Raw genomic sequence first — 144,179 nt, 5'->3', positions numbered from 1 at the left:
CCAAAGGTGAACTATGCGTCGTTGAAGAGTTCCGTTCATTTGCTTTATAATAAGGTTGCATTTTGCAGATCTTTTACTCTCTCATACTTATAGTATTCAGAAAAAAAATGAAATATCTCACAAAAGTAAGTAAGTAGAATTAAACTTTGTATCAATGACATAAGTCATAAATTTCAACGTCAAAGTTTTAAGTAAGGATCTTTCTTACTAAAATTACTTCTTAATATGAATGACCAGTGTAAGCATCAGTTAGCTAGCCCTAAGCAACCAAAGATCAGGCTGCAGTTTAAAAACTAATAAAGTTAGAGTTAACCTGATAATTTTCCCGCCGTCTCCATACTCGTTTTAGTTGGATATTGACTGGTCAGCTGCCTGTAAGCTATAGTTTTCCCGAAAATCGCCAGGACAGAGGTGAAAATTTTTGTATGAAAACTTGCAACTTTAAATGCATTTTTTATCGAAACTATTGCATTCTAAAATGAAGTCAAAATCAGTCCATCGACTCAATTTTTTGCAAGCTTTCTAATGGTACCTCACACGATTCTTACAATTGAAAATAAAATTCAGCCTACCCCTCTTAACCCCTAAATTTCCCCCTAAAATCAGAAATAAGCAGTTTCGACTTATTCACAGTGTTAGTGATGGTACCTGCTATAACTATTCCAAATTTCAGGTACCTACATCAAACGGTCTTTGAGAAAATTTTTTATTACGCATTTAACCGATTTGCAAGACCGAAGTGATCCCATAAGAGCACCGTGAACAAAGTTTTGTACGGTGCTCTAAAAATGACACATAATAATAACCAAAAACTAGGTATAAGTATTTCATATTTAAAATGTATTCTTGGAAAGTTGTTAAATCATGGGTCTGATTTCATTGACTCTAAGTAGGTACATTAGATCATTCTGTTCAACATAAAATATATCTTAGCAAACGATGTGCTTTGTTGGCGAGCAGTTTTCATAATGATTGTGACTCAAAATGTTCGTATGTCATGCCGAATATTCGGCGCCTCGGCCGAGAGAGGGGCCGAATATTTGGTATTCGGCCAAAACTACTATTCGGGGCATCTCTACAATGAACCACCCAGAGGGTTGTTGGCAGTCATAGACTAGGAATCCTCTAGACCGAGTTTAGAGCAATTATTTCATGTCACCGATGATGCCAAAAATGCGGGGGTGCGCGGGACGAGGTGAGCGAAATCTCGTGCCGTGATTGGTCCGTTCAAAGACACGGACGTCACACAAAGACACTTTCGACTCGAACATGAAGTAAAATTACCGTATGCGTGGCAGATGGGGTAGCGCGACTATGCTCAGTCTGCAGGATGGTTTGTCTGTGTTGGCAGTGAATGTGTTATATCTTCGTTACGGTCCTCATCATCTTTCTCGCGTTGTCTCTGGCTTTTTTATCACGGCTCATGGGAGCGTGGGGTCCGCGTTGGTGTAGGCACTAAAAGGGACTGCCATCTAATCCAACAGAGGGGAAACTACTTAGGCTTTATTGGAAATAGTCCGTTTTCCTCAAAAACCCCTCACGTAATAAACGCCCTCTTACCCGAAACAATTTTGTTTCTCTGTTTTTTTTTTTTTTAATACCTATAAAACTTTGTAGTAGCCAATTGTATACCTTGTTGTCGCGCAATAAAGTTTATTTTTACTTGTAGTACCATCAATTGATCTTGACGATGTCGAGCTCCGGTGTAAGGATTGTGCAGCACGCATTGGCGGGTGAGTGTCGTTATAGATTACATATGTAGTGAACAAAGAGAATTTGAAATAGAGAGCTACTGTCATAGTAAATTATGTAGCTACAGTACATTTACTGCTATCTTTCGACAGAAGATTTTTGCCACGGCTCATGGGAGCCTGGGGCCCGCTTGACAACTAAACCCAAGAATTGACGTAGGCACCAGTTTTTACGAAAGCGATTGCCTTCTGACCTTCCAACCCAGAGGGAAAACTAGGCCTTATTGGGCTTAGTCCGATTACCTCACGATGTTTTCCTTCAACAATATCAAATGATATTTCGTACATAAGTTCCGAAAAGCTCATTGGTACGAGCCGAGGTTTGAACCTGCGACCTCCGGATTGAATTCATTTGCTTTGTTTATTTTCCTTTAAAGTACACCAATGGCTGCTGTATCTTTTTAATATTTATTTACCGTACACACTACGCTTACAGGTACTCGTTCTGGTGCGTGCAGTGCGCGTGCGGCGCGCTGTGTGACGCATGCGCGGGGCGCGCGCCGCACGATACGCACTATGTTTTACGCGCGCCCGAGGGCGCCACGCAGGTATTACGCCACCTATAGTCTGCATCTTTAGGTATTTAAAAAAGAGTAAACAAAATCTACCCTCAAATTCCTTCTTAAGCCACTTGAGGGTAGATGAAACCATTACACGATCAAATAATGTAGGTTAAAGTCAGGTCGCTCAGTGACAGATCCAGGCGGTTTTGTATTTGGTTGGTTAACCAATAAATGTTAAAACTACCCGAAAATGTACAAATTGTTTGATTACATACAAAGATACAGAGTATAGTGTAAGATCTAGGATTTTAGTTTGGTAGGGGCTTGAACCCAATGAAAGTTTAAAATCAGGTGGTAAATATATTCCCTCTGCCTTACAAAGGGTGTAACCGGTTAACCCCGGTATAGTGGCGTGCAAATGGCGCTTAGCCTTTCTCCCCTCACAGAAAAAAAAATCTATCTCAGATAATTACGCTTACACGCGACATACCTATATGGCCTTGAGAAGTGAAAAGTCTCTTTATGCAGCCACAATACATAAAGACGAACTTTACGTACATGAGGTGATTTTTTGTTACAGAACCAAACGCAGACAGTGCTGGCAGTTATACGACAACAGTTGCTGAAGGGAAACTTACTAACACTGTACGAGATTGATGAAGATGGGTAAGTCTTTAGGGTTCCATAAGTACCCGAAGGTTAAAAACAGGGCCATATTATTAAGACTCCTTTGTCCGTCAGTCTGTCTGTCACCAGGCTGTATCTCATGAACCGTGATAGCTAGACAGTTGGAATTTTCACATATGATGTATTTCTGTTGCCGCTATAACAACAAATATTAATAACAGAATAAAATAAATATTTAAATGGGGCTCCCGTACAGCAAACGTGTTTTTTTTGCCGTTTTTTGCATAATGGTACGGAACCCTTCGTGCGCGAGTCCGACTCGCACTTGGCCGGTTTTTCTACATTTCATTTTGTCTCACTCCGTATAATATGTAAATTGAGTAAGGTAAATACTGGTAAGTGAGACATACGAGTATTTATTGCGACTTCCTGTAAGGAGTTAGTTCATAAGTATTAATTGAAATTGAAATTGAAATTATTTATTTCAGGCATAGAACCCATAGTGTTAGTACAAAATATATAATTTAACTACCTATATCTATGTTAGTGTACAATATGTAAAATAATAAATATCTAAAACTACTTAATACTATTTATTTTGATGATGCGTTGGGTTCGTGCAATTGATTCCAACGCCTCATCAGTGGGCAGTCTACTCTATCGACAAATGCGCTTAGGAGACTGTTGGTGCTGCCCTGCACTCTACGCAATAGGGATGCCGCTCTTTTACGCATAATAGCGTAAAAGTCATCCGTACGGGCATCGGCGAACATCCCCGACGCACTGCAGTACCGAGGCAGACCCATCAGCATCCTAAACGCATTATTATATTGCACGCGCAAGGCATTGTACGATCGCTGCGTGAAGCCGGTCCACAGGCTGCAAGCATAAAAGGACTGACAATAAGCTTTAAAAAGTGTAATCTTTACGTCACTGCTACACTTTGCAAACCTGCGCACCAGCATATTGCATCTAACCGTCAATGCCCTGCGCTCTCGTTCCAAATCAGGATCGTCATTAAGGTTCTCGGTGAGCCATTGGCCCAGGTATTTAAAGCGCTCCACTCTCCTCAGAGCGGCACCATTTAATTCAACCCTAGGAACTTCCTCCAGTTTCTTGTTGCCGGCCCTGAAGACGAGTAGTTCACTTTTTACAGTGTTATCCCAAGTAACACACAAGCAGGATAATAGAGTAAAATTATCATCTTATTCAAATTAAGATTGCATAAATTTTGTGTATATGCGGTGGAAATTACTAAATTCGGAATAAGAAAATATGTGGGCCTAGTGGGGCCTTTATACCAATAAATGCTGAATAAATTTTGCATAGTATCGGTTTTGCATATTAAAGCTGAATAATACTTATTTCTTACACAGTTACTTAGACATTATTCAGCTTAAAGCATTTGTGGTTACTAAAAGCTGCATAATAGCAGCATTAGCAGCAATTAGCTGTATATATTCTGTGTTGTATGATTTTAAGCAGACAATATTAAGAAAAATGTGATAGTGGCTACTAAATGCTGAAAAGAAGCGTCGGTGAAGACTTTCAACTGTATAAAAGCGGTTGCAGTTTCTGTTTTAACGCTAGTTTTTGAATAAAGGTGGACGCTATTACTAGAAGCTGTAATAAAATCCACATATTATTTGTTATTCAGTAGCTGCATATATGGGTTAGTTATGGCTTTTATTGACATAACGTCTGAATAATAAATACTAAAACAACACTTATACTTAAGTTATAGCGATTTTAGTACACATATACTATATTTTCTTGCTAAAAGCTGCAAAATGAACGCAATGAGAAGCGCTATTCAAACTACTGCTTAGTATCAACAAGTGCGCAGTGGAGAGGGTTCCGTAGCTTTATACACGGTCAACAGTGCTACTTGAGTCTGATTGCTTTGAACTTGAGCGTGTTTTTATTTTATTTTGAACGCATCAAGAATAAATACGCATATTCTTTAATCCAACCATTATTTAAAAAATCGAGGTTTAGTTTTCTTAACAATTCTCTTCGATTGGTTATTTTACACAAGATGCATAGTCCTTTTAATTAGAGATGCACCGGATATCCGGTTACTATCCGGCCTATCCGGCCACTATTTTACTATCCGGCCGGATACCGGATAGTGACCTTCTATTCGGCCGGATACCGGATAGTAACATTGCATGATTTCGGAGTAAATTGGATTTAAGAAACAGACACGGTCATAATCGTACTTGTTTATTATTTTAAAACAATTTAATCATTCCACTGACTTGCACGCGCACTCATTTCGAACCTAGAAATGAGTCCGCGCGAACGTTTACTAGGAAACAGGTCAAACCTGCAGAATGCGCACCTGAAAAACCGAAATGTAGGTATAGTTCCGCCGGCCGAATATCCGGCGGCCGGATACCGGATATTCGGCCAGTGTCCAGGCCGGATATCCGGAATCCGGCCAAACAACTATCCGTTGCATCTCTACTTTTAATGACGTAAAACAATTGCTAGTTACCATCGTAAACACTGTTAACTGACCATTTTCATACCTTACTGCAACGAGATAAAGTTTACCAATGGCCATTTAAGGTTGTTGTTAGTTGGCAAACAAGGTGTCAAATGCTAGTTATTCATATTGTTGCATTAAAAAGTTGTAGACTGGACTGGGTATGAGAAAAATAAAATAATTACCCTCATAGCGAAATCGATTCTCCTGTCGATTTTGAACAGACTGTTTTTAGTTTTTAAGTGGGTCTACTCATATCCATCCCACACTGTACTCGTACTCATACCTTTAAACAATACTGCCCATATCAAACTATACTTATTGTACTCATACCCGTGATACCCGCTACTAATATGAATGAATGAATTATATACCCTCACCTTCGCACCTATACCATATTCATATTCATACCATACTCGTAACCATACCACTCATACTATATACATCTTCGTACTCACGTCGTACATCTTTGCGTTACCTTTACCTACTACATATTTGTCGGAACTGATAACGGAAAAAATAACTGTGTAAACTGCCGTGCCCCCAGATTTATCATATAACTTATATATTATATCGCGTTTATAATATTAGTGGGAAGTAGGATTGAATATTGCCCGTGTTACGTACCTATAATGTTTTATCATCAAAGTAGTGAGGATCTATGTGGTTTTTACTATTTGTGTATAGAACCCTAATAGGCTTTAAGATTGAGAAAACAATTACTATTATACTGATGTTATTCAAAACTTGTTGTGTTAAGACCATTATTATCTAACATGTTGCTTAGTAACGCGAATAATGTGAATGCTTATTCAGAAATTAGCACAATAATAGCTGTGGCAGCAGCTTATATTCAGCACAGTCGGACGCCATTACGGTTGCTCACTTTCTAACCTCTACAATTATATAGGAATTGAAAATGAACTGAAAAACCCATTTTATTCATTTATAAAACTAGTTTTATCGTAGCATAACTTGTTAAAGTACATTTTCTATCACTAAAACATCTAAACACTGCAGAAAAATTACAAATTTAAATGTGGAGTAGTAAATTTTCTATATTTACTTTTGAAACGGTGCATTATTTACGCGGCGCTTTAAAATTTTAAATAAAATGCATATATATATTAACAGTAAAGTCGCATGCGCAATGAAATTGAAGTTATGTAAACATCAAATAAATATATGGGTGATGTCCTCCTTATTTTGTAAGTTTTCACTGCAGAAACTACACTTTGACACGAGTTCACAAATTAAAATGGAAGACAAATCATTGATTTAACACAAATATCTGAATATATTTTCTGTAAAAATGCACTTTGGAACCAAAAGCTTCATAACGTGTGAATAACTGATTCATTGTGTACAAAGCTGGATAACTTTGGTTTAAAAGCGGTATATAAGGTTTTGACAGCCTCTATACAAGTGTTATTCAGCGATTCAATGTGTGGGCATACACTTATATAGCTATTACATTACTGTTATTCAGAAATAAGCGGCGTGGGCACTGCCCACTTTGCGCCCAAACCTTCTGTATAACGTCTGTATAACGCTTATTCAGCTGTTATACAGCTACCTTATTCAGCATTAAGTACGGCATGCTCTATTATTCAAACAATATTCAGCTACGTTGTGTTACTTGGGATACCTGAGCCCATGTCTCTCCGCATATTGCTCACATATTTTTAAGAGCTTCCTGAGCGCTCTGATTGAGGGAGCCAGCAGCACCATATCATCGGCGTAACTTATGTTGTTGAGGCAAGTACCGCCAATGTAACAGCCAACCTTGGTGCCACTGAGTTCCTCAATCAGCCCATCCATGTATATATTAAATAGGGTCGGAGACGTTACCCCCCCCTGCCTCACTCCACAATCCAGCACGTATTCGTCTGAGTGTATGCCTGCCCACCGCACAGAGTTGATTTGATTGCTGTACCAGTATTCAAAGACCGCTAATAACTCTGCCGGGAGACTGGTCTCGGACGACACCTTGCTCCACAAGATGTTGTACGAGACCAGATCGAACGCTTTAGAAAGGTCCAGAAAACAGGCATACACTGGACTATCTTGCTTTCCATAGTACTGGATTGTACTTTTTAAACAAAAGATGGCAGACTCCGTCGATACTCCTGGCTGGAAACCGAACTGAGCATCCTTCGGCTTATAGTGTTTTCGAAGTTGCGCATCAAGAAGCCTGTCCAGCACCTTAGCAGTGATTGTCGCCAGCGAAATCGGCCTATAGTTGCCCAAGTCAGACACATCCCCCGTTTTGTTTTTTATTATAGGCACAACAGTAGTTTTCATTAGTGCACTCGGCAAGTACGAATGACTAACACACAAATTAAATAATAGTGCAAGCACTCGCGGAAGATGTGTCCCAGCATGCTGCAAGTGCTCGATACTTAGTCCATCGTGTCCCGGTGATTTCCCCGTCGTCATGGTTTTAATGACAGAAGAAACATCAGTTGCCAAGAAACGCACCGACACACCTGATGGACCCGCACCGAGCACCGGCACAGACCGACTTAGCGACGACTTCACCTGGAAATGATCTTTAAATAAGTTGGCTATATCGGTGGGCTCACACTTACCTGCAATGCTCACGGGTAGGCTTGGTTTCGGATTAAGTTTACCCGTTTTTTTCCAAAACTTGCTAAAGTTTTTTGCTGAGTGATGGGTCGAGATAATATCCATTCTAATCTTTTGTTGATTATCCTGACACCATTTCAGCTTAACTTTGAATTCTTTACGTGACTGAGTCATTTGTTCATAAATGTGCCCACTAGTAGGCTTGTTAAATGCTATCCACTGTTGAAAGTATAACCTAGCCCGACCGTGAGCATCCTTAACATATTAAATTTGTTCCATCCCGTGACGTGATTATAACGCCGTTTGGTATTTAACTGTTTAGTCAGAGTAGCTGCCTCACTTAGCGTAGAAATTATATTATTATACAAATTATCAATATATTGCCTATGATCTAAATTCAAACATATATTATCACAACAATTAGTAAGCATGTCAGGAAAATCCACATTTTTTAATTTATTATTACATAACTCGGAGTATTTAATTATTTGTTCGGGTGTTCGATCTCCCCAAATAACCTTATTATCATAAACATTTATATTACAATTTCTTTTTGGTACAATGGAATTTAAATTATATATTATTTCTAACGGATAGTGATCAGACCAGAAAACATCATGATGCACCTTTACATCCATAACACCCTGCCATGCAGACTCCGTTACTAGGCAATGGTCAAGCCACCGCCGGCAATTACTATGTGCATCGCTTGTAAAGGTGTATGTGTCAGAGTTAGCACCAAAAAATTCTAAATCTACGCATCGGAGACTTTGCTCGGCGCAAAAGTTCAGGAGCTCAGTGGCGAATAGTCCTCCTGGATGAGCATTGTAATCACCTAAGACTATAGCTGACTCGATGTCGTGATTATTTATTATGGCACTTATCTCACTCAAACATTCTGTGAACTCCGTTAAGTTTTCTACTGAGTTCGTTGGCATATAAACTGAAAAAATCAATAAACCGCGCTCGCCTAAGACAATTTTTATCGCTGTTAGCCGTACACTTACACACGCTATCACTGTAACTATGGGGAAAACTTGTTTACGCCAAAGCAATGCTACCCCTCCATAAGGCCTTCCCCGCAGCACCTCCATCGAAGTATCCACCGCAGACTTGCCAGTGTAGCCAAAGTCATCGCTTAATGCAACCTTGCTGTTTTTGTAGCTATAAATTACGTATTTATCGAATAAAACTTTAGTCTTTAACCCTTTACCAGGCTGACATTTCAAAAATGACAATGGAATGTCAGTCTTACTCGTCTAAAATAGAACACATGTTTGAAAGTGTCGTATGTGGGAAATATATATCCCTAGTATGGTAAAGGGTTAATCAGCATTCACTTGTTTAATTGCTCCTCCAACTTGCCGCACCACATGGATCCTGGCAGAGTTGCCATGTGATGGTGGTTTATAGTTACAAAAACAGCAAGGTTGCATTATTACTTACTTATGAACTAACTCCTTACATTCCTACGTTTGGTACATGTGGCAAATGTACTCGCAATAAACACTAATCAATGTGTAAACAGTCCCCAACGCCAACGTTTATTATTCGTACTGATCTTATATTTGAATAAAATAATGAAACTCAAATTTTAACCAGTTCCCGCTATCTAAATCATTTGAAATTTGGCTTACTTTCTTGATTCTAATGACGAAGCAATAAAGTTCTTACATCAGACTGTTCTGATGATGGATTCAAAGGTAGCCAAAGGAACTCCGATGGACAGTTATGTGTTCTTTACATTTTTGTATTAACCTGCTTTGCTCCTTGAGATCATTTACTGACGCATGTTTGATATGCCTTATGGCTCCTCTACACGATGGGCCAGCGCCGGCCACTCCAAGGGACGCAGTCATGCGGCAGAATGAGATAACAATATCACTTGCTCCCTTTAACGCATAAATGCGTCCCTTGGAGTGGCCAGCGCTGGCCCATCGTGTAGAGGAGCCTATACTTAGAGCTCTTTCCCACTGACGTCCAGTTTTTGCGGGTACGGTTTTCTGCAGGATCCCGTTTTAGTAGTATCTCTTCTTCTAAGTCGGTCCCTCACTGCTGAGGATCGTGACTCCGCTTACTAATTTTTCCTATGGCAGCTCTCCACTTCTCCCTGTCGGTTGCTTTGTGGAAAGCGTTGCTTAGTGTGATGTCCATCTGGGCGGATATTTGGTCACACCATCTCGTTGGACTTGGTCCTCTAGGCCGTCTGCCGTCCACCTTTCCCATCACCACAAGTCTCTCCAAGTTGTCAGGGTCTCTGCGAGCTATGTGACCGAAGTATCTCAGTACTCGTTTTAGTAGTATACGAGCTAATATAGTAAGGTTCACACGAGCATTCTGTTTGAGGGATACTGCACGCATACTTCAGAAAACTGGATTTTGCAGAATACCGTAGCCGCAAAAACCTGTACGTCAGTGGGAAAGAGGTCTTACGGTGTTACTACATTACGTCTATCTTGATATATAACAATTATTCATTTGTTTCTGTCGGTAAATGATATAGAAAAAACTCCGTCGGATGTGAGAGGTTATTTCTTATTGACTGAAAATATTATAAATGTGTTAATGCAGCGTAAAAAAGGAAGTAAAAGAAGAGACAGAGGAGCCCGCCGCGACGACCGACCCGCTCGCTGTGGGGCCCCACTTCGAACCGCTCACAGTGGAGCCCTACCCCGACCCGCTGACAGTGGAGCCCTACTCCGAACCGCTCACAGTGGAGCCCTACCCCGACCCGCTGACAGTGGAGCACTACTCCGAACCGCAAATAGAGGAGCCCCATCCTGATATTCCTGATCCGCTCACAATGGAGACCGACCCGGTCACGGTGGAGCCTCATCCCGACCCGCTAACCGGGGAGCCCTACCCCGAGCCGCTCACAATGGAGCCTTACCGTGACCCGCTCACCGTGAACCCTGCCAAGGCCACAGTAACTGAGGTACATGGCGCAAAATTCAACATTTGTAAGGAAGATCGACTCTTCTCCCTTTATTTTTAAATTTCCCGCCTCTTTTAATGATAAATTCGGCTTGCTGGCATATGTTTAACCCCTCTATTCCCATCAATTCAAAATTAATTTTTTTACATAATAAAATCAAGTGCTTAATACAGTATGTACTTGAATTATTCCTTAGTAGAGAGAGATAACGGGGTTGAATTTCTGATAATGACAGCCAGTGTGTGTTGCGAAATAAAAAGCCAAACAAAGTAGGCTGCCTTTTAAAAATGAATGTCACTTGATATATTTGTTTAATTTACAGTGTGTTGACGATGATACCAACGGTGGCCACCACCCTAACAAGCGTCCTCGACTCATGGACGACACCAGAATGGGCGACATACCAAACTCCTCAGTCAGTGAAAAAGATGGCGATGTCTCACAACAAATCCTCTCACATGTCCCACATATACGAAGAGGATCGCAAATAGTCCAGACACTCGCTCCTAGCGATCTTAGATCACAAGATGTCATACAGACCACTGCTTGCAACATCAAAGGGTCACAAGATGCTATAGCAAATATTAGCAATCTCAGAACACAACAATCCGTTTTAATTGTCCCATCTAATGTTTTAAGAAGATCGCAAACGGTTCAACCACTTGCTACTGGCGATCTCGGGTCACAAGATGTCATACAAGCCACTACTTGCAACGTCAAAGGGTCACTAAATGCTTTAGCAACTAATAGCAATCTCAGAACACAACAATCCCTTTTAAATGTTCCATCTAATGTTTTAACCCTTTGACCGCCGTTGTCCGGTATAGAAGACAACGATAAAACGATACGCTGGCGCCGTCGTCTTGTATACAAGACATAAATTCAACCACTGAGTTAATGTGAAAATAATAACAATTGCAATTTCATTTACACTCGTGTTCATATTTAAGGTCTTTGTTTTTTCATTTATTTGCTTTTTAAGCCGCTATATAAATCCATTCTTTTATAATAAGGCATTTAAAAAAATTGTTCCATTTTTCAACATTTTTCATGTTCCTCGTCGCCGTTGTCTTGTATAAAAGACAGCTAGGGATGGGAATGTTAACTCGATATGGGAATTTTTAAAGTAAATATAAAGTCAGAAATATGTTTTTATCTAAGTATTTGAACACTTGTTAATCGCCAATTTTTTTCAACGAATAGTAGGTAACTACTTACTAGAATACGTAGAACGAGAGTCAGATAGGCATAACTATATTTAAAGTTCAGGCAGCTTCTTTAGCTCTATAGAGTAGAGTCAGACAAGTAAATTTGCCCTTGTAGATTGTGGACTATTTAATTGCAGAAGAGATAAATAAAAATAATAATTGATGTTATTTTAGTGGGAAGGGATACACCGCAGCGACCGCTTCGCACAAGAGTGGTACAGGGACATACCTGTTTATCAGACTTTAGTTTTTTGTTATAACATTGAAGTTAATGTGTAATTTTTTTATAACAAGTCGTTGAACGTTTTTTTGATAAGAGTTTACCTATAGATTAACGTAAACCAAACTGAAATTATAATGATAGATTCTAATTCCGTAATAATATCTTCACTCATTAAAAATTCAACCCACGTGTAATTTTCACTAAAACAGTTCCGGTATATTGACTTTATCGACACATGATGCGCAGCTTTAACGTTACGCCAATAAAGTTTACGTACCGACAAGCGCTTACGCCGTTGACCTAGAGACTATTATTACTTGATCCGCGCGGAAACAGTCCTTGTCGGTCTGCACTGCCGGCAGTCCATGCGCGCCGTTGTCTTGTATAAAAGACTTCTCGTACAGCCTAGTGCGGCGATATCACGTCTTGAATCGACATTATTTAGTGGTTGTTTTTTATGTTAAATCCCTATATTTTAAACATTTTCGGGTGTAAAACATATGTTTAATTTTGGCTATTTGGAATGAAATTAAACCTGGATAAGAACAAAGCTAAATTAAAAAGATTTTTTACCATAAATTGTAAATATCGATATCACTATTTGCAATCCCTAAACTTTTTATTAGTTGTTTACTTAAAATTTGCTCTGGCGTGTGAGTGAGCGTCTTTGCGGACTAGGTCCGGCGGCCAAAAGGTTAAGAAGATCGCAAACGGTTCAACCACTTGCTACTGGAAATCTCAGGTCACAAGATATCATACAGGCCACTACTTGCAACATCAAAGGGTCACTAGATGCTTTAGCAACTAATAGCAATCTCGGAACACAACAATCCTTTTTAAAGGTCCCATTTAATGTTTTAAGGGGACCGCAAAAGGTTCAGGCACTCGCTACTGGCGATCTCAGGTCACAACATATCATACAGGCCACTACTTGCAACATCAAAGGGTCACAAGATGCTCTAGCAACTAATAGCAATCTCAGAACACAACAATCCCATGTCCCATCTAATGTTTTAAGAGGATTGCAAACGGTTCAACCACTTGCTACTGGCAATCCCAGGTCACAAGAAATTATACAGGCCACTACTTGCAACATCAAAGGGTCACAAGATGCTCTAGCAACTAATAGCAATCTCAGAACACTACAATCCATTTTAATTGTCCCATCTAATGTTTTAAGAAGATCGCAACCGGTTCAACCACTTGCTACTGGCGATCTCAGATCACAAGATGTCATACAAGCCACTACTTGCAACATCAAAGGGTCACAAGATGCTCTAGCAACTAATAGCAATCTCAGAACACAACAATCCCATGTCCCGTCTAATGTTTTAAGAGGATCGCAAACGGTTCAACCACTTGCTACTGGCAATCCCAGGTCACAAGATATCATACAGGCCACTACTTGCAACATCAAAGGGTCACTAGATGCTTTAGCAACTAATAGCCATCTCAAAACACAACAATACCTTTTAAAGGTACCTAATGCTTTAAGGGGACCGCAAAAGGTTCAGGCACTCGCTACTGGCGATCTCATATCACAAGACATACAGTCTAGCAAACTCAGAGAATCACAAATTCTCCTAAGGCTCAGAAAGGTCCAAAACATTCCTGATGCTGTAAAACACAATTATCCCAAAGGACCAAAACTACAACCAGTACCTCAAAATACTCTCAAAGTAACCTCAGAACCGAATCGCACCGAAACAGCAATCTTTAATTTAGACGATGTGGTAGAAGAGGGACTCGTAGAGTTTTTGGAAGAAGAAATATTGGACGATAGCGAAGCAGATCAATTAGACAATGAGAATCGGGATGGACATAGACTAGAGGACGATTCTGTTAGAGATGTAGAAAGAGAAGTAAATACAGTTTTAGGTGAAGAAAGAAGAAATGTAGGAGATCGAACAGATAAAGCTAATTGGGACAAAGATGGCGAAAACTCTGTTAAAAACAGAGAAAGGAAATCAAAAGGGAACATACAGATCACTTCTAGCATACTCAGAGAATCACAAGATGTTCTAACGGCCACTACTAGCAATCTCAGAGGATTACAAGATGATATATTGTCTAATAACGATCTCAAAAAAACACAAACCTTCATAAAGAACAAACCTGGTGATTTAAAAAGAGTAAACACTAAATTAATGATTAATCCTAGTTATATAAAACAATTACGAACTGTTTGTGTACAGAATGTTCCTAGCCATTTAAGAATACAAACTGTTCACAAGGTCATTAGTGATCTGAGAGAATCACAAGATGTCACTCAGGGCACTCCTAGCGATCTTAAGGGATCGCAAGATATATTACTTCCTAGCCATCTCAAAATATCTCAAACTCATTGTCACTTGCAGCGATCCAAAAGTATTGCAAATTCTTCTAACCCTAGCGATCGCACAGGATCACAAGTTTGTCCTAAGGTGATACCTAGTCATCTTACAAAATCACAACATCCCCGTAACCTGTTACGAACTCAACATAAGTCCCTACCCAGTGATCCCGGAGGGTTAAAAACTCATCAAAAATCCAGACCTAGCATACTCAGAAAGGTCATTAGTGATATGAGAGAATCACAAGATGTCACCCAGGACACTCCTAGCGATCTTAAAGGATCACAAAAAGGATCGCAAGATAGATTACAGATTTCTAGCCATTTTAAAAGATCTCAAAGTCACTTACAGCGATCCAAAAGAATTGCAAATTATTTTACTTCTAGCGATCACACAGGATCACAAGTTTGTCCTAGGGGCATATCTAGTAATCTTACAAAATCAAAAAAATGCCGTAGCCTGTTACAACAACAGTTACAACAGGTAATACAACAAAAGTTCCAACCCAGTGATCTCAGAGGCCCAAAAACTCCCCAAAAATTCAAACCTAGCATAATCAGAAAATCAAAAGTTCTTCTAACGATCGAAAATGATCAAAATATTCACAAAGCTGTACAACACAATTATACCAAAGGACCAAAACTACAACCAGTACCTCAAAATGATCTCAAAGTAACCTCAGAACCGAATCGCACCGAAACAGTAACAATTAATTTAGACGATGTGGTAGAAGAGGAACTTCTAGAGGTCTTGGAGGAAGAAATATTAGAGAATAGCGAAGAACATCACTTAGAAAACGAGAATCGGGATCACGATTACGTTAGAGGTGTAGAAAGAGAAGTAAATATAGCTTTAGGTGAAAAAATAATAGACGAAGATGATGAAATTTCTTTTAATAATAAGAGTGAAGCGGTGGACAAAGAATTTAATAGTCCGGTAGAGAATGAAAATCGGATAGACGAAAATTTGATCAGAGATATAGAAAGTGAAGTAGACGATAGTGATATAGATAAAGATTATAGAGTAGAGGAGATTCAATAGACAAGACAGATGAAGGAGATATTGCTGAGGGTGTTGACAGGAGAACAAGAAAAGTAACAAGTAGACCAATGGGAGATCCAAGCGAAGTGATGCTTCGAAAGGTGACTCTGAAGGTAAGAAGATAACGTGGTATCTGTTTCTCAGAGAATTACATATGTTAGGTAAGTATATGAATTATAGTTGGAAGCCTATGAATAACATGACAGACAGACAAAATACAAATAATTGTGTATCAGAAAGGTCATTTTTAACAGAAACTTGATTGATAAGACAAACGGCTATCGGTTCTTAAATTTTTTTATCTCCATTTTTGTCTACCGGATTATGAAAGAAATTAAGACCCTTTTTGTTTTTTTGTTTTTAATTCAGCGCGCTTTGCGCGCGCTTACATACCTACAGGGAGCCTGCAGCGCCCTTCACACTAACAAGTCATTATGTAAAGTTTCAGCTCAATCTAATTACGTGAAGTGGGTTTATTTAGCTTGCAAGATTTGACCAGAACATACGAATTTAATTTTAAGAACATGCATGCCCTTTGAACGCCAAACGGCGAAGGAATATGCCGTACCACGGACGCCAGGCGATCGCGATTATTTAAGCGAAATTGAACTATACGGCGTAAGTCCCTATTGCATTGGCGAAGCTGGTGGCTGCCGTCGGCGTCCTGGGCAAGACTCCGATGATGTCCACGGCCGTCTAGGGCGATCAAAGGGTTAACTTAAAGCTTGTAATGGAAATGAATGAAATGATTGTTTGTTCCAGGCGCGCCCTTACCTCATCATATAATTATAAGAAAGCGGATCCACAGGAAGAGACGGAGAAAAGACTGAAATATAAATTAGGAATTATAACTGGTGTTTTCTTTTTAACCGATTTCTAAGAAGGAGGAGGTTATCGAGTCAAGCGAGCATTTGCATAATGGGCCTCTACTAAGCATGTTAGTAGAACATGAACGTAATTTTTTCGAACAAATTGTATTGTCCTATGGGCAACGGGACAAAATAGCAACACAAAAAAGTTGATCCACCCTAATCGTGTCATTAGGGATCTTCGGAGCAGAGTTGGGCAAAATGTAATCGATTGACGATTAACGATTAAAATTAACCGACTTAATCGCGAGCAACGATTAAAAGTGACGATTAATTAATTTTAGTCGAAAAGCTCCGACTAATATTGTCACGATTAAATTAATCGTCGACTAATTACCGGCGATTAATTTTTTTAATCGATTAATTAGTTCGATTAATTTTCTCTCGATTAATTTTAGCAATACATATGGTCTTTTTAACCGACTTAAAAAAAAGGACGAGGTGCCTAATTCGTCTCAAACATTTATAAATAATATAAGTAACAGACGAATTTTTATGTATGTTCACTTGGAGACTATTAATTTCGACCGTCTTCGATAGGATAGTATCCGTTCGATGTAAGTAGTAAGTAATTACTGCATTGACAAGTTGAAACCTTATAGAAAACAATTGATAAGAGGTAAGTAATGTGTTTGCTCTTTCATACACATACGTCGTTCTCTTTCTAATTTTTATACCTGCGCTACAAGCCCTAAACCCTTACCTAGAGATGCCGCGCTAAGTTATCCGCATTATTATAGTAACCAATGTAACCATCTTATACTATTGTAGGCCAAGAAATAAGAAGTTATAGAGGGAAATGCTAGGAACACAATTTTTGACTCCGTAACTTTGTTTGGACTAGTTAGGAGGTGAACATATCAAAAGTCCCCGGCCGTAGCCCCGGTGCTGGGGGGGAGAGGGGGGAAAGAAGGTCTCATTTTTCGGTTTTTCACTAATATCTTGGAAACTTTGCGTCTTAGCGACATGGCTACTGAGACAAACCAAAAGCTGGTAAAATTTGTTACAAGTTTTATTCAGTCAAGTTTTTCGATATCTTGAATAGTTTTTGAGATATCCGCTCTTGAAAGTTTATTTAGGGCTTTTAATTTTATCTTGATATCTACATTAGTGAAGCTGCTAGGCCGTGTTTGGTATCATTTTCGTATAAATCGGGGGTGTTGAATTCATTTTTGGTATCACATTGACACCATTCCTTAGAAAAAACATATAAAGTTTAAACAAATACCTTTTTTTTTAAATTCCGCTTCACGCTTAAACCGCTCAACCGATTTAATTGTAATTTGGTATACAGATATTTCGAGTCCCAAGACAGGACATAAGATACTTTTTATCTCAATAATCATCCTTTAAAGTTGTGAAATGGAGTAGGGGGGGAATTCAACTTCGTCGACGAAACTGAATTCCTGAGGTAAATACTGCTTAAGGTAAAGTTTGAAGTCATGTTAGGTATCATTTTCATCTAAATCACAGATGTATACCATCCTAAATTTCACCTAAACCGGTTCAGCGGTTATTGACTCCTCATACAAACTTCCACCTCACTTTTCACATCCTCAAAAGATGCTTTTGGTTATAAAAACCATCCTATGTCCTGTGTCGAGACTGAAACTATTTCTATACCAAATTTCAACGAAATTGGTTCAGCGGTTTAAGCGTGAAGAGGGATTTTTAAAAACATATTTTTTTTAATTTTGGTTTTACTTCGGAATAGTGCCAATGTGATACCATAAATGAATTCAGCACCCCCGATTTATACGAAAATGATACCAAACATGGCCTAACAGCATCACTGATGTAGATATCAAGATAAAATTAAAATCCCTAAATAAACTTTCAAGAGCGGGTATCTCAAAAACTATTCAAGATATCGAAAAACTTGACTGGATAAAACTTGTAACTAATTTTATGAGCTTTCGGTTTGTCTTAGTAGTCATGTCGCTAAGATGCAAAGTTTCCAAGATATCAATGAAAAACCGAAAAATTCGACCTTCTTACCCCCCTCTACCCCGCAGCACCGGGGCTACAGCCGGGGACTTTTGATATGTTTACCTCCTAACTAGTCTAAACAAAGTTACGGAGTCAAAAATTATGTTCCTAGCATTTCCCTCTACAACGTTTTTTGAGCATTCATTTCCTGACCTATTGATGCACATTTATAACACTGGAATGGTTTTTAATGTGTACGCAAGAAGTTTTGATTTTTAGTTAGGTACATACAAAAATGACCACCAGTATCCTGTCTACTTTCAATCGAGAGTTAATCGAGAAATTTAATCGATTAATATTAAGATTAATTCAATTTCAATCGTATGTTAGGTCGACTAAATTAATCGCGATTAAATTAATCGCCGATTAATTTTGACGATTAACTTTTTTAATCGATTGATTAGTCGATTAAAAAGTTAATCGATTAATGCCCATCTCTGCTTCGGAGTAGCCATTAAAAGGCGTTCCCCTCTGTGGAAACTATGACCAATGGTCATACACATTGTATAGACTTTTATATGACGTGGCTATTTTTACGTTACGTATACCTACGTTTGACGTGCCCCTTCCCCGCAAAAATCGGCAGACTTGTAAAAAATTACAGACAAGGTGTCTCCATTTGGTTATAATTATAATCTCCAAAGTAGGGATATATTAAAGAGAAAAAAAAACAGATACCTAATATTTTATCATTTTATTTCAGTCTTCTGTTGGCCTATTCGGGCCGTCCATTTTCTTATATCTAACGAAAAAACGCGCTGCAGCTGCATCACGGCTGGAACAAACAAGTTTTATTAAGTATGGTTTACCTTTATTACCTAACAAAGGGGTTTATGTATAAAACAACACTTTACCTCTAAGTCAGCATTCGAACCATTTAGACCTCTCACAAGCTCCTTTGTTGCGTGTCTCGTTCTACTAACGCCAGCATTATCTTCTACATCTGTCTTAACCATTATTCTATTATTCAGAGCTAGTATAGGCTTCTACATTATTCCGCCTCTCCTCGGTCCTATGCTCTCATCCATTGCTTGTCATTCAGCAAATATCATCTAGTCCAGCGGTGCTCTACCTGCGGCCCGTCTGGGGTTTTTTAGATGGCCCGCCAGGTTACCCTGGTATCTTTGCCATTCGAACGTCACATTTAGGCAAATCCGTCCTTGTGGCCCTCATTAAAAAAAAGTTGAGCACCGCTGATCTAGTAAATGGTCTCCATCTCCGTATCCGATCTTTTTACCCACCTTAGCCGCCATTCAGTAACCTGTCTTGGCAATCTCCCATCGTTCTTTCTCGCCCAGTGTCCCACCGTCATTTTTGTGCTACGTTTACCGATGACCGCTACGTTCGTACGGCGATTAGTTTATTTCATCTATTTCAAATATATTTTCATCTGTATTTTCTTTGTCCGATCTAGCGGCTATTGGACACATTAGTTTACACACATCTATCAAATAGTATAAATCATATCAACCTCGTAATATGAGTGAAAATAGTGCATATAAAGGAATTGTAGGTAAATTAACCTCTTTCCAGGCCGCACCAATATACACGGTTCTCCCAAAAATCCAAATATTTTCCAATTCCAAGCTTTGAAAATTCATTTGAAGACAAGTCACATTTTCCGAAAGCCTAATTCAATTTGTACCATAAATCGAATTACTAACGTTAAAATTATACGATAAATCGTTTTATGCTAGGAAAAGGATTAAATATGCCGCTGACAATTTCATGTATCACTTTCATACCAAAAACTCTTCATCGTCTAAAATAGTCTAAATTATTCACTGTTCCGTGGGGCTTCTGAGGTAACTTTCAGGGGTGTAGAGAAACCCTTTAGAACATTATGAAGCTTTTGCCCTTTGAGATCATTTTGTTGGAAACTCCCTTTGAGAATCTTTTGGATCTTATCCAGCTCCAAAATCTCGTCTGGTTTGACTTTTCTGAGCGTTTTCAACCCACTAGGGTGGTTAAGGAGTGTTTTTGACTTAGTGAGTTCACTAAGTGGGACTTTTAAAAGGGTTCTTTTGATTTTCAGTTTACCTGGTTGGGTCTTAGTTTGTGGCTCTTTAGTATCGCTTGATTGGTTAACAGTCTGTGTTTCTCTAGGGGTGACTTGTAGGAGAGTTTTTCGCCTCGGATCATTCGGAATAATTTTCAAGACAGTTTGAGATTTTCTGGTGGCTTTTGGGATATTTTGCGATCTCCTGAGTCTGTCAAGCTTGGTTTTTAAAATTGAATCGCTAGGTATGGGTTTTAAACCGCTAGGAACGGATTTTGATTTCAAGACAGCCTGATGATGATTTTTGGTTTTACTAGACGTGGCTTTTGGGACACTTTGTGATCTCTTGAGACGGTCAAGCTTGGTTTTTAAAATGGAATCGCTAGGAATGGGTTTTAGTTTCAAGACAGGTTGTGAACCGCTGGGAATTTGTTTTAATAAGACTTTTTTTAGACCGCCAGGTGTGCGTTTTAAAACAGTTTTAGGACTGCTAGGCGTGTCCTTTACGATAGTTTGTGAGATAAAAGTCTTCGGTTCAAGCTTCACCAAAGTGTTTGGTTGGGTAGCGTTGTTTTCTGCAGGCATGATTCGCCGACGCTTTGGTAAGCAGTGATTGGCTGTTTCATCTTCAACAAACTGAAAAAAAAAACACTAGTGATAACATGAAATATTCAAACAGTAAAAAAGATACAATAGATATCAGGGATGGGAAATAATCGATTATGAAAACAAAACCGGCCCTGTGCGAGTCGGACTCGCGTTCCAAGGGTTCGGTACATTAAGTCCGACTCACGCTTGACTGCACATTTTTAAAAAGTTTTCCTGTCATCTATAGATAAGGAACTATTTTGTGAATTTTTCAAAATTTTTGACCCAGTAGTTTAGGAGATAAAGGGGGGGGTGGGAGTGGTTACAACTAATATTATAAGCAGCAAGGCTATGATGGTCGACTGGATAAATGATATGGCTGTATAAATGATGATAAAACTGACATTTTATCCAGTTTTTATTGATTTGTCGTCTTTTCCACTTTTGACAGCGATAGTCGTTAAATGATTAACTGCATAACATGGTCGTTGGATAATATGTCATTTGTCTACATTTCCACCTTAAACTTAGTGGATAAGTGGATAAGTTAAATGATATAAATGCCACTTGTCTAGCTTTATACAGTTTTATAACATTCATACCGTTTTGTCCACTTGGACAACAATACACGGTAAATGGCTACGATTGTTGGATAATTAGACATATAGTCGATTTTTGACGGCTAGCCTTTGATTAATTTATCGTAGTGCTCACTGGGTCACGATAAGCGCAGTTAAGAAGCTGTGATTAGTCGTAACTTAATTGATTCATTTGTGTTACGAAAATTAACTATGTAAATTGTATTGTTTGTATTTTATTGGACTTAAATCGTACACATATAAGTCTATAGCATTCGCTAACAGACTTTCATGCATCTAACTTAAATAGAAATGGCTTAACTGTGGTAACACAATGGAATCAATTAACTTTGGACTAATTACAGGTGCTTAACTATGTACAAATTTTTTGCACTTCACTCATAAGTCATAAGTGCTCTTGTGGTATATAAGTGGTGAAAAATGCAATTTCTTGAAGTTAAAATATCGGTAGGTAAGTATCTGTTTTTTTTCTTAAATATAATATATACAATTTGAACTTTGAATTAAATTTGGATTTACATATAACATTATCAATACGTACATTATTTGTAGGGATGGCAAGATAATAATATCATTTATTCTTGGCAGCTCATCGAAGAAAAATAGCATAGAGAACTCCAACGACGGGTCATTAAGGGCTACATGCAACCCATTTGATATGCCCAGCGAGGAGTTTCGGCACATATATAGAGTGCGCAAAGAATTGGCACTCTATTTTTGTGCCAAACTCGACGCTGACCTCAAGCCTCAACATGGCGATGGATTGCCGGCACATTTTAAAGTAAAGATATTCGTATTATGTTATGCACTATTCCTCAAATCATTATTGTCACCTTATTTAATAACGACATACCAACTTACAACTCTTTGTTTTAGGTTCTAACATCACTGCATCTACTGGCTGACGGTAGTTACCAAAGAGGAACTGGACCATGGAGACCTGAGAGGAACTGGACTGGAAGACCATGGAGAAGAAGTAGGAATAGTTGAAGTTGAAGAAGTTAGAGAAGTTGAAGTTGAAGAAGTTGGAGAAGTCGAAGTTGAAAAACTTGAAAAAGTTGGAGAATTTGAAATTAAATAAGTTGGAGAAGTTTAAGTTGAAGAAGTTGAAGATCAACAAGATGAAGATGTTGGAGAAGGTTAGGAAGATAAAGAAGTTGGAGAAGTTAAAAGTTGCTTTTTATTTATTCTCCATACAAACTTCCACCCCCATGTCATCTCTTTTTCACCCTTAAAGGTAGGTATGGCTAATAAAATTGGTCACAAATACATAAACATTCTTTATTTCTTCTTCTTCTTAGTCGGTACACTCTTGCCAGAGTGGTCGTGGTCATCATTGTAAATCTCGATGAGTGATGATCTTTCTAATACGGCGCCATTCGTCGCAGACTGCAGCTTTCCGGGTACATTCGTAAACCGAGCACTTAGTTGCGGCCTTTATCTGGTCTGTCCATCTCATTGGTGATCTACCACGTGGCCTGGTGCCTTCGACCTTTCCCTGCACTACGAGGCGCTCTATGGAGTCATTACCACGACGAGAAATATGGCCGAAGAAGGTCAGAATGCGTGACTCCACTGTGGTTGATAGGCGCTGTCTGATGCCAAGTTCTTTTAATATGGAGTCATTTGTACGAAACTCTGTCCACGATACTCCGAGCATCCGTCTCCAGCACCACATCTCCAACGCGTCAACTCTCTTCTTCTCGGTTTCACGAAGGGTCCATGTCTCCGACGCATAAAGGAAAATGGGGAATATTAGGCAGTAAACGAGTCTGGTTTTCGTGGCCTTGGTAATGTTCCTATTACCCCAAATCTTTTTCATTTTGTCCATAGCAGACCTAGTAATCGCCATGCGCCGCTTGATTTCATCTATGCACCCGCCTTCGTTGGATATTAACGCCCCAAGGTAAACATATGATTGGACAACCTCACAATTTCCTATGTGTGTGATCCCTGGTAAGTTGTTATTGACGCGGACGACAATCATCATTTTGGTTTTTGTGCGATTGATTTTCAATCCAAATTCACGGCTTGTAGCTTCCATGTTATGCAGCAGATCTTCCATATGACGAGCACTAGTTGCGAATAAGGTCGTGTCATCCGCTTTATTTCTTACGAACTTTTAAATGATAAAAGGCAAGTCCCATTTCAAGAAATTATTGAACCCCTATACAAATTTCCACCCCTTGTTTACACCATTAAGGGATGATTTCGGGGATAAAAACTATCCTATATCCTTCCTCACAACTCAAACTATCACCATACCAAATTTCATTTGAATCGGTTCAGCGGTTATTGATTGCCCATACAAACTTCCATCCCCCTTTTCGCCCCCTTAAGGGGTGAGTTCTGAGATAAAAAGTACCCCCGGGAGTCAAACTACCCCTATACCAAATTTCAACTAAATCGGTTCAGCGGTTTAAGCGTGAAGAGGTAACAGGCAGACAGACAGACAGACACACTTTCGCATTTATAATACTAGCTTTTGCCCGCGACTTCGTCGGCGTGGAATTAGTGACAGCAGCTAAAGTAGGTATAGCGCCTGGATAATGCTAATAGCAATTATTTAATTCGCGCATTGCTTACTTCAATTATTAGGTAATTCATTAACTCTTTCAATTCCACCCCCCTTTGATTTTTTCCTTCCTTCCTTTGATAATTTCCGACATAAAAACTATCCTAATATATGTCCTTCCCAGGGACTCAAACTATCTATACCAAATTTCAACTAAATCGATTCAGCGGCTTAAGCGTGAAGAGGTAACAGACAGACAGACACACACACACTTTTGCCTTTATAATACTAGCTTTTGCCCGCGACTTCGTCAGCGTGGAATTATTAATTTAGGTAAGTAGCTATTATTTTATTCAATCTGCGTTTTGTTGATTCGCCATACAAACTTCAACCCCCCTTTTCACCCCCTTAAAGGGTGATTTCTTGAATGAAAACTACCCTTTGTCCTTCCCCGGGACTCAAACTATCTCCGTACCAAATTTTGACTAAATTCTGCACCAGCGCCGGTCCTACACCGCGCGGGCGGGACAGTTCCTATTGACAATGTTTGTTGTGCAGTTGTTGTTAAGTCCCCATACAAAATTCCACCCCTTTAAGGCATGAAATTAAAATTCAAATTCAAATAATTTATTATGAAATGGTAGGCCCGTATTTTTTACATGTTTATGCAACAATACACCCGGCTGACAATTTTTTAATTCACGATAGCATCTAAGAAACTATCATCTCAGACAAAGTATTAAGCGGGAGGCGATGACTGACGATATTTGCTCCTGCCGCAACATATAGGACTAGTATAAGGTGACCCTTACGGGAAAGGGGCTGTGACCCTCGCTCTGGTTCTTTCCTTGTCCAACAAATATCACTGGCCATTTAGCGAGGTAATGCCGCCAGTATTTTTGGCACATTACGTCCGGGGCATAATCAGAGTGGGGGGTAATATTGTATTTGTTAAGTCATTTAGTTTTACTTATTACTAGAAGATGTACATATTATTCGCTGGGTCGGAGAACCACGAATCGATCGCAACGCGCACCGTGGCCCAAAAAGAAACTTTCGGCAGACCAATTGTCACTTTTTACTAGCGAGGTTTACCTACGTATCTGTGTATTTAAAGTAATAATAATAAATAAAGCACCAGCTTCCATTATTAACTTTAATGCTGACTCTCCCTTCAATTCCAACATGTAACGGCAAAGGATTACACCTAATTTTCTTTGCAGGTGCATACATTTCTTCAAAGTAGGTATTTCCCTTTTGAGTTATTTTCTTTGGCGAACTGTCTGGCACTAGGTCTGCCCAATTGCTGCTCTTCACTGGTTTTTGGGAAGTTTTCTTAGTAGTTGATGTAGTACATCAGAGCCGCGATATGTTTACTCCTAACGCACACACAATCACATTTTCCACTCGTAATATAACGACTAGAATCAATCTGTAAAAAATAAATTATTTCTTTACTTTCTATTACATTAATGGATCATAATATTATATGTACTACGTCAAAGATTGCAAAAACAGAAAAAAACAGCTTACATTCAAGGACGTTTGTCACTGAAGCTTGACGAATTAGGTAGGTACACGAGCTTCAATGGTGTGGCTCTTATGATCTTCATATTTGATTTCTTTTAGGTATATCTTGCACATGTTAAGCCAAAACTTATTATTATCCTTTTGGAAAAACACGAAAAGTCTGCATTATTAACGACATCATATCTATCTAATACCTTTAAACGAGCAATTTTTGGATATTTATTTATTTATATGTATATATATTTCGGGGCTCTCGGAAACGGCTCGTTCTCTTCGTAATGACAGCCAGCCATGTGACATTTCAAAGTCCGCTGTCATATCGCACCCAGCGAATAGGTTATGTTTTATTTTCAAATAAACGATTTCTTTTTCTAAACTGCAACATTCCTAACTGTAGGTACATCGGTGGATCTTATTTCAAAAGGCATAAAGTCCACCGATGTGCAGTTAACAGTGTGGGTGATTGTACAATTCGGCCGTGCTTATAATAAGAGCAATAGAGTCAGACCAAGAAAAGTCTGCAGCGGATTTGATAGCCCACGCAGTGCAAGTGTTACTTGCACTGCGTGGGCTATCAAATCCGCTGCACACTTTTCTTGGTCCGACTCTAACTCATTTTGAAGTGTCATTCAATTGGATACTTTGTACTTGTACAATATGTTCTACAATTGAAAGAGATTTCGAAATGAGTTACTTACTGCTCTTAATAAGCACGGCAGAATTATTTATTTGATTTTGACAGATTACCGTATTTTAGGTTAATAAGGTCGACTACTGTCCTTAAAATTTTGTATGACATTACAAGCAAATATCAGCAATCGTGAATTAAGTATTGTAGCCGAGTCTACTTTAGTCCGATAATGTATTAGCTTATTTCAAAGACTATGAATTCTAAGTACTAGAAATAAAGTAGATTTTGCGACATGATAAAGACGGTTAAATTTGAGGCGATGGAATAAGAGATTCACTTTAAAAAAAACCTTATATAAACTCAATTAGAATCTATATTTCAAAATCTTAAACCATCCAATAACTTTTAACTATCAATGCCACATGTGCATAAGTGGTGTGTGCGGCATGTCATTTTGCCAACTATTCATTAAAATACGCTTTAAGTAAACTTGTTTAGAATTGATTTTTCAAAAGCTCATACTATTGATAAATTTAACTGTCAATGACATATCTAGATAAGTGGTAGAATGTGGTTTAACCATCTTTTCTTTAAAATACACCTTAAGTCATCGAGTATTAATATGATTTTTCAAAACCTCACAACATGTCACGCTATCATTAGTCACATAAACGTTATCCTCGCGAACTATTAATTAAAATACGCTTTAAGTAAACTTGTTTAGAATTGATTTTTCAAAAGCTTAAATCATGGATAAGTTTTAACTCTCAATGACATATGTGGATAAGTGGTAGAATGTGATTTAACCATCTTTTCTTTAATATACACCTTAAGTCATCGAGTTTTAAATTGATTTTTATAAACCTCAAAACATATCACGCTATCATTAGCCACTTATACGTTATCCTCGCGACTTTTTACCGAATTATATCATTTATCAGATAGTCGTCATATCATGCATTAAATGATTAATGATATGGTGACATAACCATCATAGCCCTCCTGAAGGAGTTGAAAATAGAGTTCCGGTAAATCCGATTATAATATTAGCTGAAAATTGTTGAGCATTAGACTTTGCGGTCGGTGCTACATCTATCGTCAAGTAGCAGTACTGATAATTCCGCTGATGTCGACTACGAAAAAAAAGTCTTTTTGGTACTAAAACTGAAGTATGGAGTGAGCAGTGCTCTATGTATTTTTGAAGTGAAAACTTCTTTAGCGGCGCTGTGCACTTTTTGTGATGGGGAAAAAATGTTAAACTCGCGACAGGTCATGTGATCGACAGATTGAAAATTCGTAAGACGGACACGTGACCTGGTCGAAAAACTGTTACAATGTCATTGAGATTTCACTTCTGCCGGCACTCCCGGAGTGCAACCCGTTGTTTTTTTTTTCTCTATGGTTAGGCGTATACCTGTTTGCCTGTGGCAGTGTAGTGCGTGGCTAACGGGTCCAGTGGGTCGGGCTCCGGAACGGACGGCGGAGGCTCCTCTGGCTCTTCCTTTATTTCCACTTTCACACTACGATCAGAACAGAACCGCTATACAGGGTGGCCAAAAAATAAGTGCATTCCCGTTACCAGGTACGTTTTGGGATTATACTGAGCAACTTTTACTATGGGACCAACCCCGAAATCGCGAAAATAAATTTGGCTGTTTCATACATTTTGTCTGGTCCGTTTTCTATGGGAGGGTCAATTTTTTTTTCGTTTTTCAGCGTTGGTCCCATAGTAAAAGTTGCTCAGTATGATCCCAAAACCTCCCTGGCAACGGGAATGCACTTATTTTTGGGCCACCGTGTATAGTACGTTTTTCAATGATTCATTCAAAATCAATAGTGTAATGGGACGGTTTTTTTTGGTCTCGTTTCGGAGACCAATCGGAATAAGTGTCAATTGAGTTTAAACCGTAAAATTATTCAATGTTAGTACGTCTCACAACAGTTTAAATTAGATTACGGAACCCTAAAAAAGAGATGAAAATATATCAAGCAAATACATACCCATCGTTATTAATTTCGTATAGTGTTAGTAAGTTTTCCGCCTGCAAATGTTGCCTTACGACCGCTAGCACCGCCTCCGTTTGGCTCTGTTGAATGCAAAATAACATAAATATAAATATCTCGGAGACCGAGCTTTGCCCGGAAAACAGAAAACAACTCAAAAATGCGCGTATTCCCAGAGATAAGACCTAGCTAGATGGATTTTTCGCCCCCGAAAACCCCCATATAGCAAATTTCATCGTTAGAGCCGTTTCCGCGATCCCCGCGCGAGCTGTACAAAATGAAACTCACGTGCGTGGCGCCTTTTGGCGTGCGTAGCAAGTAGTGCCCGTCGTGCGGCGCGCACTCGGCGCACGCGCCGCACAGCGGCCCGCGACAACACTGCACGCACCAGAACGAGAACCTGGGAAAAATCAGAACGTATTGTGTTAACCCAGCGGTCGGCAACCTTTTAGCAGCCAAGGGCCACATAGCAGTTAACGAAGTGGACGCGGGCCGCACTTTGTTAATATTTATGACTTCATCAGACATTGTCATTTGTCAATATTACATACAAAATAGCCAGGGAGGCTCGCGGGCCGCAAGTGAGAGGTTCGCGGGCCGCTGGTTGCCGACCGCTGTGTTAACCTAATGGCTCCTCTACACGATGGGCCAACGCCGGCCACTCCAAGGGACGCAGCCATGCGGTAGAATGAGATAGCAATATCACTTGCTCCCTCTAACGCATAAATGCGTCCCTTGGAGTGGCCAACGTTGGCCCATCGTGTAGAGGAGCCATAACGTACGCGTCTATGAAGTATAGTACTCTTAGGGGCACTTGCACCATTCCACTAACCCAGGGTTAACCGGTTAAACCTGGGGTTACCTTGGTTACCAGTGCAATTGGACACTGAGTTAACGGTTTAACCGGTAACCTCGAGTTAGTGGGATGATGCATGTGGCGCTTAAGGGCACAGATTACCAGTTCGGCGGACGATATCAGCCTGTCGGTTGTTCGGAGCTGTCAAATTTTGCGTTCAACTGACAGGCTGATATCGTCCGGCGAACTGGTAATCTGTGGGCCCCTTAAGAGTATTATACGGCCCCTTTACGGTAGATGTCGCTAGGCGCATATGGTGAAAAAAAATTCGCTGTCCTCAAGTGAAGTCTCGCTAGCTTAGTTGGCAGAGCGACGGGCTACTGATCCCGAGTCGCGGATTCGGGCCTCGCTCAAAATTGTTCCACATTTATTTATTTCTAAGCTTTATGGCATCCTTTGCAAACCTTTCTGCTTAATACAAAATTAGTTCGGTGATATCTTACAAACGGGGCAACGGGCACAATAGTAGATTGTCTCACAAGGGAGCAAAATTACATATTTACGGCGTGTGTGTACGTTGAATCATAAACGAAGCGAAGGATTCAATGAAGAAAGAGGGCAGGAAAGAAGAATCAATACTCACCCAACAGCAAGTGATGCACAATCCTTGCAAGAATTATCAACTTCCTTGGGAACAACTGAAAAAAAAAGTTAAATTTTTTTACCATGCCTCCAAAATCACCCAAAATAATAAGAGAAAAATCTAACAATGCTCAAGCTGGCAAATTGTGATTGATATGCATCAAATTGTGTCAGATATGTTCAATTATGTTAATATACAGAAAGAAAAATTAGGAATATGTTTGTATGGGAAGGCGATTTCAGGGTGGTCATCCTCCCTGGTTCGTCTTCACCACTAACGACCCGCCCTGGCTTCGCACAGGTTACAGTTAAACCTTCCTCGAGAATCACTCTATTGATAGGCGAAAACCACGTGAAAATCCATTAAGTACTAGTTTTTGAGTTTATAGCGAACATAAATACACACAAACAGACAGACGCGGCGGGGGACTTTGTTTTATAAACAAAGCTGGCCCCTGTACACAATGGGCCAGCGTGGGCCAGTCTGGGGGACGCATTTATGCGTTAGGGGAGCAAGTGATATTGCTATCTCATTTTCCCGCATGGCTGCGTCCCTTGGACTGGCGGGCGCTGGCCCATTGTGTACAAGGGGCCTTGGTGTGAGTGATTTGATTAGACACACTCACATGGTTCAATGGGTACTACTTGCAGAGCCGGAAACACACACAATGTGGGCACATCTTCAGACAGTTTTGGCTTCTCGGGAAACGGGGCTGCTGCCACGTCTGGTGCGGTGCGGGGGGGTTGGCGGGGGGCCGCTGGTGCGCTGCGGGGGGGCTGGCGGGGGGTTGGTGGTGCCCTGTTGGGGGGTTGGCGAGGGGCTGCTGGTGCGCCGCTGGGGGGATGGCGAGGGGCCGGTGGTGGGCTGGTGGGCGAGGCTTCTTTATTACCTGAAAAATACATGGTACCATAGAGAAATATGGTAAGACAAGAGTGCTCACTCTATACATCAATTTTCATAGTCGACATCTATCATCGAGTAGCGGAATTATCAGTACTGCTACATCTATTGTCAAGTAGCAGTACCAAACCTGGTGTATGGAGTGAGCAATCAATGTATTTCTTTCTCGATTGATGGTACTCCGATTACTTATTCAGTTCGATGAAATTTAAATCATATTCATTTGGAACAGAGTAGAATTTGTTTTGTTTCGTTCAATTTTCAACCAAATCCAAAATCAACCCTATTCCCTGCACTAAAGGTTAAAATAGTGGCAAATTCTGGATTTTTCATTTGTATCCCTAAGGGCAGAAAAAATACACTGTCCCAAAAGATTCAGATGATGCATTGCTAAATATGCTGCATGCTGAGTAAATATCGTGACAGTTTAACCGGTTCGTTGAGTCTTCCATTTTCGAAAACTTGGTTGTGGCGGCGAACAAATATTTCATGACACGACAGGCGTGCCTTACGCCATAGAATATGATGGCACGCCTGTCGTGTCATACGCCACACGTTAAAAATATTTATGACACGCCTGTCGTGCCATCCGCACCGAAACGGTTAAATCAGACTTCATATTCTTACTTAACAGGAACTATTAAAGATATATACCAGAAAAAATAGTAGGAATGTATGCCGGGTTGAGGGGATTTTCGGATTTCTTGTTGCCAACAAAATGAGCACTGCATAATCTCGTGGCTCTGTTCGGTTTAAATGTAACTGGATTTCTGCTGAAAGAAAAAGTGATAGAGGTTATGATTACTATAAGCAGGCGTGGCTCACTCCGCGATTTCGTCGCTTTGCTACAGGTAGCTAAAAGTAGGTACATCCGTTCGACACCAATTTTGGTGGCTAGCCATAAGCCGCGCGTGGCGCTGTCGCCACCTAGCGGCCATATCTGTCCTGATCGTAACAGACGCGTTTTGTTAGGTGAGTCTTCTGTACCTAGTACTATTATTTATTCTGTACTATAGGTGAGTCTGACACTCGCTGCACATGAATTTAAGTTGATGTGCTCTTTGTCACACCTACCTGCGGCACGCAGTATTCTCTCTCTTTCTTAATCGCTTCGCGTGCATTGACATAGATATCTAGGGACTGGCTTTACGGGCAATCATAATGAGGCATGACAGGGTCCAATACAGCGGTGTGAAACCGCTACAACGCGATTGGTTGACGAGTTCGCATTACGCGCGCTATTGGTCGCTAGTTGCGTTAGACTGCACGATTGGCTGGAATTCGTGAGTAACACCGCTGAACTAGTACCATTTTTAGGGCCCCATTAGCCCGTCCTTAGATATTAATACGTCAATGTTCGCGTGCAGCGAGCGTTTAACATTACTATAATAATAGAAAAAGAATTTACTATTGGCCAGGTGCATGATGTCCTTAATCTTATTTACTATAATGTAGTTAATAATGTGCTATATATATTCGTTTTTATTACGGTTCCGTACCTAAAGGGTAAAAACGGGACCCTGTTACTAAGACTCCACTGTCAGTCTGTCTGTCCGTCCGTCCGTCTGTCTGTCTGTCACCAGACTGTATCTCATGAACCGTGATAGTTAGACAGTTGAAAATTTCACAGATGTATTCTGTCGCTGACCGCTATAACAACAAATACTAAAAACCGAATAAAATAAATAAGGGGCTCACACACAACAAACTTGATTTTTTTTGCATATTGGTATGGAAACGGAACCCTTCGTGAGCGCGTCCGACTCGCACTTGGACGGTTTTTTTTAATGGCAAACACAATTTGGTCAATTATTGGGTCATTCTAAGTTAAGAGGTCGAGAATCGCATGTATGAAAAAGTGGCACAACATAAATGTTAAAATTTTGGTCTAATTATACAATATTTTTATTGAAACAACTCTTTTATGTATATTTGTAAGCTTATCAGTCATTTTTTTAATTTTTTACCATTTTAGAAGACACCAGGGGAGAGACCGTACTTTTTCTATGTAATAAAGAGAGAAGGGTCTCTCCCCTGATCTCTTTAAAAACATAAACAAAATCGAAATTTTGACCAGCCGTCTTACCAACTCCAGCAAATTAAAGTGTAATGATTCATTTAAACAAGAATTCATACCTCTACTGAAAATTTGGGAAAATTATGCGCCAGGGGAAAGACGCCAGGGGAGTGACTTTTTCATGTCAAAACACATATAATTGTGAAAGTATTTATCGTAAATAATTAAAATAAGTTTTTATACAATCTATGCATAAACTATAGTAAATATACAAATACAATTAAGTATTTATATCAATAATTTTGAAATAAAACTGATCAGGGGAGATACCACTTTCATAAAACAACATTGTCAAGTAAAGGGGTCAATGATCAAAATGACTGACAATTGTAACCAAAAGATGACTGTCGCAGGGTTGGTTGTTAGTGTTGAATCAAATGCATTGTTATTGGGATTCAAATCTGAATAATTAAAATTATAAACCCAATATTTTTACATTTACATAATAGCCAGGGTAGGAGACATAGAATTTGGGGGACAAACTTTAACATAAATAATTTTTATATAAAGAAAAATTTAAAGGATTTTATTAATAACATTACAATAAATATTTGTTTTAATTTATGAAGTATACCAAATTTAACGGATTTATGGGAATTACATCTGGATAAAATTACTGATTTCTTGTAAAACCTGCAAAGGGACAGGCCAGGGGAGGGGACTTTTGCATGTTTGAGGGGCAATTGTGACAGAACTGAATTAATTAATTAATTGAAATTGAGTGTCTATAGAGGAAATGCAATCTTTTAAGGGAAATTACCATAATTTATTTAAATTGTTTAAGAAAAGTATGAATATGTATCATGGACACCATTAATACCTCTTAACTTAGAATGACCCTATTACACTGAAAAAAGTAAGTATTATCTGTGTATTTAATATTATTTTAATTTACTTCTTTGTTGTTTTGCTTCAAATTAAAGGAAATATGTAAAAGCAGATTTAATAAACTATTTGCTCCATACACTGACGAGAATATTGTAGGAATATAACTAGGGCTCGCTGTCTCATCTTTTTTTTTTCCACCGATAAAATGTGCACTGCATATACAATCGTGCTCTCGAGGAGTCCATGGCGATCCATCAGTACCAGTACTAAAACAACAAACATTTGCAATTATATAAAGGACCCCGCAGCAAACATAGGGAAAAAGTGCTTTCAGTTAAATCTCACGAAATTTTAGTATGATGTTAATTTGGCTCTCCTGATTATTTTTTTGTATGGGCACAACTCTCTCAGAAGTATACTTTCAGAAATAATCAATGTAATTGTTTTATATCTCATTGGTACGAGCCAGGATTTGAACACGCTACCTCCGGATTGAAAGTCGGACGTCATATCCACTCGGCCACCACCACTTATGTCACGCTAATGAACTAATAGACTTAAAAAAGGTCAAGAATGTCAAGATGTACACTTACTTCACACTTCTTACAGCAGCTATCCATTTTGTTCTTTGGTCTAATTTCCAGCTTGCTGTTGTAAATCTATAAAATGTACAATTACTGTTTCCTCTGTTATTTTTGCAGTTAACCACACAACAGTAGTTTTTGCTGCCCATTTCAAATCAAAAAGCGTATGTACATAAACATTGAGGTGTATGACGTTTACCACTCTTGGCCACATCAAGCGCTGCGATCGTTTTTCGCTTTTTTTTACAAGAACTCTGCACCTGGCCAACAGAAATTAACATTCAGTCAGTTTTTAAACACTTACGTATGCCTCCTCACTGCGTCTATCCAAAGTTTTCTTTTTTCGCTTTGCCATGGCAAAAAAGAGCTATGAGCAGGAAAACTATAAAATCGTATACCAGCCAATTTATTATTCCTTCTATCCGTTGATTTACTGCCGCACCCACAAATGCAGCAATACATTGTCAAAGTAATTCTACTAAATATTCCACAATGTTAAAATGAGCATGAAGTACAGTGATGAACGATGGCTGAAGTGATAATAAATAAATAGAATATTACAATAAAATCGTCACAAGTCACAAACGATCACAATCACAAGGATGACAGACATGATAGCTGTCACGCCTGTCACTATGTTCTCGTAGTTTTTTTTTTGCCTGGTTAAAGCTTATTTACATTCGCGGCTCGTGGCTCGGCTCGCGGCCCGTCTCGTGTTCGCCTAAGGCTCGTAAGCTCGTCGAGCTAATGATTACAGTCTCGGCCACAGCTCGTAAGCTCGTCGATTTTAAACACAAACGGCACGCTATAAGGTTTGTAACAGAATGACAGCCGACTGCGAATGTAAACAGCAAGCCATTTTGACTCGTGCCAAAAAAACCGCTCCTCCACGCACGCCAGGCGAGCGCGAGCAGGGGTGCGAAGCTCCTGACTTCGGCCAAACTCGGCTCCGCTCGGCTCAGCATTGCTCCGAGCAATTATTAGGGTTGGCACCACTTGACTTCCTTTTGCGTGCACGACCACAGATAAGATAATCACTTGAATTTTGACAACCCTAATTAGCCGAAAGGGATAGTGCCATGTATTAGAAAGGGATAGCATGATTCGACCCTGAACCGCTGTCAAACTTCGGTTTTGTAGGAAGCTTCCTTTCTGTACGGTAGTACTATTATTTATTCTGTGGCGCGAGCCGAGCCCACCGCTTAAAGTGGCAACACACTATCGCACCGCACCGTGACCTTGGTGCATAGCGGCTACCGCGAAAACCGAAATTCGCAAATTGTGGGGATCTTTCTCTTTTACTCCAACGAAGGCGTAATTAGAGTGACAGAGAAAAATCCCCGCAATTTGCAAACTTCGATTTTCGCGGTTATAGCCCATGTACGATAAGCCTCCTCCACACTCGTGCGCGAATCGCGGCGCGAAGCCGAGAACGTGAAGCCCCCTCCAGACTATGCGCGTGAATCGCGTTCGCGGCCTCGCGCCGCGATTCGCGCACGAGTGTGGAGGAGGCTTGAGTGTGGCGTCGATTTTCGCAGACAGCGAAATCGACTCCACACTCGCGTTCGCGGCTTCGCCCGCGATTCACGCGCATAGTTGGAGGGGGCTATAGCGCCATGTTGCTTTTAGATGGTACTGACAACTTGCCGAGCTCTGATTGGCCAATCGTCGCCTAAACGTCAGTTGTCAGTGGTTGTTGCCCATGTTTGTTGAAAACTTTGAAGTATTTTCAATTGCAATAAAGCGTTGATCGAGTGAAGTTCTTGTACTTATCCTCTCCGCTTTATTTGTGATACATCCATCACCCAGTTCTGCAAGCATTTATGCATTGTGAAAAATGTATTATCAGTGCTGTGTGTGTAAAACATTGCGAAAGGACGCTTTTACTTTGTACCGTTTTCCTAGTACTGAGAAAAGACTCATTATGTGGTTAAAGTGTTTGGAAACAAATGGTTTCGGAAATATGTCGCCGGAGCAAGTTCGGAAAGCTTTTATTTGTGAGAAACACTTCGAACAGCGGTTTGTTTCGGCATCGACCCGGCGTCTCAACGCGAAGGCTTATCCTTCGTTATTCAGTCAAGATGAGATTACCAGTGGCATCCCATCTCATGAAAATGCCGGTAAGTGTAGAAAATGATAAGAAGTGATAAATCAGTTTAGAGTCGGACCAAAAAAAGTCTAGCGGGTTTGACAGCCCACGCAGTGCAAGTGTCGTTTATACGTCATAATTTCATAGAAGTTTGACGTTTAAAGTAACACTTGCACTGCCTGGGCTATTGTTAAGTCATTATATATATTAAAAATTAAAGATACTTATCTTATTGATATGGTTTAACACCCCCTGGCACTGACTAAAATAACCGACTTGGTTTCACATAACATCTCAAAACTTTTTTGTAGTAGAAGAATTGCATTGCGAGACTTGCATCTTTTTACATGTAATGTTTTTGATGGGATCTCATCTCTTTTTGTAGGTAGTCCTTCTTTTCGGGTACCACTTCTTGTACGTCAGCTACCACTTTTATCAAAGCTCATACCCATCCCGCACTATACTCGTACTCATACCTATACAATACTCATGGCCATACCCAGTGGTGTAGCTAGCATGGATGGCACCCGGGGCGGAAATTGTGGGTGTCACCCCAAAATTCATTCAAAATTGTAAAATATAATTATTTAAAAAAGTAATATTAATTTATGTTTAATACTCCATAGCTCACAATTTACTCCATCGCTTTCATTTTAGATTCCATTAACTCTCAATAATCCACCCCTGGCGGGTGTTGCCTCTGCGCGCGTTTCTATGACACGGGCAAGGAAGCATCCGCTCGGTGTAACCCACATTTCCTAAGTGTCAAAAGGGCATCTACGTGTTGGCTTGGGCTCCGCGCACGCCTCCCAAAGGTCCGAGTCATCAATTCATCATTATTCCGTGAAAGATATACAAATAATTTATGTTAAATAAAACAACAGGTTGCACTCCGGGAGTGCCGGCAGAAGTGAAAACTCAATGTTACATACCAGATACCAGGTGCCCTCGAGGAACCCGAGAGATTTTAACCACGCATTTCCGAGGCCAAAAGAAGGAAAAAATATTAAAAGAGTTTACGTCAATTTCGCAGAAAAAACATTTTTTCGATTTTTTGTACGTACATAAAATATAAATGCTATTTGTAAAACTATCACTCAAAAAGAATTTTAACTTTTTTTGTAAAACCTAGTTTTTTCAAAGTGTACTCATGTCACTTTTTTACATTCTATCAATAAGGATATTTGGACCACTGTACGAGTAGGTCCCATATTAGCAACACCGCCATCATTAAAACATTTTGGACCAAGTAACAATAAAAACATGTTTTTTTTAGCTGGCTGGTGGTACTGGACTCTGAAACTAGGCGAATTACAAAACAGTTTATAGGACATTTTAGTCTTTAAATATGATCAGGAATATACTGTCAAAATCTCTCGGGTTCCTCGTGGGCACGTTGTATATTATTAATTTATTTCATTAATGGCGATTGTGCAATCTGCCAAATTTTTATGAATTTTTAGGGTTCCGTACCTCAAAAGGAAAAAACGGAACCCTTATAGGATCACTATTGCGTCTGTCTGTCTGTCCGTCTGTCACAGCCTAATATTTTCTCGGAAACTACTGGACCAATTAAGTTGAAATTTGGTACACATATGTAAATTAGTGACCCAAAGATGGACATATTTTTTTATAATTTTAAAATACATAGGTTCGAAGTTATTTAAGAAAATAGCCAAAAAATGACCATACCCCCCCTTTTATCTCCGAAAATACTGGGTCTAAAATTTTGAAAAAAAAATGCTTAAAATAGTTTTTTACCTATAGATGACAGGAAACCTATTAGAAATGTGCAGTCAAGCGTAAGTCGGACTTATGTAGGGAACCCTAGAAACGCGAGTCCCACTCGCACTTGGCCGGTTTTTTTATCTAAGATGACACTACTGATGTTCACGGTCGGGTGTCACCCCTAAATGGGTGACACCCGGGGCGCACTGCCCCCGCCGCCCCCCCCCCCTAGCTACGCCACTGGCCATACCAAACTATACTAGATTTCGAACTATTATTTCAACTGACTGCTGGACAGTTTTACAGCCGTCTTAACATAAAAGATAGTTCTCCTTTACTTCTACACTCCAACATACTCTTATCGTATACTGGAGTCGCCTTTTTTCTGCCGAAAACCGAAAACCTCAAACTATGGAGGTAGAAGTACCTCAAGTACCTCTACCTTCCATAGCTCAAACTACTCCATAGCTCAAACTTTTGTATCGGCTATTGACTGACGTCGACGTTTGAAGAGTGATAGAGAGACAAAATGCTTTTCGTTGTCAAAGCGATAGCGATTGTAACCTTGGCTAGGCCGGGCCAGAGGTGCTACCGCGAAAACCGAAATTCGTAAATTGCGGGGATCTTTCTCTTTTACTCCAATGAAGGCGTAATTAGAGTGACAGAGAAAAATGCCCGCAATTTGCGTACTTCGATTTTCGCGGTTATAGCCGGCCCAACAGGCAAAGAGTAGTATGTCATTATCACGGACGTTTGACGTTTATCTACGAAGAACGAAACGTAGCCGTAGAGATGATGGAGATGGCCTTGCAACTCGATAGTGACGTTTAAGTCCTTTGCTATTGGCTAACTCCCCACCGCTATTCGTACTGTCACTCAGTACCAAGTACTGTCAGTCTGTCAATCGCGTCGCTGTCATATTTACGTCATTACAGTATTTGCGTCGTGAAGTGTTTGCGTTGATTAATTTCCGTACCTTTATTTTCGCGTGATAATTGTAATATACTGAATATTAATTTTCATTTTGATATCAAAAATGCCTCGCAAGTGCTGTATACCCGGCTGTAATAGCAGTAGTAAACAAAAGGACGTTCTGCTGCACAAAATGCCAGCGGCAAGTGAAAAAAAATTATTGTGGCGTAAAACTATTTCAGCAGTTCCATTACCCATTTTTGAGGGTTTAACATTGGGTCAAATTGGTAAACTACACGTTTGCCACAATCATTTCGAGGCCAAATACGTGTCTTCTAGGATGCGGTTAAAGCCGAATGCCTGTCCAACATTGTTTACCCTCGAAGAAATCACCACTGGAACGCCTGCTCACTCCTCTGCTGAAAGAGGTCGGTAGCGGTACCTAATGCTGATATAGTTTGTTACATTGACTTATAGGTATCTTTTAAATACCATGTGGTATTTATTTGTAATTATAATTCTGTTGGTTTATAGGTTCCTACGCGGAATTGTTAAAATGGACACAACTCGCGAAAACTGAAATTCGCAAATTGCGGGGATCTTTCTCTTTTACTCCAATGAAGGCGTAATTAGAGTGACAGAGAAAAATCCCCGCAATTGACGATTTTCGGTATTGGCGGTAGCCCTAAAGTTTTCCCAGTCGATGCCGCCGTTGGCACTTGACTTAGACGTACACTTGTGCGACAGAGACAAAACACTAAGTTGCAGAGACAAAAAGTTGCTTGTGTGCGCCTACTCTAAATGTTTATTATACATATTATACCTATTGTTGTCTAAGTACCCACTACACAAGCCATATTGAGCTTAGCATAGGACATAGTCAATCTGTGTACTAATGTTTGTCATAATATATTTTATAGTTTTTAGTATTGGTCTTAAATCTTATATATAGCTGGTCAAGCAAATCTTGTCAGTTAAAAAAGGCGCGAAATTCAAATTTTCTATGGCACGATATCCCTTCGCGCCTACATTTTTCAAATCTGCCGCCTTTTTCTACTGACAAGATCTGCTTGACCAAGTATAGATACAGATGTATAAAATATTCGTATTTGTCATGGTACTTCAGTCAACATCAGTACTTTTTGTACCGAGACTGACTGAAATAGCAAGACATGTTCATGTTTCAGTGAAAATATGATACAAAATAATTATGCACTACATCTGTACATCATTATTGATACCTATATGTAACATCCACTAACATAATTGTATTTCAAAAAGTATTTTTATTTTATTTTAAACCTTTTCTAAAGCCCCCTCCAGACTATACGCGTGAATCGCGGGCGAAGCCGCGAACGCGAGTGTGGAGTCGATTTCGCTGTCTGCGAAAATCGACTCCACACTCGCGTTCGCGGCTTCGCCCGCGATTCACGCGCATAGTCTGGAGGGGGCTTAACAGAAAAAATATATTGTTTTTATGTTAATTATTTAGGGTTATTCCCACTGGTTACCACCAAACTTTAAGGCATGGTATTTATTTTTATTGTCTTATCATTAGCACCACTAGATTTGTTATATGTAATGGGTCTTTTTTTTATCAGGATCCATGGAACTTGAAAGCGGAGGAAACTCTGAGCACACTTATGCAAGAAAACAACATTATGACCACACCTATGCTATGAATGCCGCAACGAATGAATCGAATGATGCTGCTGGTGTACTCATAACTTCACACATCACAACTGTAGCACATACAGGTAATTTTATCACAACAACTGTAGCACATACAGGTAATTTTATCACAACAACTGTAGCACATACAGGTAATTTTATCATAACAACTGTAGCACATACAGGTAATTTTATCACAACAACTGTAGCACATACAGGTAATTTTATCATAACAACTGTAGCACATACAGGTAATTTTATCACTTCACTTTATCATCACATATCTCATCTCATAATAGTTTTTTAACGGCCATCATTGTTTTTAGCTTTATTAATACTGACATACTGGCTGCAAAGCTTGTTTTGTGTTTGAATCTTGGATCTTGGTAAGAACGAATGTGTAATGAACTAATGAATATATATAGCCTGTCTGCTTTTCTAAGATCGTGTAGGTATACACAAAGAGGATTAAATAACTACATTCACTACGTTAGTAGTATTATGGCGAACTGAATCTTAGTAATCGGCAAAAACAGGTATTCCTCTTGCGACGTTTATGATGATGATGATGACAATTGTTACAAGATTTAAAAGAACTTTCGGTAAGTAATAAGAATAAGAATTATTTATTGCCACACACATACAAGAAAACAAAGACGATAAAAACAAAACAAACAAAAAAATTCACATATTGAACAATAAGTACGTGTTGAACCAGCAACAATGAAATTAACATAGATTGACATTAATCGTTCTTATGTTAAGTTGCTAACACACTATCGCACCGCACCAAGGTCATTGTGGGACGCACCCATAAGTAAAAGGGAGAAAGCGATATCTCTTTCTCCCTCTTACTTATGGGTGCGTCCCACAATGACCTTGGTGCGGTGCGATAGTGTGTTAGCAACTTTATAAAACTTACACATAAACAACCAATAGTGTGACAATAGGGATGGACTCAGCATTTGCTGTGTTAGAGTCTGGCTAGCCAAAAATTGTTGACAGATATTTCGTTGTTGTATCACCAATTGTCTATGATTAAAAAAAAAGCTAAAAGTCAGTTGTCAATTTATGTCATTCATTCAAATTCTTTGCGGCTTATAAGGGGTTTATTTTAAATAATATTAATAATTTCTATAGTGAGTGATGTTTGCAAACTATTATTTAAGCTCGTAAATAATTACGACAATGTGCGAAGTCGACGTGTAGCGTTGTATAACGAAAAACTGCAATGTTTACAAGTCCTAACCAAATGTAAACAAATTAGGAGGTTGGTGCTCTATAAATATTTTGATACTTTAAGTACTAGTTCTAACATTTGCCTATTACTTTGATTAAGTACGTGAATTGATTAATAATGCCTGAATCTCATAAACAGGACCAGTGTATAAAGAAACGGATAAAATAAAATTTCTGAAAAATATCCGTAAAATCTAAATATTGGAACGTAAACATATGTGTTTGTCGTTGACTATACTTTAAATAGTGGTAAAATTTATGTGAGCTGACTTTGAGTGCACTTAAACGTTTATTTAACTTATTTCCTTAGGTACCTTTACTTGTGCACAGAAAATCAAAAATATTGTCTAGTATCAAAACTATTATTCCTACTACACTAAGTGTGACCAGCCCAAGATTTTTTGAATTTCCCGCCAAACATTTGTGTAAAATTTCAGTAGCCAGACTCTACAGACTAGCTGTCACCTGTCACAGCGCTGGTTTTCAGTTCACCAGTTCAGTAATTCTTGTCAGGAAATGAGTTCTGTGCCGTAATTTCGTGACAATTGTCGAGTTTCTTGTGAGTAAAATAAGTATTTATTTACTGGCGATATGGTGGAGTTTTTTTGACGTGATCCTCCTCCTCCTCCTCGCGTCGGTTTCCTCAATGCTGAGGGTCGTGACCATCTCGTCGAAATAGTTTTGTGTGGACCACTCGGCGCCACACACTTCTATCTGCTGCCTCGTGAAGAGCGTCGTGTACGGTGGTGTCGAGGGTGGTGCGAACCTGGTCAGTCCAACGTATCGGGCTTCTGCCCCTAGGTCTGTTTCCTTCCACTTTGCCAGTGACCACTAATTTTTCAAGATTATCGCTGCTTTTCCTGGCTATGTGTCCGAAGTACTCCAGAATCGTTCGTAGGCAGGTGGTAGAAAGTCTCGTCTGGATCTTGAGCTCCTGAAGAATCGATACGTTGGTGCGATGTGCTGTCCAGGGAATCCCCAGCATCCTGCGCCAGCACCACATCTCAAAAGCATCAATGCGGTCACGGTCGGCTTTCTTTAAGGTCCACGTCTCTGCGCCATATAAGAATATGGAGAACACCAAAGTGCGCACAAGGTTGGTCTTGGTTTTCAGGGTGATGCTCCTGTCCTTCCATATCTTTTGTAGCTGCGCCATAGCTCCTTTTGCCATCCCGATTCGACGTCGCACCTCAGCTTCGCAAGAGCCATTATTACTAATGCTTGAGCCCAGGTATGTGAAGTTGTCAACTACCTCCAAGTCAAGTGTTCCGGTGAGCTCAAGCTTGCCTGTGCGATTTACGACCATTATCTTCGTCTTGGATCTATTTATAGAGAGCCCTAGTTCTCCGCTTCGCCTCCGCTTTTTGACGTGATAACGTCTTATAAATCGATGAACACCGGTAGCACGCACGAAAAAGTGTCACGTTATAGACGGATCTCTATGGTAACGTTACGTAATGTATGGTAATGTTTTCTTATGACGTTATCACGCAAAATAAAATTATTATCGTCCGTAAACCGACAGACAGCCATATTTTTTTTAAATTAAAATGTTGGTGGCAAACAAGCACACCACCCGTCGGATGGTAAGCGGTTACCGTAGCCTATGGAGGCCTGTGATGTCAGTTACAGTGATGTCGACAATTGTCGCACCTGTCACCGTGGTGAAATAGGGGCCTGAATCACAGATTATATAATAGTTCTTACGAACAGATACTTATCTCTCAAACAAAACGCAAATACCTACCGTTTTGATACCTACACAAAAATACAATGGAGTGACCTTCAGCGCGCCGCTCCCCGCACCGCGCGCACCGGCACAACGCTAGGGTTGCTGACGCTTAGAAATGATAAATAAATACCTACATAAACAGCGGAGTGAAATAAAAGGAAAGCTAAATCTTAAATTATACCTAATATTCCAATTATGCGTTAGTGTTTGCGAAATTGTCTTTTTAAAAGGTCATATGTCCCTGCAGTAACCGCAGTGTTTACGCCGTTTTATAAGCCGCGCAATAATCCCAGCAAGAATTAGTTTTAAAACTTCGTGTAATTTAAAACCAGATAGAGATAAATGTTATACTATAAAGAAAAATAATAGAAACCCCATCAATACAGTTAATTAATTATAAGTTAACCAGAGCAAAAATTAGTAGGCACTTTCCGGTGTAAAGTTAACTTACTGTCGTTAAAATAAACATTTACCAAAATAAATTAAAAAATTGCTACCTATTTCAAATAGATACATATCTAAAACTATACATTTGTCATACATAATAAACACTACATGTTTAATTAAAGAAATTCAATAGCAGGTATGCACCTACTACGTAGCTTGTATTGTAGGTAACTATCGTAAAAATTTACAGTGCGGCGCGCGGTGACGTGCGTACGTGAGCGCGTGTGGCAACCAACTGGCTTGCCTATCTACCGTGAACGGGAGCCGACTCGTAGGTATTAAGCCGAGCTCGCGCGGAGAGTTCCATAGGCCTGCCTGAATTTAGATGAGATGCCTCAATCGACAGACCCGCAATCTCGGAGTAATTAACAACGGAGACGCCATGTCTAAAATTTTCGGTACAAAATAGTCTGCCGTTTTTTGCGGGGGAGGGGCACATCAAATGTATAGGTACGTCATGTCAGATAAACGTCAGTCCATACATATGGTTGACATGAGGTTGACCATTGGCCGCCTATTTTCGACAGAGGGGAACGCCTGTTAATGGCGGCTCCATTGTTAATTACTCCGAGCCCGCAATAGGTGTCATCCTAGCAGTGTTGCCAACTCGGATTTTGAAAAAATGCTAGACTAATTTCTAGATTATGCCAAAATTATGCCAATGATTTCTGAAACACCTATGCTAAAAAAATGCTAAAATATCACTTGAAATTAGACACTTAAAACACATACATTTTTCAAAATTACCGCCTTTTTCTACTGACAAGATCTGCTTGACCAACTTTATATAGTCCGTTGACGTCCATCCGTCCACAAAAGTCAAAATTCATATGAAAATATGAACCACATAAGGCGATGGCGCATATTGTTGCTGCCAAGTTGGTGCAAATTTGGCTTAGACTAAATTATGCTAAAAAATATGCCAGATGCTAAATGGAAAATTTTGGTGCCAAAGCGAGTGAAAATATGCCAGATCTGGCATCATTTATGCCAAGTTGGCAACACTGCATCCTAGATTAATAATATGTAGGGGTCTGACAACTTTAGTTCCATCACTACAGTATTAGCGCTAGTATCGCACCCTGTTTTACGTAATCTGTGGTCTTTAGCTGTCATCAGTGTCAATTGAAAAAAATTGAATTTGACAATTCTCATTCTCACTTTCAGTTGTTTTGTAAGCTTTGAGTCGAGCACCGGTAATATTGTGTCCTCCTCCCGTCTTGGTTGAGTTGAGTACCCTAAGAAGTCACCCTCCTCTGGTTTGCAATACAATTGTCCTCCTCCCGTCTTGGTTGAGTTGAGTTCCTTGCGGCTGCCGAATATGGCACCGTTAAAGTGTTGTGTTCTCGGTTGTGAATCAACAAGTGCCACACATAGACTATTTTGCATGCCCATGAACGACCATTTGCGAAATTTGTGGATGTCGTTTCTGGTCCCAGTTAATCCACATTTACTTGGACTGTCGAAGGGTCAGCTAATGACTAAACGTGTTTGTCAGAAACATTTCGACGAAACTCAGTTTAGCCAAGGGTCCAGAATTCGTTATTCGTACCCCTGTCTTTTCACAGAAAAGGAATTTATTCACGGCGTCCCTATCTCTTCTGAAGGTAAGTTTGTATTCAAATTATTAGTACGTAACACTATTTTATGTCATGGTATTTTCGCTATTATCTAGTGAATCACTATGATTTTATCAGCGTGTTATTTTAATTTACGCTTAAAATAATAAATAATCTCTGAATATTACACTTGTGGTATTTTTGACACACAAGGAATAAGAAATATTTCATTAACTTATTTTTGTATATATTTCAGAATACAATGTTCTCAATGAACATAACTACTGCACAAATCAAGAACAAGATGTTACTGCAGTATATGTACCAGCTATACTCATGGGCATGCCAGGTATATACTTATGTGGACAATTATTTAGCTTGCTAATTTGTCTGTATTTTGGCCAGCTTGAGAACTATAATCTAATGTCCTGTTACACACTAGGCGGAGACTGTGCTCAGCAGTTGGATATATTTAGTTTTCAATGATATAGGGCTCCCATAGACGGACCACATGAAGCCGTTGGACATTGGACAGCTACAAGCAGCCCGTCTATGGTGGGTTTTAAAGTTCTAACCCCTGTATAGTTGTAGCAGTAAGGGACAACCCAACTAGGGAATGCTTCCGGTACTGAGTTTGTATGGCTAAAACCGGGACTTACCGGTTCTACTGTATTTGTATAGAAAACCAGTACCGGGAACACTCCAACCCAACAGAAAAACATCATATCAAAATGTTGCTTGACGGTACCATCATATTGCATTGTCACCCAAATTACGTATAGATATGAAGTTTCAACTCAATTGTATAGGGAGTGGGTCTAATTTAGCTTGCAAGATTTGTCCCAAACATACATTCGTACACATGCATTGCAAGTTGGATGAACACACTTTGATATTGACCCTTGTACATATCTGACTTTAGCTTCTGCCCTTGACTTTGTCTATGATGATACTGATTGAAAAAACTACTCTATGTCCTTTCTCTCTATATCAAATTTTGCCCAAATCGGTTCAGCGGTTTAAGCATGAAGAGGTAACAGAGACATACTTTTGCATGTATAATATTAGTATGGAAGTATGGATAATCAGCTGATACCAAGCTTGGTGGGCGCGCATACATTGGTCTTATTGGTAGACTGATGTTTGTATGCAGCCCACCCAGCTTGACCCATCACCCGAACACAAAAACATTATCTATTTATGTATCAAAAATTACTAGATGGCCTATATTATCATCATATTGTTAATGCAACTGGGACTTGCAAGAAAAAACAAGATGGCAAGAAGATTTACTTTTCAAGGCAAATTATTGACAATTAAGGCTTGGCCACACACAGAGCGCGACGCAGCGCCGCGTCCGCGCCGCGTGATGCCGACGCGAAGCCTGGTCAAACAGGGCGCGCGCCGATCGCGCCGGCCTCACGCTCTCAGTCTCAACACGCCCTCTAGCTAGGGTTCTAAGTGACAAAAAAAGGTCGAACCTTTTTTTTCTTGATTAAAGCATGAAACTTGGCACAGTTGTTCCTTATATCAAAACAAGCCGATTTCGATCGGTAGCCCGAAGGAGCCTCCCCTCTGGGGCCCGAGAGGGGGGGTCAATGTACCGCTCCGCCCGGCTTCATTCTTAAAATTCTAACAGGCCCCGTTTAGCTAATAGGTCATATTTGGTATCAATTTCGGATAAATCAATAACGTAGAATTCATTTCTGGTATAAAAATTTAGCAATTTGTAGAAAAAATTAAAAAAAAACTCATAGTATCTAATTTTTCAAGTGTAATTTTTGTTTCTTATTTATTGTCAAAATTAAACTGCCTGGTTTTTCTACATTAAAAAAATATGATGATAAAGCCTATTTAATGCAGATTTTAAAAACATAACTTTTACATACCTTTATTTAGAGGAAATCGCATAAAAAAAACTTTTATCGTCTCGCGCCGGTGAATATCTTTTTACTGACATCGGCATCGATATAGACAACATCCAAAGTACACACTCTGGAGACCGATTAAAAGTATTATTTATTGTTGTAGATCCTATTATAAAGATAGAAATGCGTACAAATATTTTTTTATGTGTCGTTCAGTGAAAAAAGTGACCTTGGAACAAATTATCACAGAGCCTCGCGTTTGTATAGAAGCATACCCGTATTTAGTTAATGCCAACCACTCCATGGACTCCATGGTCGCTGTTCTCAATATGGGATATTACTGCAATGTTCTGCCGCCAGAGTGCAGCACTACCGACTCTAGTAAATTCATAGACTAACTTATACATGTAGATGTAGATGTAGTGTAGAGACGCCCGGTCAGAAGCAGGCGGGCTGTCGATCGCTTGTCGCGTTCATTCAGCCCAGTTCCCTGGAGTTGGAGCTTCAGGTTACTGTCCCGGCGGCATTCCCACACTATTCTCCTCAAATCTTCTTGTTTTCCTGCAGAATAAAAGGACATCTTTGAGTTCGACGTCCTTTAGTTCGTTTTCTTTTAGTGTGTCTCTACCGAATGTATTATATCGCGGTGCCGCGTACATAGTACATTCTGCTAGTAAGTGTAAGCTAGTCTCCTCCTTACCACAATGTGGATAGGAGGCGTCTCTACTAATTTCCATTATCTTGAGGTGTCTGTTGAGAGTATTGTGACCTGTAATGATACCTGTCAATAGTCTCAGACTGCTCTTACCTAGTTTCAGAAGATACCTGGTTCTACTGTGGTCTATACCTTTGATCATCATCTTCGACTGTCTGCATCCAGTCTCTTCTTCCCATTCTCTCTGTGCTTCTATCTCTTTTACCTTCTCTATGACTCCCGTCGTGACATCCGCTGACATAGGCAGAGCCGGTTCCGGACCTATGTATTCCGTCTCCGCCCTTATCCTCGCCAGCTCGTCAGCTTTCTCGTTTCCCGTTACTCCCTGGTGTCCTGGAACCCATGCCACCGTGACACTTCTTTGCTTGCCTATCATAATCATAATCATAATCATTTATCAAGTTGAGCTCCTCTCGCAATTCTCTCACGAGAGAGGAGGTAACTGATATTTTCTTTAGTGCCTTTAGTGCTGCCTGGCTGTCTGTGTATATTACGACAGCGCCCTCTTGTTTTACGCTCTTCTTGATTATGCTTGCGCAGCGCGTTATAGCACATACCTCGGCTTGGAACACGCTAGCATATCTACCCAGTGGTACTGATTCTCTCCCAGTTTGAGGATCACTATGCCCGCTCCTGCTAGTTTCATCGAGCTTCTTCTTGAGCCATCCGTGAAGCAGATGGTCGTCGGGTGTCCGACTTCCACCTTCCAGTTATCTCTGTCTCCTATGTGTATTCTATATTTCTTGTCAAATATCTCCTGCCTCTTTATAAGGTCATTATTGGCCATCAAAATTTCAAGTTTTGATAGTGCCTCTCTTTGTATCAGCGCGTGTCTCTTGTCTACGCAGCTTCCTCTCCATTCGTTGCATGCTTTCATTCTGTACCACTGTTCGGTGGCTCTTTTCTCTACCTCAATCCAGAGTGGCTTCAAGCCTAGCATTACCTCCATTGCGTGTGTCGGGGTCATTCTCATAGCCCCAGTCATCATGAGGCACGCTAATCTCTGGACTTTTGGTTAGGTGGTCTCTTTGGTTTACTTTAATATGTGCTCTATACCACCATGTCACGGCTCCATATAGCACCCTGGGTAGTATTATCGCCTTGTAGATCCAGTGGATCATTCCTGGCTTCAGTCCCCAGTTCTTTCCTATTGCCCTTTTGCATTGGAACAGTGTTCTTATAGCTTTAGCCGTCTGCTCCTTGATGTAAGTTTTGTACCTGAGTTTACTGTCTAAAGTAACGCCCAGATATTTCAACTCCTCCACCATGTCTAGTTCTATACCTTGTATCTTTATGGGTTTCATATCTCCTTTATTCTTCTATTAGTGAATAGCACCAGCTTTTTTTCGATGGATTGAGATCCAACCCTCTCTCTCTACACCATCTCAGTACCTGTCTGAGACTTCTTATCATTATATCTCTTATCGCAGTGACAACCATTCCCCTCTCTAACGCTACGTCTTACGTAGGCGAACAACGCGCGAACGCGGCGCGGCGCGGCGCGGCGAAAGCGGCCGCCGCCGCGCCGCGCCGCGCCGCGCCGCGCCGCGCCGCGCCGCCTGACATTCGCGTGCAAATCGCGCCGCACCGCGTTCGCAACGAGATCGCTTACGTAGGACACTTCTATGGGCATCAAAGGATTGATTTCGCCGCGCCGCGCCGCGCCGCGTTCGCGCGTTGTTCGCCTACGTAAGACGTAGCGTTACAGCACTCCATCATCAGAGTAAGCCTGCATGTACATGCCTCCTCTGTTGAGCTCTTTTACCATTGAGTTTAGAAGTGGGCACCACATCAGGGGGGACAGGCATCCCCCTTGTGGGAACCCTCTTCTTGGACTAATCGTCTTTGTTACTCCTCCCAGCTCCGCCGTAATGGATCTACCTTTTAGCATTTTCCCTATCCATTGCGCTATTGCCGGTCAGATGCCCTCACTCTTCAGACTTTCCTCCACGGCCTCGAAGGTTGCTGTGTCAAAAGCCCCCTCAACGCTCAGTCTGTCTTCTTGGGAATGGAAGCAAAAAGCAAATGACTGTTTCCAAACTGTTCTGACAACCCTACTGTGGCCAGAATATGATTGAAACTGACATATATACTTACAGTTTACTTCTTATTCATTGAGAACAGCGACCATGGAGTCCTTGGAGTGGTTGGCACTAATTAAATACGAGTATGCTTCTATACAAACGCGAGGCTCTGTGATAATTTTTTCCTAAGTCCCTTTTTTCACTGAACGACACATAAATAATAATATATGTACGCTTTTCTATCTTTATAATAGGATCTACAACAATAAACAATACATTTAATCGGTCTCCAGAGTGTGTACTTCGGATGTTGTCTATAACGATGCCGATGTCGGTAAAAAGATATTCACCGGCGCGAGACGGTATAAGTTTTTTTATGCAATTTTCTTTTAATAAAGGTAAATTAAAAGTTATGTTTTTAAAATCTGCATTAAATAGGCTTTATTGTCATATTTTTTGTATGTAGAAAAACCAGGCAGTTTAATTTTGACACCAAATAAAACATAAAAATTACACTTGAAAAATTAGATTATTTTTAATTTTTTTTAATTTAGTTCGACAAATTGCAATTTTTAGTGTTCCGTACAAAACTTTGTTTACGGAACACTTATGGGATCACTTCGGTCTTGCAAATCAGTTAAATACGTTTTTCTCAGAGACCGTTTGACATAGATACCTAAAATTTGGAACAGTTATAGCAATTACCACCACTCATATTGTAAATAAGTCAAAACTGCTTATTTCTTATTAAAGGGGGAAATTTAGGGGGTTGAGAGGGGTAGGCTGAAACTTTTTTCATTTGTAAGAATCGTGTGGGGTACCATTAGAAAGCTTGCAAAAAATTGAGTCGATGGACTGATTTTGACTTCATTTTAGACTGCAATAGTTTTGTCAAAAAATGCATTTAAAGTTGCAAGTTTTCATACAAAAAATTTCACCTCTGTCCTGGCGATTTTCGCGAAAACTATAGCTAACAGGCGGCTGACCAGTCAATACCCAACTTAAAGAAGCATGGAGACGGCGGGAAAATTATCAGCTTAACTTTATCTTTATTAGTTTTTCAACTGCAGCTTGACCTTTGGTTGCTTAGGGCTAGCTAACTGATGCTTACACTGGTCAATTCATATTAGGCGAGAAACATCCTTAGTTAAAACTTTGGCATTGAAATTTATGACTTATGTCTTTAACACAAAGTTTAATTCTGCTTGCTTATTTTTGTGGGATATTTAATTTTATCTCAATAGCCTACTATAAGTATGAGAGAGATCTACAAAATACGACCTTAATATATTGCAAATAAGTTTCAATTTCGAACGGGCTTTCCAACCAATGGACTAGGCATCTCAAAAATCTGAAAAATTCAAATTAAGAATTCCGTTCTCGACTGTCGTTGTGTTTTTTTTTTCACAATAGGACACATAGAGTTAGTAAGGCGTATAGAGATAATAAAGTCATTTAATATTTATGAACAGCTTTGGCCTCATGTATAGATTTTATTGAGAGTATCTGATTCGTCGAAACAATATACACAATATTCCTTTTCATTAAGTACCATTACATTTCTGTATTAATTGTATAGTTATAATATCTATTAATTATATTCAGTACTTATGTATATTTTTGAACGGATCGGTGAGCAACAAGATTCAGGGCTATAACCACGAAAATAGAAGTTCGCAAATTGCGAGCATTTTTCTCTGTCACTCTAATTATTGGAGTAAAAGAGAAAATCCCCGCAAATTGCGAATTTCGGTTTTCGCGGTAGCCCCTCAGTCCTGTTACGAGAAAATAATTTTGGAAGACATTAATAGTATATATATGACAGCTAAATATCACAGTTTTTAGAAACAAAGGTAAAATTGACGAAATATTTAAAGTAAGCCGATCTTGTTTTTTAGCAGTTCTAAATAATATTAAAGTCTATACAGGGTGATTCAGGAGACGTGAGCAGGACTAACACTGCGCATTTCGTAAATTATAAGCAACTGTTTCGTATCAGTATTATTGAGGTTAACGTTAATTTTTTAGTCGTGTTGAATAATAAAGTTATTAATTTATTTACGACATGCATGGTCACCCTATATTAGAATGCTAAACTACCGATATTCTGTGTCAAATTTAATGTCGTCACCAGTGAACGCATATATTTAGTATGGAAACCGCCTTTAGGAACATTACCGTTCAAATTCTCGGGCCAAATTAGCACACATACAAAATTACGCCTACATTTAAATAAGACGACGCGTTTACAGAGCCTGTAATCAAAGCTGGTAAACAAAATAATAGTCATCTTTATTACACTAATGGTACATAGCTAAGTGTAGATGAAATGCATATAATGTCAATAACTACCAATCAGCGACATTAATCCGCTAATAACCTTCTTGCTGTACGTACTGGCCGCTGAGAGTTTGCGGTTCACATTTGATTAGAATATGACTTGGACAGGGATAGGTTTATGCCATACATTGAAGAACCAGTCAAATAATTCACGTATTATAATTTAATGCAGATTAAAAGATAACTAGTTAAAATGTTGTTATGAAATGACAGACTAACTCAACATAAGTAAATATAGATGGTCAAGCAAATCTTGTCAGTAGAAAAAGGCGCGAAATTCAAATTTTGTATGAGACGCTATCCCTTCGCGCCTACATTTTTCAAATTTGCCGCCTTTTTCTACTGACAAGATCTGCTTGACCAAGTATATATCATTGTTGTATAAATGTATTCCGCTATAATAAGTATTCTGTATATTTTATTATAAATTTGTATGGCAGTGCGAAGTCACGTTCAGGTATAGTCTGTCCGTTTTCTAAGATCAAGTACGCCATTGTAAATGTATGGTAAACTTGATCTTAGAATTCGGACTGGCTATACAGCCTGCAAAATTTACATGGGTACACGAATCGGGTCAAAAATATTTGAATAGGCGGAGTCACAATAAATCCCCACTTTCAGTTCCAATGGAAATATTTTATATGTATATAGCCGGTCAAGCAAGTTTGTCAGTAGAAAAAGGTGCAAAATTAAAATTTTGTATGGGACCACACCCATTCGCGCGCTTACATTTTCTAAATTTGCCGCTCTTTTATACTGACGGAAATGGCTTGAGAGAGAACCTACATATATGTGACGGTAGAGGGTGGATTCGAATGATCAACATTTTAAGATAATGTGTGTATTTGTTAAATTAATTCAGTGGAAGAGTATCTACATATAGGAGACCGGGTATGATTATCCCACGAGTTATATCTCATGAATAGAACATATTCTAGATATCTTTCCAGGCATCCACTTAATTTCATGTCTCTATAATTGGACAGCTTTTTTCCATAGTTCTCTGCGAATAGCATCTTGTGGGAATCTGAATGGAAAGTAATGTAAAATGATAATATCAAATATGATTATGAATTTGAAAGAATGAGGTAGTTTTTTTACAGCTCCGTCTCATGAAATAAAAAAGAAAAATTCAAATCTGTAAGCAAGAATTCATTACCTACTACATTTATAATTATATAGAAAATACCTAAACCAAGTACAAGTTAATAAAATAGTCTACTTCATTTGGCATAACACCATCCCTATTATCCTCGCAATTTAAAAAGTCGTATGTTGTTATGAAAGTCGTATGCAGTTGTTACGTTTTAGCTTAGCACGGTAGTATTGAAAACAAATCGTCATGTTTATTCCAATTTTTACTGAAGTTATCTGTTTACTACAAGTGAAAAGTGATTCCACTATCCTTGGTATGAACTAAAATAACTTCTGCACCACTTCAAGACACATGAAGACATTTTTAATTACAAAAAAACGTTGTTTTTATAAATCAATTTGGCCATCCGTCACTGACTGTCATCTCGGACGAACTGAAGTTGCGAATCGAATAGTTTGTAAGCACCGCCTACAATCGAATAGTTTACGTTGGGTCATAACTGAGCGGACAGAATACTTCCATGTATATCAGTTCGCTGGTCGTCACGGTCTGGTTACTTTTGAAAACACGTATCTCACACAAGTTTGACAGTTTATTTTCTTCGTAAAACGCTGTCATTACGGTTAAAGAGGTTTTATGTTTATTAATTAGGTCCTCTAGGGTGACCATGATTGTAGAGAATTAAATTTACCCTCATCAAAAAGTAAAAAAATAGGAAAAAGTGTGGTTGATTCATCTAAATACGACGGTGATCGATCAATTATCAGTTACTGAGTGAGCAGGATTAGTCCTGCTCACGTCTCATGAATCACCCTGTATATATGGCATAGAACTAGAAACAAAATCAAATAAAAAATAATAATGAGTTCTAAATTCAAATTGAAGGAGTATACATTTAAGGTATCATAGGCCAAGCGCACGACGATATTAATTTTTGCGACACGATCTTAGAATCGCGCTGTAATATATCGCAGAAAATTCACTGCGCGCACTGCGATGAAAAAGTCGACGATTTGTTCATTCTCAACATGGATTTCGTACCAGTCGCTTGTCATGAAACGTGTCTTTAATATGCGATTGCTGTATGACTTTGAGCATTTATAACAAAGGTGATCCCCGTCTATTTCCATAATTAAATGGTCAACATCTAGCGTCTCATTTTGAGACTCCATTGGAGATGCAGGTGCCGAGATGTTGGGGTTTGGAGAGCGAAATGCCGACTGAGGTCCAGCCGGGGTGCGATTTTATTATCATAGTGCGCGCGGGGCCATACAACTCCGCATGCTGCAATTCACTTCGCGACAATCGCGTCGAGAACAATCGCGGAACAATGTGACAAATCACAATTTTAAAATCGCTGCGATTTTTTTGTCGCATATGCGCGCACTAACATATAAACACATACGTTGCATTTCTGCGACAAAATTATCGCAGGACAAAAAATCGTGGTGCGCGCTTGGCCTTACTCTAAATTATTATAATACATCAAGCATTCGCGAGATGCTCGACTTCGGTATTCAAACACAAAGCAATAGTACAATAATCTAACTAAATGCAAAGGCCGAAGGAGCGATTCGAAGATCCGAAGCGTCCGACAGACGCGCGCCTCCCGTAACTTTTCCAAGTATTTTCAAGTACAAGTGTCTAAGTCGCAAGATCCAAAGGCTGAAGTCGCATTGGGCCGAAAGCCCGAAGCATCCAGGAGGTCAGTTCTAAACACAGGTAATTAATACAAGTGTCTAAATGCGAAGGCCGGAGGCCGAGCTCCGCGTAGGGCCGAAGGCCCGAAGCCTGCAAGATGTCAGTGGTTAAACACAGAACTGACAGCCTGGACGCATCGGGCCTTCGGCCCTACGCGGAGCTCGGCCTTCGGCCTTCGCATTTAGATACTTATACTATTGTTCTGTGTGTACTAACATCCTGGACGCTTCGGGCCTTCGGCCCTACGCGGAGCTCGGCCTTCGGCTTTCGCATTTAGACACTTGTACTATTGTTCTGTGTTAAAGCACTGACATCCTGGACGCTTCGGGCCTTCGGGCTACGCGGAGGTCGGCCTTTGGCCTTCACATTTAGACACTTGTACTATTGCTCTGTGCTAAAGCGATGACATTTTGCTAAAGCTCGGCCTTCGGCCTTCGCACTTAGACACTTTGTACTATTGTTCTGTGTGTGTAGTTGAATACGGTATCCTAAAAACAGGCAAACAACCTCTGTAAAATGTAACGATGCGAGCGGTACGGCTACCATCAGTTTGGCATTGACATAAACGCTACCGTGGGCGTGAACGTAATTTACTTTCTATGCATCTCGCTCGTACTGACATATTAGTGCGAAAGAAGTAAAGGAAGTAAATTACGTTCACGATATCGTTTATGTCAATGCCAAACTGATGGTAGCCGTACGGAACACTAAATGCCTCGAGCTATCTCGGACTTGGCCAAATTATTTAATAACAGAAATGAATTCTACGTTATTGATTTATCCGAAATTGATACCAAATATGACCTATTAGCTAAACGGGGCCTGTTAGATTTTTTAGAATGAAGCCGGGCGGAGCGGTTCTTTGACCCCCCCTCCCTGGCCCCAGAGGGGGGGGGTCCTTCGGGCTACCGATCTAAATCGGCTTATTTTGATATAAGGAACTGCTGTGCCAAGTTTCATGCTTTAATCAAACAAAAAAAGGTTGTTGCACTTAACATCCTCACTACTCAAGGCGCGCGTGAACGCGGCGCGGCCGCGCGGGAACGCGGCGCACCGCTCGCTGCCTAACGTCCGATCCTACTGATGTGACCTTGCGGGACGCGGCGGGCCGCCGCGTTCGCTCGGCGCAGCGCTGCGCACGCGCCGCCCGGACGCAAGGGGCCGCGCGGCGCGGGGCGCGACAGAAGCGGGGCGTGATACCGGCGGGACGCAGTCTGTTTGACGTCGGTAACCTGTTAGCATGTGCCGCGGTCGCGCGGCGTGGACGCGGCGCGGACGCGGCGCTGCGTCGCGCTCTGTATGTGGCCAAGCCTTTACATTAGACAAGGATATTATTTTCAATGGGAAAACGGCGTCGTGGAAGGACATTTTATATGTGTACGACACGGATATGCAAGGCGGCCACACTAGAGCGCTACCGAGACTAACGGCAGATCACGTGGACCCAAAGAAAATAAAAAATATGAAAGTGAAAATGGCGGCACAAGTTTTCAGCGGCCGAACTGCTGCAATGCTGATATTCACCGACAGTGTTCGTAAGTCTACCAACTACCAAGTTATATTTATGTATTTGAACAAGTTTTTTAGGGTTCCGTACCCAAAGGGTAAAAACGGGACCCTCTATTACTAAGACTCCGCTGTCTGTCCGTCCGTCTGTCACCAGGCTGTATCTCATGAACCGTGATAGCTAGGCAGTTGAAATTTTCACAGATGATGTATTTCTGTTGCCGCTACAACAACAAATACTAAAAAGTACGGAACCCGCGGTCAGTGGCGGATTTGCAGTCTTTGCCGCCCTAGGCCCCAAGCCTTGTAGCCGCCCCTTTCTCAGCATCAGCACCCATTATATTGACTACATTTAGATCAGGCAACGGAAAGATATATTATAGAGGGAAATGCTTGGGACACATTTTTTACTTAGTAACTTTTTTGGACTCGTTAGGAGGTGAACATATCAAAAGTTGGGGGGTTTGGTTTGAAGGTCACATTTTTCGGTATTTCGCTTATTATATCTTAGAAACTATACGTCCTTGTGACATGATCATAGGAACATAGGTTTTATGAAAAAAATAAGCAAATACTTATTCATTTTAAGTGATAGTTTTACCAATAACATTGACTTTATTTATTTTTATTTATTGACTTTTTTTTCATATTTTTTTATTTATTTTTTTGTAAACGTGTGTTGTGTACAATAAAGCGATTATTACTACTACTACTACTACTTTCATGTACTTACAAAAACATTAAAAACTATTTTCTTGAATAACTGCTAAACTATTTATCCTAAAATTATAAAAAAAATCTGAGGGTCTTACAATGAGCTCTTTGATTTGATATGTAACACGATATATGTAGTTTGAAAACTTTATTTTTAAATTTTCTCATTTACCCCCCAAAATATGGAGGCCATATTTAAAATTCATTTTCATCACACTCGCTCAGTGTTAAGGATTGTAGTCTTAAAATAATTTCGCCTGGCAACATTATCGTTCAAAACTTTAAAAAAAATATATACTTCCTCCCCTTCTCGTATCGCGAATGTAACATGTCGGGCGCATCTCGCTGCGCTAGTTATTATTTTCGAATATTATCGTCTCGGTTCATCTAAAAGATTCAATTTCGTCTGTAAACTGTGTGTACTCATTGTGGAAGGCTAATCAGTTGAAGAAGCACTGCTCCTGCTCCGTTTCGGTGTCCACGCTGGTCCAGGTAACTCGGATTCGAGGTAAGTCTAGACGAGCCGAAGGTCTGAGAAGCCTGCGCCAGCCTCCACCGAGAGCTGCACCGTCATCTACAGCTCAGCAAGGTGAGTGCTTTTACCAATTGACCTAGCCTGTCCTAAGTTCCACGGTATATCGTTTCGTATCTCGTCTCGTATTTCGTTTGAATACAGTCCACATAATTTTTAAATATCGAAGTAAAATAATCCCATTAACATTTTTTGGTCCCACGATCCGGATAACTTGTAAGGTGACCGTGGTTATTTTCGCTTTAAATATCAATTTTCGTCAATAAATTGTTCATTGTAAAATCATAAAAGCATTGGAGGGTAAGATTGAAACACTTGGCTTGGGCGTTTTTCCGTTAGTTAAACTATCGAGCGTTTAGTTCATAGAATAAAATTGTGTGTCGAATTAATTACGTTTCTGAACGCAACTTTTAGCTGTCATTTTTGACAAGTTGTCAATTGAAAATCATAACCTATCATTGTTATCGAATCCAATGGTTTTGTTGTTGTTTTAGTGATTCAATATACATATTTTTACAAAATAAACATGACACTTGGTGGGGATTCGTCCGAAAGTTTCGACAAGAGCCGTGTAGGTCGGGATTATGCGTTCGTGCGGATGGAGTATATAAAGAGTTCCGATCTGCAAGGTTATTGTTTACAAGATGTAATTAAACTTGAAAGTGAATTTCATGCCTTTCAAATTGAATTGCTTTCGGCGATTCCAGAGGCCTATTTTATAAAGTTACAAGTTACAATTTACAAGCTGAAGTCTCTTTCTAACCCTATGTGTTAGAACGAGACTTCCGCTTGTAAATTGTAACTTGTAGCTTTATAAAATAGGCCACAGCTGGTGATAGGTCAAGTGAATTAGAAATATCATCACAGTTCGAACAAATGGTAAAATCCATAAAAATACGTTTAGCGGAAATAAAACCTGAAGTGTTAAATAAAAGTGACAGTTGCGGTTCAAGTTCGAGTGTTAAATTACCTAAAATTAATATAGTTCCTTTCGATTCGAAAATTGAGAATTGGGTGTCGTTCATCCAGATCTTTGACTCGCTGATTCACAGTAAAAATATCCCGGCAGTAGAAAAACTGCACTATTTGTTGTCGAGTGTTACCGGCCATGCTTTCGACTTAATTAAAAATTACCCATTATGTGATGAAAATTATTTAATGGCCTATAACACACTAAAATTACATTTTGAGAAAAAAAGGGTGATTGCCAGTATATTTTATGAAAAAATATTAAATTGTGAGGCGGCGAAGTCCAAGACTGCATCGGAATTAGTTAGAGTTTGTCGAACCTTTAAGGAAAACTTAGAAATTTTATCAAAGTATCAATTGCCTGACAGGAACTTTATGTTATTCCATGCACTTTGGTCAAAATTAGATGTTAGTAGTAAGGAAGCTTTTGAGTTGCAACTTGAATCAAACACAGAAATTCCCAGTTATGAGGAATTAATTTCGTTTATTGAAAAGCGGAGCCAGGCATTAGAGAACAGCGTTGGTAAGTCGTTAACATTATCTAGTAAACCAGTGTATAGTAAGCCAGTGTCGAATAAGGCTAAGCCTGCTCTCCTTGTGCCGCCAGTGAGCAACTGTGCCATGTGTTCAGCACCGGGACACAAATTGGATAACTGTACTAAATTTTTGGAACTGCAGCCATTGGAAAGGTTTGCTCAGGTTAAGGAGAGGAGACTTTGCATACTTTGTTGTAGGCCATCACACTCGGTTAAAAATTGTAAATCATCGGTGACTTGTGGCATCTGCAAGCGCAGACACCACACATTATTGCATTTCGAAAAGGATAAGGAGTTGGAACCAACAGCTCCGCCGACCCAAGTGGCATTGGCTGTGCATAATGCAAATGCACCAAGTCTATTCTCGACAGCTATCGTGATGATAAAAAATAAATTTAATAATTTTGTACCAATTCGAATGCTGATGGACAATGCCTCGGCTTGTAACTTTGTAACATTGAAGTGCGCTCAAAAACTTGGAATACCAATTAGAAATAATTCACCAACGGTGAACGGTGTTGGTCTGTCATCGACTGACACTTTTGGAATTGTCGATTGTGAGATAGTTCCTTCGAATGGGGACTCCTCATGCAAATTTTCGTTTGAAGCGTTCGTGCTTCCCAAGATCTGCCATGATATGCCACCAGAACCACTGAATGTGTCTTCTTGGAGGCATCTGAAGGATTTAGATCTTGCTGATCCGTCTTTCCACAAATCTGGACCTATAGACATGTTGGTTAACGTCAACCTTTTCGCTGCTGCACTACAATCTGGCGTTGTCAAGGGCAACGCAGATGAGCCCATAGCTGTCCGCACTGTTTTCGGCTGGTTGGTGATGGGTGAGTGCCCTATAAACGTTAACACTTCTCGTTCTCGTTGTCATAAAGGTTCAGAAAGTGATACTCAGAGGTGCTATCTCGTGTCGAGTCTATCATTAGACAATAATATCAAGCGCTTCTGGGAACTGGAAAGTGTAGATCCTCCCAAAAATATCGTTTTGTCGAAATCAGGAATGTCGTGTGAAAACCAAAGGGAAACTTCATATTGTCGCACTCCCGAGGGTAGGATGGTAGTACCATTAACTTATGTCGACCCTCAGGATAAACCCAGGTTTTCAAATTCTCGTGAGATAGCTCTCAAGCGTCTCTTAAATTTAGAGAGGAAATTCAAATTGAATCCTCAGTTTCGGACAGCTTATGTCAATTTCATGGATGACTACCTTCGTTGTGGTCACATGGTGGAAGTTGATCCTCCCTTGTCGTTTGAAGGTCAACTTCACAATGTCGAAAACGTCCATGATTTATCGTTATCGTTAAAAATTCTCGGTTTGTCGTGGCTTCCCAAGGAAGATACTTTCACATTCAAGACCTCCTTGAATGATTGTCGTTGTACGAAGCGATCGATCCTCTCGGACATCGCTCGTATTTTTGATCCTCTGGGTCTATTGTCGCCTGTCGTATTTTTCGCAAAATATTTAATACAACTTCTATGGGTTTCTGGTGTCGATTGGGACAGCGAGGTTCCTATCGCTATTGCTCAAGAATGGCGTAAATTCAAATCGCAATTGGCGGAAATGAGCTCGTTGTCCATTCCCCGCAGAATGGTTGTATCTTTCGTATCGTTACAGCTTCACGGGTACTGTGACGCCTCGGAGAAGGGTTACTGTGCTGTCATTTACTGTCGTGTCGTTCAAAATTACGGATCCGTTGTCGTGCGTCTTTGTTGCGCTAAAACGAAGGTGGCCCCACTTCGTAAATGTTCTATCCCGAGATGTGAGCTGTTAGCTGCTGTCTTGTTGTCGGATTTGATGGTCTCGTTTACAGAAGCTCTAAAAGATTTTCACACTTTTGATGATATCCACGCTTGGTCAGATTCTACTGTCGCGCTGACGTGGATTCGTTCGTGTCCATCAAAGTGGAAAACTTTTGTGGCTAATAGGGTTGCACACATACAAGAAAACGTCCCCCCTGAAAATTGGTACCACGTGTCTGGTTCGGATAATCCAGCGGATTGCGGCTCCCGCGGTTTGTTACCTGCTGATTTCCAGAATACGTTATGGTGGGCGGGGCCTACTTGGCTGTCTAATCCTCAATCCTCTTGGCCACAATCTGAGATCCTTTCAGATCAAGCTGCTTCGAACGAGCAAAAAATCTACAGTTTGTTCACAGACTCTAATATATCGATGATTGACAACATCTTAAGCAGATTCTCGTCTTTACAACGCATATTGCGTATTTTCGCTTATTGTTTTCGGTTCATGCATAACTTGCAAAAATCATTGTCGAAAATCACAGATCCGAACTTGTCGTCTGAAGAAATTACGAAAGTTCTTCACTTTCTCGTGAAACATGTCCAGGAGCGAGCTTTCGCTTCAGAATTGCGGTGCTTGTTGACAGATAAGTCACCCCACTCTCTATCGAAGCCCATGCGGAAATTGGCGCCGTTTGTGGATGAGCGTGGAATGCTAAGGGTGGGCGGTCGCCTGTCTAAAGGAGACCTGTCGTTCGATGTGAAACATCCACTATTATTGCCTCGTGATCATAGGTTGACTACGCTGATCATTGAGGATTACCATCACCGGTTTATGCACCCTGGATTGCAAACATTGCAAAATTTATTAGCCCAAGAATTCTGGGTTCTATCGGCAAGAAGGGCTATAAATTCGGTTATTTCATCTTGTATGAAATGTTTTCGCGCTCGGCCTAAAGTGGCATCTCCTCCAATAATGGGCAACTTACCATCGTTTCGAATTAATCAAATTAAACCATTTTCGTCAGCGGCAGTAGATTACGCTGGTCCCTTTGATACTTGTTTGGCCCGGGGCCGTGGTCTACGCACATTTAAATCGTATATTTGCGTTTTCGTATGCACTGCCACCAAAGCAGTACATCTTGAGCTGGCCTCAGAGCTCACCACAGAGGCATATCTCGCAGCTCTGCGCCGTTTCATTTCGCGCCGCGGCCGGTGCTCTAGGCTGATCTCGGATCAGGGTAGAAACTTTATTGGCGCATCCAATATGCTCCAAGAAGTCATGGCCAAGGCTTCACGTGCAGAACAAATAAATTTCGTTTTTAACCCGCCCGGCAGCCCACATTTCTCGGGGTTAGCCGAGGCTGGTGTAAAGACAATAAAGACACATCTCGCTCGCGTCGTGGGCTCTCAGCGCCTTACATTTGAGGAATTCTATACCATTTTGACCCAAATTGAGGCGATGCTGAACTCACGGCCTTTGTCCCCTGTCAGCTCGGACCCAAACGACCTGTCAGTTTTGACCCCCGGACATTTCCTTACTTTGGAGCCGCTCACCATATTGCCTGAAAGCAACATGGTAGATGCGAAATTAGGTCCACTTCAGAGATGGAAATTATTACAAAAGATCCATCAAGATTTCTGGCGCAAGTGGCACCTCGAATATCTGCACACATTGCAGCAGCGCCATAAATGGTTCGATGGTCAGAAAAACATTGTCGTCGGGACGCTCGTGCTCATTGTCAATGAGCAATGTAGCCCCATGAAGTGGAAAATTGGCCGGGTGGTACAACTCCATCCAGGAAGTGACGGGATTTGTCGTGTTGTCACAGTTCGCACAGAATCGGGCGAACTTAAACGTCCGATAGTTAAACTGTGTCCCTTACCTTTGCAAAACTAGTGTTAATTCACTATCTCATAGTCATAAGTATTAATTTTATCGTAGATTTAGATTAAAGTAAAAAAAATATATAGTTATAGGAAAATAAACCCTGAGCCATGTCGATTCTATTTTATCCTCAGTTGACAATAACAGTACAAACTTGTGGAAAATACGTTGTATTTTGGTGGGCGGAAAATGTTAAGGATTGTAGTCTTAAAATAATTTCGCCTGGCAACATTATCGTTCAAAACTTTAAAAAAAATATATACTTCCTCCCCTTCTCGTATCGCGAATGTAACATGTCGGGCGCATCTCGCTGCGCTAGTTATTATTTTCGAATATTATCGTCTCGGTTCATCTAAAAGATTCAATTTCGTCTGTAAACTGTGTGTACTCATTGTGGAAGGCTAATCAGTTGAAGAAGCACTGCTCCTGCTCCGTTTCGGTGTCCACGCTGGTCCAGGTAACTCGGATTCGAGGTAAGTCTAGACGAGCCGAAGGTCTGAGAAGCCTGCGCCAGCCTCCACCGAGAGCTGCACCGTCATCTACAGCTCAGCAAGGTGAGTGCTTTTACCAATTGACCTAGCCTGTCCTAAGTTCCACGGTATATCGTTTCGTATCTCGTCTCGTATTTCGTTTGAATACAGTCCACATAATTTTTAAATATCGAAGTAAAATAATCCCATTAACACTCAGTAAATGTGGAATTTAACTTACTCTTGTTTGCAATATTCAACTTACGCCCCATGTTGCATAATGTACTATTATTTACGTTACACGTCCATCTTTGGGTCACAAACTTACATATGTGTGCCAAATTTCAACTTAATTGGTCCGGCAGTTTCGGAGACCTCTCTCTTCCCCTGGCTCAAGGGCTACGGCCGGGGACTTTTGATATGTTCACCTCCTAGTTAGTTCAAATAAAAATAGGTACAAAGTCAAAAATTGTGTTGCAAGCATTTCCCTCTCATCTCAGCCATAAGACGTCCACTGCTGAACATAGGCCTCCCCCTCCCCATTTCCCTCTATAGGTACTTTTTTGAGAATTTGTTGCCTGGTCTAATTTTGAGTTATTTTTTGTTATCATCAGCGAATTTTTTGTCACAATTTGCCGCCCCTCATATCTTGCCGCCCTAGGCCCAGGCCTACTGTGCCTTATGGGAAATCCGCCACTGCCCGCGGTGGGCGAGTCCGACTCGCACTTATCCGGTTTTTTTATTATATCGACAAAAAGTTTTTATAAGAATTAGGGATAAATTGTGACTATTTCTGGTTAAGAAGCCGTCGTTTTGTTAATTTGGTTACTTATAAATGTGTAACAAACCGAGCACTCTCATTTGATACCAAACTCGACCATACTTTCTTGCAATTAAAATGACCAGAATAGCTAGATCCCTCACAAATGGCTTTTTAGCATTTTTATAAGGTCTTCTAGCTCAATAACCTCTTGTTCGAGCCTGTTCAAAAATTAATGACTAAAATATAATGCCCTTACCCAATTTCATTTAAATTAGAACAAATTTACTTAAGTTCTTGAGTATCAATCTATCTTCTGACAGTTCAGCTTAAAAACATCGAAATGCCGGCATGTGCCGCTAGCCAGCCGCGTGATCCAAGTCGAATGTAAGAACTTCGCTTCGCTTCGCTCGCTCGTTCGAATATTGTTTAAAAACATTCCTTCTCTAGTTTATTTTTATTCTCCTTTTTGAAAGTATTTTTTAAAGACCATCCTGTCATTCATCGTATTTTTTATCGTAGTCACTACACTAAGAATATCGATATCGACAAGTTCCATTCTTGAAATCCCTAGTCTAGACTTGTCAAATAAGTGCCACAGATTATAAAAGTTTACAGCGCCACAACTGTAGTAAAGGGAACTAACTAGAGATGCACCGGATATTCGGTTACTATCCGGTATCCGGCCTATACGGCGATTATTTTACTATTCGGCCGGATACCGGATAGACACCACAAGCCGGCCGGATACCGGATAGTAACATTGCTTGATTTCGGAGTAAACTAATTGGATTTAAGAAACAGACACGGTCATAGTCGTACTTGTTTATAATTTTAAAACAATTTAATCATTCCACTGACTTGCACGCGCACTCATTTCGAACCTAGAAATGAGTCCACGCGAACGTTCACTAGGTGTTTCCTAGTTAGACCTGTTGGTCAACCCTGCACAATGTGCACCTGAAAAACCGAAATGTAGGTATAGTTCCGCTGGCCGAATATTCGGCGGCCGGATATCAGAAGGCCTACCGCGAACCACGTTCGACGTGTTGCCTCTCTGTCGTACTTGTAAATTCGTACGTAAGTGTGACGGGGAGGCAACACTTCGAACGTGGTTCGCGGTAAGCCCTCTGGTATCCGGCCAAACAACTATCCGTTGCATCTCTAGAACTAACACAAGGACACTGTCCCATCTGTAGCTAGCTACATATTAATAGATTCCAGTGAAACATCTGCTGAAAACATAAAATGGAACATAAATACATTATTTACCTAATTAAAAAGGCTACGAGCTGACTTTAAGGTCGCCTTTAAGGCCGAGCCACACCGGCTTGCGTGTGCGTGACGTGCGCCTGTGCGTGCGCTAAAATGTTGGAGGCGCACACGCACACGTCACGTAAGCGGTGTGCCGTCTCTCATAAGGATCTGTATACTGTGTATACTACAACGCCGCACGCGCACGTGCACGTCACGCACACGCAGCCGGTGTGCACAGGCCTTTAGTCTGTGGTCTTGTCTTGATATATAGATGTCAATGTAATTTTACTAACAAGTCCAAATCAGTTTCGTTTCTTTAAAAAAATAAAGGAATGTCTCCTTTAAGTAAAATGAGCCAGCTTAAGGATTTAAGGTAGTTTCCCTGCAGGGCCCGACTTATCTTTCCACCCTGTATATCACGCGGCGCGCCGCGCCGTCAAAAGCCCGCTCCACACTCGTGCGCGAATCGCGGCGCGAAGCCGCGAACGCGAGTCTGGAGTCGATTTCGCATATCAGCGAACTAGACTCCACACTCGCGTTCGCGGCTTCGCCCGCGATTCACGCGCATAGTCTGGAGGGGGCTAAAGAGAACAGGGATATGACCGCGAAAATCGAAGTTCGCAAATTGCGGGCATTTTTCTCTGTCACTCTAATTACACCTTCATTGGAGTAAATAGAAAGATCCCCGCAATTTGCGAATTTCGATTTTCGCGGTAGCCCCTCAGAACGTTGGGTCGTTGGGGCCTTGAAAAAAATAATGTATGGAAATTTCGTCTCAGTTCAGCCAACCTATTAACAAGGTAAATAATAAACTGGCAACACGAAGGCCGAACTGTCAAATACGTCAATTTTCAAAACTAAACTATGTTGAAAATTATTTGAAAATGTTGAAAAATATTGTGATTCCGTGGTGTTTTACTTGTTTTCAATTATCATTCGGTTTTCTCCACCTGAACAATGCAGTGCGTCGAGTTGAGCAATTAAGTTTCTCCGTAGTGTTTCAGTTGTGTGATATTTTCCTATTCACAAACAAAAGACGTCGAGTTGAAGCATTGTGCTCCTCCGTCCGCTGTTTTTGAGTAAGATTACTGAGATAGAGACTCATTATGGGTGGAAAGAGCAGAATTTGTGAAATTTGTGGCGTTAGAGAGCGACACAGGCCGGGATTCTTTTCGAATTTCCCAATTGATGAAGAAAGGTATGTAACTATAACTTGTAAAATTGTTATTGTAAGATGTACAGATTTTATTGAATATATTGAGTTCTTGGGTTCGAATCTTAGTTTGTCTGTAATATTGCTATAAAAAAAATGTTTTTCATTTTCATAATCTTCGTTCATAGATGCCTGCATGTGTGTGCGCCTGGCTTGCTCTAGTCTGTCATCCATAATAACCACAAGAAAATATTATTTTTGTTGAAAACACAAAAACGGCTCAACTGATTGTAAATATTTTTTGTTAAATTATGAATCTACTTTTATCATATTGATTTTACATATTTATATTCCTCAATTCATATCCCCCGTTTTCAAAAGTCTTCACTTTCAGAGTTATTTCCACAAGTATGTATTTACAAATTGTTTGAGATATTCATTTCAAATAGGGTTTATCCTAGATTTATTTGTCTCATGATATACCGTCAGAATCAAATAGATACAGTGACAGCCAAAGTAGTATAATATTATATACTAGCTTCTGCCTCTAACTCGGCTCCGCTTGGCTCAGCATTGCTCCGAGCAATTATTAGGTTTGGCACCACTTGACTTCCTTTTGCGTGCACGACCACAGATAAGATAATCACTTGATTTTTGACAACCCTAAGTAGCCGAAAGGGATAGTGCCATATATTAGAAAGGGACAGCATGATTCGACCCTGAACCGCTGTCAAACTTCGTTTTTGTAGGAAGTTTCCTTTCTGTATGTTAGTTCTATTAATTATTCTGTGCCGTTACTTTATCTGTGTAGAACTTTGATGATGATTGATAAAAACTATACTATGTCCTTCTCATGTTATCAAACTATCTCCATAACAACTTTTCTATCTATCTGTCTATTATCTATCTAATTCAGTTTAAAACCATAGTCTTTAAAGAACATTAACTAGGGCTTGACTAGGTATAATAATTAGAATTGGGACATTTGCAGGTGTCGAACTTGGGTTCAAATTGTTGGTAAAGAAGATCTAGTGCATATACCAATTGAAAAGCTTCACCACGTACGTTTTGTTTGCGGAGATCACTTCAAAGCAAAGGACTTCAACAAAAAAGGCAATCGCTTGAAAAAAAGTGCTTACCCTACGCTGCATCTCTCTGCACAACCATTGAGTGACCATCAATTAAAAGATTTTCCTCAACATGTTGCAAGCAAAGGTATGTGTAATTAATTAGTTAAAAAAACTTTTTTTATAATGAATAATTTAACTATATGGTCAAGCAAATCTTGACAGTAGAAAAAGGCGCGAAATTCAAATTTTCTATGAGACACTATCCCTTCGCGCCTACATTTTTCAAATTTGCCGCCTTTTTCTACTGACATGATCTGCTTGACCAAGTATAATCATCCTTTAAAATCTAACCTAGATTAGAGAGCAAAGTTAACGTTTACTTGTTGTGCTTGTTTTTTCGTAAATGAATTCATTGAAATTTAATCAATAATAATTTTAATCATTTCAGGTGAAGACTTCCATGAACATCCATCATGCACATATTCTCAAGTTGAGGGAGTTGAGGCCTCCATTTCAGATATATGTTAGTTTTTTCTACAGTTTGCATGGCAGTGGCACACTACTTAATACCAATATGTGGGCAAAAAAACGCAAGCATATAGGCGTATCCAGAGGGCCTACCGCGAACCACGTTCGAAGTCTCGCCTCTCTGTCGCACTTGTAAATTTGTACGTAAGTGTGACAGGGAGGCAACACGCTTAACGTGGTTCGCGGTAGGCTCTCTGATTAGTTAATTTTTCGCCAATCTGATTAAATTGCCCGATCGAATCAGGACGCAAATGCCAATTTGGCTCGCCGAATTCAACCGCCGATATTGACCGATATTACCGATAAAATGAGATGCGACGCGAGAATACCAAATTGTGACGCCAGTATTTTCGTTCTGGGGCATTTTTTCAATTTAGAGGGCTCTGATATCAGCATAAATCTATTTTTGGACCTTGACGCCAATTTCATTTCTGATCAAATCGACCGATTTGATCAGTCCCGTCTGGATACCACATAGCATACACTATTTTGGTCTGTTATATTGGTACTATTGTTTTTTGGCCCACATATTGGTATTACTGGTATTAGTGTGCCACTGCCATGTCTGTCATGCAAACTGACAGTGACAGCCAGTGTCTTTGGATTCCTTTTTCGGTACCTGGCTCAACAGCTCGTGTTTTTTTTGCTATGTTTATTTAACATTCTTTCTAAAATATATTGCGTATTTTGGTTGGTGAAATGAATTAATGCGGATCCCGAATTCTGTATTCTGTATGTTATTACATATAAGCATTATAAGTGAGATCATTTTTACATTACGTTCCAGTGAATGGCCCAGGGGGGGGGCGAAACTTGAAAGAAGGGTACCTTATACATGGAAACTAGCGCAGTCAGCGTTATGTTTACAGCAACATTTCCTCACCTGATGCTTCCAAATACATCAAACAGATGGTGCCACAGCGTAAAAACATTTTAACACCTTATCGGTGTATTTTTATTAACACGTACATTCCATTTCACACGAACCGTTTTAAAATTTTCTGTGATTTAAGTAAAAAAAATAATTATCCTCCTATACTTACTTTCATATAGAGTATAGAGTAGTTTTAGGAAATTAACATTAGTCTTATTATAATGTATTATTATTCTCTTTGACAAAAACGAAACGTAAAAAAATGGCATCAGTCAGTATTGAAACTTTTCAAATTTTTCAAAGATACTCGCAAAGGGATAACTCGTATATTCGGTATATTAAAGTTTGTTAAAAATGAGTGAGCCAGGAAGAAGAAGACTATTTTGCCTCTTCGGCTGCCCGGATTTAGGTAAGTAGTACGTAGATACGTAATAAAATAGTCATTGTATCCTGATTTAAAATTTGTCAGAAGGATGATAGTTTATAATATATGGAATAATAGTACCTACATTACGATACCAGTACGAAAAATAGGAAATTCGCAACCAGTAGCGATAAATTAAAACACAACCGTCATGGAAATCTTTTTCTGGCCCGCCGTCTAAGTACTTATATGAATAATGTTATGTCAATGTTACTTTATATTCCAGGTGCACCCATGCACAGTTTTCCTCATCCAGAAAGAAAACCAGAATTATTTAGAACTTGGTTGTCAATTGTTGGCGACAGATTAAAGGAGACAGACCCACTGAAAATTTATAAAAATAAGAAGATTTGTGACCATCACTTTACACCAGATCAAAAAGCGGCCTGTCATCGTTTAATAAATAAGGCTGTACCTTCTGTGAATTTCGAAGGTGGGTATCATAAACGAACAATATTTAAAAAGAAGAAGTTGCTTTCCGTCCCAACTGTAAAACTCCGTACCATCAGGCGGGCCGTATGCTTGTTTGCCATTGACGTAGTATAAAAAAAATGTTGCTATCGAGTGACATTAAAGCTATTAAATAGTTATCATTCAAAATCATTACTTATAACACAAGATGACCACAACTTATTATTTTGATTTTCAGGTGTAACTATATCTTCTTGTATCCTGGAAATAGAGCACAATTACTGCCTGCCTGGATATAGAAACACAGCAAATTTGTTTCAAGAAAATCGGTCAAATGACGAAGGTAATAAAATTAAGTTATACTATTCAGCGATACTATTCGCAGCATACAAACTTCTATGCCGGGGGGTTAATATACTATTGGTTGTAATTGGTATATTGACTAGGCCGTTGACTTTGGAGCTTTATGATAACAGCTTCCTGTATATGTAACTAAAATACTGTGTGTGTATTTGTAATATAATGTTATGTGTACTGAATATGAGTAAAATAAACGTCTTTAGCCCCCTCCAGACTATGCGCGTGAATCGCGGGCGAAGCCGCGAACGCGAGTGTGGAGTCGATTTCGCTGTCTGCGAAAATCGACGCCACACTCGCGTTCGCGGCTTCGCGCACGAGTGTGGAGGAGGCTTTTGAGTTTAAGTTTGTCTTTGAATTATATATTGCACTTTTTCCCTTGACTGAGTGTATTCATTTTTTCACCTGATTTTCTTGCAATTAGCTGAAAAAATGGAATAATCTCATTGTAGTTCACTGTACAGAAGCTTCAAAACTATACCATAGGATTTACCGCGAGAAACGAAAATTGAATTGTCGTTGTTTGCCTCTTAATCGCTATTTCGCGTGCATATAGCACATACATGAAATAGCGATTGAGAGGCAAATAACGACATTTCAATTTTCGTTTCTCGCGGTAAATCTTATGGTATAGTTTTTATTGGTATGCATGTGTGCACTGTGCACGCACACGTACGTAAAGCCCCCTCCAGACTATGCGCGTGAATCGCGGGCGAAGCCTCGAACGCGAGTGTGGAGTCGATTTCGCTGTCTGCGAAGATCGACGCCACACTCGCGTTCGCGGCTTTGCGCCGCGATTCGCGCACGAGTGTGGAGGAGGCTTAAAGGTTAGTTGAAGAAAAATCCTCTTGTGGCGTTTGTGTAGACGTTTTTTGACATTTACTCGCGAGTTGGCTCTCTTTTACTATACATACTTATTATACTCTTTGGAATGGCCAAAAATCAACTAATCGAGTGGTTGAACTGTGTAAAGTTAAAATTAATAAACATCATACCTAGAGGAAAACTTGGGAGGAATGTGTTTCACGTACATTTAGAGAAGTTTTTCACTTTGAAGTCAAATAACCGGCTGAGATATGATGCCTACAGCAACCGCTAGCAATTAAATGGTAGGTCTTTCAATTTTCAGCTATTTGTAAAGACTCTTATATCCAATTTACAATACATCAAACATCAACATTTATTCAGAAAATTAAGATATACATACAGAGACAGATTTACATACAAGCAATAAAAAACACATCAATAATTATAAAATACATCTAACCGCAAATATAAATTCAAAATTTTTTGCTATTCATCTTTGATTTGTTAAATGATTATTGTCATTTCAGCAATTGAAGACCATGGTTGCAATTTCAGGCTGCAGAATGTGGGTAAGAGTTTTTCAGAAAACAGCTATTTTAAAGATGACCCAACTGTAAAACTGCGAGAGTCACTTGTAAGTTTCTTTTTTTGTCATTTGCTTTGTAACTAAAATTAGTTTGTACATTACATTTTTACTTACTTACTTGAGGGGGAAAACAAGATCTATGTTTTAATTATTTGCTTGTGTTACAGGAGACACTGGTTAGTTTATCAATGTGACTTTACTGACTTTTATGTGGATCGTTTTTTGTGGTGTATTCCCATTTGTCCATGTTCCTCATGACAGGGACAGGCACAGGTGGGAGTTATTAACAAGCTTTTATTAGGTCGACCTGTATGTAACTAACTATGTAATGGAATCTAAGGTAACTAATTTAACCATCTTCCAAGGATCGTAGCATCATGAAAATTGGCAGCTGTATGTAGTTCTGATGACAATACAACAATATGGTACTGTCGAACTGATCTGATGATGGAGACAGGAGGTGGCCGTGAACTCTCGACCTGTATGTAACTATGTAATGGAATCTAAGATAACTAATTTAAGCATCTTCCAAGGATCGTAGCGTCATGAAAATTGGCAGCTGTATGTAGTTCTGATGACAATACAATAATATGGTACTGGCAAACTGATCTGATGATGGAGACAGGAGGTGGCCATAGGAACTCTGTGATGAAACAACGCAACCTAATTGTGTTAGGGGTTTTTAGAATTGTCTCGATGAGTTTTAGTTGTAGGTATATCGTAAGGAAAGTACAGTCAGCGATAAAAGCTTGTACCAAAAATGAAATTTTTGCCAAAAACTTATTTATTCTCATCTGTCTTGGGCCGGGACAGATGGGAATAGTTTCATTCCCATTTGTGACATTTGTAAAGACAGCTTTTTCTGTCTAGAGTAAAAATACTTTAAACTGACTAGATGTTATATCAGAATACTAGCCCATTTTTAAAGCCTTGACTTACTTGTCCTATGTCCCCTAGATGGGGCAGAGGGCGTCAACAGTGTGCCGCCATCTAGATCGGTCTTGAGCTTCATGCTTGACTTCGCTCCAAGTCTTTCCGATTATCACCTTCCTATCACATAGCCTTCCCCTTTGCAATAATAGTCCGGCAAAGCCTAATGTTTATCAATTATGTATTTTTTTTTTAGCTTCCTGCTAACTTTGGACATCACGCTACATCAGAATGACTTCACGCACGTGCTGCGTACCAAAGTGTGAAAGTCACAGAAAGCATATCCGGCTCCACGAAGTACCTAGCCGCCGCCAGCCTAGAAGCCGCAAAAAGTGGATAATGGCGATCCTGTCAAACTGTCCTGACATTAATACTGAGGAATCGGAAAGGCTAAAATCTAGTAAATGGCAATTTGTCTACCACAAGCATTTTGAAAAGAAGTTTGTCAACAGTACAATGCGACTTAGAAATGGTTGTTTCCCGACGTTATTCACGGAGAGAGAAATAGCGACAGGAGTGCCAAATGCTGACCCTAAAACTCGTAAGTTAACTCGTAAGAGACCTTGATGAAAAAACCATAAGTATAGGGGTTCTTACATCTATCCTTCTTTATGTCATTCTCTGCTGAGAAGGGCAGAGAAAAAATATATTTTCTTTCCCTGTCCCTCAACAAGATAATTTCTAAAATGTGTCCAGCGAAAGGGCAGATGTCCTTATTTGTACAATGTTTAGGTTTACCCGATACTTTATCTCATCTCATAATAAAGAGCAATAAAATATAGCATAAGTAGGTGCATTTTTTTTTTAATGAATTTCAGTTCTTCAGGAGACAACCCGAATTGCAACAATTGATCACATGTATTATACTATTAAAAAAATCCATATTGACCATACATATTCAAAGACAGATGAGGATGAAGACGCTTGGATGGATCATTTACCCTTTCCAACCAAATCAGGTTTGTATAAAATTTTCAGCTATAATTCGGGCCCGAAAACCGTGGATTCCGTGGTTGAAGAAACGAGTGGTCGCTGCGGCCGGACACTGAGTGCGAAATCTAAATGGTGTGTTCCCATTAGTCCCCTGTTCGACTTAAACAAGACAGAGGCGGGCGCAGACTGGAACGATTCATGCCCATTTGTCTCCGCCGGGAACTTATTGGAAGGATTCATACCTTTGTACGTGACAGATATTAAAAGAATAAAATTATGCAATCATATAAAATTTGACGTTTTATTGGTGTCCTTTATATCATCCTAATTTTATGAAGACAATATTTATGAATTTAGTTTGATTGCTGTAGATTGTTTGTTAATTGATGCATTTTTCCTTATATGTAAGTATCATTTGTGGTAATTTCTTACTCGCTTATCTAAAATTAACAATAATGAAATTTACTCTTATAGTTTCACTTCTGCGAGTAACTATCGCCATAGTCGGGCCAAGATCGAGTATAAATTATAAACAGAAATATATGTCATTATACATAAGTATGTGTACTAAAGTAAAATGACCACGCCCTCCGGTGGCGGAGGCTAGATCCTCTTATTTTTGTTTTCTTAAATGTTTTTTTCCTAAAGTTGAATTTTACATTTTGCAGTTTCCATCTCTACTCTTTCCTTATCTTAAGCTGTGATTGTGCTTATTTGTTTCAGAAATTAATTGTAGGTAAGTACCTATTTAAGAATAAGGCTAATATCTAATTTGTTTTCTCTATTGTCTGCAGGTAAGACCCATGCGCTTCTTGAACCAAAGTTAGGAAAGGGTGAGGTCCACTCAGACCATACGTATGTATTGTCAGATGGTAAGTCGACTCAGATTAACCAAGGTCTTGGATATAGCTCAGAGAGTTGTCGACGACGATTTGAGTTGACCTTTCATTTTGCCACCAAAAATCGTGGCTTTCAAACTCGGTTATGTTGTGTTATATAGAGCTGAAGAATCTTCATTCTCGAAAAATTTAAAAAGGTTACTTTAAAAATTCGTTCAGGATCCTATCATACATAGACAAGAGCTTAAGCCAATATAAAATGTCCATTCATGTCACGATCCGACGACATGACACGACATGTCCGACGATCTGGTTAAAGTCGCGGGAAACCGTTGGTTGAGGGCAGCGAATGACCGTTCGCTGTGAGATCCTTGGGGGAGGCCTTTGTCCAGAAGTGGACGTCTTTCAGGTAAGATGATGATGATGATTCATCTCACGAGAGATTTTCGGTTCCTCTCAGAGGACACTTCTGAACTGCAAACTTGCAACGCTGTAGATTCCACTTTTACTGAAGTAGGAACATTAGCTACGCTCGTGTTTCAATTTTGAACTGTTTCACTTGCTTTGTATCTATAAGGAAAAAGAGCGATGTATCTATTATCATTGATTGATATCTAATTCCACTTTGTTTTTAGGAAACTTACCCACCGATACTGCTGATGCCGATGCCGCTGCTTCAATAGGTAAGTAGTACTAATTTTTCAGGTTTTTCCACTAGTTACCACCAAGTTCCCACCTGTCCCCAGTAGTAGCAACTGATTATCAGTAGTAACCACCAACTCACTAACCTTTATGGCTCCTCTACACGATGGGCCAGCGCCAGCCACTCCAAGGGACGAAGCCATGCGGTAGAATGAGATAGCAATATCACCTGCTCCCTCTAACGCACAAATGCGTCCCTTGGAGTGGCCGGCGTTGGCAGTGGCGGATTTGCCCTAAGGCCCAGTAGGCCCGGGCCTAGGGCGGCAAGATATTTAGGGGCGGCAAATTGGGACAAAAAATGATCTGATGATAAGGGGTCATCCATTAATTACGTCACACGAATTTCTAGGTTTTTTGACCCCCGCCCCTCCTTGTCACACTTGGTCACATTTGGCAAACCCCTCCCCCCTAGTGTGACGTCACATGTTTTCTACGAAATCGCCAAATCTAATTAAGCAAGTACCTAAGTATTATTAATATTTTATCAAAATATTTTTGACGATATAAATATTAGTCATTTTATAACCCAAAACTGCTTAGGAAAGAAAATTAAACGAATAAAAACGATTATCGTTTTAAAAACTTGTTATTTAAATGTATAGCGAATAAAATAATTTAAATAAATTTTCGGTTACTGATGAAGTTAAAGTGACGTCACAAAGTTTGTGTCTCCCCGTCTCCCCCCTCCCCCATGTCACAATATGTCACATTTTCTTGACCCCCTCCCTCCCCCTAAACGTGTGATGTCATTAATGGATGACCCCTAACAAGAAATAACTAAAAATGTAGTCAATATGATGGGTGTTCAGAAAGGGGCGGCTACAGGGCCTGGGGCCTAGGGCGGCAAAGACTGCAAATCCGCCACTGGGCGTTGGCCCATCGTGTAGAGGAGCCATTAGGCATGGACCGCCACGCCATAATCTACACTAGTATGTTTATCGTCGCTTTGTTTAGGGGCAAAAATACACAGATCGACCTACTTAGCCCCAAACTATAAGAAGGTCGATCTGTGTAATTTTGCCCCCAAATATTTATTAGCAAAATATTTATTTATTGTGTTTATATAAAATTTATTAGTGTCTGAGCGTTTTCTTTCCCAACAGACGCGGAGTCTGCATTGCAAGAGGACGAACCAACATTTGAAGAGGACAATGACCAGACGGAGAGTGACTCGAGATTGCCAAAGGACGAAGTCATGATAGATTTCATAATTGAGCACCCGGCCTCGCCTGGACGTGGTATGTAAACATATTTCTATTTCCAATAACGGCAATAAGTATAAAAATTAAAAAAAACCCGGAGCTCTAGTTCGTTTTTTTTAGCATTAGAAAGAACTCTACAGAAGCAAGCGTATACACGACTCTTTAATTGTTAATAATTATTGAATTATCTAACGTAACATGGTCAATACATATAATTTACTTCAAATTATTACCGCTAAAAGTGCCGGATTTGGAACCACAAGCTTACTTCTGCGAAGTTCTGTCTAATGCTAAAAAAAACGAACTACAGAGTCGTGGAATGTATAGGGGCCTAATACATTCCACGCCTCCCACCCATCTGAGCGATTGTGGAGAGCTATGCGAACAACTTGGAGGCTATACTTATTACTGGAGCGGGCGTCCTGCTGGCGAGGGAGCGGGTAACGGCGTGGGCTTTGCTATACGCAACGACTTGGCAAGAAACCTAAGTGACCTACCCAAGGGTGTCAATGATCGTCTTATGACACTGCGCTTACCAATCACATATAATAAGTATGTCCACCTGATAAGTGCCTACGCTCCTACTCTACCGTCACCGGACGAGGATAAAGAGGCATTTTACCTACAACTTCGCAAAACTATTGAAATTGTGCCGAAACACGATAAGATCATCTACTAGACACTTACCACCTGAGGTGTTTGCGGTCTATACTCAGGATTAAGTGGCAGGACCATGTTCCCAACTCCGAGGTCCTGCGTCGTTCCGGAATGTATGGCATGGAGGCCATACTAATGCAGCGGCAGCTCAGATGGTGTGGGCACGTCCTTCGAATGGATGATCACCGCTTGCCTAAAGCTGTCCTCTACTCTGAGTTGGCAGTGGGTAAGCGGAAGCACGGTGGTCAGCACCTGCGCTACAAGGACGTGCTCAAACGGCATCTGAGCGCTTGCGCCATCGACCCTGAGCATTGGGAGGAGCTTGCTGGAAGAAGGTCATCTTGGCGTTCTACCATCCATAACGGTGTCAAAATGTTTGAGGATAACCGTCTCAAAAGCTTAGACACCAAACGCCAATTACGGAAAGAGAGACCTAAGCCCTCCTACGTGTACACGCTCAACGAAGCTGGCCAACTGTATTGTCACACGTGCAATAGAGTGTTTAAGACCAAGTTCGGCCTGACCAGTCACATAAGGGCTCACGCTAGACAGCGTCCATGATGTTTATCTGGGGTCGCCGTCATCGAAAACGATGAGGAGGACTATATACATTCCACGCCTCTTCTCTTTCCGAACAGACTCTAGCGGTATCCAGACGGGATGATCAAATCGGAAAATGGCGTCAATCTCTAATTTATTCACCAATTTTAGATTTATGGTGATATTAGAGGCCTCTAAATTGAAAAAATGCCCCATAACGAAAATACTGGCGTCACAAATTGGTATGCTTAGATCAGAAATGAAATTGGCGTCAATCTCCAATTTAATCACCAATTTTAGATTTATGGTGATATTAGAGGCCTCTAAATTGAAAAAATGCCCCAGAATGAAAATACTGGCGTCACAAATTGGTATGCTTGCGTCCGCACTCCATTTTATCGGTAATATCGGCCACTATCGGCGGTTGTATTCGTCGAGCCAAATTGGAGTTTCGTCCACACGGCCTGATTTGATCGGAGAATTTAATCAGATTAGCGAAAAATAGTTCCAGTCTGTATACGCCTTCTATATGCAAACAAGATCCGTTTTACGCCAAAAATGCCTTAACAGAGTGGTCAGAAACAAGATAAAGAAAATAATAATCTAGTGTAAATATAGTTTGTACATATATCCTTGCTTTGCCCTAACAGGGCCCATGTGAAACCGTTTATAATATTGTGTAACATCTATATTACCATGGTCGCAATAATAGTACATTATTGTCGAGGCTCGGAAGTAGCTACTTGCAGGCTGAGGATTCGTTTTAAACGGACGACCTTGGGAGTCCGTTTAATTGAATCCGAAGCCAGCAAGTAGCCTTCCAGCCGAGTCATATATAGTGCTTTTCTCAAAAATGGTGCAAGAAATATAAATATCATAGAAATATTTTACAAAAGCAACATTCTTACGTATATATTTCCACAGAACAAAGCCCTTGCCGCCTTTTTATTTTTTTTTAATAAAAAAATAGAAGTGTATTTTTCTGCCGAAAATACGCCAACCTATTTGAGACAGCTAAATAGGTGCGGTAGAGTCTGTGCGGAAAGAGAAGAGTCGTGGCAGAAACGGGAACTAACATTTTAAATTTTATATGGCAATCAAACCTTTGACACCTGTCTTGTAAAAAGTAAACAAACTTCTGTCATTGTATATTTTTATTAACATAAACCGCAAGTTTTATGTATAAAATATTTTCAAAACACGATGAAACCGTACATAAAACCACAAGAAAAATTATATTTAACATTGTTCGGTTTTGTCAGGGGGAAGAAAACGGCTAAAAGCCGACTATCGACTTACAAAAAGTCGCGGAACGTGTTTCCGCTATTCGCGGGTATTGATGTTGTATTTAATATTAAATAATTACCTATTTAATAAGCCCCCTAAGTAACTTGTCTCCGGTACATCATCGGTAAGTATATTCATTCAAAATATATTAATTTTCATAAATATGCAGGTCATTCATGTCATGATCTTTAAAATAACTGACAAATAGTCTTGATACTTGCCATTTTATGCGTATTTATATGTATTTTTTTTTCAGGATTGTGTAAAAGTACCTACGGTATCTCGAATAAAAGACCGCTAAGTAGGTGATATGCAAGAATTCGTAATCTACGTGCCGGATTCAAGCACATCCAGTTTCTCACATCAGTCCCTGGTTGTTCTGAAGCTAGCTCAAACATAAGTGACATATTGAATATTTTAATTCAGACTTCAAATTACAAAGAATAAATCTTTTTCATAAAAATATTTCTTTATTTGTAAGTTCGTTTACTAGGTTCTGTTAGTTACGAAATTATAAGTCTTTCATATTTACCAGACTTTTCGGCGAAGTAAAATATCGTGAGATGAGAAAACCGGACATATCCCAATAAGGCCTACCTACTTATGCACTATTTTTATTCATATTCATATTTATTATTAATAATGTACACATACATTACAAGTCAAGTTTACAATGGGTGAAATATATCCCAGATAGAAAAATTACAGTTCTAATGCCCAATTTCTACCCGATCTACCCGGTTTTGTATTAAAATAACTGTTGGACTGCACAGATTAGGTAGTACATAAATGAGACTCTATCTTGTTTGGTACTAAAATTACAGTTGTATTGGGCAGATTCTTAACTAGTTTTAGCAGTTTTGTCAATCGCACTGTCACTTTTTAGTATTTGAGACAAAAACAAGAGCGTGTTTTAAAAAGAAAACTAGTGCCTGCGCTAAATCAGAGGATTGATTTGACGAGCCGACACCACCACCAGGCTCCGTTTAGTAAGCCGTGGTAAAAAACCGGAACAAAAGGGATTCAAGTATCATGACCTTTAGTGTCGTACTATAATCACGTGACCAGTGTTGTCAGCATAGCAAAAACCATAAAATAGCACTGGCGCGCCCTCAAATCCCACGACTCTTCTCTTTCCGCACAGACTCTACTAATTACTAATCATCTTTTTTTTTTTTTTTAATTTATTTATCATAAAGTACACAACACTTTTATAAACATTATATTCCTCGCCAAACTGCAATTGCAGTTTGTTGGCGAGATCGCGCTCATCTTCACAGACATACATATTATGCTATGCACTAAATACTAAACTTAACTTAACAACTAAATTCAGGTATATTTTAGGTACAGTTTAAATGTTAGGGTATATTATCCAATAACGTATTTTTTAACTCAGTTTTAAATTTAGCCCTACTACATTTATTTTCTTCCCTTAGGTAGTTAATTTCGTTATACAATTTTGGTATCAAAAACAAATCAGTTCTTTTGCCATAATAGTTTTTAGCAGTATTTTGTACAATTTTTTTAAGCCTTATGCTCTTTGTTCTATATCTACTTTGTTTCAACACCTTAAATATCATCAAAACAATTTTCTACTGCTATCAAGTATTGCACCTTTTGATGTATAGGAAGTATTTTACATATCTTGTACAATTTGTCGTAATTCCCTTTAAGCCTATTTTTAATTTTTTTATTAACTAGGTATTTCATAGATCTTAACTGTATTTTTTTAATTTCTGTTTGGCTGTTTAATGGGCCTGTGCCTTCATTTGATATGGCCATTTCAACTTTTAAAAAGTTTGGAACTCGACAAATAATGGAATTTGTATGCAACATTGCAGTCCTAAAATCGAGACTGCAATGTTTTTAACTTTTTAATTTTTGACTGCCCATAAACTCCGCGCTTCGCGACCTATTTTTTAGATGGCAAAGTCGACTTTGCCGTCCATTTTTTAGAAAAGTATTATGATTGACGACCGGTCTGGCCTAGTGGGTAGTGACCCTGCCTGCTAAGCCGATGGTCCTGGGTTCGAATCCCAGTAAGGGCATTTATTTGTGTGATGAACACTAATATTTGTTCCTGAGTCATGGGTGTTTTCTATGTATATAAGTATGTATTTATCTATATAAGTATATATATCGTCGCCTAGCACCCATAGTACAAGCTTTGCTTAGTTTGGGGCTAGGTTGATCTGTGTAAGATGTCCCCAATATTTATTTATTTATTTATTTATTTTATATATGATTGTTCACTGGCGAAAGAGTGGACTGTAAAAAATGGGACGATAGGGGAATACTTTAGGGCCGGTTGAGCAAGAAAGTTGTTGTATGCCAAATTAACTTATGGAATTAAATTTAAGTGCGAGATAGTGTGAGACGAAGTTACCTTTGCAATCCGGTGGTTGTGGGTTGAACCGTTGGTTTCTGTTGTGGACTGCTGGTGGTGGTCCGGGCTGCCCTTGTCGCAAGCTAGAGGTAAGCTCAGAACCGTTACCTTCAGTCGGCCAACTTAGACCTAGGTTTTTCCACTGCACAGATGGGCACGGCGTCCTTCGGCTACACAGCACTGATTTTGAATAGTCTAGAGATTGGCAGTAGTGCTTTTAACAAAATTGCGAGAACATTAACGAGAATAGCGATATGTGATGTGCACTGGTAGTAGTTCTATGACATACTGGCTCTGACAGCTCATGACAGAGCAAGATTTTAATTCGAACCGTGACTTTGATGTTGCCACAGTATTTACAAAAAAATATTCCTAAAAATACAAAGCCAAAGCTGAACATTCCGCCCACCAAAATGCATTGTATTTTGACTAAGCGAAAAAGAAACAATAAAGTAAGGTAAGTACGATAATATTAAGTCTAAAACGAAAAAATGGACAACACAAAGGTAGCGCTCTAAAGCGACTATGCAGGCAGTGGGCACAGTTTGACCACAGGCCGTTTGTACAACCCTATGGCCGTGCGCACAGTGACCACACGACAGATCCCGTCGGATCCGGGGTGTGTGTCGATGATGCGACCCAGGGGCCACTTCATTGGGCTCGTCTGCTCATTCACAACGAGCACTAGTGCACCAATTTGGACGTTGGGTTGCCTATCGTGCCACTTCATCCGCTGGTGGAGGGTATGCATATACTCCTTGGACCATTTGTTCCAGAAGTCCTGGTGCATCTTCTGAAGCAGCTTCCAGCGTTGGAGAGGGCTAACCCGAACGTCTGATAGGTCTTCCTCGGGCACGACAGATAAGGGCTCCGTTGTGAGAAAATGGCCCGGAGTAAGGGCCGATAAGTCGTTAGGATCGGTACTGAGAGGAGTAAGGGGTCTCGAATTAATAAGAGCCTCGACCTGGGTCAAGATGGTTAGAAACTCTTCGTACGTCAACCTCTGACTACCGATGACTCGAGCCAAATGTGTTTTAACAGCCTTGATACCGGCCTCAGCGAGACCCGAGAAGTGAGGGCTGCCTGGCGGATTGAACTCGAATTTAATCTCGCTATGCGTCGCAGCATCTCCTACAATACGTTGCAAAATATTGCTCGCGCCGACAAAATTCTTCCCCTGGTCGGATACCAACCGGTTACACCGACCACGACGCGCGACGAAGCGGCGAAGCGCGGCAAGAAACGCGTCTGAGGACAGCTCAGTGACGAGCTCCGTGTGTACAGCCTTTGTCGAGGTGCACACGAAAACGCAAATGTAACCCTTGTAGGTCTTGTTACCTCGCCCGCGACCCAGAGCTATGTCAAAAGGTCCCCCGAAATCGACAGCAGCACTCAGGAAAGCTTTGAGCTGGGCTACCCGATAAGACGGCAAGTCGCCCATGAACGGCGCAGGAGCACCGAGTGGTCGAACACGGAAGCATTTCATGCATTTTGACGTGACAGCGTGGATAGCTCGCTTTGGGGACAGTATCCAGAAATGCTGCGCCAGCAAATTATGAAGCGTCTGGACGCCTGGGTGCATGAAACGCTTATGGTACTCGTCGATCAAGAGGGAGGTAAGACGATCGTCGCGAGGTAGCAACAGGGGATGTTTAACATCGAATTCGAGAGAAGCTCGCGACAGGCGTCCGCCCACCCTCAAGAGACCCGCGTCATCGAGGAATGGAGACAATTTCTTAAATGCTTTCGGGAGAAAGTTCGAAAGATTGTTTTTCACTTTCTCGATCTCCGAAGCAAAGTGGTGTTGTTGAACAGAACGCACGAGGAACATAAGCGCCTGTTTAATCTCCAGGGGTGTTAGAGGACCGTCCAACAAGTTGTTGGGCGTCTCCCGATTTCTTACGTTGTGCACGAAACGAAAACAATAGGCGAGGACACGTTGGAGTGTCCTCAGTGCCGAGAACTTATTCATTAAGTTGTCTGTCCACGTCTCCTGCACAGAGACAGTAAGGACAGTCACCTTGCGCTCTTCGTGTAGGACATCCACGTCGACTGATAACGTTGACTTAGGCCAGTCAGACTTGTCCAGCACGAGCCAAGATGGACCCTTCCACCAGTTACTATGGTGGACCAGGTCGTCCGGCAAGAGGCCCCGCGACCCACAGTCGGCAGGGTTGTCGCCAGTCCTCACGTGTCGCCAGCAATCAGGAGCGATAATCTCCTGGATGTGGCTCACGCGGTTAGCCACGAAAGTTTTCCACTTGGAAGGGCAAGACTTTATCCAAGTCAACGCAACGCTAGAGTCAGACCACGCGTACACCTTGTCGATTTTGTGGAGAGGCTCCAGAGCCGTTGCGACCGACTCCACTAGGTCTGCAAGTAGTACCGCGGCCAGCAACTCGAGACGTGGTATAGACAATTTACGCAGGGGTGCCACTCTCGATTTACCACAGACCAACTGGACGTACTGCGTTCCGTCCTCGCCTGACGTTCGAACGTAAACCACCGCGCAAAACCCTCGCTCTGAGGCGTCGCAGAACCCGTGAACTTCGAGCGAGACGAAATCGTTGACCATACGACGCGGGACAGACACGGACCTCAACGAAGGCAGCTGCGCTTTGAACTCTCGCCATTCGGATACAAGGTTCTCTGGCGCGTCGTCATCCCACGAGACACCTGAGACCCACAGCAACTGCATGAGATATTTCGCTAAGAACGTCACAGGTGAGAGAAGGCCCAGAGGGTCAAAGATCCGAGCAATCTCCGAGAGGATGGTACGTTTAGTGCACCGACGATCTTCGACAGCCACTCGAAAGGTGAAGTCGTCTGCCTGAGGTAACCACGAGAGGCCAAGAATTTTTAGTGAGATGTCCCCAATGGAGTTGAACTCCCGAAAGTCTTCAGAATACAAGTCTGAGGAGGGGACACCGTCGAAGAACTCCTGGTGGTTCGACGTCCATTTCCGCAAATGGAAACCGCCAGAAGCTAATATCGTCGACAACTCCGAACGAAGCTTCCGTGCTTCTTCGATAGAATGAGCTCCAGACACCACGTCGTCGACATAGATGTCGCGGTCTAGAACTGCCGAACCGGAAGGGTATTCTTCACCCGATTGCCTTGCCAACTGAGCAATAGTTCGGAGAGCTTGGTAAGGAGCGGACGAAACGCCGTAAGTAACGGTCAGCAGCCGATAGTCCCGGACAGGCTCATTGACAGACGGACGCCATAGGATACGCTGATATTCAGCATCTTCCGGGGACACTAAAATTTGTCTATACATTTGCTTGACGTCGGCCGTGAAAACAACATTATGCCACCGAAAACGAAGGAGCAAGTGGAAAATGTTATTTTGCAGCTTCTGCCCTGGCAGTAGCGCATCATTTAGCGAGATGCCTCGGCTGTCCTTGGCACTGGCGTCAAAGACGACCCGGAGAGGAGTACTGGTTGACGAGGGCCTCAATACTCCATGGTGGGGGATGTAGAAGAACTTCCCCTCATCCACCCTTGGAGGGTCACACTCCTCAAGGTGGCGACAGCTTTCGTAATCCTTCATAAAGGCTACATAGTTTTTGTAGAAGTCGGAGTTACTAAGTAACTTTCGCTCCAGCGACGAAAATCTCCTAAGAGCAATGGCTCGAGAGCCCGAGAAGGTGGGTTTATTGGAAGTGTCAGCGAAAGGTAGAGGAACGACGAATCTACCTTCCTCTGTGCGACGAAAGTTAGCGAGAAAATATTCCTCGCACAGCTGATCCTCCTTCGACAAAATGACGGTGTTCGGAGAGCGGACATCTTCCAACTCCCAGAACCTCTTAATAGAGTCGTCAATTGATAACCTGCCCACGACCAGTTGACAACTGTTACCACGGAACCGAGAACGACAGATGTCCGTTGCACAGTCGCCTGCGTCACCCATCAAAATCCACCCGAAGATGGTGTTGAGGGCAGTCGCCTGGCCAGGGGCCCCATGGGTTAAACCAGGGCGTAACGAAGAAGCGAGAATGTTGACGTTCAGCAGCAAGTCAACAGGTCCTGGAATATGCCAATGAGGGTCAGCTAACTCTAAGCCCCTGATATGTCGCCATGATGAGACATCAACATGATCCGTTGGCATTTCCGGACAAATTTTTGGTAACAAATAAGCCTCTACTGTAATAGCAATATCAGACTTCCCGAGCCTGGACGAGACAGTACATGACAATGTGCCACCAGGCCTAGAAACCACATCACCAATGCCAGTCACGGCATGCTTCCCATATTCTGCCCGGAGACCAAGCTTCTTTGCACATTCCTCGCTTATAAAGTTGCAAGCACTGGCACAGTCAAGCAAAGCCCTTACCGCTACCAAGTCGCCTTGGGCATTCTTCACCAAAACCTTGGCAGTTGCAAACAAAGAAGAGGCCGCCACATTACTTGCCACCATTGCCAGCGGATTCGATGTGTCAGACGGATGCTTCGAGCTATTTACATCCACAGCCGGGGAGGCAGGCACATTTGCATTATTAAAATGTAACAGCTTATGGTGGGAGAAACGACACTGCTCACACCGCTGTTTTGACTTGCAGGACTTGACAGAATGAGACCCCGACAGACATAGAATACACAACTTATTTTCTTTCACACATTTGAACCGATCAGCGGGGTCATATTTTAAAAAAGTTGGACAAGATACAAGACTATGAGCCAGCTTACAGACTACACACGTTGGAGCAGTGACCACCAAGGCCATTTTTGGCTTACTAGAAGGCTTACTACTGCTAGGCTGAGGGGTACTAGCAACGAAGCCCGTTGACCCTGCAGCATCTAGTGCTCGGTACCTCTTCTCAACAAAATTCTGCAATTTACTAAACTCCGGGATATCATCGGAGTTGTGTTCTAGCTCAAACTGCTCCTTCGTGCTCCTATCCAGCTTCGACCACAGTAACTGAATAAGTAAAAAGTTTTTATCCGGCAAGTTGAAACCTTTCAATATTGACAAGTTTTCAGTAAAGACCCTATGAACCCGCTGTAGGTCACTAGGCCGAGACACTTTTACAGGTTCACACTGAGTAAGCTTATCATAATAAGTTGTAGCAATTAATTTAATTTTATTATATTGCTTGTACAGCGCCTCATATGCTACCTTATAATTGTCATCGGTGACAGGATAATTTTTTATAAGGTCATATGCTTCATTTTGCACGCTCGACAGTAAATAGTGTAATTTTTCAACAGGGGCAATATCTGTTCGCTTATGTACTAAAGAATTGAACAACTGTATGAATGTTACCCAGTTTTCAATTTTCCCATCGAAAGCTTTAATTTGTAACTTCGGCAACTTCGGCAAGACCGGCTGCGGCGTCCCCGATACCCCGGAAGCCCCAGCAAAGGCCTGCTTCCTATTCTGCAAACGCGATCTCACTGCCCTAACCTTCGAGCCGAACATCGCGGTATGGGAACAAATTTCGCGGTGCTCGCTTCGCGGAGCAGCACTTAAAAGTTTTATTTGAGCTTCATGAAAATTTTTCGCAATTGCACACAATTCACTCTCGTCACACAAAGCTAATTCAGCATCCGACAACATTTGCAAATACTCTATTCTCATTACCTGATAATCACGAGCAATCATCACCGTGTCTACGCCAGCATCATCTTTCTCGCCAGACTTATCACTGCCTCCCATATTAATAAACACAAAACTACACAAAATTGCAGTAAATACACAAAAAAATGTTCAAAACAAACTGCAATTCACCTTCCACAACTTCAATGACAGACAGCTGACAGTTGACACTTGACACTTGACAATTATGAAAAATGTTGCCAGCGCAATTAAATAAGTGACCGAATGATTTTATTAAAGCACCACTACACGACCACCAACTTTCTTGCTTACCCTCGACTTTTTTTATAAGTCTACCCTAAATTTAGAATTAAGCAGATGATATGACGAAACGAATTTGAATAAGCAACAGACAACGACAAACGAAAAACCAAAGGTCACTTTTCAAATTATCCGGTTCGAAGACCAAAATGTTCACTGGCGAAAGAGTGGACTGTAAAAAATGGGACGATAGGGGAATACTTTAGGGCCGGTTGAGCAAGAAAGTTGTTGTATGCCAAATTAACTTATGGAATTAAATTTAAGTGCGAGATAGTGTGAGACGAAGTTACCTTTGCAATCCGGTGGTTGTGGGTTGAACCGTTGGTTTCTGTTGTGGACTGCTGGTGGTGGTCCGGGCTGCCCTTGTCGCAAGCTAGAGGTAAGCTCAGAACCGTTACCTTCAGTCGGCCAACTTAGACCTAGGTTTTTCCACTGCACAGATGGGCACGGCGTCCTTCGGCTACACAGCACTGATTTTGAATAGTCTAGAGATTGGCAGTAGTGCTTTTAACAAAATTGCGAGAACATTAACGAGAATAGCGATATGTGATGTGCACTGGTAGTAGTTCTATGACATACTGGCTCTGACAGCTCATGACAGAGCAAGATTTTAATTCGAACCGTGACTTTGATGTTGCCACAGTATTTACAAAAAAATATTCCTAAAAATACAAAGCCAAAGCTGAACAATGATTATGATAATTTTGACCCATTTATGATGATATTGATGATCAATACTTTTTTGCAGATATTTTCGAGACTATTGAACCTGAAGATCCAAAGAAGGAAACAGTTTTCTCGTGGGAGAAAACGGAGTTGTTAGAAACGGGTAAAGTAACGTAACATTTAATTAATTTTCAAAATTTCGATCTTACCCCAACGCACCTTATAAGTCTACCATTATTTCAAATGGTTGGAAATGCGCAGTGATCTTCTAGTACAGGGGTCTCCTAACTTTTTTACCTGAGGGCCATATTGCGCCTCAGAAACTTTCGCGCGGGACACCGTCGTCGCCAGGGGATTGATGACTTAGGGCCAGTTGCACCAACCACACTTGACAGACTGATCAGCGTCAGCCGACGCGCCCTGGCGCTTTACTATGAAACTTTCCATACATAAAAATTTAGCGAACTCTTTAACGATACGAATAGTTTGGTGCAACCGACCCTTATTATGTATGTGACTATGTCTTATGTTAAATCCTGTTCCAAATATTCATTCGTTTGCGTACAACGAGATGGTTTCCGAGATGAAAACTATCCTTTCTCCATAATTATAAAATTATATCTAAATCGATTTAGGGGTTCTTGAGCGTGATGAGGTAACAGATAGAATAAGGATGTTGACAAATTTTTAGAATAGGGGGTATTACTGCAACGTTCTGCCGCCAGAGTGCAGCACAAGCTCCTCTAGTAAACCATAGAGTTACTTATAAATAATGTGCCTTAAACTGTTTTTGACAAGTTTTCACAGACAATAAAATATGACATTGATGCATCAAGGCGGTTTGTTAACAAGGGCCTACCAGGAAACGCGAAAATCAACATTTAGTTATCTGCCTCTTTATCGCTCGAATATGTAAGAGTGATAGTGATAGAGAGGTTAGATACCAAAATTTAGATTTTCTTGTTTCGCGGTGCCCCCAGATTGTGACGGATAGTGGTAAGTAGTGGCGCCTGCTACGTAGTTTCGCGTAATATTCCCTATTGTTCAATTTAATAGCAATTATTACAGAAAAAAATATTATTCATAATTATGAATTATAAAACGACTTTAATTATTATAGTGTTTAAATTTCGCGCCTAAATGCTCCAGGCTGTCGCGTAACCTTGATAATGTAACGATATGATAAATAAATTGAAGGTCTACCGCGAACCACGTTCGACTTGGAGGATATAACCAACGGAGACGCCATGTCTAAAATTTTCGGTACAAAATAGTCTGCCGTTTTTTGCGGGGGAGGGGCACATTAAATGTATAGGTACGTCATGTCAGATAAACGTCAGTCCATACATATGGTTGACATGTAGTTGACCATTGGCCGCCTTTTTTCGACAGAGGGGAACGCCTGTTAATGGCGGCTCCATTGTTAATTACTCCGAGACGTTCGACGTGTTGCCTCTCTGTCTCACTTGTAATAAATTCGTAAGTGTGACATGGAGACAACACGTTGAACGTGGTGCCACAGAACTACAAAATAGAGAATTCTTGGTAGGTCTGTGGTCAGAGCTGTCAAACGTCAATCAAACTGTCAGTCATAGGCGTAAGCTGTAGTATTTTAATTTCTATAGTTCGTTTTTTTTAGCATTAGAAAGAACTTGAAAGAAGGTAAGCGATTTTGGCATGTCTTTTAATTGAAAAACGCTTTTTAAAAATCAAAAACTATTACTTATGAAAGCAGGAGAATATAAATGATCGTATTAGATTCATAATTGTTACCTACGTATTTGCCGTAACTTATTTTTAAAATGTGTTTTTAAATTAAAAGACACATCAAGATTGTTTACCTAATTTCTAATGCTAAAAAAAACGAAGTATACGATAAATACCTCATAAATACATAAATCTAAGTTATAATAATGAATAACAAGTTTTATAAGTGTTGTGCAGTGCCTATGTGTAAAAGCACGACAATCAAGACACCAGATAAGTTATTCGTATACGTACCAAAAAAAAAACAAATAAGGAAACATTGGTTAGCATTAGCATGGAGAGATCCTGCATCCTTAAATGAAACGAGTTGCTGTTATTACTGTGAGGACCATTTCGATGTAAGTAGTAACTACAAATTTAATATAACTTATTATATGTAAATACAAGTTAGTCTTTAAGGTAGTAAGTTTTAAAATTGAACTAAGTATCATCAAACAAACGTAAATATTACTAAAAAATATATTATTTATGTTGACATTTCATTTAGAGTCTGTTCGGAAAGAGAAGAGTTGATTATATCATTATACATTCCACAACTCTTCTCTTTCCACACAGACTCTACATAAATATTAAATTAATTCCAATATCAATACAATTTTAGCTTCCATATGACATGGAAAACTACTTGGAATATACAATGGGTTATACATCTCAAATGAGGATGAGACCTGGTTGTATACCGGCAAAATTTGATTGTCAACCCAACAGAGATAATATGTGCTCTGATTTTTCTCTAACAAATCCTGAAAAGAGGCGAGGATTAGATGCTTTGATTGAAGAATGTGAAAAGGAATTAGATAAAAAGATAGAGAAGGAGAAACCACAAAATAGTGAAAATTTATGTATTTATCTTCCTAGTGGTCCAAGTACAGGTTCAGGTATGTGACTTTTTAACCTTTTGACCGCCACAGACTTTAAGGACAAAAGGACTTCGTCACTTTTTCTTTGTATTATATTTATTTCAGTGATATATTGTTCATAAAACTCAACTGTTATAATATCAACTTTATCTAGACACGCGGCAGCGTGTCAAGCCAAGTTCAAGCAAAGGAACTGGCTAGCCAGCGCCAAGTGTAATATTACACGAACCACTTGGTGCCACTTTTGACCCTTCTATAACTCAAAACATCTTTAACGTAAACACATAAAACTACGTGTGTTTAATTATATTCATAAGGACATCTAGAAGCCCAAATTTCATGAAGCTAGCTCAAAAGGTTATAAAGATATGAAGGTCAAAAAGTCGTAAATTTTAAGACTGACTGACATACCTATAGTACCTAAACCTAACCTACTTCCAGATGACCTAGAAGGATGAAATTTGGAATCCAGCTCAGTTATTGTGTGAAAGCGTAGGAAAAAATCTAAAAATTAAAAAAAGTTATAAAATAGGGGGGGTCCCCATACAAAAAAACCATTTTTTATTGTGACTGACATATAAGTACCTAAACCTAACCTACTTCCAGATGACCTAGAAGGATGAAATTTGGAATCCAGCTCAGTTATTGTGTGAAAGCGTAGGAAAAAATCTAAAAATTAAAAAAAGTTATAAAATAGGGGGGGTCCCCATACAAAAAAAACCATTTTTTATTGTGACTGACATATAAGTACCTAAACCTAACCTACTTCCAGATGACCTAGAAGGATGAAATTTGGAATCCAGCTCGGTTATTGTGTGTAAGCGTAGGAAAAAATCTAAAAACAAAAAAAAGTTAATAAATAGGGGGGGTTCCCATACAAATTTCTTTTTTATTGTGACTGACATATAGTACCTAAACCTAACCTACTTCCAGATGACCTAGAAGGATGAAATTTGGAATCCAGCTCGGTAATTGTGTGTAAGCGTAGGAAAAAATCTAAAAATAAAAAAAGTTAAAAAATAGGGGGGGTCCCCATACAAAAAACCTGTAATACGCGCTAAACAACCGGCCCACGGTGTGTCGTTGGCGGCGCGCGGCACCACATAATTAATACAAAGAACAGAAGTAAAAAACATGCAGCGGAAACACAAGAAAAAACATTAAATCTCAATACCTGCCTAGTTTTCTTTACAAAAAGTATTGATATCCCATCAAAAACATAAATGTAAAAAAGGAGAGCCAAGTTCAATACAAAAATTATGCTTGGCTGTGGGGTTCGCCGCAAAAAGAATGGAGATTTAAATGAGTGCCAAGTTCTATGCAAAATCCAAATATGTATTTATAGGAACAAAATAACATTATAAACAAGTATTAAACTCTATTTCTTTGCTTTATTGGATACCTATAACAATTGCTGTTATTTAAAAAAAATGTGAGATCTTAAAGTAGGTTAGATTTGGCTTGGCCAGTTTTTATCAGAATTACAAAATATATATGTTGAATAACTTCATAAAATGATTGATGTAATGAAAACTGGCCAAGTCAAATCTAACCTGCTTTAAGATCTCGCATTTTTTTTAAATAACAGCTATTGTTATAGGTATCCAATAAAGCAAAGAAATAGAGTTTAATACTTGTTTATAATGTTATTTTGTTCCTATAAATACATATTTGGATTTTGCATAGAACTTGGCACTCATTTAAATCTCCATTCTTTTTGCGGCGAACCCCACAGCCAAGCATAATTTTTGTATTGAACTTGGCTCTCCTTTTTTACATTTATGTTTTTGATGGGATTATTATCTACAAAAGTTATTGTCAGCAAGACAAAAATACTATTTTAATCACAAATACCTACATTTGTAGTTGCATTTATGTATAGCATTTATTAGAAGCTTTCCATTTAGTATGTAATTTTGTGCAAAAATATTTAAAACTGCTATTAAATTAATCAAATTAAATGTTTTTTACTTAAACAAAAATATTAAATTATAATCGTCAGTATTTTAAAAGTAAATCTCCCTTATACCTTGACTTTAAACAAAGTGTTTTGCTTATAACCGACTGTACTGGGTTCATATAAATTAGTGGCATAACTAAAAAAGAAAGCTGTAACTGACTCCCTGGGAGTTAAAACTTGTTTTTTCACAATCCATAACCCCCGGGGGATTAATATAGGCCTTTTCGCCTAAGGACACCTGCATGTAAAAAGATCTTTTTCAATGTAATGAAAAAAACATAACATTCTATATATTCGCGATTCATGTCAACATCCCTATTCTTGTCGCATTTATTATATTAGTATGGATTTATAGACTTTAAAGAAAAGAGGATACTCCCATCTTAAAGGCCGCACTTGCAACCCTCTGGTGTTGGCGATATATCTGCTTGTTTGCCACCTGTATCATTAAAGAATCAGACGGACGCTGAAATATGTGGCGTTCCATGCTTCTAGGGTCCTTAAGCTCCATGTGCCCAAGGACCCTTCTACGATGGAATGCCACGTATTGATTTGCTAAATCGCGAAATAATTTCAGATGACCCTGAAGACGAGGTGCTGGTGCCCGAAACGAAGATACCCGAAGACCCCCCGACGCTGTCCTTGTTTTGCGAGGAGCCTGATGAATCTGTCGGAACGCCTAGTAAACCAGAAGCAGGTCAGTGACTGAGCTAAATGGGGTTGGCAACTCAAAGATTGGCATAGAAGGCGCCAGGTGTCCTCGAAGCGTTTTTAACCGATTCGGGGCTGATGACACGCCTGCCGTGTCATCAATGTTTTTTACGTGTGGCGTATGACACGGGAGGAGTGTCATATTCTATGGCGCATGGCATGGCTGCCGTGTCATGAAATGATAGTTCCGCGCCACTGCCAAAAGTTTTCGAAAATGGAACATGCAACGAATCGGTTGAGGATCGACAGATTTTGATGCGGTGTTTTTTTACGTGAAAACCACCATGTACCTACCAGTAAACAGTTTTTTTGGCAAGTTTTCACTATGACTTTGATGCATCAAGGCGGTTTATTTACAGGGGGTCTACCTCGAAACGCGAAATTTCGTTATCTGCCTGTCATTCGGTCGAATATGCAAGAGTGTTAGAGAGGCAGATAACGAAACTTCGATTTTCGTGTGTCACGGTAAACCCTCAGTTTGTACTATTAGCGCCCTCTATGCAGAGTTTTGTGTAATATTCCCTGTTACCTGCACATTTGAGATATGTATCAGTTCTTATTTGTGATTTTCTTTGTTGCAGCAGTTGTCCCCAAGGATGTCGTGTACCGGTGTGTGGATTGTGCCGTGGTCGTTGACGGGTGAGTATAATCCACGTAGAAACGGGTGTGTTCCCATTTGTCCCCGCCGTCATACATGAGGCGGGGAAAGAATAGATGGGAATGATTCCTATAGCTAAATGCACTTATTCTCCGAAGAATGCCCGACGGGCACAAATAGGAATACACCTATATAGTTCGAGTTGGAGATTCTCTCATTTCACTAATTACGGAGACTATTACGAAAAATATTTATTGGTTGAAAGGATTCTTTCTAGTTAGTCCGATCAAAACAGAAAAGAAATTAAAGGAACTTCTTAAATTTTATAGGCATACCTACTGCGTGCATACAATATAGCGACTGATTACACTAGGTACTAGTAGCGGCCATTTTCCTTAACTAACTGACAGGACGCCGACGCTCAAGACGCTGTGTGCTATATAAGGGTCATATACTTTTTCTTTAGTATATTTTTGAATTTAAAGTTCTGTATTTGTTATGTGTAGGTTCACGTTCTGGTGCGTGCAGTGCTTATGCGGAGTGATGTGCGGCGCGTGTGCGGCGATGTCACCACACGACATACATTACGTACTGCGCGCGCCAAAGGGCGCCACACTTGTAAGTATCATCATGTTTCTCGCATTATCCCGGCTTTTGTATTCTCATTTGTCCCCGCCTCACGTGACTGCCGCCATGATGTATTCCCGTTTGTCCCCGCCGGGAAGATGGCAATAGGCGCTACATACAAATCATTCCCATTCGTCCCCGCCTCATGAATGGTGGCGGTCAAATGGGGAAACTACTGCCATACATGAGGAGGGGACAATAAAATTAGAATTATTCATTTGAATGCAACTATTCCCATCTGTGCCCGGCGCGGTGGGGACAAATAAACATGCACCGTATCTCTATTCTTTTTTTCAACAGAGTCAAACGCAGCCGGTGTTATTAGTCATACGAGAACAGTTGCAGAAAGAAAACTTACTGACTCTCTATGGAACTGATGTTGATGGGTATGTTTTTCTACATTTTTTTTACGGACGAAGACAATTAGGTTTCACCAATGTATATGTTCGTCGGTAAGGTCCTTCTATGGGCCTTTGTTGTCTGTCAGATAAATTATTTTTGATTTGATAGTTCGAGTCTGAAACTCAGCTTTCTTTTACTGATGTTTAGGGCTATACATAGCATGAGTTGCGTTCTCGCGCGCGAGGCCATACTTGAAGTCGCGCTAGATGTATGGAGTCGCGCTAGTAGATGGAGTCGCGCGCGAAAACGTAACTAATGCTAAACCGAATCGTAAGATGGTAGCCAAAAATAAATTTATTATATTTCATTGAACTATTATTACTACGTAAAAACCGGCACAGAGAACCAGTATTTTGCGACATGAGTTGTTGCCCGCCGGCAGCACAATATGGAAGCGGGGTGTGAATCTCGCGACCCAAACGCGTAAACGCCTTGAATTATGCGACGTTTACGATGTTTTGGTCGCGTAGTTCACGCCCCGCTCCCCTCGCCTACAGGTTGAGATTGCGACAATTAAATACCCCATAATAAATAAGCCATACCTTCTCTACATGTAGTAATAACTCGATGTTACATTTGCAGTGTGAAAGTGGAAGTGAAACTGGAGCCGGAGGAGCCTTTATCTCCGCCCGCGCCCACTCTGCCGCCCGACTTGGAAGACCCGCTCGCCACAGAGTCCGATTCCGAGGCAGAGTCCCAACCCGAGTCCGTGGAGCCCCACTCCGAGGCTGTGCAGTTATGTATGGAACTCGAACACGAGAACGTCGAGTCCCATTCTGAGGCCGTGCACTCTGTCGAAGGCGTAGAGACCCAAACCGAGGCCGTTCAATTTTATGTTGAGGGCGCAGAGGAGGGTGTTGAGCCCCAGTCTGAGGCAGTTCAATTTTATCTCGATGGTGTAGAACCCCACATCGAGGACCCTCAACCCATACAAATCTCTCTCGAAGGCGTAGAACCCCAATCCGAAGCCGTGCAATTCTATCTCGATGGTGTAGAACCTCATCCCAAGGCCGTGCAGTTCTACCTCGAGGCCGTGGAGCGAGGCACTGATGCCGTGTTGCTTCAAGTCGAGAACACAGCGCCCGGCACTGAGATGGAGCTTCATCATGAGGCTGTGGGGCCCGACAATGAAGCCAGGGAGCTCCGACTCGACGCCGTAGTCGAAAAGGTAAGCTTACCACCGGCAATATGGTGCCTGCAATACGCCCCCGTCTGTTTTTTTATTTTTGAGATAATGATCTTAATTTAAAAACTTATATATCTAATAAGAAAATTAACCTTTAAGTTATTTTCATGTGTGCTTATTGCAGGCACCATAATTTAAGGAAGAGAAAGATTTACATGTCACGCGTTGCATGAGTTCTAGTCGCGACAGTTGCATGAGTTCTAGTAGTATATTAAGAAACCAGTGCAGTTTAATTTTACTAACTTTAGTACATTAGTCAGTGAGTTTCAAAAGGATTTAATTGTTTTTTTCCCATTTCATGTACAGCGTGTCAACAAGGAAACAGTCGATCATCACCATCCTTTCAAGCGTCCTCGGCTCATGGAAATCCGACCGGGCCACAAATTATACCCCACAACCAGCCCCAAAGTTAGTGATGTCCAACACCAAACTCTTAAAAGAATTCCACCGACCATAATATCACAAGCTGTCCTAAGACCTCCGAATACCATGCCTAGTAATCGCACAGGATCTCAAATTCTTCCAAAAATCCAATCTAGCGATCTCAGACAGTCAAAAACTCTTTCAAAGTCTTCACCCACCGAGCTTTTGATGCCACAAAATGTGCATAAAGGACCTAATATTCTCAAAAGGCTAAAAACAAAAGTCGAACTCGGAAAACCGACTCTCTTAAAGCAAGATAAGATTCAAAACATTGCAAAAGGTTCAACTCTTATAAGGACCCAACAAAGCAATCCCAGAGGGTCATTACTCCTAGTACCACAAAACATTGGCTTTTCTGAACTAAAAGTTACTTCAGGACCCAAACGCTACGAAACTGTGATCATAAATTCAGACGATGATGTAGAGTTTTTGGATGAAGAAGTATTGGATAGTGAAAACGAAGTTTATAGTAGCTTAAATGAAGAGAATCAGGATGAAAATAGAATCTTAGGCAAAGAATTAGATGGAGATATAGAAAGTGATTTAGGGAACGACGATTTGGAAAATAGAATAGATAGATTAGATAGAGAAAATCGGGATGACGATAGATCAGATGAAAGTGAAATAGATGATGCAGAATCAAAAGATTCTAGTAAAGACAAAGAAAGTGAAATAGACGACGACGATTTAGATGAAGATTTCAGAATAGATGAACAAGACCGAATAGACGAAGATTCCATGGATGAGACAGATAGCGTTGAAGGAGTTGTTAGGAGAACAAGACACGCAAGAAATACTGCGGGAAGTCAAAGAAAAATGGTTCGAACGCCATCAGAAGGTAAGTCTTGTTTTATTGAGCTCATATTTAGTTGTTTTTAACCCGCGATGCAAAGAGTCGCTGCGTAAAATTTTTTGTACATATTCCAAAATCTATTTTGAACTTTTATTGTATAACTAGGGGTTCCAATTTCAAATATAGACTAGGAATCCTCTAGACCGAGTTTAGAGCAATTATTTCATGCACCCGGTGATGCCAAAAATGCGGGAGTGAGTGAAGTCCCGTGCCGTGATTGGTCCGTTCAAAGACACGGACGTCACACAAAGACACTTTCGACTCGAACATGGAGTAAAACTACCGTATGCGTGGCAGAGTGGGTAGCGCGACTATGCTCAGGCTGGAGGATGTTTTGTCTGTGCTTCTGGGTCTCGGGAGGATAAGTTTGACGCCATTGTGTCTGGTGTAGCTCTTAAGAGCATGGCACACTGCATCCGATTCTACTGGATGTCGCTATGGGTGGTATTCTACCTGTCCAATTATTTGTCCAATGTGTATTTGCGTCTCATATTTTGCTTAGTAAGAGTGAGACGCAACGCAATGCACATGGACCAAGAAATAGGACAGATGGAATACCAACCTATAATACATAGCCCATATTTTGCAGCCTATTTATGTATAACGAACCTTATCAATACTTCGAAGCATGCTTGAGGAAAATAATGATACTAAAGTATGCAGGAAAATGTCGTACTTTAACCCGCCTGTTCCTATGTGTAATTATCTATCGCACGCGCACAATTATATTACCACTGTGCGAGCGGGACACCAATATAATTACGCGCGCGCAATAGAGATAGGAAGTAGCGGGTTAGTGTACGAAATTCTCCGTGATTAGCGCCCTTACTTTATAGGGTTTTTGGGTAGCCTGGCCGCAGACGTTCGGAATTTTCCGAACGGAATGACATGTGCAAGAGAGACAGCAGGCAGCTATGCATTTGTAGAGCGACGCCCCGTTCCCACCGGTCATTCCGTACAGAAACCGAATGAAAATTCCAAACGTCTGCGGCCAGGCTTAACCTTTTCGACGCCGTGTCAAACAAAAGCTGTCACGCGGACGCCACGTCACCGAAGCGTCAGAACTGAAATTGAACTTTATGCATATGCACGTAGGTCTATGTTGCTCTGTGGTCTGTGACCGATTAAGGGGCCTTCCACGCTTACATAACGCAATTCTTCTAATACTTCTGGAAATGCTGAGTAAGCGATATTGGGTCAGGTAATATTTCATGACTTGGTTAACAAATTGGCAGTATATTCTCGAGATTCACGTATTTTATTGAGGTAGCTGCCATACAAGGCAAAAGCGTTGTGTAAGCGACAGTCTCGTGGAATGCCCCTTAAACAGTCTGGCGTTGAACCTGCGGTGCGGATATAGCAGTCATTGGCGTCCAAAAGGTTAACGAAATCTATTGTTTGTTCCAGCCGTGGTGCAGCTGCAGCGTCTTACCTCACTAGATATAAGAAACTGGACGGCCCGCAGTAAATCCCGAAGAAAAGACTGAAATAAACTACAACCTATTTTTTACACGCTTTTATTTTTATTTGCCCTGTTTGTAGCTCAAATCTTGGAAGCTAAATTTGACTCGCTTCCCGATTTCCGATTGAGCTGAAATTTGATATACATATACAGGTTGGCAAAAAATAAGTACATTCCCGGTAGAGCGGTTTCGCACTACGTCCGATCCGGACCCGTGAAAATATTGTCCGTAATAACCGTAGAACTTTTCTATGGTAAGGATCGGATTCGGATCGGACGTAGTGCGAAACCGCTCTTACCAGGGAGGTTTGGGATTATACTGAGCAACTTTTACTATGGGACCAACACAGGAATCGCGAAAAAAAAATTTGGCTGTGTCATAGATTTTGGATGGTCCATTTTATAATGGGAGGGTAAATTTTTTTTTCGCAATTTCGGGGTTGGTCCTATAGTAAAAGTGGCTCTGTATAATTCTAAAACCTTCCTGGCAACAGGAATGCACTTATTTTTTGGCCATAAATCCGATGCAATATCATGAGGATATAGAGCTGATCTGATGATGGAGCCAGGAGGTGACTATGGGAACTCTTGATATAACAACACAAATGAACTGTTTGGGGTTGTTAGAATTGTCTCGTTGAGTATTAGTTGCCTGTGGAAAGAATAGTACCGTTAGCCACCGTAGTTTATAGTTCGTTTTTTTAGCATTTATAGCCTGACAACGGTTTATTTAACCCTGAGATAGTGTCGCTGCAAACAGCTTACGTATGGTAATAATGTGCGTACTTCATGTATAGTTGGGGTAGTGGGCATTGGCTTCATGTTGATACTCGTAAATGTCAGAAACATTGCTTACAGAGAATTCGGTTCTTTCAATTTACCTATTCGTCAAAATCTGATTCTAATTATTCAATATTTATATATTCTTCGTTTTTTGACTCTGACGAAGTCTGATTTTCATCAGATGTTGTGTCGCTTTCAGGACCACTAACCTCGATTATAAAACGTTCAGTCTCCAATTCGATTATAGGACCTTTATTCCTATAATCATCTTCAATTTTTTTTTACATGGTCACAGCAATTGCTCCAATTTTCTTGAGTTACTTCCTACACGATACGATAACCAGTTCAATACAACCGCACTATAAAACGTCAATACCGGTCATGTCAATAACCAACTTTAAAACATTGTTTATTGGAATGCTATGTAATCCTTCGTCTTTTTGAAGCTGTAAGTATTTGATTGCATTCACTACAATTTTTTTCACATCTTTGGAATATTTTTTTGTCATTTTTGTAATAAAACTGTTTATATTTGAATATATTCGTAGATATTTTCTATTTGTTTACATCGGTGACATTCGATGACATCCAACGTTCGTTGTCAAAGAGTACTTGTTGCCAGTAAAAGAAATTAGTACCATTGAAAATCCGCAAAATGGCGAGGGTCAAATAAACTGTTGTCAGGCTTTAGAAAGAACTTGTAAGAAGATAAGCGATCTTGACATGTCTTTTAATTAAAAAAAGCGTTTTTAAAAATCATTAACTATTACTTATGAAAGCAGAAGAATATAAAAGATCGTATTAACCCTTTGACCGCCGTTGTCCGGTATACAAGACAACGAGAAAACGATACGCTGGCGCCGTCGTCTTGTATACAAGACACAAATTCAACCACTCCGTTAATGTGAAAATAATAACAATTGCAAATTCTTTTACACTCTTGTTCATATTTTAGGTCTTTGTTTTTTCATTTATTTGCATTTTAAAAAAATATGTAAATCCATTCTTTTATAATAAGGCATTTAAAAAAATTGCTCCAAATTTCAACGTTTTTTATGTCCCTCGACGCCGTTGTCTTGTATACAAGACAGCTAGGGATGGGAATGTTAACTCGATATGGGAATATTCAAAGTAAAATAAAGTCAGAAATATGTTTTTATTTAAGTATTTGAAACCTTGTTAATCGCCAATTGTTGGTAAAGAGTAGGTAATTACTTACTAGAATACGTGAAACGAGAGACAGATGGGCATAATAACTATATGTAAAGTTCAGGCAGCTTCTTTAGCTGTTAAAACTAGGGTCAGACAAGTAAATTTCCCCTTGTGGATTGTTGACTAATTGCAGAAAAGATAAATAAAAAAATAAAATAAATAATTGATTTTATTTTGAGCTGATAGCGTCGTAGTGGGAAGGGATAAACCTCAGCGACCGCTTCGTATAAGACTAGTACAGATGGACATACCTATTTATCAGACTTTAGTTTTTTGTTAAAAGTAAGTACCTATCTAACATTGACATCAATGTGTTATTTTTTTGTAACAATTCGTCGTTAATTTGGTAAGATTTTAGTATATTAATGTAAACCAAACTGAAATTATAATGAATGATTCTAATTCCGGAATAATTTCTTCACTCATTGAAAATTCAACCCACGTGTAATTTTCACCAAAACAGTTCCGGTATATTTACGTTATCGACACATGATGCGCGGCTTTAACGTTACGCTAATAAAGTTTACGTACCGACAAGCGCTTACGCCGTTGACCTAGAGGCTATTATTACTTAATCCGCGCGGAAACAGTCCTTGTAGGTCTGCACTGCGGGCAGTCCATGCGCGCCGTTGTCTTGTATAAAAGACTTCTCGTACAGCCTAGTGCGGCGATATTACGTCTTGAATCGACATTGTTTAGTGGTTGTTTTTGATTATAAATCCCTATGTTTTAAACATTTTCGGGTGTAAAACATATGTTTAATTTTGGCAATTTGGAAATAAATTAAAGCTGGATAAGAACAAAGCTAAATTGAAAAGATTTTTAGTTTTTTACCATAAATTGTAAATATCGATAACACTATTTGCAATCCCTAAACTTTTTATTAGTTGTTTACTTAAAATTTGCTCTGGCGTGTGAGTGAGCGTCTTTGCGGACTAGGTCCGGCGGCCAAAAGGTTAAATTCATTGTTGTTACATATTTGCCGTAACTTATTTTTAAAATGTGTTTTTCAATTCAAAAATACACATCAAGATTGTTTACCTTATTTCTAATGCTTAAAAAAACGAACTATAGATAAGGGCCACTCCACACTAGGGGCTCCCGAGCGTCGGCGTTTTTATTCTGAAAACTATAAGGACAAGTATTCATAAATTTATTCTTGGTTTAATTGTTAGATAGGTACAGATGTAGTGCATGACCTGTGTTTGGGGTTGTTAGAATTGTCTCGTTGACTAATTGCCTGTGGAAAGAAAAGTACTGTTAGCGATAAGGGCCACCTCACACTAGCGGCTCCCGAGGGTGGCGTTTTCATTCTGAAAATTATAAGGACAAGTATTAATAAATTATTTCTTGGTTTTAATTGTTATATAGGTAGGTACAGATGTAGTGCATAATTGTTTTCCTTCGTATTTTATCGGAAACGTTCGTATTTGTCATGCCACTTCAGTCAACCTTAGTACTTTTTGTACCGAGACTGACTGAAATAGGAAGACACGTTCGTGCGTTTCCGTGAAAATACGAACGAAAATCACTATGCACTAGATATGAGCGCCGCGCCGGCGCGCCGCCGCCGACACTAGGCTATCGGCGTGGCATCGGCGTGACCTTGTTAGATAATACTACTTTCAGAATCAGATAATATATATTTTATCTAGTTTAAATCGTTAACGGGCCAGTCTTAATAGCTTATAGACATTCAAAAGGTATTTTAGGTCCATATAATTCAAAAATATCGATGGAAAATTCAAACTTTTTTGTTTGGTAACCGCGCTACTAATGTTAGGGCAACGAAATGACTAATTTTGCCAGCTGGCTAGCTCATCCGTCATTCACCGCTAATTTAACCATTGCAAGCATGGTTGAATGTGTTTAAAAGCTGTAAAGGGGGGTTCATTTCAGATATTAAGTGCTTTCACGCCCAAAGGTGGCCATTGGGCGCTATATGAACCTCCAAGTTTTCGGCCCTATTTGGAGCCTAAATGTTGGTTCTTCTCCGATCTTAGCTCCAGGTCTTTAACACTATGGCCTCGGTCTTTATCGGCCTCGGTCTTTATCGGCCTTCGAACTTACTTACACTGGACTAATAGTTCAATTCCAAGCACTGCTCTCTTGCAGCTTGGCCTTCGGCCTCGCACAGAAGCGCGCCGTAGTCGGCGCTCCGCGCATTCGGCCGTCAGCCAAGCTCACGCTTGGTGTTTGATTCTAAGCTGTAAGCTTACCTGCAGCTCAGCATCTGGCCTCGCATGGGAAGGTGCCGGAATCAGGTCTTCGGTGTTAGGTGGATCTCGGCCTTGGGCCTCACTTTTTGACATAATTCGGTTTGTTGGGTCGATATTGGTTAATGATGGAGCTTAATTTCCTCACTCCGGCTCTTTGGACTGTCGACCAGACGTTGCCCTGATACAGTCAATCCGCTACTTTTTAGTTAGCACAAAAGATAAGGGCCACGCAAAGATCTTCCGGCCAGGACCTCGCCAAGGTTAAAACTGCCTCTGATGCTGCGCGATATCGTTTATACTATATAAAAAAAAATCGTCCCTTTATTCAATACATTTTGCTTGAAATTGAAAAATGCACTTATTTTATCACTTTCTTACAGCAAAAACATGTATTTTCGGTAAAATTTTGGTTTGAATTATTTTTTTCATTAATCAAAGGTGTTTCAAGGCCACGCCGCCGATTCGCCGCCGCCGCCGACCGATTTTGACCGGCGCGCCGCCGCCGGCTAAATGCCTATCGGCGCTCATATCTACTATGCACTACATCTGTAGTAGGTATAATACTGACCTTACTGTCTCATAAAATAGGAATAAACTTTACAAAGTCGCATTTAAGTAAAAAGGTAAAAATAAAAACTATACTTACCAGCATTAATTTTTAGACTTGAGAATGCCAGTTCCAGAAACTAGTGATTTTTTTTTCATCTCTTTTTTTCATGAATGATAAATGCTTTTTGTAACTTGTACCGGCGAAATTATATTGCCTGAAAGGCTTGCAGTAAGTTTATCTCACTTAAAAATGTGTAAAATTACGGTAATTTATTTATATCTGTAAACTGCTAAATGCAATTTGTTGTGATTCAACACATTGAGTCACTTTCCTCTACATAGCGGAAAAATGCTGGGATCGGCTACGAGCATGACGCTAACGTTCGGCAGTGAATTTGTTAAATTCGTGTAAATACACTATATAATAGTGGCATAAAAACAAATTAATACTTACAATAGCGGAGATTGGTCGTACTCCCAGCTGCAGGATGTTGAAGTGACAACTTGACCTGAAATATTATTTATTATACACGGTGTAACATGAGTAAACCGAATAATTTTAACAGCGTATTCCTGATCCTTTTTAGTGACAAAAATGTCCTATAAACTTTTTTGAAATTCGCCTAGTTTCAGAGATATTATTAATTAAAAAATAACAAGTTTTTATTGTTACATAGTGTAAAAGGCCTTTTTGATGGTGATGTTGCTGCTATGGGACGTGGTCTAAATATCCTTATTGATAGATGTCAAAAAGTGACAAGTAACACTTTGCAAAAAGTAGGTTCTACGAAAAAAAAATGTAAAAATTAATTTTAAGTGACAAGTTTACCAATAACATTTATTTTTTATGTACAAATACATTAAAAAAATTGAAAAAACAAAACAAAAAAAATTTTTTTTTTGGCGAAATTGACCTGAACTCATATTACATTTTTTACTTGTTTTGACCTCAGAAATGCGTGGTTAAAATTATTCGGTTTCCTCATGTTACACCGTGTAGATTAATATTGATTGTGATGTGATGTGATGAATAATACCGTAATAATGGTTGGTTACATTGCTTCTCAAAAACCGTTGACACACAGATGCAGTACAGCATGTACAGTCAGCAGCAGAAGTTGCTAAGCGGGCAAGGTGTTCAAAAATACCTTGACACCACTCATTCTCTTAACAATAAAGTCACGTCAAGATAATTTTAAACATCTGGCCCTCTTAGCAACTTCTGCTGCTGACTGTACATATGACAGAAAGACAATGCGTAATGATTATTAGACATGGCATGTAGGTAGTACTATTAGTTATTCTGTGGCATGTACTAGGTATATGGTGAGTCAAGTAAGTTGTGGTTACAGTGGCGTAGCTAGGCGTGGGCGAAGTGGGTCGTCGCCCACGGCCTCGCGCGCCAAGGGAGGCCTTGCGCGAGGCCCTTTAGGGCACTGCGAAAGAAAAGGGCCTTGCTGATGTGATTTCGCCCACGGCTAGATTAGTTCACGTTACGCTGGCGTGGCCACTGATTTCATAAAAATGGTTAGGTGTCATAAATGCTAACCATTTTTATTTTAACTATTACAGGTAAAGTAAATCATTCTGAAAAAGTGGGTTCACATAGAACTAGCCGATTGGATTACTGCACCAAGCAGAGAGCTGCTGACAGAGGTCTGTGTAGACATGCCTCAGGAAAAGTAAACACACTATATAGCAGCTCAAGGCTGCATTGCCTCGAGCGAGGCATGTTTCACTGACCAAGCTACTTGCTGCAATTTCCTGGTGAGGCCGCTTGTTCTGTGTGGACCTATTCAAAATTATTCATTTTACTTTTTTACTTTTGTTTTCTTACCTGTTGTACTACTGAATCTACTGATATTTTGGCCTTCAATGACTGCAATATATTGGCTACATATTCCTTCGTTCCCGGTACTGCATGTTTGGAGAGGCGTTTCTTGGCATTGTCAATATACATATCATCTCGAAAATGTTTGCTACAGAGCACTCTGTGCTTATAATAGAGTGCCGTCAGAGTCTTTATGCTAGACCAGTCTTCATCCGGCCAGCAATATGTAGCCCACACCATTGCCCTATAAAAAAAATAGAAACACTATTGGCAAGCTGTGTACAAAAGTTGGCATTTTTAGAATGGCGCATGTTACTAAAAAATCCAATAAAAAAAAAAACAAAAAAAAAAGGTTTATTCAAGTAGGCATATTACAGTCAACGGTAAAAATATATTGTACAAATCATTACAAAAATATGTCCCATAACTCTTATGTCAGTGAATTAAGCACTATGGGACATATTTTTGAGTAAGTTGTCTACACCCATATTTTTACCGTTTACTGTACAATGCGCTTATGAACGTCAAATAAACCTAAACCGGCTCCAACCGTACACCTCTGCCCCGAGAAGATTTAAATGTTTACATAGATCTACTTAATACCTATATTAGTTTACTTCATATGTTAGTTACATACAAAATACGCCTTTATTTAATAGTCATTACTACATTTTATGGTATCTAACAATAGTTGGTTAAGATAAAGTTGGTAGGTATTCATACAATAATTGTCGACCCCAAGGACCACTATCACGTTAGTCCAACTCAGATGTTTTAATGTATGCATTAAGAAGGAGTTGGCCAAGCGCCTTATAGACGCAACGGGTGACCGGAAGGCTGGAGCTTACCTCGCCCAACGCATCGGCGTTGCCGTACAGCGAGGTAACGCCGCCAGCCTTCTGGGCACCCTACCGGAGGGCACGGACCTGGGGCCAATTTTTTATTTGTCGGTTTTTTTTTTTACTTTTTAGGTAGTTTTAGTTAATTAGTTTAATTCTTTTTTTTTCTGTCTTTATTATTTTGCTTATATTTAAGTTTAGTTTTATGTTTAGATTGTGTAAGTATTAAGAAGTGGTTTTCTTACCTTAAAATATTATTTGTTCCCGGGAGAGGGAATCGGTGTGTAGTGATTGTATTGTCTTGATTACGTGATGTTCCGCATTTAACACACTTGCGGGAACTATTGTGGTAGTCCATGGCGAGCTTTATTTGTAAAAACTGTACAGGTACAATATTTTAAACAATGTACAGTCACCTGCAATAATATGTTACACGACAAAGGCCGCAAAAACATCTGATACGATCTTATTTGTAGAGCCATAAGCGCGTGTCACATATTTTTGCGGTCTTCGAAGAGTAACATACTATTGCTGGTGACTGTACCGAAAAAGTAATTGAATGGTGGAGAAATTACAGAAAATATTACATTGACAAAATTGCATACGTTCATCATACGTTGCATACAAATACAAACTGTCAGTGTCAATGTCAAAGCTGTCAAACTTCAAGTTTTTTTTATTAAGGACAATCTAGACGGGAACAATTTTTCCCCAATCTGATTAAATTGTCTGATCAAATCAAGTAATGGTGTGCACACTACCCGATTTGATATTTTGCAAAGGGGCTGACCATAGACCTAGAATCCGCAATTCTATGCGGCTGACAGACGACGGACAGACAGACTTTGCAGGTGTAGAGATCAGAAACACACGTCTTGGAAAATAAGTACCTATAGATGGTCAAGCAAATCTTGTCAGTAGAAAAAGGCGCGAAATTCAAATTTTCTATGGGACTATATCCTTTCGCGCCTACGTTTTTCAAATTTGCCGCCTTTTTCTACTGACAAGATCTGCTTGACGCAGTATATATCAGATTGATTTCTTTCCTTGGATCGGAAGCATAGAATAAATAATAGTACTAGGTACAGACGACTCACTCTCTAACAAAACGCGTCTGTTACGATCAACACAGATATGGCCGCTAGGTGGCGATAGCGCCACGCGCAGCTTATGACTTTCCCCAAAATTGGGTTGGAACGGATGTACTTTTAGCTAACTAGCAAAGCGACGAAATCGCGGAGTGAGCCACGCCTGTCGGAAGGGCACATGACCACAGAATAAATAATACTACTAAGTACAGAAGACTCACTCTCTAACAAAACGCATCTGTAATATGCGTCTCCTGAGTCCAGAGGGACTGAGGGAAAACTGAAATTCGCAAATTGCTGGGATCTTTCTCTTTTAGTCCAATGAAGGTATAATTAGAGTGAGAGAAATATGCTCGCAATTTGGGAACTTTGATTTCCGCGGTTATAGCCCTGATAGGGGACGAGTTATAGATGCGGATATTCAGCTATGAATTTGTAGAGCGACGTCCCGTTCCTGCCTGTCATTCCGTACGGACACCGAATGAAAATTCCGAACGTGCGGCCAGGCTTAACCTTTTCGACGCCGTGTCAAACACAAAAGCTGTCACGCGGACGCCACGTCACCAAGTGTCAAAACTGAAATTGAACTTTATGCATATGCACGTAGGTCTATGTTGCTCTGTGGTCTGTGGCCGATTAATTAGTCTTTGGCGTTGAACCTGCGGTGCGGATATAGCTGTCATTGGCGTCCAAAAGGTTAATGAAATCTATTGTTTGTTCCAGCCGTGGTGCAGCTGCAGCGTCTTACCTCACTAGATATAAGAAACTGGACGGCCCGCAGTAAATCCCGAAGAAAAGACTGAAATAAACGGACATTAAAAAAAAAATTATCAAGTTTTTGTTTTAACTTGCCCTGTTAGTATGCTAGTGTAGGTCAAATCTTGGAAGCTATATTTGACCCACTTCCCGATTGAGCTGAAATTTTGGTATCGTCTTGGGTCGTCCCATTAGTTTTTCGTCAAGTTCTTAAATTAGTCCTATTCTGCTTTCGTCACTCACTACATTGAAAGCCACCGACGATTGTGATGAATGTCGAATGAGTGACGAAAGCAGAATAGGACTAATTTAAGAACTTGACGAAAAACGAATGGGACGACCCAAGACGATACCTTTATTTTAACTTGCCCTGTTAGTATGCTAGTGCAGGTCAAATGTAGGAAGACTTGAATAAAATGTAGCTAAATTTGACCCACTTCCTGATTGAGCTGAAATTTAATGAAATTTTGTATACAGTTAAATGAATTCTATTCAAAGTATACACAGAATTAATTAGTATAAGGATCAATAACTGGCCAGCCTTCAATAACTAGCCACCTTATACGAAAATGAATTCTGTTTATAGGTGAATAAAATTAATTTTTAGTTTAGGGTGGCCAGTTACTGGGGAATTACCCCATATGTAAATCGGATGATAATGCAATATCATGAGGACATGGAGCTGATCTGATGATGGAGCCAGAAGGTGGCCATGGGAACTTTGATAAAACAACCTGATAAGGCCTCCCGAGTGCGCCGGGACGACGGGGGAGAACTCGTGCACACTAGTCACTATTCACTGATCCCTTGTGATAGAGTACATGCAGCGGCATGCCGCGGCATCCCCAGACCTGCGCCGAAGTGATCCTCGTGTCGTGTCGTTGCGAGTCCTCCTCGGTGATCTGCGCTGCGCTCCGGCGGTTTGCGATGGTCTAACGTAAGTAATGAATGGCGCCTTTAGTGTTACTATTGCTGGGAACTGCTAAAATTATAAATAAAGATAAGCAAATTTTCATACAAACTTCAGTGACTTAGGGCCGATACAGACGGACTACAACCCGACTGCAACTATGGGAACTGCACACAAATTAATTGTTTGGGGTTGTTAGAATTGTCTCGTTGAGTATTAGTTGCCTGTGGAAAGAAAAGTACAGTTAGCCACCGTAGTTTAGATAAGGGCCACTCCACACTAGGGGCTCCCGAGCGTCGGCGTTTTTATTCTGAAAATTATAAGGACAAGTATTAATAAATTATTTCTTGGTTTAAATTGTTAGGTACAAATGTAGCGCATGATTATTTTCCATCGTATTTTATCGGAAACGTTCGTATTTGTCATGCCACTTCAGTCAACCTTATTACTTTTTGTACCGACTGATTGAAATAGCAAGACACGTTCGTGCGTTTCCGTGAAAATACGAAGGAAAATAATTATGCACTTCATCTGTAGTAGGTATGATAAAACTGTCTCATAATATAAGAATAAACTTTACAAAGTAAAAGTCGCATTTATATTCAGATATATTTGATAGGAAAGTAAAAATGTGAAAATAAAAACTACTTACCAGCATTATTTTTAGACTTGAGAATGCCAGTTCCAGAAACTTATGATTTTTTTAGATTATCTCTTTTTTTCACAAATAATAAATGCTTTTGTAACTTGTACCGGCGAAATTACATTGCTTGAAAGGCTTGCAGTAAGTTTATAAATAAAATAGTATATCATTTAAAACTTTCTAAAATCACGGTAAATTTTATACATCTGTAAACTGCTAAATGCAATTTGTTGTGATTCAACACATTGAGTCGCTTTCCTCTACATAGCGGAAAAATGCTGGGATCGGCTACGAGCATAATGCTAACGTTGGCAGTGAATGTGTTAAATCTGTGTAAATCAGTGTTGGCATCAATCTGAACTAAATCAATCCGGATTGATCAATCGAATTGACGCGTCAATCCGAATTGATCAATCCGGATTGATCAATTCGAATTGAATCAATTCTGATTGACGCGGCAATCCGATTGAATCAATTTGAATTAACGCATCAATCCTCAATTCGGATTAAATCAATTCTCAATCTAGATTAACCATAGTCCCTAAGATTACTTTTCAAAGGTGTAAGTTTTTGGGACTTACTTACTGGACTTAAATTCGATATCTGAGGTTCCCAGAGGTTCGAAAACATGTTCCTGATGTCAGTATTGACTGATGTCCCTTTTTGGGACATTTTTCGAAATTGGCCGATTAAGTTCATATTCGTAATCGATGTCGACCATAGGTCCCTAAAAGTTTTTGGGACTTACTTACTGGACTTAAATTCGATATCTGAGGTTCCCAGAGGTTCGAAAACATGTTCCTGATGTCAGTATTGACTGACGACCTATAATTTTATTATTACAGGACCGGGAGTACTTATTTTATTTATTTTATATATTATTTATTTAATGTATCTTATTTATTTTATTTACTTGATTTACTTGATTTTTTTTATTCATTTTATTTTATTTATTTTATTTATTTTATTTATTTTATTTATTTTATTTATTTTATTTAATTTATTTATTTTATTTATTTTATTTATTTTATTTATTTTATTTATTTTATTTATTTTATTTATTTTATTTATTTTATTTATTTTATTTATTTTATTTATTTTATTTATTTTATTTATTTTATTTATTTTATTTATTTTATTTATTTTATTTATTTTATTTATTTTATTTATTTTATTTATTTTATTTATTTTATTTATTTTATTTATTTTATTTATTTTATTTATTTTATTTATTTTATTTATTTTATTTATTTTATTTATTTTATTTATTTTATTTATTTTATTTATTTTATTTATTTTATTTATTTTATTTATTTTATTTATTTTATTTATTTTATTTATTTTATTTATTTTATTTATTTTATTTATTTTATTTATTTTATTTATTTTATTTATTTTATTTATTTTATTTATTTTATTTATTTTATTTATTTTATTTATTTTATTTATTTTATTTATTTTATTTATTTTATTTATTTTATTTATTTTATTTATTTTATTTATTTTATTTATTTTATTTATTTTATTTATTTTATTTATTTTATTTATTTTATTTATTTTATTTATTTTATTTATTTTATTTATTTTATTTATTTTATTTATTTTATTTATTTTATTTATTTTATTTATTTTATTTATTTTATTTATTTTATTTATTTTATTTATTTTATTTATTTTATTTATTTTATTTATTTTATTTATTTTATTTATTTTATTTATTTTATTTATTTTATTTATTTTATTTATTTTATTTATTTTATTTATTTTATTTATTTTATTTATTTTATTTATTTTATTTATTTTATTTATTTTGTATTTTATTTATATTATTTATTTTATTTAATTACTTTTATTTACATTATTTATTTCTTTTACTTTATTTATTTTATTTATTTTGTATTTTATTTATATTATTTATTTTATTTAAATACTTTTATTTACATTATTTATTTATTTTACTTTATTTCTTTTATTTATAATATAATAAGATTTATAATAAGAACACACCACACAGGTAGATATAAAGATAAACAGAGGAACGGCAAAAAAACTTGTTTATGCTGGAGGCTTCATAGATCGCTCATGCCAACCTCGGTTATTCAATAACAACTTGAATTTAAGTGTGCATAAAGATTACAATCGTTTGAACTGGTCAAAAACTTTATAATGAGGTAACTGAATAGACTGGGTTTTTATTTCGGTTACCGGTAACAGAGGTTAACCGTATCTGATACGGTTACCGAATCAAAGTGTTACCTTATCAGACGGTTACCGTTATGGTAGGTGTTTTTACAACCGCTTCTAAAATAACCCTATGAAAAACCCCGGTTAAGGTAACCGGTTCCTGTCCCTGGTAGAATCTAAATATTGCCGTTGAAACCATGTTTTGCACCTTAGATATCGATTTTGAATGCAAGCAGTCACTTTCAAAAAATGTCACTAAAATGTCCCGAAACAGGACACCTTTCAATATTGCAGTCGAAAAGATGTTTAGAAACCTCTGGCTACCTCAGATATCGATTTTAAACGCAATCGGGTAATTTCTAGAAATGTCCCAAAAAAGGGCATCTCTCAATATTTCCCTCGGAAACAAGTTTCGAAACCTTTGGGCACCTCAGATATCGATTTTGAACGCTATCGGTTAATTTCAAGGAAAATCCCGAAAATGTTCCAAAAAGGACATCCTTCATAATGCCGTCAGAAACATGTTTCGGAACCTTTGGTAAACTCGGACACCGCTTCGGAACGCATTTGGTCAGTTTCAAAAAATGGCCTAAATAAAAAGGACATTAGGTGTACATACAAAGTAATCGTCAATCCGAATTGACGATTGAGGACTGAGGATTGACCGGTCAATTCGAATTAACGATTAGTAATCGTCAATCTTCAATCAGTAGATTTAGAATTAGTTTCGTCAATCGTCAATCGTCAATTCGAATTGATCGGTCAATCCTCAATCGTCAATCGTCAATTCGAATTGATATTTTGCCAACACTGGTGTAAATGCACTATTAAATATAATAGTGGCATTTTTTTTTTTTTCTCAACTTAAATCTGCAATCGGCTGTTCTAGCCATAATCAGATGGTTTGTTTCTTATTTTTTTTTTTAGGTTGTTATTTAGGGTGGTGTTCCACTGAGCACCATCACCAGTTTACGTGGGGGCTTATTGTCTCTGGTCTAGCCCTAGGATGTGCCATAAAATAATAAATAATAGTGGCATAAAAATAATAAATACTTACAATAGCGGAGATTGGTCGTACAACCAGCCGCAGGATGTTGAAGTGACAACTTGACCTGAAATATTATTTATTATAGATTAATACTGATCGTGATGTGATGTGATGAATAAAACTGTAATAATGGTTAGTCACATTGCTGCTCAAAAACCGTTGACATAGTTACTGCAGTGCAGCATGTAGATGCTTGACTGTACAGTCAGCAGCAGAAGTTACTAAGCGGGCAAGGTGTTCAATAATACCTTGACACCGCTATTATTCTCTAAACTAAACTATAAAGTCACGTCAAAATCGGACCCACCTATTCAAAATGATTCACTTTACTTATTTACTTTTTTTTTTCTTACCTGTTGTACTATTGAATCTACTGATACTTTGGCCTTCAATGACTGCAATATATTGGCTACATATTCCTTCGTTCCCGGTACTGCATGTTTGGAGAGGCGTTTCTTGGCATTGTCAATATACATATCATCTCGAAAATGTTTGCTACATAGCACTCTGTTCTTATAATAGAGTGCCGTCAGAGTCTTTATGCTAGACCAGTCTTCATCCGGCCAGCAATATGTAGCCCACGCCATTGCCCTATAAAAAAATAGAAACACTATTGGCAAACTGTGTACAAAAGATGGCATTTTTAGGGTTCCGTACCGAAAGGGTAAAATGGGACCCTATTACTAAGACTCTGCTGTCTGTCCGTCCGTCTGTCACCAGGCTGTATCTCGTGATCTGTGATAGCTAGACAGCTGAAATTTTTACAGATGATGTATTTCTGTTGCCACTATAACAACAAATACTAAAAACAGAATAAAATAAAGATTTAAGTGGGGCTCCCATACGACAATCGTGATTTTTGGCCGAAGTTAAGCAACGTCGGGCGGGGTCAGTACTTGGATGGGTGACCGTTTTTATAGATACGTAATGGTACGGAACCCAACCCTTTGGTGCGAGTCCGACTCGCACTTGGCCGGTTTTTTATTAGAATGGCGCATGTTACCTGACCGGGCATGCAATGTTTACATAGATCTACTTAATACCTATATTAGTTTACTATGTCAGTTACATACAAATTACGCCTTTATTTAATAGTCATTACTACATTTTATGGTATCTAACAATAGTTGCTTAAGATAAAGTTAGTAGGTATTCATACAATAATTGTCGACCACTGACCACTATCGCGTTAGTCCAACTCAGATATTCTAAAGTATGCATTAAGAAGTGGTTTTCTTACCTCAAAATATTATTAGTTCCCGGGAAAGGGAATCGGTGTGTAGTAATTGTATTGTCCTGATTACGTGATGTTCCGCATTTAACACACTTGCGGGAACCATTGTTGTAGTCCATGGCGAGCTTTAAAAACTGTACAGGTACAATTTTAAACAATGTACCGAAAAAGAAATTGAATGGTGGAGTGGAGAAGTTACAAAAATACATAAATTATATTGCATTGCATACAAACTGTTATGTCAAAGCTGTCAAACAACAAGTTTTTTTTATTAAGGACAATCTAGACGGGAACAATTTTTCCCCGATCTGATTAAAGTGTCTGATCAAATCAAGTAACGGTGTGCACACTACCCGATTTGATATTTTGCAAAGCGGCTGACAGACTTTGCAGGTGTAGAGATCAGAAACACACGTCTTGGTAAATAAGTACCTATATCAGATTGATTTCTTGGCTTGGATCGGAAGCACAGAATAAATAATAGTACTAGGTACAGAAGACTCACTCTCTAACAAAACGCGTCTGTTACGATCAGCACAGATATAGCCGCTAGGTGGCGATAGCGCCACGCGCAGCTTATGGCTTTCCCCAAAATTGGGTTAGAACCACGTTAGAGCGGATGTACTTTTAGCTACCTGTAGCAAAGCGACGAAATCGCGGAGTGAGCCACGCCTGTCGGAAGGGCGCATGACCACAGAATAAATAATAGTACTAAGTACAGAAGACTCACTCTAACAAAACGCATCTGTAATATGCGTCTCCTGAATCCAGAGGGTCTGAGGGAAAACTGAAATTCGCAAATTGCGGGGATCTTTCTCTTTTAATCCAATGAAGGCATAATTAGAGTGGAGAAAGATGCTCGCAATTTGCGAACTTTGATTTCCGCGGTTAATAGCCCTGATATGGGACGAGTTATGATGCGGATATTCAGGCCAGTAGAACTCCACTCAATAATATCAAATTATGTGAATGTAAGGACTCAGTTTTAAATTACCTTTGTTTGATATAATAATCCCCTCTACCTCGAATATTTAGCTAGATGACTCGAAACAGTATGGAAAGAAAAGATCTCGCTTTAACAGTTTTAGCTTTAATTAAAAATTAACTGCTTAAAACATGCATATTTTTCATGCAATGAATGAACACTTAGCATAAATCCAATTCCGTTACAATAAAATAAAGTTTTTTACGCAAACAATTCATCCACGTTTCTTGACATCCATAAAAATCTTATTTGGTCCCATTTAAGTTTAGTATGTACTATCGTTGATGTGCTCGGTTTTGATAGTTTACCTTCGCTAGCACGTCTAGCCTTCTGTGGCTTTTCACCTTTCTACAGCTTTGTGATTTTCTTTTATTAAAATGTTTTTTTAACTTTTTTGGTACTACAGTGACCTTAGAATTTTAATTTTTGTCTTGAATTTATCGCTTAAGATATAAATCTAAATCATGAGTACTTCCTGGCTTTGTGAGTGGAATATACTTGAATGTTTGTTTCCTGTATTTTATTTGGATCTATATTTCGTTCTGTAGTTTGTATGTATTTCGTCATGTTGTTGTGGGTTAAATTCATTTCTATTGATATATGTGTTTTGGGATTATTTCTGTGTTCAGTACTGTCTGTACAATTTCGCTTTTTGTGAGTGGAATATACTAGCATTTTCGGTTCCTGTGTTGTACTATTATCGTCTTTTTGCTCTGTAATGCTCTTACAATTTTGTTTTTTGTGAGTGGTGTATATTTTAATTTCCGGTTCCTGCGTTTTATTTGGGTCTTTCTCAGGATCTCCTATTGTATTCATTGACTTTAGTTTGTTTTCTTTTTGTACTATAGTATTCGTATAGCTTCGTTTCTTGGAGTATACTTTAATAGGTGGCTGCTGTGTCTCACTTTTATTATTCTGTTCTTCGGTAGTGTCTGGAGAATTTTTATCTTTGTGTGTAGAGTCTGGTGGTATTTTTGGTAGTTGTGTTTTAAGAGGATCATTGTTAGAATCATCTACAGTTTTTTGTTTATGTTCTTTCTGTACTGCAGTTTTCTTAAAACCTTGTTTTGTGTAGGTAGCGTAGATTTGCGATTTCTGCATTGTATCACTATTATTTTTAAGTTTTCCTAAAGTGTTAACTGAATCTTGTTTGTTACGATCATTTTTCTTATCTGATATAGTGTCTGTACAACTTTGCTTGTTGTGGGTGGAGTGTGTTTGAGCTTCTGGTTGCTGTGTTTTAATATGATCAGTCTTTTTTGCCTTAATGTATACTCGACGCAGTGGTTGCTGTGGGCTACTCATTTTTGGTTCTTTATTTTTCGTATATTCTATTTCATCTTCTGACACTGTCACGTGTGTGTATTTTTGCTGACATGTATTTTTGATCTCTGTTGCTTGGGCTATTGTAGTATTCACTAAGTAATTTTCAACATTTTCTGTACTAGGTTGAATACGGACTCGCTTTTTGCTCGGTGGGCGGAAGTCATCGTCTCTCTGCTGAAAATTAAAAAGGAATCATTTACTTACTTAGAACGAATTACCTAATTCATTTATACCTAATTAGTTGATCATAAAAGATGACATGAAAATACAATCACCAATTGTTCTTATTTACAACGGATTAGTTTACTTGGTAGTCAAATATAATTTATTAAATGCTCTTAATTAACAAACCGCCGTTTAGCCGAAAACGACATAGCTTTACTGTAAAATTCTAAAATACTTACATCTAGGGTTTCCAACTGTACGGATGGTCCGTCAAATTCATATCCAGATAATTCCATGCCTGTTGGATCTGCATCTGGAAATTCATCTGTAGCAAACGAACAAGATCCAGATGATTCCATGCTAGTTGGATCTATATTGGGATTTTTATCTGTAGCCAACGTACATGGTTCAGATAATTCTATACTAGTTGGCTCCGGACTTGGAGCTCTATCAGGACCCTTTGGGGGTGCTTGGAGACTGGCCGAGTGTCGAATATCGGCGATGTCTGGTTGATAGAATTGGAAGAGGCCGAAGTTACAATAAAGATTATCGAAGTCCAAAAACCTTGGTCGCTTTGAGTTGCTGAGGCTTTTAGACGCCTGGCTAGCTCGATCGGCTGAGTCGTGGCATACAGATTTCTTGCTTGGTTGATAATCGATCCAATCTTGAGAGCTTTCAAGTGCCTGGATTACTTGATAATCAGGTGATACGTTGAGGCATACAGATTTCTTGCTTGGTATATAATCGATTGAGTCTTCGAGGCCTAAAGACTGGCTTGCTTGATTGAATGGTTTGTCGAGACCTAAATACTGCAAATTTCGCTGAAATTCGAAAGGGTTGACCAATCCTAAGGTTTTCTCGCTAGGTTCATAATCTGTATCTCTGAGGCCCAAAACCATGTCTTCTCGTAGTGGAAGGTCTGAAGAGTTTACATCGTGGGTATTTAATGATTCACGGAGGCCATGTTTATGATTTGGTCTACAGTTTTGTGAGATGGGTTGGCGGTCGTTAGTATAATAGTTGTTGGTTGGTGTTCCGTCTGGTTTTAGAATGGAAGAGTTGTTGGAGCATTCGGCCAGGGGGTCTTCCTCATCTTCGGGGGGTTCCGCTTTTACTATTGGTTCTTGTAGGCTTTCCTCTATCACATCCAAATTCACACTGAAAATAGGTAATAATATAAATTGAGCTGTAGCAAAGAAGTGAAAACCCCGAACTTTACAAATCTAGATAGTTTTATTATATAGCCGCCCGGAGGCCCATAAAAAGGTCTTCCATTCCATATTAATTTTAATGTTTATATTGACCAATCAAAATTGCATTTGTTTTGGCAAGCTTTGATGTCTGGGCGGATACAGGCTAAATTCGGTAAAAAAAGATAGCATGGTTTTTGAAGTAAAAGGAAATGAGATAGTGTTGGTAAATGAAAAAACAGTGGAGACATTTGCAGCAACAGAGGAAGCTTCTATAAATAATAAATAAATAAAATACTGACTCTGCTGACTTGGGATTAGTTGCGGAGCGGACCCCACGCTCCCATGAGCCGTGGCGAAAAGGAGGGACAACGCGAGGAAGAAAAACTGACTCTGCTGACTCAACGTTATCCACATATTCGTCTGCGTCGCGTGTATTAAAGAAGTCCTCAAGCCATAGGTCCTTTTGTATGGCTTTGATCAAGATTTGAATTTGTTCCTGCAAACAAAACATACAATAGGGTAAACCGGAAACAGTGGTTCAGCTCGAACAGTGGCTCATTCGCTCAAATAGGCGATATTTGGGCGACTGAGCCACTCTCGTGTTGAAATTAGGTGGAGTGAGCCACTGTACCCGGCCTGTTTCTACCGAGTCACTGTTCCTTCCTTGACTTTACATAGGAAGAGGCGCTGGTGGCTTAGCGGTAAGAGCGTGCGACTTCCAATCCGGAGGTCACGGGTTCAAACCCCGGCTCGTACCAATGAGTTTTTCGGAACTTTTGTACAAAACTTCATTAAATATTTACCAGTTGCTTATCGGTGAAAACATCGTGAGGAAACCGGACTAATCCCAATAAGACCTAGTTTCCCCTCTGGGTTGGAAGGCGAGATGGCAGTCGCTTTCGTAAAAGCTATTAGTGGGATTAATTGTCAAGCGAATCCTAGGCTCCCGTGAGCCGTGGAAAAAATGCCGGGATAACGCGAGGAAGAAGAAACAACATCGAGCGTGGGAGCAAGATACGTATAGATATATGGCGTGGGAGCAAGATATAGCGTGGACGTGCCACGCTTGGTGGGTAGCTGCAGTATGCTAAACTGAAAAAAATTGGAACCCGAACCTGGCCCAGTCCAGGATCAAATATATGACAGGTCACATTAGCCCAGTATGTACTTACTGGTGTAGTATTGGCTGGGGATCGGAGCAGGAAGTGTGAACGGTGAACCATTCGCAGGACACGAAACCATTGCAACCCGAACCTGACCAGACTAGGCCAGGGTCAAATATAATGACAGCTACATTAGCCATGTATGTACTTACTGGTGTAGTATTGGCTGGGGATCGGAGCAGGAAGTGTGGACGGTGAACCATTCGCAGGACACGAAACCATTGCAACCCGAACCTGACCAGACTAGGTCAGGGTCAAATATAATGACAGCTACATTAGCCATGTATGTACTTACTGGTGTAGTATTGGCTGGGGATCGGAGCAGGAAGTGTGAACGGTGAACCATTCGAAGGACACGTAACCATTGCAACCCGAACCTGGCCTAACTAGTCCAGTGTCAAATATAGTGACAGTATTGACAGATACATTAGCCCGATCCCGGTACCGATGTACTTACTGGTGTAGTATTGGCTGGGGATCGGAGCAGGAAGTGTGAACGGTGAACCATTCGAAGGACACGTAACCATTGCAACCCGAACCTGGCCTAACTAGTCCAGGGTCAAATATAATGACAGTTACATTAGCCATGTATGTACTTACTGGTGTAGTATTGGCTGGGGATCGGAGTAGGAAGTGTGAACGGTGAACCATTCGCAGGACACGAAACCATTGCAACCCGAACCTGACCAGACTAGGCCAGGGTCAAATATAATGACAGCTACATTAGCCATGTATGTACTTACGGGTGTAGTATTGGCTGGGGATCGGAGCAGGAAGTGTGAACGGTGAACCATTCGCAGGACACAGTGGCCGCAACGCAGCCCGTCGCATTGTAGGCACCACCATTGAAACTCAGACCTGACCAGAAAAACGCAGGGTTAAGAGTAGTAAGTTACGTCAGTTTTCTTTATTTTTGCCAAACTTTGTGGTAATTACTGGTTAGTTTTTGGATATAAATATCCAAAAACTAATTAAGTAGATGCGTATTGCTTACTCTTTGATTGGTTTGTCGCATTCCATACACAGAATTTCAACCACGTTGTCATCTTCGATAGCTGAAACGAAAATAACAAGCAATAAATTAAACAGTAAACTTTTATGATTTCCAACAAAAATATAAGTAAAAAAAAATTGGGCTGGGTTGAAATAAAAAAGGTCTAAATTCAGAGTTTTGTGAATGACTGGATAATTTTTGGCCAAGGTTAGGTTAGGGTAATCGAAATAAAACATCAACTACTTAAGTCAATTATTTTATTTTGCAATCAATGAATTACCTATACATTTGTTTGTATATTTATAATTTCCTGCGAGTCATAATTTTTTTAAATCAATTAATATTTGGAAGATGCAATTCTTATAACTCATAAAAGATTTGAAAAATCAAAAATTTTAATAAATACCTTGTGCTGGGTCTAAAGTATCAGATTTATTTTCATCTTTTTCGCCGTCGATATCATTTGATTCCTTGTCATGTTGAATCTCATTAGATTCATCTTTACTTTCGATATCATTTGATTCATTGTCATGTTGAATCTCATTTGATTCATTTTCACTTTCGATATCATTTGATTCTTTTTTACATACTATCTCATTTGATTCATCTTCACTTTCGATATCATTTGATTCCTTGTCATGTTGAATCTCATTTGATTCATCTTCACTTTCGATATCATTTGATTCTTTGCCCTTATAGTGTCTAGCAATTGCCGTCTTGACTAACCTAGCTTGTAGGTCGTTTGTATCTTTATAGCATTGATCAAAATTATCTTCACAAACATTAAGGTGAAATATTAATTCGGGGGGCATTTTTTTTGGTTTGGAGATACCTGAAATACCAAGAAAAAATTAATAAGGAAAGTTTTTGATTGATTTTGATTTCTAACAACACCTCTGACTGAGCATGAAAGTCTTTGCAATACAGTTTGAATGGTAATAAATACTTGTCAGTGTTTTGTAGCTTCGAAAAACTCTGCATTCTCCATGTTGTGTACAGTCACCTGCAATAATATGCTACACAACGAAGGCCGCAAAAATATCTGACACGATCTTATTTGTAGAGCCATAAGAGCGTGTCACATATTTTTGCGGTCTTCGAAGAATAACATATTATTGCAGGTGACTGTACAGTGCCAACCACTTAAATAGCCTCACCTTAATATTGTGAGTATTATAATTATACGTGATAATTTTTATAAATATATCTTATATTTGAATTGTACGCCCTGACGTTTATCGAACGACACATTAACAAGTCCGAACTTGTCTGCGCGCGAAACGTCGTGGACGCAAGAGCTAATACGGGTCGTCCACATGAATAGCCTCAGTGTAACATAATCGTCCAAACCGTGCATTTAAGTTTCGCTTTCAAACTTATTTTATTATGATTAGATAATACAGAAGGCACTCTATTAAGAACCTGCAGTAACGCGATAAACACAGTGGTTTTGTGACTATGGGACGTGGTAAAAAACTTACAAGTTTAGAAATTGAAAAGGTTAATTTTTATTTGACTCAAAAGTTATCCCATCGTGAGATAGCTAAAAGAATAGGTCGTAGCCCTAAAGTTATTAATAATTATGTTAAAAATAAGGAAAATTACGGGCACCAGTATAAAGGACGCACAAAATTTGTCACTACGGATCGTGAACGTCGACTTATTTTACGCTCTGCTTCAAATTCCACCAAGACCGCCAGGCAAATAGCTAGTGAAATAAATACTAGAGCATCTCTCTCTACAGTTCGACGGATTATTAGAACATCATCCCACCTCAAACGAAAAAAAATCATGAGTAAACCTCCTTTGCGCGAACAACATGTGGCGGGTCGACTGTCTTTTGCTAAAAAGTACATGTGCTGGAAAACCGAGTGGCGAATTGTGATTTTTAGTGATGAGAAAACGGTTACTCTAGATGGTCCAGATGGATTTAAATATTATTTTCATGACCTAAGGTAAGAACCGAAAGTACGATCACGTCATCACTCAACTCTCGGATCGGTGATGGTTTGGGGAGCAATTTCTTACTATGGTACTGTTGATTTAATTGTGGTAGACGGAAGACTAAATGCTGAAAAGTATTTAAATTTATTAAAAGAAACAAAAAGTAAAGTCAGAAAAGTAATAGGTAGAAAAATAAATGTTTTTTCAGCATGATAATGCTCCCAACACACGTCAGCCATAGTTACAAAGTGGTTTGAAGAAAACCAGATTGAAGTTCTAGATTGGCCATCCTTGTCCTCTGATCTGAACATCATGGAAAATGCCTGGGGTTGGCTGTCTCGGCAAGTTTATTACAACGGAAGACAGTTTAGTAATAAAGAAGAACTGATTCAAGCTATTTACACTGTTTGGGATTCTGTGGACGTTAATTACATACATTCTTTATATGAATCACTACCTAATCGTATTTTCGAATTAATAAGGTCTAATGGAAGGTATACAAAATATTAAACAAAAGAGTTTTAATAACTAAACAGTATCTTTTAGCATGTGAGGCTATTCAAGTGGAAGGGCCAATTATTTGTTTGACGTTATTTCTTAAAACTTTGATTAGATAACAATACATATTTTATTTACTATTACAAGGCTTCTTGTTTTATTTCATATTTAATGTTTAATGTATATCTCCTTTTTATGTTACTATGAGAAATATTAATTTTGGTGAGTGAGGCTATTCAAGTGGCTGGCACTGTACACTTGTACAGACTACAGACAAAATCAAAGCCTTGCGTAGTGTGAACTTATCTAGCCGTAGGGCGAAATCGCATCTGCGAGGCCCTATTCTTTCACTGTGCCCGAAGGGGCCTCGCGCGAGGCCCCTCTTCGGGCGCGAGGCCGTGGACACGGCCCACTTCGCCCACGCCTAGCTACGCCACCGGCTTGCCTAGATTTCCGATTGTCGCAGTTCGCTTCTAACAGCGAGCGTCAAAGTGTATGGGAAGATCACTCAACAATAGTTCAGAACGACAGCTATGGTTCCAAAGTTTCAATACCTATAAATAAATCTCCTTGAATTCTATGTTGTTTTTTTCATTAATCACACTTATAAAAAATATTTATTTTGGACCATATTTCAGTCATTGAACTACAGTTGGGAGGTTTTATAGTAATCTTTTGTGTAGTATCAAACCCTGGATAAATCTACCCAACAAAAGCATCATGCATCCTCACCGGCAAGCTTCAGCGCCGATATTCTCTGGAACTCCGGCATCTGCAGCCATGCCCACATCCTCTTGAACGTCTCCCGCGGTCCCGATTGCAACCTCCACCAAGGCGTCGGTTTGCTTAAAAGACGTCTCAAAGTCGCCCGTGACCTGGATAGGACTCTTTGAGCGAAGATCGATTGAGGGATCGAGTAGCGTTTCAGTTCGTGACTTATTCGTTGAGCTATCTCTTTAGTGTTGAGTTCTTCTATTGCTAGCTGCTGAAGAGCCGCTTGCCGCTGAAGAGCCGTTTGCTGCTGTAGAGCCGCTTGCTGCTCTTCTCTCGCTAATAAGGCCGCGTTTAAGTCTAGTCCCGGACTTGGTAAAGGCGGTGTCGGTGAGCGTCTTTCAAAAGAGTACGGCGACGCGCTTCTTCTACTGTACCTAAGCAGATTGGGGAGACAGTGGCTCATTATACGGCGCTGGTGATAACGACGCATAAGATTGTTGCTGTTGGAGGTATGAGTGTGAACGTGCCGCTGCTATGCTAAGACAGTTGGGGACAGTAGGCATCAAATGTCAATTGATGGGATGTTTACAAAAACAACATAACTGCTTAGAGCGGTTGACACTTTTTTAAGAACATTGTTAATCGTTTCAGGTGTCAACCAGTGTAGTCAGTTATGTTGTTTTTGTAAACATCCCTTCAATTTTATACAACTGTGTGGAATATTATAGCAGTCAATAAGAATATGGAAAAAAATAGGGGAATACCGTAAAAGCTTTTAACTTTACACCTATTTTAGAAATTAATTACTCACGTTACTCTAATACAAATAAACTGTTACCTATAGTAATGTACACTATATGTCTGTAGTTGACATGTTACACATAATCTAGCAACAATTAAATATTTGAATCACACCAAAAAAAATCATTATGAAAACAGAACTTACCACAATTGTGAATCCATATTCGTAAGCGGTCGGTCATTTACTGGACTTTTACTGGATTCGGGTCGGTCATTTACTGGATTTAATCTGAATAGAATAGCGAGTGAGGTATGCTTGAATTCGAGCAGTTAATGTAATACACTTCCTCTTACTCTATGTCACTTTAGTTCACAAAATCAAACTTTGGTTTAAAAACCAATCTTCAATCCGATGATTCAGCCAAGTCGTAGTTTTTTGCTGGACAACCGATTACGTTCGTAAAACACAGTCGCAATAGTTGTTAGCCCGTAGGAGTCTGAGATATTAAAATTTAAAGACAATCAGTTAACTTAAGATCCGAGGGTGATAGGCACTTTTTTCATACAATTTCCATTTCGGCAGAAAAAGTTTTCAACTAACTAAATCTTAACGAATCACTTTGATTTTTTGATAGGTATTTTAAATTTTTTAGCTGTAGTTAATTTTAGTTTATATTCATTCAAAAAAATATATAACACTTATTATACAATAAATGAGTTTATACTTTGATTTTGATGTTGATTCATCATCATCATCATCATCAGGCTATATTAGTCCTCTGCTGGTTGCTTGTTGATTATTTGTGCACTGTTGATTGATGTTGATTGCTTCAGCATAATATATTCTAGGTTTGCCTCTAGGTATCGCTTTAAAAAAAAATCTAAAATTTAAGTAAAAAAGTGATAGCTAGACAGTTGAAATTTTCACAAATGATGTATTTCTGTTGCCGCTGTAACAAATACTAAAAACAAAATAAAATGAATATTTGAGCAGAGCTGCTATACAGCAAACGTGTTTTTTTGCCGTTTTTTGCGTAATGGTACGGAACCCTTCGTGCGCGAGTCCAACTCACACTTGGCCGGTTTTACGGTTTTTTTTTGGCTAGTGTAAAACATTCCCGCATCCAAAACCTCAGAGTAATGAGTTTCACGAGTCATTGCACCGTCTGCGGGGAGTTACAGTATGCTGTATAGTGATCAATGAAACTGGGCCTCTTAGCAAGTGAAACTTACGTGGTGGTGTGACAGGATTAAACGGTACAGGCACAGCTGTATGTAAAAGTCTGTATCTCACTAAGTTTTTACATATATCTTCGGGCTTGAAATGATCTTCACAAATGAAACGCTGCTTCAACCTTTGGTGCGACAACGATGTCAGCTTTTTATTACCTGTAACTTGTGAAACTTAAGTTTATGAAATTTAATTTTTGGAAGATGAAACTTGAATTTAATATTAATTAATTGGAAAATAATAGTCATATCATATACCTATTAAATACTTACTAATGAAATCTAAGAAGCCAAAATAAATGTAGAATTAAATATGCTTATTATGTTTACATACTAAAGAAAAAATCCTAAATATTTATTTTTAAATATATTGTTATTTGCATGTAGATAAATAATGCAATTTATTTATGCAATAATAGTTAAATTATTTAGCCAATAATGTAATATAATTAATTCACTACGTCGTTATGTCAAGAAATTCATACATTTTTCTGATGCTGACTTTAGAAGAAGAAGAAAGCATTTATGAGCACAGTAACATAATACTGGAGTCAGTTACGGATCGCTGCCATATATGACCCAAAATTTTTTTATTAAGCTATGAGCTTCATCACATATGATCTCTGAGTAATTCAAAGCATTTCTAGCCTCGGAGGCGATAAGAAGCGTGCGTCTAGTCGAGGAGGGCGGGGTACAAAGATGGCCGCCACCCGTCATCATTCAAAAAAATCTGTTCTGGTCTTGGTGGCTACTAGGGCAAGTTTGGTATCATTTTCGTATAAACCGAAGACGTAGAATTCATTGCTGATATTTGTTTTTTTCAGTTTCATAGTAATTTTGCAAGAAAAATGTAAAAAGATAAAAATTTGGGATGGAGGTTTTTGCTTTGAGAGCTAATAACTTTTGTATAGTGGCCAAAAGTGACATACAAAAAATACTATAATAAAGCGCAATTCATGCAACTTCTAAACATATACATGTTTAGTAATATCCTACTGCAAAAAGATGGTGAAAAAATTATTAAATGACCGCAGCGCGGGTAGTTGGACTCTCGCTATAGGCGGCATTTATCTTACAAAATGGTCGAGTACGAGTATCTACGTAGGTAACTATGCTTACTTTGCTAGATTTTATGATGACGAATAAAATGCTTTCTGTATATTTAATGTCCGCAGTTTCCAGTACACAGACATAATTCTGGTATAGGTTAAAAAAATAGACACAGGTATCCCCATGTCTAAAGAGGAGGGCGGCTCGCTTAACAAATAATATCATGTACAACCGCAATTTCAGGTTGGGTTAGGTTAGGTTCGTTAGTTACCTTTTATCCCTCAGAGCAGAAAATAGAAGCCCCGCGAGGCGGGGCTTCGTTGGTTTGTCACCAAGTCATACTTGCATAACCTATATTAGTATGACAAATATACATAGCTGTTATGATTTCTAAATGTAAGCTCTCCGCATAATAGTTATTTGTTTTACAAGGGGGCAAAGTTGTTGTTTAACCGCTCGTGCTAATATTGATACCCGATCAAGCGAAAGATTTCAAAATTGAACCACGAGCGTAGTGAGTGGTTCGAAAAATGGAATCTTGAGCGTTGTAAGGGTTTCAAAGAACGAGGGTTAAACAAAATTTGCCGCCGAGTGAAACACAGAATTTTTCACCACACCAACCTGAAGCAAATATTAAATGTAAAATATCAAACAAAATCAAACCAAATCAAATCCAAATCAAATCCAAATGTGCAGGTTGAAGTTATTTATTAAAAACAACAAGTAAGTACCTATAAAATTACTTAAAGTGAGTTATAGCATGAAAATTATCGTGAAAATAAATATTTTGCCTCTTCCTAAGTAGTACAATTTCTCTCACAAATAGTGTTTTAATATTATCAGCAAAAATAAGAGCGCTATTTTATTAGAATAATTTCATTTATAATAGTTATTTCTCGGACCCAATTTTGGACCCGGGTATATCCTTAAACTACGTTCGAAAGAGAGGTATGGGCACTGTAAATGTCATCTCGCTTTGTGTGGTAGGGCACAGCACAGCGGATGTCATTCCAGATCTATCCGAGCAGAGCCCAACTGGGGAAGTACGTACTTACCTCCACCTTACAGAAAACACCGGTCAAATAACACTAGGCCCCACTCAAATCGTTGCAAGTGCATTAAAATTAAAGTGCATAAAATTATGTCTGTATGATGAATTATGTCTGGATGAAAGTATTTTATTCGTCATCATAAAATCTAGCAAAGTAAGCATGCCTACGTAGATACTCGTACTCGATCATTTTGTAAGATAAACGACGGTCCGCAAGATAAACGAAAGACCAACTACCCGCGCTGCGGTCATTTAATTATTTTTTCACCATCTTTTTGCAGTAGGATATTACTCAACGTGTATATGTTTAGAATCTGCATGAATTAAGCTTTATTATAGTATTTTTTATATGGTATTTTAGGCTACTATACAAAAGTTATTAGCTCTCAAAGCAAATATCTCCATCCTAAATTTTCATCTTTTTACGTTTTTCTTGTAAAATTACTATGAAGCTGAAAAAAACAAATATCAGCAATGAAATCTACGTCTCCGGTTTATACGAAAATGATACCAAACTTGCCCTAGTAGCCACCAGGACCAGAACAGACTTTTTTGAATGATGACGGGTGGCGGCCATCTTTGTACCCCCCCACCCCTTATTGCCTCCCAGGCTTGAAATGCTTAGAATTACTCAAAGATCATATGTGATGAAGCTCATAGCTTAATAAAAAAATTTTGGGTCAACTTCGTAACTGACTCCGCTATAACCTTAAAACTAACTAAGAACAATTACACAAAATGAAGAGGTGTGCTAAATGGTCCTCACTCAGTTTGGTGTTATGGTATGAGCCACATTGCACATTCCGCTACACTGATTTTCAGTAAGGCCCAGTGGACTTTACCTACAGTTACTAAAAGATATGCAAACCCATGTCATATCAGAAATAAAGTAGTAAACTTAAAGCAAAAAAACCGAGTGAACCGGGCAAGTGCGAGTCGGACTCGCGCACGAAGGGTTCCGTACCATAATGCAAAAAAAGGCATAAAAAAAAAAGGTCACCCATCCAAGTACTGACCCCGCCCGACGTTGCTTAACTACGGTCAAAAATCACGTTTGTTGTATGGGAGCCCCACTTAAATCTTTATTTTATTCTGTTTTTAGTATTTGTTCTTATAGCGGCAACAGAAATACATCATCTGTGAAAATTTCCACTGTCTAGCTATCATGGTTCGTGAGATACAGCCTGGTGACAGACAGACGGACGGATGGACAGACAGCAGAGTCTTAGTAATAGGGTCCCGTTTTACCCTTTGGGTACGGAACCCTAAAAATCCGCGCCGCTGCACAGCAACAAAACTAGTTTGCATGCCGATTGTAAACTTACATACATATGTTTTTACTAGAAACTGCACTGTTAGTTTAACTTGATAATGTACTTTAGTTTATAATGTTCTCATGTAAGTGAATTCGCAATTCTTATGAGAATAAAGAATCTTTAACCGTAAAAATGCAGTTTTTAGGGTTCCGTTCGTCTGTTCGTCCGTCTGTCACCAGGCTGTATCTCACGAACCGTGATAGCTAGACAGTTGAAATTTTCACAGATGATGTATTTCTGTTGCTGCTATAACAACAAATACTAAAAAGTACGGAACCCTCGGTGGGCGAGTCCGACTCGCACTTGCCCGGTTTTTAAGATGTTATTAAGCTTATAACCTCTGCATTCAAAATACTATTATAATAATGCTGTTTGATTCTCACCTGCATGTTGTATCCACAGCTGTAAACGAGGGTAATCATTGATAGGGAATGAAAACATGGATTTGTATTCATTAGTATTGATACAATCATGGTAAGAACATCTCCTGTGCATTTCAAACCATATAACTCCTTGGTCTGAGGATTCACAAAAATCGAAATTTCGTTATCTGCCTCTCTATCATTTGAATAGGTAAGACAAAACAAAACATATTCTCCTATGCAACGATTTTGATAGCACATCACATGCAGGGCAAGAGTTATTTTAAACATCAAATTTCTTTGAAATTCTGAGGTATAAATAACACATGCACTGTGTGTGCTATCAAAATCATTGCAGAATTGTCTTGGTCTAACTTTAGCCATCTTCTCTGTTGAAAGAAATTGAAGTTTGTTAAAAAAGGAAGCGGAAACACAAATGTTATTAAACATTTTGGGACAACGTTACATAATGTAACAAAGTCTCGCAAGGGTAGGGTGTATTGTATACCTCTCGCAATAAGCTCAGTAAGGGTCGGTTGCACCAAACTGTTCGTATCGTTAAAGACTTCGCTAAATTTTTATGTATGGAATGTTTCATAGTAAAAAGTGCCGGGGCGCGCTGGCTAGCGTTGATCAGTCTGTCGAATGTGGTTGGTGCAACTGGCCCTAAGTCTTTCAGTAATCATCACTACACCTTATAAAACAAAATCCCCCGCCGCGTCTGTCTGTTTGTGTTTGTTCGCAACTCAAAAACTACTGAACGAATTTCCTTAACTTTTCACCTATCAATAGAGTATTTCTTGAGGAAGTTTTAGGAGTATAATTTGTTAACCCGTGCGAACTTGCGAAGCCGGGGCAGGTCGCTAGTGTACAGTACATAGGTAAGTACTTACCTTGGAAGTTTTCTATCCACTTAAACAAGCATTAATAATCGGAAAATATAGTGGTAGAGTTAGTCTGTACTTGCATTCGTTATGGGCCGATTGTTCTCTATAAAAGCACATTACAAAACGTTAAAACTTATTCCAAATCACGTTGCTTTTGTTCCTTTCGCGTAGCTTACACCTGCCTCTGGTTTAATTTACTTTGTGAACGTGATTGTTTTATTTATTTTCGGGATAATCCGGCACAACAATATCTGCATTGAACATGAAATTGACAGTTAATGACAGTTGCCATTGACAGTGACGTGTGACTGTTATGGAACGAATTTCAATATACAGCTAAAGTATGCACAGAGGGATTCTAAAAGCTATAATAGACGGGCGTACTGGACCCCAACCTTGATCCCGTCCGAGGCCAGTTCGATCGTGTGGAGGATGGTCCGCCTTATATGCACGTTAAAAAAGCGCTAGATTTAACGACCAACGCTTATAGTTGAAAATCCAACAACGCTTAATAAAAAGCGCCACCGCCATCGTGTGAAAAAATACACCAGAGAGTGCTTAAAATAATTATGCACGTTAAGGTTTGCACAACGTAGTGATTTAATTTTCTTTGGTTTGCACCCATTTGCACCTCAATAAGGTTTGTCAGGGTAACCTGTCCTATATATTATACTACTCTTTGGGGTAACCCTGACATATTTATTAAGCCCGCTCCACACTCGTGCGCGAATCGCGGCGCGAAGCCGCGAACGCGAGTCTGGAGTCGATTTCGCATATCAGCGAACTAGACTCCACACTCGCGTTCGCGGCTTCGCCCGCGATTCACGCGCATAGTCTGGAGGGCGCTTTACGTATTCATAAAATAGTATGCGGGTGTCGGGAGCCTCCAGTCTTGCTTCGCTCTAGCCTTAAACCACAGATTACCTGAAAATCTAACAGATATACGACTCCCAAAAAATTTTCACATAGAATGTCAGCAGCACGACAACGATAAGGGTTCATCCATTAATTACGTCACACGTTTAGGGGGTGGGAGGGGGTCAAGAAAATGTGACATGTTGTGACATGGGGGAGGGGGCAGTCACAAACATTGTGACGTCATTTTAACTTCATCACTATTCATCAGTAACCGAAAATTAATTTATATTTTTTTATTCGCTGTACATTTAAATAATGAGCTTTTGGAAGTAGGCAATTTTCGTTTCTAATTGGTTTTGTGTTATAAAATTACTAATATGTCTTTTACCAAAAAAAATTTTTTATTAAAATAATAATGCCGAGTTAGTGCCGATTTCGTTGAAAACAAAATTGCCTAAAATGTGACGTCACACCAGGTGGGGAGGGATTTGCAAAATGTGACCAAGTGACAAGGAGGGGCAAGGGGTCAAAAAACCTAGAAATTCGTGTGACGTAATTAATGGATGATCCCCAAGTTGATAGAATTTAACTGCGAAAATACTGCTAACATTAACGGCCTGGCCACGACATTGGTCTAAGGCGATCGGCGGCGGCGACCGGCGGTAAGTCGCAAAAACAATAACCCGGCGACGCATAATGCATGCCACGAGCCTTGTCGCCGAGCGGCAACGCGCGCGGCGTGCACCGGGCGATCGGCGGCGGCGGTGAGCGGGGCGGCGCGCGACTCGAACATTTGTATCGGGCAGCGCGGACGATGCCACGACTTTAGAGCGGCGCGACCGGCCTAGGCGGCGAGACGGATCGAGCGGGGCGATGCGGAACAAAACATTTTGTTTTTTTTTCGAGCGACATGGAGACGGAAGGGTTTATTATTGAAGTTTTAAATGTACTTTCGCGGTTTTAAGTATGTTGTGACGTCTCCACACTTATTCTTGTGTAAGTGCTCGTTTTTTTGGGTGCTTTATATATACAATATATAAAATACTAAACTAGATGTAAATAAATTTGTCGTCCTGTATTTAGCCCATGCACTCATTGACAAACAATGAAATATACTCTAGGCACTTTTGAAAAAAAACATGATTTTAAATACGTCTACGTCCCAGCCGCTCCTAGTCGCTGCCGCCGCTACTGAAAGTACGTGGCATGCCTGGCGGTCGCTCGCGTTTGTCGCGCCGCCAGCCGCCCCGCCAGTCGCCTTAGACCAATGTCGTGGCCAGGCCGTATTACGGCCTGGCCACGACATTGGTCTAAGGTGATCGGCGGCGGCGACCGGCGGTAAGTCGCAAAAACAATAACCCGGCGACGCATAATGCATGCCACGAGCCTTGTCGCCGAGCGGCAACGCGCGCGGCGTGCACCGGGCGACCGGCGGCGGCGGCGAGCGGGGAGCGGCGCGACTCGAACATTTGTATCGGGCAGCGCGGGCGATGCCACGACTAACGGCCTGGCCACGACATTGGTCTAAGGCGATCGGCGGGGCGGCGGGCGAGGCGGAAAACGCGAGCGACCGCCAGGCATGCCACGTACTTTCAGTAGCGGCGGCAGCGACTAGGAGCGGCTGGTACGTAGACGTATTTAAAATCATGTTTTTTTTTCAAAAGTGCTTAGAATATATTTCATTGTTTGTCAATGGCTGCATGGGCTAAATACAGGACGACAAATTTATCTAAATCTAGTTTATTATTTTATATATTGTATATATAAAGCACCCAAAAAAACGAGTACTTACACAAGAATAAGTGTGGAGACGTCACAACATACTTAAATACGCGAAAGTACATTTAAAATTTCAATAATAAACCCTTCCGTCTCCCTGTCGCTCGAAAAAAAAACAAAATGTTTTGTTCCGCATCGCCCCGCTCGATCCGTCGCGCCGCCTAGGCCGGTCGCACCGCTCTTTAGTCGTGGCATCGCCCGCGCTGCCCGATACAAATGTTCGAGTCGCGCGCCGCCCCGCTCGCCGCCGCCGCTGGTCGCCCGGTGCACGCCGCGCGCGTTGCCGCTCGGCGACAAGGCTCGTGGCATGCATTATGCGTCGCCGGGTTATTGTTTTTGCGACTTACCGCCGGTCGCCGCCGCCGATCGCCTTAGACCAATGTCGTGGCCAGGCCGTAAAGAGCGGTGCGACCGGCCTAGGCGGCGCGACGGATCGAGCGGGGCGATGCGGAACAAAACATTTTGTTTTTTTTTCGAGCGACATGGAGACGGAAGGGTTTATTATTGAAATTTTAAATGTACTTTCGCGTATTTAAGTATGTTGTGACGTCTCCGCACTTATTCTTGTGTAAGTACTCGTTTTTTTGGGTGCTTTATATATACAATATATAAAATACTAAACTAAATTTAGATAAATTTGTCGTCCTGTATTTAGCCCATGCACCCATTGACAAACAATGAAATATATTCTAAGCACTTTTGAAAAAAAAAAAAACATGATTTTAAATACGTCTACGTACCAGCCGCTCCTAGTCGCTGCCGCCGCTACTGAAAGTACGTGGCATGCCTGGCGGTCGCTCGCGTTTTCCGCCTCGCCCGCCGCCCCGCCGATCGCCTTAGACCAATGTCGTGGCCAGGCCGTAACGATTGACATTAGGGCGACGGCCCACTTCGCCCACGGCCTCGCGCTCCAAGGGGGGGCTCGCGCGAGGCCTCTTCGGGCACAGTGAAAGAAAAGGGCCTCGCAGATGCGACTTCGCCCGTTCGCCCACAGCTAGTTTAGTTCACGTTACGCCGCTGCGAATGAGAGGAGATTTTAGGCGTATGTGTATGCGTAATGGCGTATCTATTTGTTGGTATTCTCTAATCTGCGTGTAACTTTTACCAACTTTTTATTACCAAAGTTGGCGGCGGAGAAAGGCGTTTGCTGGAAAAACTAAAAAGAGATGCGTTGATGAACTTTTTTAATCAACGAGTCACGAAACCCGAACTAACCGGGAGAAGTGAGGGTAGTTCGCGGTAAATTTCGAAAAAAAAAACTTGAGGTACCGTCAAAAGCGGGAAACATAGACGGTGTATAAAATGAGACAAAACTTAGTACGAAATTTGTTTACCTTAACCGTTAGTGACTTAAAGCATATAACCAAACGGAGTAGCCATTAACAGGCTTTCCCCTCCGTCGAAACTCTATGACCAATGGTCATACACACACGGTGTTTTGAGTGTGACAGGGAGGCAACACGTCGAACGCGGTTCGCGGTAGGCTCTCTATAGAAAATAAATAGTAGAAATACACGTGGCCCTCGATCATTACCGGGCAATTAGCGCAAGACGGAGTCAAGTTTCATAATTCAAACTTGCCTAACCTCGCTAATACCTCGCAACTGGCGGTGGCGGTTCGGGTAATGAGGAGCCGAGACCAAGGCCTGTTCACTTCCTAAGAAAGTTATGTCCCCAAATAATTGCGCATGTGTGCGCCTGAAGCTTCTATGTGTGCGTTGGCCTCCGAGAAAAAGTTGCGAGTAATAAAAATAAAAACATTTTTCTACAGCAACATTGCTCCCAACTCTGATTTAAATTATCACGAATTTTATACATAATTAATCATAAAACGGGACTTAAAACGCTTAAAACTTAATTACACGCGATTAAGTTTTATAATGAATATTTGCTTCCAACTGTCTTTATCAATATTCATAAAATATATGGAGGGTAGGTACGTCTACCCACCATAATAAAAATATATATTTGTCAATGACTCTGTCCAACTGCTGTGGTTAAAGTTCATAACGAAAATTTTATTTATTAAATCTTTAAATAATAAATACAACGTAGCGGTACAACCACTTAAGACTGTAAGTCTGTACCTACATAGATTACAGCAATGTACATAGAAAATGTGCTAAATGCGGAGCAACGGCTGTTGAAGCAGCCAGAGTGAAATTTATACAGCTTTAGTGGGTTCAGAAGGAACCGAGTCATAACGCATCTGGAAAGCATATTAATTAACCGTGAAGAAATGTATGAATGAATACAAGTTAGAAATCTGTGTAAAATGCCGTGTGTAAAGTGTAGTGTATCTGTGTGTAAAGTGTAATAGGTAGGCATGCCTAATGTTATTTGTATAATACTGAAAACTTTGTGAATGCGCTTTATTAATGTCTATTTTTATTAAGTTGTCAGGGTTTAATTTTCAGTGTATATTTCTATATGTAAAACATAATACAATGTTATAAACATAAATATACCTTTTATTTAAATCAATAGATAATACCACAAACAAGGGGTAATATTTGCATCTTTCATATATTTCGTGATATGAAGATAACAAATATGTTTATCAACATAATTACTATATACCTATAATACCAATACCCGCCAGGCTAAACCGGTTGTCAACTTTAGTTCCATTGGTACACATCGAGGGCGCCAGTAGTATAAACGTATAAACGGTTGGGGACATTTTTTTGTATGGAGTTACCGTTCTTCTCCTAGTGAGTATTATATTCTTTGGCCGAGACCAACTGCGGCTGTGCAGCGCCATCTAGTACGTATGTTTGTCAAATCCACTACACAATGTTTGACAATGTACCTACATAGTTTTAGGTACTTATCCGTTTACTGGATGATTAGTCTTTGTCTGACTTGTTTAAGTATGGAGAGTATGGACACCTAAACACGTCAGACAAAAAAAATTACAACTCAAAAACAATGGTAGATCTAAGGTATTGAATGGGTCTTGGAATACCCAGGTTTTCTTTAATATTATAACCCCCTTATTCATAAAACTCAACAATCTCTTACAAACCTCTGTTAATTTTTGTCCCCTTTATACCCAATTTTAAAAACGACATTAATCCAAATTTAAGCGGTATCCAGACGGGACGCGACTGATCAGATCGGTCGATTTGATCAGAAATAAAATTGGCGTCAGTCTCCAATTTTAGATTTATGGTGATATTAGAGCCCTCTAAATTGAAAAAATGCCCCAGAACGAAAATACTGGCCTCACAAATTGGTATTCTTGCGTCCGCACCTCATTTTATCGGTAATATCGGTCATTATCGGCGGTTGAATTCGGCGACCCAAATTGTCGTTTGCGTCCGCACGTCCTGATTCGATCGGGCAATTTAATCAGATTGGCGAAAAATTTACTACCTAGTCTGGATACGCCTTTAAATGAATAAATTGTCCGGGAGCCGGTTCCTGCCACTTCAAGCACCTTCAAGGGTTAGAATAATTGTGTGTTACCAAAATTTCGAGATGTTTTTCCTACAAACCTTACCTCAGTAACTCGAAACTGCACCGGCTTTAATGAGGCTAGACTTTTAGTAAAAGAATGACACGGCATTCAGAGATTGCACTTTTTATGCAATTACGCCTCAAAAAAGGCATCCGAATTGTGAGCGCGGCAATTTCCTGAAGACGGGAGCGGGCGCCTCAACAATAAATATTAACAGAGAAATGTCTGTCATAAAGACTGGGCTATGCGCTATGGGCTAGTGCGGTACCGCACCGACTGGACCTAAACATTTGCTTCGTCCTGCAACACCGACGACGCTGCTGTATGTGTCCCGATTACACTACCTTACGAAGGTCGAGGAGATCGTGAAGTATGTACGAGCCAAGTCCGGATTCATCCTGAGGGTCGTGAAGTTGGAATCTCGACACAATGTGAATTTTAATTCTTTTGTGCTGAGCGTTCCGACTGAACAACTAGCGACCTTCACCAAGGAGGAGTTTTGGCCGAAGGGTGTCAAGTTCCGGCGGTTCCGCGGCCGGCTCCCTGACACTGCGGGGTTGCGAACTGCATCGCAGCCATAATTTTGTTTTTAGTTTTAAGATATATTTTGTATAGTCTGGCTAGCCAAAAATTGTTGACAGATATTTCGTTGTTGTATCACCAATTGTCTATGATTTGAAAAAAAGCTAAAAGTCAGTTGTCGATTTATGTCATTCATTCAAATTGTTTGCGGTTTTTATGGGGTTTATTTTAAATAATATTAATAATTTCTATGCTGAGTGAGGTTCACAAACTATTATTTAAGCTCGTAAATAATTACGACAATGTGCGAAGTCGACGTGTAGCGTTGTATAATGAAAAAGTGCAATGTTTACAACTTCTAACCAAATGTAAACAAAATACGAGGTTGGTGCTCTATAAATATTTTGATACTTTAAGTACTAGTTCTAACATTTGCCGATTACTTTGATTAAGTACGTGAATTTATTAATGCCTGAATCTCATAAATAGGACAAGTGTATAAAGAAACGGATAAATTAAAAGTTCTGAAAAATATCTATAAAATCTAAATATTGGAACGTAAACATGTGTGTTTGTCGTTGACTGTACTTTAAATAGTGGTAGAAATTATGTGAGCTGACTTTGAGTGCACTTAAACGTTTATTTAGCTTATTTCCTTAGGTACCTTATTTGTGCACAGAATATCAAAGATATTGTCTAGTATCAAAACTATAATTCCTACTACACAAAGTGTGACCAGCCCAAGATTTTTTGAATTTCCCGCCAATAATTTAGGTAAAATTTCAGTAGCCAGACTCTATTAATATGTATGCTAGTTTTAAGGTATTTATCTATGGGCCAATAGTTGCCTGAAAATAAATGTTTTCATTTCATGTTTTCATAACCGCGAAAATCGAAGTTCGCAAATTGCGGGGATTTTTATCTGTCACTCTAATTACGCCTTCGTTGGAGTAAAAGAGAAAGTTCCCCGCAATTTGCGAATTTCGGTTTTCGCGGTAGCCGCACTGGCTATCTCCATTGGAAATTATCGGGCACAGATAAGATGCCTGCGGTTATTGACAATGAATTATGGAAATGACTATTTAGTGTAGGATATAGGTATTATACTCGTAGACTTGTTATATCCACTAGCCGTCCAGAGACCTATAAAAAGGTCTCCTGTTCCATTCTAATTTGAACTTTGTGTTGACAAAATAAAATTTCATTTTGCTTGGCAAGGTTTGCGGTATGGGCGGCATATCGGGGTTAACCGGTTAAACCAGTGTAAAATTGTACTGTAACCATGGTAACTCCAGGTTTATCCGGTTAAACCCGGGTTAGTGGGAAAGTGCAAGTGGCCCTAAGTGGCCTAAGTATTGTTGAGGAAGAGCCGCAATTGCAGGTCCGAAGAGCCACATTGTAACTCACGAGCCGCGGTTTGTCGGCCCCTACCCTATAGTATGTATCATTAGGTATTTAAATAAAAGAAAACAAACAATTTGTACATTTTCGGGTAGTTCTAACATTTATTGGTTAACCAACCATCAAATACAAAACCGCCTGGATCTGTCACTGACCGGCACCTACATTATTTGATCATGTAATGTTTTCATCTACCCTCAATTGGCTTATGGAGCCATTTGAGGGTAGATTTTGTTTACTTTTGTTTAAATACCTAAAGATACAGACTATAGGTAACGAGGAAATATAATGGTGTCACCAGTCCTTATTATTTATAGGTCTCTGGTATTATATCTGCCTCGTGTGCCGCGCTCCTCCTCATTATCTTCGTCTTTTTAAGTCCTTGCGCTTAAAAGTAAACAAAAGAAGAGCTTTCTTTTGAAAGTATTTGTTGAACGTAATGGCGGCGCCGGTCGAGTGGGATGGCGGCGCGGCGCAGCGCGGCGCAGCGGAGCGCAGATTACGGCATATGGCCAGAGAATTGATAAGCATGTCCCAAAAATAAGTTGATAAAGAATAAATACTTTTCTTTCTGACACGTTTTTTTTTTTTACAAAATGTCTTTGAAAATTAAAACTACAATTATAAATCATAAAGTAAAACAAAACGTACGTATTTAAATCTTAAAAATATTCTGCTTTAGGTTTGATAACAAAAGCAAATGTTTGTTAAATAAAATTATCATCAAAATAGTTATTAAAAATATATGTCAATGTATATTCGGGCCACCCTGTTCGGTACGCACAAATGTAGTGTTTGAAAGTCTGTAGAATAACGTCAATAAAAGATAGGTACCTACCTATGTACTTTTTAGGGTTCAGTATCCAAAGGGTAAAAACAGGACCCTTTTTTGGGTAATGGTACAGAACCCTACGTGCGCGAGCCCGAATCGCACTTGATTCAAATTGCCCGTTTTGATATCTTTCGCAAACCGTTGGAAAATCGCTGTGAAAATGCTCGCGAGATACTAATGATAACTTGGCACCGCCGGTGCAAATAAGGGCGGTGAAATTACAATTGCCTACGGATCCTGATGCCTACGGGCCTGAGGATCATTACAACCAGTTTATAATATCTAACTACGTACCTATACAGTGTGTTTTCTGTAACAGGAGCAATAAATTAAACTGTAGGCTCTACTCTTCAAACTGACCAACATTTGTTTAGCAACTTTTGAAAATAACTCATGGTTTGATTTTTGTAACACTTTAAAGTTTATTCTAAGACGCAATGTATTGCAAATTTTGTTATGTTAAAAGCGTGACAAGTAACGTCAAACACACTGATGTCAGTGTACATTGAAGGCAATATTTATTTTGTATGAAAAAGAGGAAGTCTAAAGGATTCATAATTTTTAAAAGTTGCTGAACAAATGTTGGTCAGTTTGAGGAGTACAGCCTTTAGTTTAATTTATTGCTCCTGTTACAGGAAGCACCCTGTATACGTTACTCTAAATGGGTTGGAAACTTTTTACATTAGATAGGTACATACTGCTACTTTGCCGCCCTAGGGCGGGATTAAGGACATTACATGCCTATGTCAAAAATTTAAAGGCTGGTTTAACAGTTAAAACGCTGTACAATACAAGTGCGTAAAATTTCCTACTTTTCGCACTTGTATCGTAATTACTATTAGTAAGGTTAAGGTTATGCGACTTTTCTATGAACATCATAATACTAGTATAAAAGAACTAATTTTCTACTTTATCCTTATCGGCATATTAAAACCAATTTGTATAATGAAAGTCGTAGTAAATGTGTCCAAATCGTAAACTTGTGTCCACAGAAAAGGGGAAGATAGAAATGGGAGGAGGGAGGAGGGATTAATACAAACTATTTTCGGAGCACTCCCAGTTGAATATGATAGAAAATGCAGAGCGAGGCTACATCTTTACGCAACGCCAAGGAGTCAAGACGATATCTGAAATATACAGTGTGGAAAGATAAGTCCGGCCCTGGAGGGAAACTACCTTAAATCCTTAAACTGGCTCATTTTACTTAAAGGAGACATTCCTTTATTTTTAAAAAGAAACAAAACTGCATTCAAAGAATTTTCTTTTTTTCTTCAATGTGGCTTGTCTAAAAAAATCTTGAGTACTAAATATTCATTTTTATGGATATTTTGTATGAAAGACGAGTGTAAGACCTAATGTTTCTTGGAGAAATGTTATCATTAACATTAACTGTATCGACTAGTAGAATAAAATAACGAGTGATTATTTTTTGGAATTTTTAGTCGGTTCGAGTCCCGGGCGAGGCAAGCGAGTTTTAGAAAATCTTTGAATGCAGTTTTGTTTCTTTTTAAAAATAAAGGAATGTTTCCTTTAAGTAAAATGAGCCAGCTTAAGGATTTAAGGTAGTTTCCCTCCAGGGCCCAACTTATCTTTTCACACTGTATAACTATTCTGGCAGCCGAGCCGTTTTCCGTTGGAGAGGGAGAGAGAGGGGCACCTGTAGACGAGGCAGAACACATAGCTGACAAAGACCTGTACCAGACAATCAAAAAAAAAATCATCAAAATATCAAAACACTGCGTCATACCTATTCATGTTCATTTATAAAAATAAGAGGCAACACAAACGCTCTGAAAATGGACCCAGACCCTGTTACACTGGGCCTGAATCCACTCGTAACCAATGGGAACGTTCTACACTGATTGACGCAAACATCCCCGCGCCCGCATCGCGACGTTCTTCTGTTTGTTCCAACATGCCCTAACTTCCTCATTAGGCCTTTCATATGAAGCGATTTATGAGAGAACACGCGTGTATACTTTTAATGTAATTCAGGCTGTTGGTAATGTAGTTGCGAGCTGTTTTTCAAGTAGAAACTAATTACTAACTGAAATAAAAATAAATAATGTAATCAATTATAACTGAATTACTAAGTACGAGTACCTACACCTTTTAAAAAAAAGTCCCCCGCTGCGTCTGTCTGTTTGTGTTTGTTTATATGTTCGCGATAAACTCAAAAACTACTAAACGGATTTTCACGCGGTTTTCACCTATCAATAGAGCGATTCTCGAGGAAGGTTTAAGTGTATAATTTGGTTAAATCGTACGAAGCCGGGGCGGGTCGCCAGTATGTGATATAACACAGTTTTAAGATTTGAAATGGACGTATAGCACAGTTGCTGAACAAAATGCGCCTGTGATGCATTCACCACTCACTATTGTGGGTCATAATATTTCGTATACTAAAGAAGTATACTAGACAGTCCCCTATGCCGTGGATGCATGGAGAAGGAAGAAACAGCCTCTCACGTGGTGTTGGAATGCAGCGGAGTGGCCTCATACAGGGCAAAACATCTCGGATCTCCGAGAGACCTCTCCGAGGTCCTACTCAACATCAAAGGTTAGGTGGGATTCCTCGAGGAGCTGGGCTGGCAGGACTATTAGCCCACCCCTGTTTTATCACGCAAAATAGGCGCAGGACGTCAAGTTGCGGAAAATTGCCCGTACTACAATACAATACTAAGGAAGTGCAAGCCAGTGCACCCACACGGAAAGCGACGATAACCCGCGGCCGCAAGCCAGGAAATATCCGAAACAAACACGCATATCTTTGATTTCCGGCCTGCTATCTGCTCAGCGGCAGCCGAGTGACAATATAATAACTATTAAATAAAACATTAAAAATAAACTCCTACGCTATCTATTTTTCATCCTGTTACCCTCTGGGGTGTAGGGCTCGAATCATATTCTTCCACTGACTCCGGTCCTGGGCAGCTTGGGTTATCTCCTGTCACCCCGTCCCCAATACACACAGCTCTTGGTCGACAGAACGGCGCCATGCAGTGGCGTTCAAAAGTGTATGGATAGATGTCAACCGTAATGCCTTAATGGTAACATTCCATTTCTAACCGCAGCTGAACTACCGGTACTGATCGCGTCGCTGTCATTGTCAATTTCCATAGTAAAATGAACAGTAATGCAGCTGTCGTTGGAAATGGACTGTCACCTTAATAGTACGGTTGAAACATCTCCTTGCAGTTTAGAATGCCAGTGTACGTACGGCACGCTATATGCCAACAAAATGCATTTTATGGCAAAAATGCCAGACATCATTTTGGAAAAGAGCTCATAATTTTCTAACTGCTAAATCGATTTATATGAAACATAGCTAAGAACCACCACAAGAAAACTCACTTTCACGTAAAAAAAAACCGCATCGAAATCGGCCCATCCGTTGGAGAGCTACGATGCCAGTGGCATGCCACAGACAGACATTGGTGTCAAGTCAAGTGGCTATAATATAACTAACTTAAAACTCCTTTAATTAATCAATTTTTTTAATGATAGGTATAGTAGGCAAATGAGCAGACGAATCGCCTGGTGGCAAGCAACAATGTTACTGTCACCCTGGTACATTTTTAGGTAGGTACTTTTCCATTGGCGTTTGTTCTTGAGGTCACTTTGGCTACGGCCCCTGTCATTCGTTTAATTCAGCTTTGTGCACTAATGAAGAGGTTTTTTATTTAAATTCGGCAAACATCTGGCATTTAGTGGATTACCGAGTTACGCGGGACAAAACAAACTAACTAACGAACCCGGCGCGCAATTGGATGTGCAAACTGAAAAAAAAACTGCCCGTGTTATATAAAGCTTTGGGCTACGAGCTCTTCGTGTCTCTTTCTAAGGGGCCCACTGATTAACAGTCCGCCGGACGGTATCGGCCTGTTAGTTGTTCGGGACTGTCAAAATTTTGTTCTAACTGACAGGCCGATACCGTCCGGCGGACTGTTAATCAGCGCGATAGAGCTGATAGAGTCGGACCAAAAAATGTCTGCAGCGGATTTGATAGCCCACGCAGTGCAAGTGTCATTTATACGTCATAATTTCATAGAAGTTTGACGTTTATAATAACACCTTCACTGCGTGGGCTATCAAAAGTGCTGCAGACTTTTCTTGGTCTAACTCTAACGAAACTTCGATTTTCGTTTTTAGGGGAAGTCTACTGCCAACTAGAAAAGGGTGCAACATGAAAAATTTGTATAGGAGACCGATCCTTTGCCTACATTTTTGAAAGCTGGCTTGCCAGAGTACCTACCTATATGTACATATTTGGATAATTTAAACTCCAGGGTTTTACCACATGCAGGTACCATAAAACTTAATTCAGAGACCGCATTACGACATGAAATAAAATTTTGAATATTAAAGTAAAAGTTAAGTGATGATAAATCTTCACGTAAATCATCACCCGCCACAAAAAGAGAATAACTTTCATGTAAAAGCCAGAAGGCGAAAGAACTGTCAAATGAAAAAGGGTGATAAAACCATCTGATGGGACGCGCGAACTTTTAAAACATTAATTTGATAAGCAGAATCATAAATATTCATCTGGAGACGTCGACGAGTCGCCACCGGGTGTAGGGAGGGGGTCGCGGACCGTTGTTACACTAGACAACCAATGGGAAGCGCGCGTCTAGGGGGCAGCACTGTGGCCCTACCACGGGAAACGAAAATCGAAAAGAGGCAGATAACAAAATTTTGAATGGACGCTCCTGCTTATCGGTGTGAAAATATGAAGTATACGTTTCTGAAACTACATGGTGGTAAACTCTTCTATGGGAGCGTGCGTGAACTGTAAGCAGCACTTTATTTGGGCTGAAGTGTGGCAGCCCCAATAGTATAACAGGGTCCTAAACATTTTATAGCAAAATCGTTCGCGTTTTTGCTGTAAACATCGCACAGTTTTGATAATTTAAAGCTAATTTTTACAGACGGAATACATTTTTTACAGTAAGTACTTGAAACTCAAGTACTTACTGTAATTTATTTCGTGCACTACCTGTTTTTAAAAAGTTTTCTATTCTTTATATCCTGCTACCCCAAGGTTGTCTGGAAGAGATCGCTTACAGCGATAAGACCGCCTGTTGCTACCATTATTTACACTGTAAATCTGTTATTGTATTTTTCTTTGTGGTGCAATAAAGAGTATTTACTTACTTACTTACTTACTCAAATAAAATAAGAAAAACGGGATGTCTATGAACCACAGTCGTTAACTTTTATTGTATTATCCACCTTTTATAAAATGTGTTTGACCCAACAACCAACTCAACCAAGGCAAACACAGATTTTTAATCATTCATTCATTCATTCATTCATTTATTCCTTTATAAAACATAGTTTTACATGTCAATTACAGTATTTCATATTTACAACTATTTACATCGATATTCCATAACATAACACATCATTTATATATTTAATATTAGGTACAAGGTAGGTATGTTACATTTTCAAATTATAAATGTTGGCACATAAAGTTAAATTGTGGTGTGAACCAGTTTAAGAGTGCACGCCGTTGAAAAATTCGTCAACAGAGTAGTACGCTTCAGACATAAGTTTAGCCTTAAGTTTATTCATGAAACCTTTA

General features: G+C 39.6%; 6 protein-coding genes and 1 long non-coding RNA gene across 14 annotated transcripts; 3 read left to right on the top strand and 4 right to left on the bottom strand.

Annotated features, from left to right (window-relative positions):
* The first annotated feature begins 1,314 nt into the window (after window positions 1–1,314).
* On the top strand, window positions 1,315–13,063 carry LOC134675657 (uncharacterized). Its single transcript, XM_063533987.1, has 6 exons — window positions 1,315–1,333; window positions 1,670–1,733; window positions 2,188–2,299; window positions 2,835–2,920; window positions 10,533–10,896; window positions 11,219–13,063. The coding sequence occupies exons 1-6, from the start codon at window positions 1,315–1,317 to the stop codon at window positions 11,702–11,704; spliced, it is 1,131 nt and encodes a 376-aa protein (XP_063390057.1). The 3' UTR covers window positions 11,705–13,063.
* A 6,171-nt stretch (window positions 13,064–19,234) lies between these two features.
* LOC134675656 (proteoglycan 4-like) lies at window positions 19,235–34,862 on the bottom strand. The gene is made up of 12 exons (XM_063533986.1): window positions 34,558–34,862; window positions 34,263–34,328; window positions 33,807–33,935; window positions 31,419–31,537; window positions 30,490–30,753; window positions 29,865–29,919; window positions 28,714–28,825; window positions 28,423–28,508; window positions 27,836–27,941; window positions 20,873–21,194; window positions 19,414–20,740; window positions 19,235–19,334 (listed from the first exon to the last, which is right to left on the bottom strand). The coding sequence occupies exons 1-11, from the start codon at window positions 34,713–34,715 to the stop codon at window positions 20,337–20,339; spliced, it is 1,821 nt and encodes a 606-aa protein (XP_063390056.1). The 5' UTR covers window positions 34,716–34,862; the 3' UTR covers window positions 19,235–19,334; window positions 19,414–20,336.
* A 23,746-nt stretch (window positions 34,863–58,608) lies between these two features.
* On the top strand, window positions 58,609–61,275 carry LOC134675635 (uncharacterized). Its single transcript, XM_063533963.1, has 3 exons — window positions 58,609–58,697; window positions 59,502–61,178; window positions 61,259–61,275. Exons 2-3 carry the CDS (start codon window positions 59,717–59,719, stop codon window positions 61,273–61,275), a joined length of 1,479 nt encoding a protein of 492 aa, XP_063390033.1. The 5' UTR covers window positions 58,609–58,697; window positions 59,502–59,716.
* Window positions 61,276–66,624: 5,349 nt separating this feature from the next.
* Window positions 66,625–98,876, top strand: LOC134675616 (uncharacterized). 5 transcript variants are annotated; one of them, XM_063533939.1, is made up of 14 exons: window positions 66,625–66,953; window positions 67,900–68,123; window positions 68,427–68,501; window positions 74,623–74,700; window positions 75,303–75,350; window positions 76,473–76,607; window positions 88,053–88,133; window positions 93,135–93,254; window positions 93,853–93,907; window positions 94,373–94,484; window positions 94,794–94,879; window positions 95,478–96,063; window positions 96,388–97,342; window positions 98,765–98,876. In XM_063533939.1, exons 1-14 carry the CDS (start codon window positions 66,862–66,864, stop codon window positions 98,842–98,844), a joined length of 2,727 nt encoding a protein of 908 aa, XP_063390009.1. In that variant the 5' UTR covers window positions 66,625–66,861; the 3' UTR covers window positions 98,845–98,876. The 5 variants fall into 5 exon arrangements, with proteins under 5 accessions (XP_063390009.1, XP_063390008.1, XP_063390013.1 ...); XM_063533938.1 differs by having other exon boundaries at window positions 93,850–93,907; XM_063533942.1 differs by lacking the exons at window positions 66,625–66,953; window positions 67,900–68,123; window positions 68,427–68,501; window positions 74,623–74,700 and adding exons at window positions 71,492–71,681; window positions 71,935–72,013; window positions 73,092–73,436; window positions 73,714–73,854 and having other exon boundaries at window positions 93,850–93,907.
* Window positions 98,877–102,026: 3,150 nt separating this feature from the next.
* On the bottom strand, window positions 102,027–108,352 carry LOC134675541 (uncharacterized). Of its 2 annotated transcripts, XM_063533804.1 has the most exons (5): window positions 106,779–108,352; window positions 106,498–106,631; window positions 105,420–105,657; window positions 104,037–104,091; window positions 102,027–102,054 (listed from the first exon to the last, which is right to left on the bottom strand). In XM_063533804.1, the coding sequence occupies exons 2-5, from the start codon at window positions 106,608–106,610 to the stop codon at window positions 102,047–102,049; spliced, it is 414 nt and encodes a 137-aa protein (XP_063389874.1). In that variant the 5' UTR covers window positions 106,611–106,631; window positions 106,779–108,352; the 3' UTR covers window positions 102,027–102,046. The 2 variants fall into 2 exon arrangements, with proteins under 2 accessions (XP_063389874.1, XP_063389873.1); XM_063533803.1 differs by lacking the exons at window positions 102,027–102,054; window positions 106,779–108,352 and having other exon boundaries at window positions 103,570–104,091; window positions 106,498–106,757.
* A 4,482-nt stretch (window positions 108,353–112,834) lies between these two features.
* Window positions 112,835–114,336, bottom strand: LOC134675610 (uncharacterized). Its single transcript, XR_010099779.1, has 3 exons — window positions 114,122–114,336; window positions 113,235–113,472; window positions 112,835–112,945 (listed from the first exon to the last, which is right to left on the bottom strand). It is a non-coding gene; the product is annotated as an uncharacterized LOC134675610 (long non-coding RNA).
* An 853-nt stretch (window positions 114,337–115,189) lies between these two features.
* On the bottom strand, window positions 115,190–129,990 carry LOC134675521 (uncharacterized). Of its 3 annotated transcripts, none has more exons than XM_063533786.1 (8): window positions 129,741–129,990; window positions 128,869–129,003; window positions 125,072–125,227; window positions 119,942–120,002; window positions 119,691–119,805; window positions 118,084–118,280; window positions 116,831–117,749; window positions 115,190–116,600 (listed from the first exon to the last, which is right to left on the bottom strand). In XM_063533786.1, exons 2-8 carry the CDS (start codon window positions 128,978–128,980, stop codon window positions 115,563–115,565), a joined length of 2,598 nt encoding a protein of 865 aa, XP_063389856.1. In that variant the 5' UTR covers window positions 128,981–129,003; window positions 129,741–129,990; the 3' UTR covers window positions 115,190–115,562. The 3 variants fall into 3 exon arrangements, with proteins under 3 accessions (XP_063389856.1, XP_063389855.1, XP_063389854.1); XM_063533785.1 differs by lacking the exons at window positions 125,072–125,227; window positions 128,869–129,003; window positions 129,741–129,990 and adding exons at window positions 120,348–120,773; window positions 123,116–123,525; window positions 124,044–124,068; XM_063533784.1 differs by lacking the exons at window positions 125,072–125,227; window positions 128,869–129,003; window positions 129,741–129,990 and adding exons at window positions 120,348–120,773; window positions 123,116–123,972.
* Between the last annotated feature and the right edge of the window lie 14,189 nt (window positions 129,991–144,179).

The sequence above is a fragment of the Cydia fagiglandana genome, chromosome 22 (genome assembly GCF_963556715.1).
Source record: "Cydia fagiglandana chromosome 22, ilCydFagi1.1, whole genome shotgun sequence".
In the NCBI taxonomy this organism is placed as follows: Eukaryota; Metazoa; Arthropoda; class Insecta; order Lepidoptera; family Tortricidae; genus Cydia; species Cydia fagiglandana.
This window is presented reverse-complemented; position numbering and strand designations above follow the sequence as displayed.

Coding starts and splice junctions, on each gene's coding strand:
- LOC134675657 (XM_063533987.1), top strand. Junction 2,300..2,834: donor CGCCCGAGGGCGCCACGCAG/GTATTACGCCAC, acceptor TTTTTGTTACAG/AACCAAACGCAGACAGTGCT. Junction 10,897..11,218: donor CCAAGGCCACAGTAACTGAG/GTACATGGCGCA, acceptor TTTAATTTACAG/TGTGTTGACGATGATACCAA.
- LOC134675656 (XM_063533986.1), bottom strand. CDS start 34,715: ATGTATTGCTGCATTTGTGGGTGCGGCAGTAAATCAACGGATAGAAGG. Junction 29,920..30,489: donor AGTAGTACCCATTGAACCAT/GTGAGTGTGTCT, acceptor TTTTTTTTTCAG/TTGTTCCCAAGGAAGTTGAT. Junction 28,826..29,864: donor TGTGCATCACTTGCTGTTGG/GTGAGTATTGAT, acceptor GATTTTTCCCAG/GTTCTCGTTCTGGTGCGTGC.
- LOC134675635 (XM_063533963.1), top strand. CDS start 59,717: ATGTGTTCAGCACCGGGACACAAATTGGATAACTGTACTAAATTTTTG.
- LOC134675616 (XM_063533938.1), top strand. CDS start 66,862: ATGGGTGGAAAGAGCAGAATTTGTGAAATTTGTGGCGTTAGAGAGCGA. Junction 68,124..68,426: donor TCAACATGTTGCAAGCAAAG/GTATGTGTAATT, acceptor TAATCATTTCAG/GTGAAGACTTCCATGAACAT. Junction 93,255..93,849: donor GCCTAGTAAACCAGAAGCAG/GTCAGTGACTGA, acceptor TCTTTGTTGCAG/CAGTTGTCCCCAAGGATGTC.
- LOC134675541 (XM_063533803.1), bottom strand. CDS start 106,610: ATGGACTACCACAATAGTTCCCGCAAGTGTGTTAAATGCGGAACATCA. Junction 105,658..106,497: donor GGAACAAATAATATTTTAAG/GTAAGAAAACCA, acceptor TTTTTTTTATAG/GGCAATGGTGTGGGCTACAT. Junction 104,092..105,419: donor TAGATTCAGTAGTACAACAG/GTAAGAAAACAA, acceptor ATAATATTTCAG/GTCAAGTTGTCACTTCAACA.
- LOC134675521 (XM_063533784.1), bottom strand. CDS start 123,587: ATGCGTCGTTATCACCAGCGCCGTATAATGAGCCACTGTCTCCCCAAT. Junction 118,281..119,690: donor CCCCAGCCAATACTACACCC/GTAAGTACATAC, acceptor TTTTGTTTGCAG/GAACAAATTCAAATCTTGAT. Junction 116,601..116,830: donor TACAGTTGGAAACCCTAGAT/GTAAGTATTTTA, acceptor TTTAATTTTCAG/CAGAGAGACGATGACTTCCG.